The 144179-nt window shown below is 32.7% G+C and overlaps 1 protein-coding gene across 2 annotated transcripts; it reads left to right on the forward strand.

Moving 5' to 3' along the window:
* Positions 1-42290: 42290 nt before the first annotated feature.
* LOC128547694 (uncharacterized) lies at positions 42291-110927 on the forward strand. Of its 2 annotated transcripts, XM_053520778.1 has the most exons (3): positions 42291-42458; positions 65091-65308; positions 109382-110927. In XM_053520778.1, the coding sequence occupies exons 2-3, from the start codon at positions 65222-65224 to the stop codon at positions 110558-110560; spliced, it is 1266 nt and encodes a 421-aa protein (XP_053376753.1). In that variant the 5' UTR covers positions 42291-42458; positions 65091-65221; the 3' UTR covers positions 110561-110927. The 2 variants fall into 2 exon arrangements, with proteins under 2 accessions (XP_053376753.1, XP_053376754.1); XM_053520779.1 differs by lacking the exon at positions 65091-65308 and having other exon boundaries at positions 42296-42458.
* Positions 110928-144179: the final 33252 nt, after the last annotated feature.

Here is a 144179-nt window from a genome sequence, read left to right on the forward strand (position 1 = left end):
AATAAAAGGATCCTTCAATTTTTTCCCCATCCAAATCTTCTAACTGAACAGTTGGTGGCAAAGAACGGCGAATGTAAATAACCTTGAATAAATCTTTGGTCCAGTTTGGAAGATACCCTTTGTCAAACGTTCGCTTTGTTTTGTTGATGCGAACTAAATCACCCACTTTGACCAAGATTGGTTTTGATTTTGTTTTGGATCCATACAAGTGTTGTGATACTTCAGGTTCTGTTTTTTTCAGTCACCGATGCGGGTGTTGTTTGAATACTCCGATGAAAATTATGATTGTAGGCATGAACCAAATCATCTAAAATATCAATATAACGTCGCGTTTTTTCATGTGTGAAATAATTCCACATGCGACTTTTCAAACTTCTTTAAAACCGTTCAACAATGCTTGCTTTAGTTTCAGGATTTTCTGTAGTGAAAAAAAGAATATGTTTGGACTTTAAAAACTTTTGAAAGTTTTTATTTTTGAATTCAGCCCCTTTTTCAGTTTGCAAGGACTTTGGGGATCGACCTGAAGTTTTCAAAATAGACTCAAACGCTTGAATCAAAGTTTGTCCTGTTTTATTATAAATTGGAACAACCCAAGCATATTTTGAAAACACATCAATGACACACAACAAATAACGAAACTGATCATTGTCTTTCATTAACTTCTGTAAATCTGCTAAGTCCGCCTGCCACTGATGATCAATGCCTCCCACCTTTGTTTGACTTCTTTTAACTTTTCGACGAATAGGTTTATGCAACGTGTAGGTTTTCTGGTCCTGCAACCATGATTTGACTTGATCTAAAGATAAACAATTGATCTGTATTCGAGCTGACCGATAAAGTTTTTGTACGCCCGAAAATCCTGCAGGATGTTTAGGATCGTAGTAAATTTTATGAAGCACTACTTCTCTTTTACTGTCCATGTTAATAAGCCTCCCACGACTGGAACGTTGAAGCTCTGGAATCACGTTTTATAGACTTAGGTGGTGTTGGCGGTAAGTAGGAACTGGTCTCAAAAAATTCATCCCCATCCTCTTCATCCTCGGACCCATCTCTCTGCATCCATAACCAGCGCTGTCTGTTGACAACATATTCCTGAGGGACATTAGATTCTCTCAGACCTTGAGAAAATTATTGCCATCCTCTTGGGTCGGATCCTTTACGTTGTCGGAGGACATCATTGACTAAATCAATCATATAAGATCCAGAAGTAGGTTTTCTGTTGACTTCTAAATTTCCCTGAGCATTCCAACTCATGCTCGGATGGTCTTCCAACATTTGAAGAAAAAGTTTCGCTTTACGACGCATGGTTACGGGCACACTGTCTATAATTCGATCATTCAAAGTCTCAGGCTTCTTCTCTGTTTGTACAGTTTGCTGTTGCTATTGCTGAAATATTGATGACGGTTGCACTGCCTTTTTATGAGCCAGTTGAAATTTCTGTAACGTTTGACCGTATAATTGAGCTTTTTCACTTTCAGACAAATCATCTCAATGAAGTACAGACCCCATGTCTTTCTGCAACTCTGATGTTTGTGTGATGTTAGGGTTTGGTGGTAATCTTGGACGTTGCTGTTGCTCTTTTTTTCCAGCGATTTATCTCATCCAGCATTTTAAACGGAACAATGGCCATCTTCTTCGTAGTTTATCTATCAATTTTCCGACAGTGTTGCTGAGCACAGGCGCTAACGTTTATATAAAGCTAACAATGGCAGAAATCCTCCTTTCTCATTTAAAATTTGTTTTTTCTTCTGGATCGGTATCTTTTTGTTTGCCAAGTCCCGAAGTTGTTGACGCTTTGGATACAACTGGCGCTTCTGAACTTCTGATAGAGATACATTCCCTTTTAAAACATTTTGGCAGCACTCTGCCACGTAGTTGATCAGATCTTTAGGGGCTTCCTTAACGAGCTTTTTCCTAAACTGAGGTTGTATCTTGCCTAAAGCTAACATCATTGTCCCATGTTTCTTGATCAACGGTGTTTTACGTTTTGCCATCTTTATGGCTGTCCCAGCAACAAATGATGTTGTTTCTATGAATACTTTGTCTTATACAGGCGACAGGGCATCAAATTCTGTTTTTGCGGCATCTCTGATCGAACCTGATAAGTGTAGATACTTGTCGATTCAGTGGTGAAAATCGGGCTAACATTCCACTCGGATACCCTGTAAATGAGGAAGACGGTGAGCTTGCGCAAGATGGAGTTCCAGACAAAGTACTGGACAAAAACGATCTTGGGGTTGAGTTTCGGGACGGAGGTGAGAACGAAATTTCTCCTGGTGTTAATTTGCTTACAGTCCATTTACCGTTTGGAGTCAAATAGGTTAAACCATCATGTTGATTCACCACCACGTTATCAAATCTTGACTTAGGAGTATTAAGAACAGAGGATTGCGTGGTACTCTTAGATCTCGATGGCCTGTGACTTGGAGTTTGAAATCCAGACATGATACTGATGGGTGAGAGTGCAGATCTGACTGGTGATGTCTGATCAATCACATCAGAGACACGACTGACTGGTCTCAAAGGCGAGTGTTGTCTTGGCAAAGATGTTCGTCTTACAGTCACAAACCGATCATCGAGTTTTCTCATGGGTGCTGAAAGTGTTCTCTCTGTAGTCTTGTCCGATTTCTCGACTTGTATTTTGACTTTCAACGGTGATTTGCTTTTCTTTGCTGGTGTTTTGACAAGTCTCTTTTTACTTTTCTTGGCTGCTGGCGTTTTGACAGATCTTTTCTTGACAGCCTTGTCAAATTTTCTCAAAGTCTTTTGACCATCCCAACGAAGCAGATTTCGAACCATTACACCTCCAAGAAATCCACTGCCTCCTGGTTTCAGTATCAATTTACGTTTGGTTTCGGTATCCACGTTGGCGTCTGCTAACTGTTGAATCTCTTGTTGATTTCTGTTCATGAAAATCAAAGTTTGTTTAGGCAGTTGAATCTTTTTCTGTATGATGATCTTGGCTGCTAACGTAAACCATTTGAACATTTCATGCAGACCCGCTTGTAATATCTGATGTCTTTTATGAAGATTTTTCTTCTGGCTGAGCGATTCCAAGGCTCTGATGACAGCTTTTGGTGTATATTCCATGACGAATTGTCTTAAAGTGAATAACCTCTTCCTATGTCTATTTCTCTTATACTAGTCCCGTGTACAAAACAGAACCTCGATTTCCTCCTGTCACCCAACGATGAAAGATATCTGTTCTCAGTCTGTAGGACTCGGGAGTTCTTGGATGAAAATCAATCACTAAATCCAATACTTTGATTTGTCCTTTATCTCTAGTATTTTGAAACAGAATCATGTAATGCGCATTCAGACTCATTGTTTTGCTTGCTTTGGATTGTTGAAACATGTTCTGGGTGATATAAATCACACTGGCATTACGATGATTTCCTTTTCTTGTGAACCAAAGATTGATTTTTTCTTCATCTTTATCGCTGAGCATGTCGTCCAACACCACCAAATGAGGAATACTGGTATCGCTGACAATCTCCTCGTCGTCGTCTGCGGTGCCATTGACAAACTTGATATAAGATCCTTCTCTTTCTTGCAACATAGCATAGGTAGACTGCCATTCTTTGTAACACCACACCACTTGTTGTGGTACAGTTTGAAACACATCCGTTTTAAACTCAGTCAATTGTTTGACAAATTGTGTTTTACCAGACCCACTTGGTCCAGAAATGAAAATATTGCAAGGATGTTGAAAAAGTAAACTACTTTCTTCCATGATGGTTTCAATGATAATGACAGCATATTCTGTTTTACATGTTTATTTGTACTGACACAAACAATATTGACAAAAACACAACAAATAATGTTTACAACAAAAACAATTGTTAACAATTATTTAACAATGTTTAGTTCACATCACTCACGTTTAATGTTAGGATCATATTTACTCATATATTTTCGGAGCATGTACATCCTTATAGAGAGATTTATATTCAAAGCTGTCTATGCTTTCATAAACATGTCAATGTAATCATCGCCAGTGTGGAAGATGGAGAAATGCATGCTTAAGTCCGTCCTGTTCTTGAATTAGGTTGTGAATAATTCTATTCTATGACGAAAACCCTAGATGTACTTTACTGTAATGCGCTTTTCTTATCGATATATTGTGATGTACTTTACATATATCTTTCACATCACAAATTTACCATTGTCAGGAATACTGACTAGCTATTTTCCACCTTAATGGTTAGAATGCTAAGTCAGAATGTTTTAGTCTGTCGGAGCCTATTCCTTATATCTGTTAGGATGGATCCAAATCTATTTCCTCCATTCCATCTCTTAAGATGCATTGCATTTGAATTTCACATGTTCATTCCAATTTCCCAAATATGTTCTCTGGGGTCGACCTCTTCAAGGAGAAGATTTATTAGATTTTCATTCTGTGTGAATTTAAGCCAATTTACTTAGAAAAGCACTTCTGTAGATTGTTGATCCCATTGTTTCACATTAACATTATTTGATTTTATATTTCCCAAACGTTTCATCTCATGAATAAGGAGTCGTTAAAATTCATGATGCACAAAGCATGATCTTTTTTTAACATTGCATCATTTTTGTAAATTGAAAATACTGCTCACTACATACATAAACTGCACTGCTCTCAGTAAAACTTGATTTGTGCATGTTGCTGAAAGGGCTTTCTCTTCCGTTAAAGAGTATCCTGTCCTCTGTACCTTCTGTACCATTGTATCCGTTTGTTTTAAGTAATAACATAGCTTTTTCTGTTCCTAATTCCATTTTCATTTAACACTTATGAATGATTGTTTGCTTAAACATGTTGAAGTCAGAATGATCAAGTCGGTCGGAGTCTATTCCTTATATTTTTAGGGTGATAACTGATTGTCAAAAAATGACTGGCAACCACGCATTTTAGCAAGTCGTATTTTAAATTGTTTTAATTAAGTAAACACTAAGTTTTATCAGTACAACTTTTCGGTTCATTTAAAAATGTCCAACGTTTTCATCTGATAAAGTACCACCCCTTCTCTAATCCTCTGTATGTAAATACACTCTTTCACGAAAACTTATATTTATAAGAGGGCACGCACCATTTTCTGTTTGATAAGGGTTAGCAGGACACTACTGCACATTAAAATTCTGTTTACACCCTTCCTAACATGTAAGCATTTCTTCCATGTGCTGTCAGATCGGTCAAAATTCCAAGCCTCTTATGTTGTAAATGCATTGACGACCACATATCTTCATAAAACTTAAGGTATGACCCACCTAATGGCGAATATTTCAAATGTTCTAAACAATGTTACAACAATATATTATATCCCGTGAGAGACTTGTATGCAAAATTCAAACAACTTTTATCGTGTCGTTTTTATTTATTTTAATTTTGTATAGAGGGTAATTGTTGGTTTCGGTGTAATATCACGTTATAATTTCACCGAGTGGGCACCAAAAGTGATATTTTCACGAGTGGCGCAGCCACGAGTGAAAATAACGACTTTTGGTGTTCACGAGTTAAATTACCGTGATATTACATCGATACCAACAATTTTTCTGTTTATTTTATATCTTAAACTCTACTTTTGTTGTGTTTATTTCAATAAAATGTCGAAATTTGCGGGAAATTTTATCAGGAAGCATCGCAAAGATGACGTCATTTTAACGACGTCATCGTCATATTGTTTCCGGCTTTCAGTACGCTCGGTAAACTTTTTGACGTTAATCCGGGTATCAGATTTGATAATTTTCACTGAGTGGTCAGTGAGTTTAACATAAAATAAATAGATCTAATCAAGTTCGAGTAGAGACAAATTACAAAATGATGACCACCGTCCACAGCGTTACATAATTTTGGTAAAATAAACCTCAAAGTATTGTTAAATAATTATAAAACAAAAAAATAAAAGTGTGATTTTCATTTTTAGGGTACCTCAAGTAAAAGATTTTAATGAGACAGAATTATAATTCCAACATTGAAAAAAATAAGGCCCAGTCTTTTGGGACTGTTTTACATTTTCTCCACTTCATTCAAAAATAACCTTGGGGGGCAGAAGTAAACCCTACCTACATTTTTCCCACAATATGCAATCTAAAGAGCAAAGGCAATATAGAGAACACTTTCCGCAGGTAACTCAGTATTTTTAAAGATGTCAAACCTTATCCCTTCTGTATCAGAGGTAGAGTCATTTTGAACAGCAAGAAATTACTTATCAAATGATTTTTTTTTCACTTTTGTACAATAAATAAATAATATATCTGTAGAAGGAATATAAGGGAAAATGGTCCCAATTAGGCTTGAACCTATGCCCCTGAAAAAAAATTTAAGTCATAAGTACTCAAAGGAGGTTACTATTATACGGGTCATACATTAAGCTGTCTTATAAGTGCTTGCTAAGCTTAGCTTCCAAAAAGTACATAAATGGAACACGGCTGAAAACGGATAGAAAATGAGCAAATATTAAAATTAGGCAAATTGTTTATTAATTTAGTACAAGAATTTGATTATCTTTATCAACACACAGGGATCACAACCGTGATTTTATTAAGCGTTCGCACTGAGTTGTATCAACTACTTATTGCTACATTTTAACAGAAAAAAATATTTAACTTCAAGTGTTGCTTTTTTACGCTACTAGAAAATCGAACGCTATTCTTAGCTATCAGAGAGTTTGAGATTTCAAACTTCGCCTTCCCCTCCAACGTCTCACATATATATTTTGAGTAAAACGTCACCGATATGCGTGTATTTTATTTATATCACACGTTGCTACTAAAGTTTTCCATGTAATATCACGTAAGCCTAAGACTTCTCTTTATTACAATGCGAAATAAAAAGCTTAGTTTCAGAATGTCTGCTTATTAAGTTATTTGAGTATCCATATATATATTATTAGACTAAATTTGATGCGAAACACTATAAATAGGTATAAGAATATTGAAGTTTTTTATGGCTAATGATTTTAAGTAAATACATTGAATTGAACCTGGAAGTATGAAGTTATCAACTGATTTTGAGAAACTTTGAGAGTTTGTTCAAACTTCAACTTCTACGGCATATTTGTGTCCCCAGGCGGTATCGATTATACCAGATGGGCCTTTTTGTCGTATGAAGTGAAGTTTTGAACGTCCGAAGATGTGATATCACGAATGTCGAAACTTCATTCTTTTTACATCTACTCTGTCCACATACTCGGCAGCAAAGACTGAAATCTGGATGGAGGCACATGGCATGACAGTCATTTTACTTGAAAAATAAATAATTACGTGCGATTATCATTTGGTGGAACATTTTATTTTCACATCAAAATAAAATCAATCTGTTTCTGTCGGACACTTAATACGACAATTGCGTTTTAATTATAAACATAAAATGGTACTAGTAAAACGGAAAATTCTTCTGAAGTATCAGACAATTTCAGATCTATGATATCATGATGAGAGACGTTTGGGATAACTCCATTCTTTAAATGCACGGAACCAGAGCCTGGCAGAGGGACATTGTGGGTTAATACCCCCTTTGATACTTACATTTTAGAAAGAAAGTCGGTCTTGAAACACGGTGTGACCCTACCCTACCCATACCCCCTCCCTGAAATGGGTGACCCCCTCTTTAATGTTGGTGTCCCTCTAACCAAAATTCCTGGATCCGCAGATGCTTTACTTATAAAATAGTATATTAAAATCATATTGTGCTGTCTGAGAGTTTGGCATTATACAGTCATACAGAGTGTCATTATCACGTTGATATGATCATTATAGGTTATTAACTTTGTATGTGGATATATGCACGTGTTCTGCAGCTCCTAAAGTCGCGCAATATTGTCCGCAAAAGAACGAGTGCATATATCCACATACAAAGTTGATAACCTTTTTATTACATATCCACTATCAAATGATTAATTTATATCTAAATTATCGTTCTGTCACCAAAGACAGGAAAAAATACGGAAAAAAAATCTCCGAAAACGCAATAAACAAATCAAACTGACGCGCATTAATATTTTCCACGAAAATGACGTCAACTTGTTGTCGCAACGTGCGCGTGGACGCCATGGACGCGATTCTTTCCATTACAACGTTAAGAAAACATTTCACGTCATATATTAGTCCAACTCATGACGTAATTATAACTTTCATTTCATTTCAGTCTGATAAATTACTACGTGCCAGTATCTAATAGGTCAGATTAATCAAAGTGTAAATGTAAACAAAATGTTGCATCAATTACAAATTAAACAAACACGCAATAGCAACAAAAATCTAAATAAAAGAGATCCGCAATGGACGGACCGTCAGGGGAGGTAACTAGAGTCACGGATTGGGACTAGTCCGATATAAAAGCGTTCAACGTCATGATATGGAAAAATATTGCACGATGCGCACCATCAAATATGAAACCCAATGGAAAATAATTTTAGGTATGTAATAATCATTTTTATTTCCTCTCATGTATCATTTACAATCGTGCATTGTATACTGACTATACTGACATAATTTTGTATTATATATATATATATTATATTTTCGGACAATTGGTATCAAAATGCACGAAAAAAAACGATCATAATTACGGATAAATTGAATGGGCGGATTAAAAGAAGTAAGGTTCATTCTAATGTTTGAAATCTCAAGGAATTTTAATCCAACTTTAACTTCATACGTTAACTTCGCAAGAGACGAAAACCGCACGTCAAGAACTAGGACGCTAGATTTTCTGAAAATTTCCCTACACGAAGGTCAGCACTCCATTACTCTTTTACGAAGGAAAGTACCTTTTTCTTATTGTCTACTGGTAAATAATTATAGTACCGTAAATGGTGATACGGACGGGGATGGCAATATGGCACCTAGCAACGCATTGGGTAGTACCCTAAATGGTGATCCGGCACCCTGCGTGGTGATCTGGCATTCCTGGATGGTGAATGACACCTGGATGGTGATATGGCACCCTGGATGGTGATCTGGCCCACGGATGATGATCTGGCACCTTCCAGGATGGTGATCTGGCTGCCGGATGATGATCTGGCATCTTGGATGGCTAAATTCCCATAGGGTGCCAGATCATCATATTTTGTTACTATTTTTAGTAACATGACCATCACCCTTTACTACTCTCAACAACTTGTCTGAAGTCAGAGCAAAAAGAGCCTAACTTTTAAGGGCACGACTAAGAAAACTGTAAGACAAAAGTCAACTCCCTCCGTCGTTGTATGTAGGATTTAGGAGAAAAGCATCATAGAGTCCTACACTTTATTAGTCATCACACCATCAAATATGAAAGCGTAGCAATTAACTGTAGAGGGGTCAATCACTAGACATGCACTATGCTTCACGATTTTCGCATCGTATCCTCTTTTGAAAATCTTTTTAACCAATTTTACAAATATTTGATTAAAATAAGTGGTATGTTTAATTTTCCGAATTTTAAAAACTACATTTCCATAGTATTCTGGGTGTGTAAGTCCAAGTTTTAAAAGTGTTTTAAATTAATATGTACTTGTTAGATGTTTGAAGTAACCCATCTGAAATATGTTTCCATTACACCTTCTTTTTGCTGTGGCCTACTATGTAAATGCGTAGCTCTGGGGCTGTGTGTTTGGTGTAGAATTTAAATATTTCAATATTTTAAAAAAATAAAGAAGCTTAATATAGACCCATGTTTTTCTTTTCACACCGACGCTAGAACAAACTTACCTTTAGGCCTAAACTTAAGATGAATCTAGACGGAAGGATTATTGTTTCTATTTTGACAGACTTTCAACAGCCGAAATTGATTCAAGCATTCCTTTATTGTACACAACAAATATTCATTCGCCGTAATCCTAAATTAAGTAAAGGTCATAAATAACCTATTCGGTATAAATACCTGTAAAATGCATCCACACCTTTAGATAAAATAGTTCCATTTATTCAGAAAAAGTACCCGGACCACAATATAAATGTGTCTCTTGCTATCAAAATATGAAACTTTCTTTTGCTCCTTTTTCGGGTTAGCATTGTTTCCATTTGTTCACATAACCAACCTGGTATTAATTGTTTCATTTTAGTGAAATATCTTCTTTAACGATTTTTTTCTACATCTGGTTTATTATTCGCTCCTCCCATAACCTCCGATTAGCCCATGCCTTCTGCTCAGATGACATACCATTAAACGGTGGCTGTGCAACAAAGAAATATCAAAATAGCACAATGCAGAACGCGTTGTGAATAAGACCTTTATAACAACACACTGGCTACAAGGGTCGTTTATCAGTAATTATAGCCTCATTATCATCCGTATATTGGTAATTATTGTTATAGAAAATGTGAGAAATTAGATATTAAACTGACATTTCTTTACAAAATGTCGTTTCAGCCATCGTTAAAGGAAATTAATATTAATATACCACATTTGTATAGCGCCCTTTGCATGATAAACACTCTCAAAGGCGCTTTACATAAAGCATGCGCAGCTACACATTAGTAAAGACATAGAGCGATCTCACCAGAGGGACAGAGAGAAAACCTTGTAATATAAATGGCTATCCGCAAGCTTAGCCTTGCTCTTTGTGAATAGACAGTCTTGTCCTGTATAGCACCGATACATACAAAACCGTCTATCCTGGGAAGAACCAATACCGGACTCTTAGTTAGGTGGGAGACACTCGGGAGCATCTTCGGAAATTCCCAGTGCCTGGGCGGGGATTCGAAACCCGTACCTCTTGATTGACAGTCAAGAGTGTTATCACTAGACCACCGGTCTACCTGCCGCTCCCTCGACGATAATGCACTGTACTTGTTCAGATATGCCACAAAATAAGACAACCTCACTATTAGGCAAGAAAATATTCATCTGACATGAAGCGTTATAAAAATAAAGAATATAAGAACATGACAATAATAAAACATATGGAGTAAATAAAAAGGAAAGGCTGTCTGTGTGATATAAACTGAACAGAAGTGTGAATGTCCTTGTTTTCCATTGACTAAGGTTTTTGTAGGACATTCTACTTAAGATATATTAAAAAACCAATGGCTAAGTCTTAGTATGAATTCAAGTTTTATATTTTTCAAGCCGACAGATTCGTCGGAACGAACTCCCTTCTTGTGAAAATACGCTTATGTTTAATGAGTTAGAGGCAGAGGTAGAACAGGCTAGGCCTATTTTAAAAACGTGTCGTTTACTGTCATGAATGATACAAATGTAAATTGTTGTTTTAGGCCTGTGCCTTGTGGAATAAGAGTAAGCCATGTGTGCACCTGGCCTGCCAATGTCAAAGGTCACAGGTCAAAGTTCGTATATTTTTGTAAATATTTCATGCAGTTCAAGTGGTAATTAAATTACTAGCAGTACTTAAGTAAATTCAAATGACAAAGTGGATACATCTGGTATTTGGTTCGAGCCAGCCAGCTTACTTTGCACCAACACCCTACCATTTACAGCAGGTTAAACACCTCCCTGGCTTGTAACGCATTATATGATCCTCACCATGAGAAAACCAACATAGTGCATTTGCGACCAGCATGGACCCTGACCAGACTACGCGAGAAAAATGTACATTTTCCAAATTATCAGGAAACTCCTTGCACATTAATGCTGCCTAAAATATAGCATTTATTTAAATCTTCTTCAGTAAAAAGTTCTGACAAAATGTACTTTATGGTATTGGCCGAAATAACCATACGGCTTCTTGTGACTGTAAAAATTCGAATAACATAAAAGAATAAAATGATATCATTCTTTACGGATAGACAAAAATTCTCTGTGATAATATTTGCATTCACTATACATTTTGTATAGAAAGAAGAAAGCGTTTACTGGTGTAACAATACCAAGGACAACCCTTTCAGCAAGATTACACGTTCAATCTAACGTGGTTTCAGAACAACTTGAAACAATCGGTCGTTCGGAAAAAAAACCCAAAATTGGACGCCTAACACCATCCATGAAAAATAGCATGCTGGACCCATCCAGCTCGTTTTTTCGCAAAATAGCGGAAATGTTCCTGAGTATCAATCAACCAGCACAGAATCCTTCCGTGATTTGAACTTTTCCGCGAAAAGGTGTCTCATTGATTCGTACAAAACTACCAGCAGTTCGTTTTACAACTGACATCAGAATTTTACATGTGTCGGCTGTATAAATTTTCTAAAGAATTAACAATCATTATCTCTCACCTTAATTTACTAACATCAAAAATCACGAAGTTCTATATAATAACGACGGGGGCCAAAATTCGAAGTATGCCCTGCTACCTTAAATTATAGCTTAAACTATTTTTTTTTCTGACGGTACATATCAAAACTGAATCAACATGACTGTAGGATTTTTCATTCGATTTAGCTAAAAAAACAGAAACTGTACTTTTATTAGACAATAGAGAGTTTGAGATTTCAACCTTCGCCTTCCCCTTCAACGTCTCTTGCGAAGTTAACGTATGAAGTTGAAGTTCGATTCAAATTCCTTGAGATTTCAAACTTTAGAATGAACCTTACTTCTCTTAATCCGCCCATTCAATTTATCTGTAATTATGATCGTTTTTCTCTTGCATTTTGATATCAATTGTCCGGAAGTGCAGGACTTTTACAAGAGGTTTTAAAAATGAAAATTAAATAAAAACATTTCAATTAACATAATCATCGCATGGATGTTAGTACGATTACAAAAAAAAATCAATTATATAAAATGATGTCAGTATACAATGCACGATTGTAAATTATACATGAGAGGAAGTAAAAATGATAATCACATCAACGTATTCTATTGTTGATGGTGTTCTTGAAAGATGATGCAGTTAATATTTTTTAAACAAAAACATGAGACACCAACTACTACAAATGCATTTCTCGATATACTTTGAAGTTAAGTTAAATACAAAATGTATATGAGATAAAGCAAACACAAAAGGCTGTTGATTAGTATTTCATAGTTTTTCTTAAAGTTTTCTTTTTACTTTGAATTGGTACTTTGTACATCGAATTCCTTAAAAGACGCGTTTTACTTGTAGACTGCACCTGTTGAAAATCTAACCTTTTAACAGATATGTTGATAATATGAGCCAATATACACAATTTATGAATACATTTAACAAGCGATTTGAAACAAATGTAAGATACTCTCGTGATATCCTACGTTTTGGCATCATGACACTCAGTTTGACTCTGTATAATGCCAAACTCTCAGACAGTTCAATATAATCGTGCCAAGTCACCATGTGTCTAGCGAAACAGTCAAAAACTGCTAGGTGGAGACGAAAATTGTCGCACAAACGCAATTGTCTTATTAAGTGTCCGACAGAAACGGATTGATTTTATTTGGAAGTTAAAATAAAATGTTCCACCAAATGATAATCGCGTGTTATCATTCATTTTTCAAGTAAACAGACTGTCATGTCATGTGCCTCCATCCAGATTTCAGTCTTTGATACCGAGTATGTGGACAGAGTAGATGTACAAAGACTGAAGTTTTGACTTTCGTGATATCACATCTTCGGACGTTCAAAACGTCACTTTTTACGACAAAAAGGCCCATCCGGTATAATAAATACCGCCTGAGGACATAAATATGCCGTATAAGTTAAAGGTTGAACAAAATCTCAAAGTTTCTCAAAATCAGTTCATAACTTCATACTTCCATGTCCAATTCAATGTATTTAGTTAAAATCATTAGCCAAACAAAACTTCATTATTCTTATACTTGTTGATCGTGTTTCGCATCAAATTTAGTCCAGTTATACATATGGATAATCGAATAACTTAATAAGCAGAATTCCTGAAACTAAGTTTTGAAGGGGAAGGCGAAGGTTGAAATCTCAAACTCTCTAATATATTACAGTTGAACGTGGGCGGGCATATTGACTGTTCTATTTAGATGATATAAAGATCGATATCCCGGCATTTATGGAAAGCAAACCACCCATTTCTGTAGCAAGGCTACCGTAACTTCTAAATATAAGGACTGATTGCTATTTATTTTGGATTTATACGAGTATAAATTCTATTAGGACGTCTTGCCGCTTGCACGATTCATGAATTTGCAATAAGTACCAATATGGTTTATACCCGTATAGAGGCACTAAAATAGAATTTTAACCTTAACGAAAAAAAGTCAAACGTCCGGTTTGTCACAAAATATTGCTTAATTGTTTGATATTAAATATAGTCACAAAATATTGCTTAAGGTATTTAATTGGATCCATTATAGTAATGTTTAAAAAATGGCATTTGCTTGTTATATTCTTCAAGTTGAGCATGGTTCGCACTGTGTTGCAAATTTTAAACAACTTTTACCGTGCCGTTTTTTTGTAAAATTTGTATAATTTATGGTATTTCCTCAAGCTCAAGTAGAGACAAATTTCAGTGTGATGGCCACTATCTAAAACGTTTGCAGAGAATTCATTACAGCATTAATTTTGATAAAACAAACATCAAACTATTGTTAAACAATTATAAAACACAAAGGGTCTGTTTTGAATGTTGCTCCCTTCCTTCCAAAGTAATATTTGAGCAGAAGTAAAACCTGTCTGCATTTCTTCCTCAATATGTAATCTAAAGAATAAAGGCAAAATAAAGAACATTTACCGCATGTAACTCAGTATGTTTAAAGATGTCTAACAGGTAAATTCACTTTGAACAGCAAGAAATCGCTTATAAAATGAATATTTTCCACTTTTGTACAAAACATCCATAATAAGTCTTGAAAGAAGTAAAATGTTACTAGAAAAAATGAAAATATGGAAAAAAGAATTTGGTCCTAGTAGGGCTTGAACCTATGCAACCCCGGAAATTGCAGTCAAAGTAGGTTTTTGGTAGGAACTGAATACTCTCAAAAAGGGAGGTACTCTATTACGGGTCCAATACCTTAAATTTTTGATATAATATCGATACGACTAATTGTTCACCAAGCAGGAGCAGATGTCTTTTACTAAATATTTAATTGCTAATTTGGCTGATTGTTAAAATGGAATAACACAAAAATAGAGGTGTTTTTCCGTCCTTACCTCATTCAGCGTGGTATCCTCGAGAGTGATTAAATGATCAATATTAAATGAGTTCTCTAAATATTATTGTCAAACCATAAACATACTGATTAGGGAAAGATGAAAGTGCGTTTAATTTTAGACAAGCAATCTATGGTTTATTTTGAGAAAGACAGCTGTTACCTTAGGACCGACGATCTAAAGACATAAGTTCATTTGATCCAATATTATTTGAGTTACAAAAGAGATCGATTTAATTTATATCATCCATGTTTAACCGATATTTAATTGTTGTACTGACAAGATAAAATCACATGAGAAAACGTTTTATTCAGTAACGATTTATTCAAACAGGTAAGTTTACAGCGAGATGCGAAGAGAAGTACTCGGAAACAAATAAAGCGCCAAGCTCTTACCCCTGAGGATTCAACAATTGTATACAAGCCTCTTTAATTTTTAAGCTATCGAAGTTTTTTGACAATGTTAAATACATAAAGGTATTTTTTCAAACTTAAATGTATAACTTAAATGTATAAGTTTAATTATAACTTGTTTTTATTGAAGATTAATGATCACACCTAGAAATTGTTTTGTTTGCTTTGAGCGTACTTTGTTGACCATGTTTTAACTTCATGTATGTAACGGAGTTAATTTAAAATAAACTTCTTCAAGTCAGGGCATGTATTCCTTTTTAGCATGAACAAAATATTATCGTCTGTGGCAAATTTTTGTTCAAGTTACAAACTGTCCATTGTTTTCTTCTAATCATACATATTAGTTGCATACATGACTTAATACGAAACGCCATTGCAGGAAAGGCAAACTTTTTCACGCGATAAACGACAATAATGTTGAACAACATTCAATGTCACTCAAGTCCGAACATGAAGATTGTAATCAAAGGTAACATTTTTTTTCCTAGTTACCTGGGAAAGATTATCTGAATTGAAGATTGGAGGAGGCGGCGTCAACTATATGGGATACACTTTTATTTTGGACCATGTTAAGATAGTTATGAATATTTTCGAAACAATGAATAGAACACAGTGAATAGTGTGTTAAAGGACCAACGATTTTAGTGAATAAACAACAACAAATAAAGAATAGCAAAAAGAAAAGATCAAAAATGTATGTTAAGCAAATTGTTATGTGATATAAAACGATGTTATTTATCATTCCTCTCCTTATCTGAAGAGCAGAAAATACATTTTTTATTTAAACATTCGTCAAAATGTTGATCCGATTTATTGATAAGGGAGGTAACTGTAAGTCAAGTTTTCTATTTCTGACATTAGTATAACCTACTTTATACCTGATACAATGGTATTTATATCAAGTGGGTGATTATGCTTGCGAAATAATACTCTCCCGTATGTAAGAAACTGTGACGTCACCGATAAGGTCCGCTATCTAAACACAGTACAGGACTCAATTTGCGGACAAACAATCAGTTCATTCTTTGTACAGTAGCATAAGTAAACCATAGATTTTGCATTTATTTCGTTATTTTTGTTCAGGTTTCTAGTCTGCATCTCGCAAACAAATGTTTTTTTCTTTCTTCATTTTTTATTTCGATAAACTAGCCGAGAGACTCTTTATTTTATATCCATGTTAGAAATAGCATACCGCTTTCTCATCAATATATATGTATGAATGGATGTTATTATATTATTCTGTTCATTTTGTGACACATCCAGTTTAAAAAAAAAGAATATTAAAAAAAAGAATAACTCGGAAAAAAGTATTTATACCAAACGGAAAGCGTTATTTGAAACAAAAATATATTCACATTCAAATTGTTCTTCTTAGTTACCGTCATTGTTAACATACCAAAAGAAATCTTCCGTTTAAAGTGTTTATAAATTTAATAGATCTACCTGTGAATGTAAAAAGAAATCTTATGATCGCATTATTTAAACTTACTGATTATTTCGAAATGTGATGAACAACATGTATATTTTAAAGTTACCAGACCATGCAGACTCTTACATATTTCTAGTAACATTTCGGTTCAAACAAAGAGGACTTCTGGTTCACCGTTCGTCCTAAAAAATCTGAGTTTTATGATATTCCAAAAGTATATAGGAAAGGTTCATGACATTTGCTTTGTGATTCATATTATATCATTCTTTTCTTGGACAAAAGTTTTGGTTGCTTTGGTGTATAATCTGAAACCTGAAATTTATAAATAAAATGTAGATGACTAAGGTCTATAAAACTTTATCAGTGAATAGAAAATGATAATATTTTTTTGGGGGGTTTCTGTGAACTACAACTTTGAAAGAATTAATGTTCAGTATTTCCTCATTTCCCAACAAACTGCATTTATGTGAAACTTCATACACATGCACTTGCATATAAGAATTTTCCACAGGTACTGACCTTAGTTGATGAAATAATAACTTTATTTTTGCATGTAAAGAGACCGCCAACCATGTCAAGGTCATTGCAGGTAGAGGGTAATACTTCTTTATCATGTTTATTCCTGACTGCCTTTTAACATATTTTGTATTATGTGCTAATGATGATAATTTGTATCCAATCAGTCTAACACAGTAATGATAACTAACAGGTAATTTCTCATATTGCAGTAAATGTACTTTAGACACAACACTTGGCGGCGTCTTTGACGCTTGCATCAAACATATTCCATGTTTTTATTTGGAATACACATGTTTAGACATTACATTGTAAGTGCTGTAAGTGCAAGTAGGTCATTATGTGTACAGTGATATTACTGAGAACCTAACTATCGGACCTTTAGAAGTAATACATTGGCATGATTGGTCCGTAGTATGTTCACTTATATATCAAACGAATATAAAATGTCTCGGATACAATCATAGCAGCGCAAAAGCTGAAAATGTTACTCTAAATATAAATGTATCATTCTGACAAATGTACTTTGTAATTTTGACTTATATAGACAAATGTATCTTTAAAGAGCGAATTGATCTCATGTTATGAATAATAGTGCCTATAAACCTAAACTATTAAATCATAAAGCTATATTAGACTTCCATCATTGCTGAAGAAATTCATTAAGCAGTCATGTATGAAAAGGTATAGAAATGGAGAGTAACAAAGAACTAAAAACACCAGTTTGTAAGAAATATCGTCAACATTGATTTGTTAAAATCTCATCACAGTCCGTTTAAATATGGTTGGTGACACATTCTATCTTAAAGCATTTTTACTCTTACATTGGCAAGAACATTCATTAAAAAAGCAAAACAGGAAACCACACAACAAAATATACATGTAAGGTATTTTGATTGCTTCTAAAATAGGTATTTAATCGGTTCCTAAAATATTGTATCTATTATACATAACACCAATAGCAAAAAATATACTAATATACTGGACGTAGCACCGAGTGCATAAAATATGACAGCCTATTTTATGAAAAGATAATATAAAGTTAGAATATTGGAGTGTGCATGACTCAGTTCTAAATATGAAAAGACAGAGTTTACTAAATAAAAGAACACATTCCGCCAAATGCAAAACAACTAACCGTACAATAAAGAACTGAACATAACAATAACTTACTGTCATTTTTTCTTAGAGTAAAAAAAAAACAAAACAGTTATCATTTGTAATTGTTGCATCTTGTTTTATTTTTACAGTCTGTAAGTTACCTCACTCGATTTATATAGGCCTGTTGTAACGTCCAGTCACTGTCACAATGCATTAAACAGACTACACCAATTACAGCCAAAATTCATTTTCTCTGTACTACCGTAATGCAGAACTTGTACACAGTATCACGCCGTTTGCATATATCTTACTGCGGACATAATGTCCTTAAAAGAACATCTTTATATATCGTACACCGTGTTACCGGTCACCGTGGCCTAGTGGTTAAGGCGTCCAAACTTACAAAAGGAGAAAGATAGCTGACAATGTAGTTGTTATAACATGTCCTTTTAAACAATATCAGTGCAATAACATCTTGATGTTTCTATATTGATTTAATGAATAAAAACACATTTGTCTGATTTATCATTAATCTATTAGTTCCGGCATTTTGTTCGCAAAATTTGAACAGTCAGGATTTTCACTACTGTTAAACTGTAATTCTCTAATTATAGTGTTTGGATAACGTAAATAAGACAAATTAGGGGTAATCCTTGCATTGTCAAGCAATAAATAACAAAATATGCCGAAAAGTATGTGCAAAAAGCCTTGCTCATTCGAAAGGTAGTTGTCCCTGCACACATTCGTGTGACCGATTTATAGAAATGAAGTTGAAAGTACAAAAGTCAACTGGCAAAGTTATTGGTCATCGCCCTTGTTATTGAATATTTTATTACTGTGTTTCACATTCGGTTTTTGTCTGTTTAATGTAATTACACTTTATTTTTCTTATGTAAGGCGCTGTCTAAATTCAATTTATTGGTATATAATGAGATAAAACTAGTCTAGCTTAATTAGAAGAAACAAATTATCTAAGCTAATTTGATAAGAGGAACAAAATTACCAAAGAAACAAAACAAAAGTCAACTTCGATATCATTATTTCCATGGAAACCGTCCGAAAAGATGACCACAATACAAAAAATGTATAGTATGTATGCGTAAGTATTACAAACGCAGTGAAACAAAATGAGGAGTCATTTGCTAAGACGAAAGATAACATGAGTTAGAATCCTTTGACAAAAGGGGAAAAAACATTACCTTAGAACAGGAAAGATCTACCGATTTTAAAACGTAAGAACGGTAAAATATACCAAGCACAGTCCGATACCTCACTTTCTCGATGATCAAGTGAAACTTCTCTATAATACTTTACAAACGAGTAGACTTGTAAAAAAAAAGCGAGAACTTCAAAGTGAATTTTCCCGTAGTAATGCAATATTACCTCAATCAATTTGCAAAAGATATAACTCTTGTTTTCAATTTTGACGTGCATCACTTTTTCATAAGTTTGGCCATTTAGTAATCTTGCCTGCCAAATTATGCAGTACCAGAGAACATCTTAAATGGTGGCAGGTGTTCATGGTGCATTAAAGACCGCTTGTAGCTAGAAGTCAACAAAAACTTCTGCCAAGAATTGCATGTTAAATAAGACTGTACAAGAAATAAACTTACAACTTGGTCAGTGTCTTTAAAAAAAATTGAAAAAAAAGATATTTTTTGTAGAATACTCTTTTATATAAGTTCACTACAATAATTGCTGACTTTGCTTTTAACGAGTAGTCTTGTAGGTTGGTTCTGTCCTATCCTCAGGCAGCTTCCTTTTTGAAGCGTCATGAACGGTTCCGGTACCTTCATGTATAACCAAGAACAAAAGATTCTGAAAAAAAGCAGAATAAACCGATTTTAAAATAGTGTAAGCACCTATATTAAATGCATTAAATACACAGATGTGTATCTCTAGTAGATCTGAAGTGCAGTCAATGTCAGGTCAGTTCATTAAGCAAACATTATAACAACAGCAAATATTAGAACATTTCCTCCAACGGAGTGCCAGGAAGTTGCGTGATCGTAAATTTCTATTGGATGTTGTCTACGCTTACACTAGTACAAACTTGCATGTATCTGCAATGTCGTTATGGTATGTAGGAATAATCTTAGTTGATCATGAAGTGATGAAATATTGAAAATCAAAAATATTCCGTCGCAAAACAAAGACTTTATTTATGTTTATTTATTATTGTTTTACTTGAAATATTCACTTTGCTTACGCAAACATAAGCAGGCTCCTTTAATGTGATTTACACTATAAACACACAAAAAGCAAAATTGGCCGATTATCAAAAAATGTCCTTTAAAAACAACAAAAAAGACATATTCATAGTTCAGTATAAACACGCTTATTTAGTTCAAGTACAGGTATATTTTATATTCTGCCATAAAATAGCTGGGGTTTTGAAATTTGTCATTATATAGATTTTATGTTAAACACATTATATTTTAAAAGGCAGTGTAATATATTCATTCATGATTCTCCTACAGCTGAAGTAAAAATCGTGAGAATATTTCAAATAGTGGACACTCTAATCTGAAACCTGAAATTCTTTCGGAAATTGAATCAGAAAGTAGATCTGAAGGCCAATCCTTAATTGGCAATGAAACTAAAATTACAAGGAGATATCCAACACATGGGCGAGAACCCCCTGATAGACTGAACATATAAGTGTTTTTGAGTGGTTCAATTAAGATACTGTTAATTAATCCACAGGGATATTATGTATATTTTATCTTTTTATTTCATTTAATGAAATACCTGAGAAACAGTTAAGTGTTTAAATGTTGTGCTAAGGATAAGTAGTTAGATGATTAAAGCAGCGAGCTTTGTTTAACCTCATTTGACCCTTGTCCCGATTCTATAAGTACACTTTGGCCTTACCCTAAACTTAAAATACTAAATCCAGTACCCTTGGTATTGTGAAAATCTTTGGTTTAACCAAATGAAAACCTTTCGGTTCTGGACTGAAAAACAATTTACAAATTAGTTTTAGCCTCTAGTTTTAAGTCAATTTATTGACCCAGTCGTTAATAATTTGATAATGTTTACCTTATATCCATATAGAGTGGTTACTGTTAACTGATTACTCTTGGTTTACAATAATCTATTTACATTTCTGTATAGTTTAAACATTTCGATTATGCTTTTTAATGTAATATTGACGTTTCAGTTATGAAAATAGCATACCGTTTTAACATTTAACAAAGCGAACAAATGATCAAACAGACTGACATTTTAACCAACACTGTTGTGACGCAATGGTTGATAAGCAACATGTAAACAAATATAACGTATTTTACAACACAAACCTAACTGATTAACACCAGAACCTTCTTTGCTAGTATAAAAAGCCGCATAGAAGCAAATAACTTTATACTGCTAACTTATAATACATACGGCAATAGAACAGAAAGGGCAATTTAAACGATTAGAATGTAAGTTATATTTTTCGTTTTTTACTAATTTCAGAAATATTATTTTGTGTTTTTTAGAGATAAATTTTACCTTTACCTGCTTATGCCAATGCGATTGTTTTTTTTATTTCAGGGATAACACTACAACAACAGAACTTTTAGGAGATTTGATAGAGTTGACCACCCATCTCGAGGATAATTACCAACAAGATCAAATATTGTATAGAATGGACTGAATCATTTTGTAAAAAATATTATCCCAAACTAGCAGATGCAATTAAACCTAAACCAAAGCGGCAAACAAGAAGCGATTTGGCGGTAAAAATAAAAGAAGAAATTACGAAATCATTTGGACAAGGAGAAATTCCAAAAAAATTTAATGTGGGTACTTAAAATATTGATAAATGTGTCGAAACTATTCAAAATTTACATCAACACGTATACAGGAACAAACGGAATATTGTTTATTGTACACATCAGATTGGATTTATTATTAAAAATTTAAAATCAATTTGGCCAAAGGATTGTGCCGTAGGACTTTATATTCATAGCAAAGGCGTTCCTTACAAAGATTGCTACTGTCGGAACCTGGTTTTAGTTTATGAATTAATTGAGTAACATAAGAATTTATTGAAGTGTGCTTTAAACATTGGAACTTTAATCAAAAACAGGAAAATAATTGAAGAAATATGTACAGAGTTGAATTGGTAACAAAATCAGCTTTTAACAGTAGGAATCTGTGTCAGGATTCCATGTACTACGTATACGTTTATTTTTGGATTTTTTTTTGTACCGCGTTTATGTTTATTTTTAGATTTTAAATTCCTTATACTATGTACATGTTTATTTTTTGTAACGTTTACAGTGTAACCGCTTATTTTTAGCATTAGTGGAATTTTTTACTCCCATGTACAATGTTCACGTTTATTTTTAGTAACGTTTACAGTGTAAACGCTTATTTCTTTACGTGTTGTAGTAAGATGTGAAATATGAAATGATTATTTGTTCATTTGCTCTTTGATTGTTTACTCTCAGTATTTCATACAATAAATCATAAATGTTTATACCATCTTGTAACATTTATATGAAAAATAAACAATAATAACCACAGAGTATACTTATTTTGTTTTGATATTGTATGATTTAAATTTAAATACATATAATATAAATGAGTTTACAGAATAAAATATATTGTTTGAAAGAAAGAAGATTTACTGATAATAAAAATCCTCATTATGTTACAGCAAAAAACGGGAGAAAAATGATAATGGCTACCTGTTCATCTTGTGGAAGAATGAAATCAAGGTTTGTTAAACGTACAGGGGGTAATTTAGATATTCACAAAGCAATGTTACCTTTATTACCTAAGAAAGGTTTATTATTGCCAGGTTTTCGCTATTGTGGGCCCGGAAATCCTTTAGATAACGGGCTTCCTGTCAATGAACTGGATGCAGTATGTAGGTACCATGATTTTTGCTACAACTGCGGTATAAAAAAGATCATATGCGATAAGCAAATGCTTTCCAACTTAAATAACACTAAATAAAAAACATTTGGGGAAAAGATTGCAAAACATTTAGTTGTAAAGCCTGCAATTAAATCGAAATACAAACTTGGTCTCGGACAAAAACGAAAGTCAAAAAACGGGAAAAGGGGGTAGAGTATACCCCCAAAATAACACGGAGTGATGAATTAGCAGACGAATTACATAAACCAATTAAACGAAAATTTAGGAAAGGAAGAGCTAGTGTTCGTGAAATTGATGATATTTGGTCTGCTGATTTAGTTGATATGCAAGCTTTTTCAAAATATAATAAAGGAGTAAAGTACTTGTTAACTGTTATTGACGTGTTTAGCAAATATGCTTGGGTTATTCCATTAAAGAATAAAACTGGAGAATCTGTTACTGACGCATTTGATAAAATAATTTTAAAAGGTAGAACACCAACAAATTTATGGGTAGATGAATGAAAAGAATTTTATAATAAAAAGTTTGAATCATTTTTGAGTAAAAATAAGATTTACATGTATCATACATTTAATGAAGGAAAAGCTGTAGTTATTGAAAGATTTAATAGAAGTTTAAAAAGAATAATGTTGAAATATTTTATTTAGATAATTTACAGGATATGGTTGATAAATATAACAAAACAAAACACTCTAGTATAAAAATGACACCAACCGAAGCCAGTAAAAACTTAAATAAAGGTACTGTTTACTTTAATTTATATGGTAATTTAAAGATACCAAATAGTAAACCAAAATTTAAAATTGACGATCGGGTCCGCTTAAGCAAACTTAAAAGACATTTTGAAAAAGGATCTACACCAAACTGGACAGAGGAGATATTTTTAATTCATGGAATTAATAATACAAATCCAAAAACATACACTATTAAAGATTTAAATAATGAAATAATTCAAGGTTCATTTTATGAACAAGAACTTTAACCTACTAAACAAGAGGTTTTTAGAATAGAAAAAGTTATTAGACGAGACTATAAGAAAAAACAAGCTTTAGTAAAACGGAAATGTTATAGTGAAAAATTTAATAGTTGGGTACCATTTAGTGAATTGGAAGAAATCTAAATTAAGACATATATTATATAAATGAGTAATAAAAATCTAATTTCTAATGGAAAAGAAACAATAGATCAATTAATATACCACTTAACTGAACTTGCTGCTGCTTACAGAAAAAGTTATAAGTTTTGTGGAAGAGTAAATACAGGATTACAGATTACAGCAGGTATTTTTGGTTGTTCGGCTGCATTAGCACTTGTTCCAGCTATTCCTATATTTGTAGCAGTTGTTGGCGCTGTTCCATCAGTAATTACTATATTTATTAATAGACTAAAAGTTGAAGACAAAAAAGCTATTTTAAAATTGCATCACCACAAAATAAAACAACTAATAACAAAAGCACATATGGGAAAAGTAAATAAAGAAGAAGAGAAAAAATGTTATTCAAGATATTTTTACAATACTGCTAGACAGAAAAGCACTATTCAATGCCTTTTGAAACGTATATGAAGGAATTTAATCTTAATGGATATAGAAATAAAAAAGAAGAATAAATTTAGATTGCTGATTTTTAAGTGTGTTTTTTTCTATAAGTATTTTATATAAATGAGAAAAATTATATCTGTTGAAGGTAATATTGCATCAGGAAAAAGTACGTTTTTAGATATTATTAAAGAATATAATCCTAATTTTAATATAATTTCAGAACCAATTCACGAATGGCAAAATGTTATGGACCCTGATTATAATTTATATAACCTTTTGAACTTGCTGCTCAAGAACCTTCAACATATTTATTTCCTTTTCAGCTAACAACTTTAAACAGTCATTTAAAATGTTATCTTCTGCTAAACAGTTTGATGGTTACAAAACAACATCACGACAACGGTGTTATAAATGACCCCGAGTGGGCAGTATACAATCTTTTCTTAACTGATCATATTATAAAAATGTACGGAAAACATCCAATTGATGGATTTGTTTATGTTAAAACTGACCCAGAAATATGTCTTAAAAGACTTCAAAAAAGAAACAGAACTAAAGAAAATAGAGTTGGTTTAGATTATTTAGAAAAACTACACAAATTACATGAAGAATTGTTAAACAGAATGTCTCAAGAAGGCATTAAAATTTTAGCAGTTGATAACAATTTAGAAAAAATAACTTTAAAATCTTATTCAAAAGATATAGATAATATTGCCTATTTTTTAAATGTTCTTTAGGTACGTTGTTAAAGATATCTTTTTCTTTAAGTATAATATTTATATAATGGTTAATAGAAAAGTAGACAGAATGATGATGCCAAAATTATCTAGCACTTTAGGAGAATTAATGAATGAAGATAGAAATTCATATAAAAAAGTACTAAAAAGAAGAAACGTCATTAAATCAAAACATGATCAAATAGTTAGCGATGAATATAAAAATCATGTGATTGATAAATTACAAAATGTTATAGATCCTTATCTTTTAAAAAAAATTATTTGAATGGGACTGTGGTTGTTTAATGTTAGAAGAGGAAGGTAATGTAAGATTATGTGACCAAATAATCATCGAAACAACCCTAAAAGAGTTATTGCAACCGATTGTGACACTAATGAAGAAAAAAGATATAGAAGCACTTACGCAGCATCTAAAGACCTCGGTATTAATTCTGGGTTAATAACAATGTCCTGTGAAGGGAAAAACAGAGTAAAAAGTGAAATATCAAAAACTAATAGAAAATATATAAATTTAAATATTTTTAACTTCTGTTTTGTTTTTTGCTTAACAATCTTTTTTCTAAATAGAATATATAGATGGCTGTCAGAGAAATTGAAAGATCTTTAAGTCAATATATTAAGAAATTTGAAATTAAGATTGAATATAGACAAGATCCAAAAAAATCAATTATATTTAACTATAAACGACTCTTATGAAACACTTAAATCTGAACTTAAAGCTTTAAAAGGTATAAAAATAAATATCGTACTAAAAATAACTTTCGCGAAAACTAGTAATACAGATACAATATATAAATCAGCTTATTTTCAATCAAAGGCTTTAATCATTATTAATACAAATGAAATAAAAAGCACTTTACACCAAGCCTTTGATGAAATAATAAATAGAATTGGTAATTGGATTTCAGAAGGAAGTGGCTGGAGAATAGAGTCAGTTGATGCTCATTATATAAATAGATATAAATATACACCACTGGCTGCTTCAAGTTATTTAGAGTTACCAAAACCGTTACAACATCCAATGAAAGGATTAATAAATATAAAGAATGATGATAACGAATGTTTTATATGGTGTCATTTAGCTTATAAATTTCCTGTTGAAAAAGATCCTCAAAAAGTTTCAAAATATAAAAAACATATAGAAAAACTTAATTATAAAGGAATAAAGTTTCCTGTTACATTAAATCAAATACCTAAAATAGAAGTTTTAAATGATATTTCATTTAATATATTCTGTTATGAAGAAAATAATATTTATCCATTGTACATTTCAAAATATCAATATTCTGAAAGGTGTGACATGTTGTTAATTAATAATGATAAAAAATTACACTATGAGTGGATTAAAGACTTTAACAGATTAACGTTTAAAAAAACAAAATGTAAAAATAAAAAAAAAATTGCAAATCATGTTTACAAATTATTTCTCAAGAAAGAATATTAAATGAACATATTCCAAATTGTTTAGCTATTGATGGTGTCCAAGCTGTAAAAATGCCAAAAGAGGGAAGTAAGATTTATTTTAAAAATTATCATAAAGGTTTAGCAGTACCTTTTGTAATTTATGCTGATTTTGAATCAATTACTAGAAAAATATCTACTGCTTTATCATCACCTGAATCTTCATTTACTGAACCATATCAAAAACATATAGATTGTGGTTACGGCTATAAAGTTGTTTGTTGTTATGACGATAAATATACTAAACCAACACAAGTTTACAGAGGTCCTAATGCAGTTTATAAGTTTATTGAAAAAATGCTTGAGGAAGAGGAATATTGTAAGGAAATATTTAGAGTTAATTTTAACAAAGTACTAAAAATGTATAAAAAAAGACGAAATTGAATTTAGAAAACAAAAGTTTTGTCATATCTGTATAAAATAATATAAGGAAAATGAAAATCCTGTACGTGACCACTATCATATAACAGGGCAATTTAGGGGAAGTGCTCACTCAGAATGTAATATCAATTTTAGACTAACACACAAAATTCCTGTTTTTTTTTCATAATTTAAGAGGTTATGACGGCCATTTTATTATGCAACAAATAGGAAAATCTAAAAAAGAAATTAATGTTATACCTAATAATATGAAAAGATATATGGCATTTATGATAAGTGATTTAATTTTTATAGATAGTTTTCAATTTATGTCTCAATCGTTAGATAACTTAGTAAAAAATATTCCAGAATTTAAGTACACATCTCAAGAATTTGGCAGCAAAATTGAATTATTAAAAACAAAAGGTATTATCCATATGATTACATGGATTCGTTTAAAAAATTCAAAGAAACAGAATTACCTCCTAAGGAAGAGTTTAATTCAATTTTAAATGAAACACACATATCTGACAACGAATATGAACATGCTAAAATGTTTGGAAGAAATATAAAATTAAAACAATGGGAGAATAACTATATCTAAATCTATATTTAAAAAACTGACGTATTACTTTTAGCTGATGTATTCGAAAATTTTAGAAAACTATGTTTGGAATATTATAAACTTGACCCTTATCATTATTTTAGAAGTCCTGGTTTAGCTTGAGATGCAATGTTAAAAATGACTAGAATAAATCTGGATTTGATAAATGATATTGATATGTATCTTTTTATTAAAAAGGGACTGAGGGGAGGAATAACTTATATTTCAAACAGATACAGTAAAGCAAACAATAAATATATGAAAGATTATGATCCTGAATTAGAATCTAAATACATAATGTACCTCGACGCCAATAATCTTTACGGTTGGGCCATGTGCCGACCTTTACCCTCTGGAAACTTTAAATGGGTCACTTTAAAACAATACAAGAAATAAATTGCAAAAGGTAAAACTAACTTTATAATTGAATGTGATCTTGAATATCCAAAAGAATTACATACTGTACACAGCGATTATCCTTTAGCTCCTGAAAAAAAAAAATACCAGACGAATGGCTTTCAAATTATAGTAAAAATATTAAAAAAGAATTTGAAATAGGAAAAAGTAATGTAAAAAAATTAGTTCAAACTTTAATTAAAAAACAAAATTATGTTGTTCATTTTAAAAATCTTGAACTATATACACAATTAGGGTTAAAAGTAACAAAAGTACACAGAATATTAACTTTTGACGAAAGTCCTTGATTAAAAATGTATATTGATTTTAATACTCAAAAAAGATCTAAAGCAAAAATTCATTTGAAAAAGACTTTTTTAAGTTAATGAATAATTCTCTGATCAAAATATTTAATGCATGATTTTCATTATAATAACATTAAGGAAAAGTATAAAAATTCAGCAAAGCTTTTATTTACACTGATTCATTATGTTATGAAATAAATACTGAAGATGCATATGAGGATTTTAATAAGGACAAAGATTTATTTGATAATAGTGATTATAACCCAAATTCAAAATTTTATTTTGATTACAACAAAAAAGTAATTGTTGTTGGATTTAACGTCGCACCGACACATGATTAGTCATATGGCGACTTTCCAGCTTTAATGGTGGAGGAAGACCCGAGGTGCCCCTCCGTGCATCATTTCATCACGAGCGGGCACCCGGGTAGTACCACCGACCTTCCGTAAGCCAGCTGGATGGCTTCCTCACATGAAGAATTCAACGCCCCGAGTGAGGCTCGAACCCACATCGATGAGGGGCAAAAAAAGTAATTGAAAAATTCAAAGATGAAGCTGCCGGCATTCCCATTGTTGAATTTATTGGATTAAGAAGTAAAATGTATTCATATTTATTACAAAACGAAGTTAACATTAAAAAATGTAAAGGAAGTAAAAAACATGTTGTTAAAAAAACAATAGTTCGAAAAAATTACAAAGATACTTTGTTTAATTCAACCCAAATTAACCATACATTTAAAGTTATTCGTTCAGAAAAACACAATCTTTCCAGTTATGTTATACATAAAACATCTTTATCATGTTATGACGATAAAAGATATATCCTTGATAATGGTATTAATACATTAGCCTATGATTATGTTACAGAACCATAAATTGTTAACTGAATATTTTTAACGTTTAAAGAATTAATATAAATTACATCATTTGTTTGAAATTGATTAGCATAATTAATAGAAATAGATTCATTTTTTTCTGTTATTTTTTACATTGTAACTTTGAAGAATTTTAATTTCTTTGCTTTTTAATTCCAATTTCGCTTCTCCATTATCTAATTTAATTGCATCAATAAGAATAATTAAAATGCAATTTTGTTTAATTGTTACATTATTACCATTTTGAACTAAAACAGGACTAGCATTTACAACTTTCCATTGAAATAATCCACTATCGGTATCTTGGGTATAACATGTTAAAAACAATGGAGGTTTTCTTTCAATTTGTATGAGCTTCCAGCTCTTAGGGACTGACGTCCATCTTTCTATTTTACTTACTTTTTCATTTATATTATTGAATATTCCCATTATATAAAAAACACAGTAATTAATTAAAACTAAAGTTTTAAAACTTTAATTAACTAGATAGAATCTGACATAACTACCGGGTTCTATGATAAATTTATCAGAACCTTTAAATGGTATTGGTAAAGCAACATTTGGTTGAATTGTAAACATCATTCCTCTTTTTGAATTAATTTTAATTTTTTTATTAAAAACATTTGATTTATTTATTTGCTCAGATGTTATATTTTCCTACCCATTTATTTTACTCCAGTTATCAGGTCCACTCCACCAATCAAAATAAATTATATCAAATATTCTATCAGAGTTGCTAATGATAATATTCATTTCGATTATGTAATCCCCACCTTGTTGGATTTGAAAAACATCACTTTCCTTATCTTTACGATTATTTTCTGTATATATATGATTTGTTTTAATAAAATTTTTATAATCTGTAATCTTATTACCTCGTAATCCAAATAATTCAAATAGATCTGTGGCATTTACCTTTTGTTGTAACTGTTTATCTTCAAGTTCATATGTCTGAATAATACTACGACTATAATAAAGATTTACATGTTGTTGTCTGCTATTGTAATATTCAAAAAGAAACACTTCACGTCTTACTGTTTCTAATTCATCTTCTATTGCTTTATAATTTTCATTTAGTTCAACAATTACTTTAGCTAAATCATCAAGTCGTTTTGTTGTAGCTACATCAGAAGCAGACAAAATGTCTACAGTATTCTTTGTTCTAGCTAATTGTGTTTCTTGTTTTAAAAATACATTTTTTACTTTTGTAATTTCTTCTGCATTAGTGGAAATTGCTTCAGGATTAGCAGTAATTAACTGTCCTTGTTTAACTGATTTTTCAACTACAAAGTCCAGTTCATTTTTATTTTTTTCAACTTTAGCATTAAGCTGCGCTGTATCTTCTTGTAATATTTTTGTAAGTTTATTTAAGTCTGCGTACTGTAAATTGTGACGTACATCGACAGTACTTATCCAGCCTCGAATTTGTTTTTTAAAGTCATCTAATGCTGCGTTATGGTCATCACCTCTTTGTGAAGCTGCCTTTTCCAGTTCAGATTTATATTCTGCAAATTTACTTGAAAATGTATCGAGTAAATCTTGATTCTTTTTTACCATTTCAGTGTTAAATTTTTTTTTTAAATTTCTGTTCTGATTTCTAACTGATACATATTTTGTAACTTTTTCTCGGCTTCAATAATCCTGTTTTTTAGTTCTTAATGTTTAATCATACTATCTTTTAATTCCTGAACTTGATTGTATATTATTTCAAAATTGGTTCTGAATACTTCTTTCATCTGAATATCTGTCAAATCAGATTTCTCTTCAAGTTCTTTAATAGAATCAACCATAGCTTTCATTTCTTCTTCAAGTTTACCTTGTAATTGAACTATTAATGATGAATTGTTTTTTAAGTCTTTTGTTATTTCTTCAATATTCTTTACTTCTTCTTCTAGTGTCTTTTTAATACTTTTATTATCTTCAAGATTATAGTCTTCTACTACACTTTGAATTTTTTTAAACACAAACCGTCTTGAAACTGCATCATCGGGTTTATCTGGGTTTCCTAGGTTGATTATTTCATTACCTCCCATATCTAATGCTCTGTTCAGTTTTTTCTTAAAAACTTCCTATATTTTGTTCATTACAAATCATATCATTTTCCCTTTTACCTGGACATTCAAAGGAAATATAATGTGAACAGTTAATTCGAATATCTTTTGGTGTTTTATAGTAAGACTGACTTAAATAAATAACAGAATAGGTTTTGTGACGTCCTTGAATAAAGCATTTTGTTATTTCATTTTGAACCTTTTTTTCTTCACATACAAAATCATCAAATATTACTACTTTTTGTTTTTCTGATTCAAGATCATTAATGTCAATTATTTGGCTAGGATCAGCCGAATATTCAAGTATTTGATTTGGATCTACTTTAATTCTTTTTGCAATTTCATTTAAAAAATAATTAAATCCTGATATTTAGATTGTTTTAAGTTTTTAGCATATAGGTATATTTTATCATAATATATAAGAGGTTTTCGTAGCATATGCATTAGTGTATTTGTTTTTCCAGATCCAGAAGATCCACATATTAACATGAATCCGGCATTAAAGGATAATGTTGTTTAAAATTATTAGATTTATCACTTTTTGTATCATAATTTGGAATTTCCATTATATAATAATATTACATTATCTTACATTATCTTACATTATTATATAATAGTGCACGGAGGGGCACCTGGGGTCTTCCTCCACCATTAAAAAGCTGGAAAGTCGCTATATGACATAAAATTGTGTCGGTGCGACGTTAAACCCAACAAAATAAATAAATAAATATATAAATGTAAGCAAAACTTAAAGAAATAAGAGAAATAAACAACCTAGTTGAAAAAAAAGTAAGAGCTAAAAGAAAAGAAATAAGAAGAGAAAAAATAAGAAAAGCTACTAGTCAAGAAATGTATAATGAAATTTATAAACCAATTACTGAAGGAATAAAAAGTCAAAAAGAAGAATTGTCAAGTCAGTTAAAACCTTTACCTGCAATAAAACAACAATTAGAGTCACTTGGTGATGAAATAAAAGATATACAAACATATCAAGGTTTACCACAGCTATTCCAAGAACCACTACCAATTACATGGTCTCCTGAAGAACTGGCGAGGGAATATAAAAAATACAGGGAAATAAACAAAGAACCTACTGAAGAAGAAATTGAAAAAAAAAACACTGGAAGATTATGAAAAAGAATTGGGGGCAAGACCAAAAGAAAAGGAAATACTACAGTAGATTTAGATGCTTTTCTGGATAATAATGTTATAGAAGAATATGATTATTACAAACCGTCTGAAATGTTTGACTTTTTTACTGCAGATAAATCTGATCCTGATAAAGTAAGTAAAAAGGTTCTCCGAGATACAATAGGCGGTGTTACTACGAATATCAAAAAAAATTAAATGGTAAAATAGCTAGCAAATCAAAATCAAAAAATCAAAATAAGCAAGAAGAAGCAAAATAATTAAAACATAAACGAGGTGAACTGTTAAAGTACAAAGACCGGTTAAATAATATTCTTGGTATGGCTTCTACATATTGACAAGGAATAAAATATCATAATCCGTATAAACTTTCACCAAATGGGCAATACGGTAATTTAATTATTGATCTTAATAAACTTTATAGTCAAAACAAATTAATTGCTAAAAATACACTGGAAAAGAAGTAATTAACACTAAAGTAGATGATGATTTAATTGGTTTGATTAATAAAAGATATAACAATAATAAAAACATTCAATACTTTCTAGAAAAACATTTAAAGAATTAGCAGAAAAATCAGAATTACCTATCAATAAAAGATCTATGAAATTTAAAAAAGTAATAAGGGGACAAGGTTATGACGTTTGTCCGTGTAATCCAGAAGAACTGATTAATGACTTGGAGTTGATTTGTGGTTCAATTGATGCCGGAAATAATATTGAAGAACTAAAAAATGAAGGTATTAGCATAATTGATGAATTATTAAAAATGAATGAATTGTTACCAAAAGAACATAAAATATTATATAAAAATATTTTTCTTGAATATATATAAATGGAACAAAAAATAGTATTAAATTCTGAAGCTGTTAAAAATGATAATAAAAATACTCCGGATGATTTTACAATCAGATTTAGCCGCCCTTTAATTTTAGATAAAAATAAAACTTATGTTGTTGGTTTGGATAGTATTAACACTATGACTTACTCTTGGCATAATATTAGTGATGAATATGATAATAAAAAAATTCGTTATAATAATGGTAAGAATTGGAAAGATATTATATTTAAAAATGGTTCTTACAATTATAAAGACATCAATAATTATATAAGGGAAACATTAATAAGTAATGGTGATTTTGAATTTGATAAATCAGACATTGCTCCAGTAAGTTTGGAATTTGATTTAAGTAGTTTTAAAATATTAATTTCAATTCATGATAATTCTATATTGGATTTAAGAATGTCAAATTTTCATACATTGCTTGGATTTGAGAAAAAAGTTGTGAAAAATACTGAATGGGGAACTACATTCCCAAATATAACTAACTCTGTGGAAACAATTTATATTCATTGTGATCTTATTGATAATTCACATGTTGATGGTAATTTTAGTGATATTATCTATACTTTAAGTACTGCAGATTTAACAAGAGCTTATCCATTTACAAAAGAACCAAACAGAATCGGATATTCTGAAATTAATAAAAATATTATAAATTCAATAAGAATATATATTACAGACTTATTTGGTAGAATAATTAATTTTAATAAAGTCGGAACAAGTTTTACACTAACTTTAAAAGAAATATAAAATTTTGTTTTATAAAATGTACACAAAAGTTTATGATAAAAACAAATGAATATTTATTTATGTTGATGCTCACACGGGAGAAGAAATTATACATGGCTCAGGTATCTTTGACATTTTAACAAAATTGTTTTCAAGTGGAGTTGCATCTGCTGGAGAAAAAGCTCTGGAAACTGCAGGAAAAGCAGCGTTTGAAAGTGGAACTAAAAAGATTGGAACGGAAGTCGGAAATTTAGCTGTTGATAAAATTACAGAACAAATTAAAAGTTTTAAAAAACCTGCTGTGGACGTTAAGAAACCTGCTGTTGGTAATTTAATTGCTAAGGAATTACGAAAAACAAATTCAAATAATGAGGAGGAGGATATTGATAAAATATCAAATAGGTTATTGTCAGGATCTGGGACTTTAGCTCGGCGTAAACGTATTAACAGATGTATTAATAATAAAAAAAATAATATATAATATATATGTTTATTACAAAACAGTATTGTAAAAGATACGAACTAACTCCTATTCATTTAGATACACCTTTAATTTCTGTCTTGGTAAATAATGTTGAGCAGCAAAAAAGCGGATATCATTTTACAATTAATGACAGAAATTCATATTTTGATTGGTTTAATGGTTATTTTGAAGTAAGTTTTAAAGTTAATAAACTTGCTAATGGCAATAATTATGCTGATGGAGATCTAATTGCTTTAATTAATAATGCAGCTTCAATAATTGATCAGCTTATAGTAAAACAAAATGGAAAAATTGTTTATGATTGTAATAATTTATACAAGGTACTAAATGTAAAGGATTTAGTTGAACTATCTAAGGATTATGCAGAATCAGCTGGAACAAACGAATTTATTTATTTAGATAAAACTGCTAGTGCTGAAAGTAGGAATGACCAAGCTGGATATAATAAATGTTTTGCTGCTAGGAAGTTATTAATCCAAGGTGGTAATGAGGTAAATGCTAAAATTCCATTAAATAATTATTCATTTTTTCAGGGTTTGGAACAAAACATGTTACCACCAAGCCAAATACAAATAACATTACAGTTAACAAATGATGATGAATTAATTCACAGAGCTAATGCTGCTGATGTAGGTAGGGTAATTGTAACTTAATTAATTTTGTGGGTTCCACGTTTAATTTTTAATCCATCATACGGATTTAATTAAATTTCTGAAAAATATATGAAAGCAACAGGTTGGAAATATCTTCGTGAAATGGTAACACAATCAACAGATACACAACAGACTAACATAACTTTTATAATAACGGCTGGCGTAACAAAACCCGAACATGTGTTTGTTTATTTACAACGACCTGCCAAAAGTAATTCACAAGAACATAATCCACATTTATTAGATACATTTAAAATTAATGCAGCAAATGATAATTGTATGTTGGAATCTTGCCGTCTTGAAGTTGGTAATGGTGTTTTTTTTATCCTGAAACGGAATACTCAAGTATATCAAGAATTTATGATGATGTTCTTAATTATTATTATAAACAAAATAATAAAACTACTGGTAGTCTCTTAGATAGATTTAATTTTAAAAAATTGTTTGGATTTGTTCATTTTAACTTAGAATTCAAAAGAAAGGAATGACAGAAGATCCTAAGCATATTACATTAACAGCTAAATTAAATAGTCCGCCAGCAGCTAATATTCGTGTTAACGCAATTGTATTGTATGAAGAAACAGTTGAAATAAATACTATTGGAAATGAACTTGTTATTGTTTAAATAAAATAAACTTTAAATATATAATGTCATCAAATTATATTGAATATAAAGTAAATTTAACAGATGGACAAAAGAAAAATTTAGCACAAGCTTATAATAATAATATTCCACATACTTTTAGATTAAAACATGAACAATTACGTGGAAAGTTCCCTTTACTTTTAACAAAAACACAAATTAATCAAATTGAAAAGACTGTTGCAAATAAGAAGGGATTAGAAATTACAATTTAAAAAAAAAAACAAATGTCCAGTCAAGGTCAAAATGGTGGATTTTTAGGAGCTTTGGCTGGTTTGTTAGGTCGGACAGTACTTCCGGTAGCTGCAAAAATAGCTCCAAAAATATTAGGACCGTTAGTATTTTAAGTTTAGGGTAAGGCACAAGTGTACTTATAGAATCGGGACAAGGGTCAAATGAGGTTAAACAACGCTCGCTGCCTTAATCATCTAACTACTAGGATATGCAATTAAGGTCTGTGAAGTTGGCTGGAAGATGGGTAATGGGAGTTCGATATTCAATATCTAGTTAGGTTCTAATACCCAGCCAGCTCTGAGATGGATATTCAAACTAGTAAACGCTAATATTCAGTCGGAGGCGAATACACAGCTAGCTATGAGTTGGGTATTCACACCACATAAGAAAATTTAATACGCAGCCAGGATTGAATATCCAGCTACTGGATATTCAAATAGAAAAGACGTATATCCAGCCAGAGTTGAATATCCAGCTAGCTCTGAGTTGGATTTTCAAATAACTTAAGATGAATATCCAGTCAGTGGTGAGTACCCCGCTAGCTCTGAGTTGGATATTCACGACACATAAGGAAACTGAATATACAGCCAGGACTGAATACCCAGCTAGCTCTAAGTTGGATATTCAAACATAAAAGACGAATATCTATCCAGCCAGAAATGAATATCCAGTTAGCTCTGAGTTGGGTATTCAAATTACTTAAGTCGAATATCTAGCCAGAGGTGAATACACACCTAGAAATGACTTAGATATTCACGACAGATAAGAAAACTGAATATACAGCTAGCACTGAATACCCGGCTAGCTCTGAGTTGTGCATTCAAATAAAGAAAATATCCAGCCAAAAGTGAATACCCAGCTGGCTCTGAATTGGGTACTCAATTTACCTTAGACGAATATCCAGCCAGAGGTGAATACCCAGCTAGCTCTGAGCTGGGTATTTAAATTTACCTAACACAAATATCCAGCCAGAGAAGGTGAATACACTGCTGGCTCTGCGTTAGATATTCACAACTCATAAGAAAACTGAATAAACAGCCAGGATTGAATACCCAGCTAACTCTGAGTAAGGTATTTAAATAAAAAGTATGAATATCCAGCCAGAGGTGAATACGAAGTTAGCTCTCAGTTAGGTATTCAAATATAAGAGAAGAATAACCAGCCAGAGTATTAAGCTAGCAATAAGTCGGGTATTCTATTAGTACTGTAAAGACGAATATCCAGACATAAGTCAATACCTAGTTAGCTCTGAGTTGGGTTTTCAAATTACTAGTATCTAAAACGAATATCCAGCCAGAGTTGTATCACAGCAGCTAGCTCCGGGATGGATATTCACGACACATTAGAAAAATGAATACACAACCAGAACTGAATGCCCAGCTAGCTCTGAGTTGGGTATTCAAATAAAAAAGACGAATATCCAGTCAGAGGTGAATATCCAACTAGCTATTCAAATTACCTAAGACGAATATCCACCCACAGGTGAATACCCTGCTAGCTCTGAGTTGGATATTCAAAACACATAAGAAAATTAAATACACAGCTAGCATTGAATACCCAACTAGCTCTGAAATTGGTATGCAAATGTATAAGACGAATGTCCAGCCAGAGGTGGATATCAAGCTAGTTGGGTATTCACATCACCTAAGACGAATATCCAGCCAGACGTGAATACATAGCTAGCTATGATTTGGATATTCACGAAACATAAGAAAATTGAATACACAGCCAGCAGTGAATACCCAGCTAGCTCTGAGTTAAATGATTTAAAAAAAACAACAGGAACTACTTGGTAAGTCTTATCTCTCCTGGCGCCGATTCCTGAACTTCTGCGAGACCTCCTGAAAGTGTCGAAGACCGTTCTCAATGGTTTGAAAAGAAACAGGGATTGCTGTGTCGGTATTTTCTCCCTTGGCACCGATTCTTGAAAGTTTGCGAGTCCTCTTGAGTGTATTTGCCTCTGACTGGATATTAGCGTTTAATAGTTTGAATACCCAACTCAGAGCTTGCTGGGAATTAGAACCTAACTCGATATTGAATATCCAACTCCAAATAACCATCTTCCAGCCAACTTCACAGATCTATGCAATTAATGAGTTTACTTGTATTTCATTAGGGAGATTTTTTCATTATCTGTGTTCATTTAACACTTTGAGAAAACAACATCTGTTTCAAAGTTTGCAGCACTAACCTTTCTTTTGTTCGGACGAGTTATGCGAGTAACATGCCGATCCCAGGGCTCTTTTTGTGTTTCAGACGTCTCAGAACTGCTACTGTCAGATAAGCCCTCCTGCTTACCAACCTGGAACCTAGTTGATAGTTTACGTTCATTCTACAGCCTTCTTTGATCAAGAGGTGTGTTGAACTTTCGTTTCCGAACCTTCGGTGTGGATGTTACAGGTTCCACATCATCCTCGTGCTCGTTTCCAGCTGCATTTTTGCGAAATGTTAGCAGGGCCAACTGTATTTCTAAAATAGTAATCTCATTCTGCATTCTGCCTTCTGAGGGCATCGTTTTGCCGCTGTAGTTCTGTAAGCTGCTGATGCAAATGTTCGAGCTCGCCCTGGTGTATCTCACTGATGTTTTCAGCCATATTTCGTATATTAACGTGGATAAGTGATACTGATATGGTTATCAAATATCCCACCGCTGCCACCAATTTGTAACGTTTTCGCCCGAGCCTGGTTCTGAATTATCGTCTCAAACAGGCTAGATATAATAACAAAGTATCAATATAAATTTTCCAGCTATCTAGCTTATGTAAGGTATAAACATGTGTATATCTATAATTTTTCTCAAGCTACCTTGCTTAATGATTCTTCACAAATGATTGTAAAAATGATTGGAAAATGTTGGAACAAATTAAAAATACAATAATGTTGTTAATCTGAGCTTGTAACTGATTTCAATGCTTCAACTGGTTTCAAACAAACTTTCTTGTCCCTTATTAATCATTTAAAATATTTATGTTTGGAACATTCTTAATAAGGTTTCAACTTGGTCTGAGACTATATAGCTTCTATCTATCCGGTATGCAGTATATGCTACGACATAGGTCTCAACCTTGCCTCAGACCTTCACTTCTGTACTCTGTGTACCTTTAAGTTTCAAACTTGTCTCTAACTTGAATATACGCATGTATGGAACCTACGACCCGGACCCAATTTGTCTTAACCCGCAACTCAGAGCATACGCTGCTACTCTCGGGTATAAAAGGAACCTGCAACTCAGGGCATACGCCGCTACTCTGAGGTAACCTTTATAAGCTACAAGTAGTTGGTCCAAAGTCTTATGAATTTCCAAATATCGGATATAAATTCTTGCAATTTATTTAATTAATTTTTCTTCGATCTGCTCTCTTCAAAAGCCAACGACGTTCTGCCAAAGCGCATCTGCTGGCTTCTATTTATATGCCAGATCTCATGCGGATCCCACGGACTTTTCCGTTGGTCCTTTTGTCGTACATATTTGAACACTCGTTTTTCTATACTAGACTCTTTTAGACCTAAAAATGCAATTGATTTCTTAACTAGAAATAGTTTATGAAGTTTACAGAACAAAATTATAACTTACTTTTACTTTCCTTTTAAATAATCGCCCCTTCCAGAATTTCTGCAGACAACTACAGTATTTAACCCAAAGATGATTATCTAGCGCAAGTATACCTTATTACCGGAAAGTACGTTTTCACTACACAATCATCAGCATAAATTTGATATCTAAGCATTTTTATAACGGAAAACATTATACCTATTTGAAAATGCTCAGAGAAATCCAAAGAAAATGATTTTGTAAAGAAAGGAATACTTGTTCAGCAGACCTAGGGGCTATTTTTGCATATTTTGTCAATTTTAAGTTGGTACTTCTGCTATTTTATCGAGTTTCACATAACAGAATTTAATCAAACTCTGCACTTACCTTTTGTTATGTCAACCTAATCTACAACAAAAAGAAAATTGATAGGTCACCATATTATATTTCGCTTAAATCAAATTACAACGATGTGGGATGTGGCGGGCATTTATACAACGCAGGTTGGTACGAAATACTCTTTCAGTGTTTAAGCAAATGACTTAGAGATATATCAAATTATCAAACGGCAGATTTCTTAATAAGCAGATTTTAAGGTGTTTCTGAAGCATTTTGATGTCGTAAAACGATGAAAGTTTCCGCCTTTCTCCGAACAAAACCTATAGTTTACGAATACGGATGTACGGTATGGGTACGGTACGGGATTAGAAACAGCTGTGACTCAATGCAGAGTTGAAGCGCCGGTATATATTACAGACTCCAGTATATGTCGGATTGAAACAATTTAAACTAAAAGTACTTTAAATATATATATTTTGTAAACATGGTGATACTTACCCTAACCTTTAGTCGGTATATTATACATATTATACATTAAATGCATGCAAACATACAATAATTTGCGATTTTTTGCCGTACGCGACATTAGATAATCTGTTCCGGGCATGCACAGAAGACCGCTCCAACTCTGCAATGAGCTACATCGATTAGAAACACAACCAAATTGGCACGGTGTTTGGGTAAATATCGACCCGTCCGAAAAAACTGTAGCGAGCGCCTTTAAGATAGTTGTAGACAATCTGAGGCCATTTGTTTACAACTGCACAATTTTCATTCCTGCAATAGTGTTGCTTTGAATGTTTAAGTACCCTGCCCACTTTTTCCCACTTTGAGAGTGTACCTCTCTTCCAATATCAATTAGAGTGCACTGATATACTGTCATTATAATTTTTTTTTTTTTGGTTTACAATATCTGTTAGAAATAAAATCGAATATCTCAACTTATAAAACGTGTCTTAGTTTTTGGTGAAGTTTGTCCATTGAAAATCATTAAATTTTATTAGGCCATTTTATGTCTGTATGATGAAACAAAATGTTTTCAACACAATTTAAATTAGCACATCTTTTGTAAATGTCCATTTCAGAGTTATTTTATTACAAAAGTTCAAGGAAAAAATGTTTCAACACTTTTTAAAAAAAATAACGGGAATTGTGCTCATGGCTGATTACATGTCAAATTTCCCGACCCACTTTAAATGTGATTATCTATAAAAGTAAAATAGAAAAAGTGGAAACTCCACAGGCCGCTCAACACAATAAAAACGAAAATGTTGCAGGCTCGGTTTGATTGAGCCTGTTCATGAACGGTAGTGGAAATGCATGCTACCGTCAACGCCCTGTAGCCCCGGGTTGAGCAGAACTCAACATTACACATGCTGCAAGTACAAAAAACAATTTAGAGACATCCGCAGATGTGTTCATACGGTCGTAAGTCAAAACTGGTAAACATGTTAATTAAACTTAATACATGTTGATATTTTGTCATAAAATATAAAGAAAACAAGCCCTTTTTTACAGGATATACACACTTGTTTTGCCATTTTCTTAGTATGCTGATATATGGCGATCTTAAAATTAAGTGGTCATCTTTGATTTATACTAGGCGCATCTCAGAATTAAATTTAGCGTAAAATACTTATCTACTATTATGCCAAGTTTCATGCTTTTCACAGAAGGTGAACAATTCGTTCCTTTTCATGCAGAAATTTCACGGACTAGTTAAGGTAAAACTAGATTGTATTGTTTAAAATTCCTGACTTTGTATTTGACATTTATGCGAAGTAATTTAAAAATCTCTTCATTAATGGCAGAATTAAGGACTGGTCACAGAACAGATCCTGTAAACATTTGACTTCTAAATGTGACCTTGACCTTGGAGCTAGGGTTGTCGGACTTCCGCACGACATGCCGTCTCATTTTGGTAAGCATTTCAAAATCCATTTATGGATGGAAAAGTTATAGATCGGACAAGAAACAGACCCTGTTATTCTTTGACCTCGAAGCATAACCTTGGCCTTAGAACTAGTGATCTTGTCTTGCGCATGACACGTCGTCTTATATTGATGAACATTTATGCTAAGTAATTTCAAAATCCCTGTGTAGTCAGTCGGTAGAGTTACAGCCCGGACAATGCGTGAGTAACGACAAGTATATTCGTAGTGTGTTGACTTTGCAGGGAACAGCTTTTCTCATTATAATAAATATGGACTTAAGAAGGGCCTGGATGTATTCTCTGGTAAGCATCAATTCATTTAAATTCACCTGATTATGATTTTTACATTATGTTTAAAAGTTGTATGCTAACGTGATAACTTTACAACGAGAAATTTTAAATGATACGGTTAAAAAACGTACTATTTTCATAAGTCGATTTTTTTTTCATAGTTTAGACTGATTCCAAATCTCGGTCAATTTTTAGGAAGTTAAACTGGGTCGAAGAAGTGCATTGTTCAAATAAAATCATTCGAAATAAATGTATACAGATTCAAACATTTTAAAGACTGAAATTCTTAGTAAAACTAGCGAAGTAGAGGTATTATATTATATATTTTTAGCATTTTATGTAATAATTGATATCAGCCTGGAACTGAATACTAGTAGTATACCAACAGTTTATATATTGTAAGATATGGTCATATAGTTTTAGCCACGACTTGGCTTATCCCACAGAATTTAGATATTCATTTTATATTGACAATAAAAACGAAAGGATTTCAATTAGCCCGATTGTCCTATTAGAATGCAGTATATTCACAAATACTTAACAATTACTTTGTCTTATGTCACATAATTTTACCTTAATACAATTTTATTTTGATTGTGAATTTATCCGTTTTAGAAAAATATCACTTGTGTGGGGTATATCTTGAACATGTACGGTGGTATATTACAAATCAAAAAGTAAATGAATGTACCAAACAGCGATAGTTGTATTTCTCTAGCTATGTTAAATGAAATGTATCAAAATGAATAAATTTGTCTTCTATTTTCTTATGAAATATTCAATTATAATTAAGACAACTTCAGTCAAAATTTATGTCATTTTTTTGTATATCATGATATACCATGATAGCCTGTGATATCATGATGCGGGAAGTTTCCTGTTAGCTGTATGGGATAACTCCATTCTTTACATGCACGGACCCAGAGCCTGGCAGAGGGGCATTGTGATCAATTACACACACCCCCCCCCCCCCCCCCCACCATTTGGTTCTTACATTTTACAAAGAAAATCGGTCTTGAAACTCGGTTTGACAACTCCCCCCCCCCCCACTCGCCCCCCACTCCTGAAATGAGTGACCCCCTCTAACCAAACTTCCTGGATTTGCACATGCTTTACCTTTGAAATGGTATATTCAAACAAATACGTGTATATGACAATATGTTATTTTGTGCGACAATTTTCGTCTCCACCCAACATTTCTTGACTGTTTTGCTAGACAACTGATGACTTGGCAAGCTTACATTTGGCTGTCTGAACGTTTGGCATTATACAGAGTCATACAGAGTGTCATGATGCCAAGACGTAGGATATCACGAGAGTATCTTACATTTGTTTCAAATCGCTTGTTAAATGTATTCATAAATTGTGTATATTGGCTCATGTTATCAACATATCTTTTAAAAGGATAGATTTTCATCAGGTACATTGTTTATGAGAGTCTACAAGTAAAACGCGTCTTTTAAGGAATTCGATGTACAAAGTACCAATTCAAAGTAAAAAAAAAAACCTTAAGAAAAACTATGAAATACTACTCAACAGCATGACGGATGAATATGTCCTTCATATTTTATGGTCATGACTTCTATGTTTTCTTTACTGCATATATTTAACTTAGCTTCAAAGTATATCGAGAAATGCATTTGTAATAGTTGGTGTCTCATGTTTTTGTTAAAAAAATATTAACTGTATTATCTTTCAAGAACACCATCAGCAATAGAATATGTTGATATGATTATCATTTTTATTTCCTTTCATGTATGATTTACAATCATGCAATGTATACTGACATCATTTTATATAAAACCTAAATATTCGGAGCAACACCAACGAGTTTCTACTTTGTTCACATTGTCTCGTTTTTTATGGTAATCTTACGATCATAAATAAGGATAAATTGAATGGGCGGATTAAAAGAAGTAAGGTTCATTCTAAAGTTTGAAATCTCAAGGAATTTTAATCGAACTTCAACCTCATACGTTAACTTCCAAGGAGACATTGAATGGGAAAGCGAAGGTTGAAATCTCAAACTCTCTATTAATAAAAAGTAAACATCGCGTTTACAAAAACACGTGTATAAATACATGTCTTCCTACCTCATGTTAGTAAAATCTAATTATATTCATCTTGAAATGCACAGACGAAAGAAAATATACACATGTCATAAAGTGTATCTTCCTGCTGTTACCATAGACATGTACTTAAATTTTGAGGGGTAAAAGTGTACAGTAAAATTGTTTTAATTGCCAGGAAATACTCAATATTTGTTACTTCTTTGAAACGTTTTTATATATTTGGATTAAATGCACATGCTATACGTATCTCGCCGTTCATACGCCGGCACCACGACGAATAGAATTGCTTCTCGCGGTGAAAATGTCACACAGCGTATGTGCAAAGTTCAATGAATATTCGTGAAAAACAGACGGTACGATTTGAAACTGCACAGTTGAAGAATTGGTGTTCTAGAAGTACTTGTGATGGATACAAAGGACACTGTAAAAGAAATTTAACACAGTTGTTATGACATTTTTATATTATTGTGCAGCGCATAATTCAACACTATTCTAAATATTTCCAAAAAAAAAAAAAAAAATCAATAAAATAAAAAAAATAGAACTAGGTTTGAACAAGTCGGGCTTGCATCGAATAAGAATGACTAATCTGTCTGAATATTTTATATCAAAACCATTGTTTATTTATTTTTACCTGCGTTGGAAAGTAACTGTAAAATATTTTTCATAGAAACGTGTACATAGATAGATATATCTTTGTTCATTACTGGTTTGAAAAATGAAGTGAATATGAACGCCGTTTAAGATAATAGCAAAAGTTGCATTTAGATGACATGCAAAAAATAGAACATTGAAATTACATGTCTATTAAAGTTTTTGTAAATACAGAAACGTCTTTATAGAAGGTTAATGTTTAATGGTCGAATTGTTTGCAAAAATTAACAAGGACAGAAGATGTACTAAAATATACAGACAAACTAAGCTAAATACTCAAACAAGTTAAAACATCGCTACTATCAAATCGTTTTAACAAAAGTCAGTATGCAACAAAGATAAGATTAAAGACGTAAGATGTAATTCATACAAAAACTACATAAAGGAACATGTTTGATGTATTGTAAGCACAGTAAAGTTAAACCAAATATATTCCGATCCGATTACTTGCAAACCCGGGTAAAATCTGTCCGGAGAGTTAAAACATCTAACTGACAACTGATAAATTTCGCCGCAAAGATAAAATGCCCAGGAAAGTAAGGTAATTAGACTGATTGTATTTACATGAAGAATAAAGCAGGGATTTTTGTTTTTGGCACAAAACGTGAAATTTTAAAATCGACTTCAGTGAGTACTAGTAGGATAGAAACTACCGATTTTGACGTTGTTTGACCTCACTTGACCCCTTGACCTCTTCTAAAATATCCAAAGCCGGCCAATTCAAATTTAAAAAACCCAAAGACGGCCAGTCTTAAAATACTAACTCAATGCATTTATACCCTGAAAATCTTTGATGAACGTAAGGCTGAAGGGTCAATCTGACCTTATTTAACCTTTAATCCTCAGTCTGGACTGACCAATACCGGACAATTTAAAACCCACACAGGTTTTAAACCCAGTAAAAAGTTTTAAATACATATGATATTGATGAGTATACAGAATAAAATATATTGTTTGAAAGAAAGAAGATTTACTGATAATATAAATCCCCATTATGTTACAGCAAAAAACGGGAGAAAAATGATAATGGCTACCTGTTCATCAAAGTTTGTTAAAAGTACTATCTAAGCAGGCAATTTAGATATCCATAAAGCAATGTTACCTTTATTACCTAAAAAAGGTTTAACACTTCCAGGATATAACTATTGTGGGCCAGGAAATCCTTTAGATAATGGACCTCCTGTCAACGAACTGGACGCAGTATGTAAGACCCATGACTTTTGCTACAGCGGTGTAAAAAAAAGTACATGTGACAAACAAATTTTTTCCAACTTAAATAACACTAAATCAAAAACATTTGGAGAAAAGAATGCAAAAGATTTAGTTGTAAAACCTGCAATTAAAACGAAATATAAACTTGGTTTTGGACAAAAACGAAAGTCAAAAAAACGGGAAAGGGGGTAGAGTACACCCCCGAAATAACTGTACCAAGCTACCGCTGGAGTGATGAATTAGCAGAAGAATTACACAAACCAATTAAAAGAAAATGTAGGAAACGACGGGTGATTGTTAATGATATTGACGATACTTGGTCTGCTGATTTAGTTGATATGCAAGCTTTTTCAAAATATAATAAAGGTGTAAAGTACTTGTTAACCGTTATGATATATTCAGTAAATGTGCTTGGGTTATTCCATTAAAGAATAAAACTGGAGAATCTGTTACTGAAGCATTTGAAAAAAATAATTTCTGAAGACAGAACACCAACAAATTTATGGGTAGATGATGAAAAGAATTTATAATAAAAAGTTTTGAATCTTTGAATAAAAATAAGATTAATATGTATCATCATTTAATGAAGGTAAGGCTTGTAGTAATTGAACAGATTCAATAGAACTTTAAAAAGTATAATGTGGAATGGAAAATATTTACAGCAAATAATACTTATAATTATTTAGATAATTTCAGGATATGGTTGCTAAATTAACAAAAACCAAAACATCTAGCATAAAAATGACACCAACCGAAGCCAGTAAAACTAAATACAGGTACTGTTTACTTTAATTTATATGGTAATTTAAGAACCAAAGAGGTAAACCAAAATTTAAAATTGGTGATTGGGTTCGCTTAAGCAACTTAAAAGACATTTTGAAAAAATTGATATACAACCAAACGGACAGAGGAAATATTTATAATTGATAAAATTAATAAGACAAATCCCAGAACCACACTATTAAAAGATTTAAATGAGGAAATAATTCAGGGCTGCAATGTTATGAAACAAGAACTTTTACTTACTACACAAGAAGTTTTTAGAATAGAAAAAGTTAGTTAGACGAGACTTAAACAAAAAATACAGCTTTAGTAAAATGGAAAGAGGTTACAATGAAAAATTTCATAGTTGGGTTCCGTAGTGAATTGGAAGAAATTTAAATTGAAAATATATTATATAAGCTGAGTAATAAAAATCTAATTTCTAATAATGGAATAGAAAAATAGATCAATTAATTATTCACCTAACAAAGCTGCCGCTTACAGAAAAAAGTTTATAAAGTTTGTGGTGAGAGTAAGTACTGGGTTTAGAATTACAAGTATCTTTGGTTGTTCAGCGCATTAGCACTTGTTCCAGCTATTCCTTATTTGTAGCAGTTGTGGTGTTGTTCCACCAGTAATACCCTATTTACTAATAGACTAAAAAACTTGAATGACGACAAGAAATTATTTTAAAAAAGCACATCATCACAAAATAAAAACAACTAATAACAAAGCACGGATTGCGCTTTAGGTTCATGACCCTAATGATCCTGGAAAAGTAAATAAAGAAGAAGAGAAAAAGTTAGTCGGGATATTTTTTCAATACTGTTAGAATGCAGGGACAAGGAAAAAATGATTTAATGCCATTTTTGAAAAATATGAAGGAATTTTAAACTTAACGGATATAAAACGTAAAAAAGAAGAAGAGTTATATTAAAGATTTTTTCTAGAAGTATTTTATTTTAAATGAGAAAAATTATACAGTGAAGGTAAATTGCATCCAGGACAAAGGACGTTTTTTAGATAGTATTAAAGAATATAATCTAATTTTACTATAATGCCAGAACCAATTCCACTGCAAACGGCACAACCCAAATGTTAGGGAACCCAAGCGGGAAATAATATAACCTTTTGAACTTGCTGCTCAAGAACCTCGAAAATCATATTCATTCTTTTTGCAATTAGCAACTTTAACAGTCACACAAAAATGTTACATTTGCTAAAATTTGATGAGTGTTTCTTTCTTGAAAAACGGTTATTAATTAACAAACAATGTTTTACAAAACAATATCAGACAACGGATGTTTAAATGACACCGAGTGGGCAGTATACAATCATTTTTAAGTGATCATGTTATTAAAATACATGGAAAAACCCATTGTGACTTTTTACTTATTTTGTTAAAACCGATACTCAAGATGTTTCCAAAGACCTTCAAAACAAGCAGAAACCAGAACTGAAGAAAAACAGAGTTGGTTTTTAGATTATTTAGAAAACTACACAGATTTACACGAAGAATAAGAAGGTTCTTAAACAGATGTCTCAAGAAGGTATTTAAAATTTTAACAGTTGATAAGCATTTAGAAAAAATAAATTTAAATCTTATTCAAAAGATATAGAGATAATATAAACAAATTTCCAAATCAATATAATTTCTTTACGTGGCTTTTTTAGAGATTGTTTCTTATAAGTATATTATATTATAGATGGTTAATAGAAGGTCTATAGAATGATTATGCCAAATTATCGTAGCATTTTAGGAGAGAAATACTGAACTCCAGGACCAATAATTAATAAAAAAGTACTCAGAAGAAGAAACGTTATTAAAATTGGTTAAATCAAATAGTTAGGCTGGAAAATCTAACAATCATGTCATGATAAATTAACAAATGTTATAGATCCTTATCTATTAGAAAGGATTTATTTGAAGGGGACTGTGGCTGGCTATACTGAAGAAGAAAATGTCGAAAGTTATGTGATGTACCAGACAAAATAATCAATGAAAACAACCCTAAAAGTGTTATTGCGGGACAGATTGTGACACTAATGAAGAAAAAAAAAATATATAGAAGCACTTAAGCAGCATTTAAAGACCTTGATATTAATTTCTAGATTCAAATAAAAATGTGCTGCGAAGGGGAAAAAAGAGTAAAAAGTGAATATCAAAACATAACGGAGAAAGATCATCGTTTAATATTTAGTTCTTCGTAAACTTTATTTATTTTATTATTTTTAACTCTTTTTGCTTTAACGAATTATTTTTTCTAAAATATAATATAAGATGGAAATTGAGGATCAAAATCATATGTTAAGAAATTTAAATTAAAAGTTGAATATAGACAAGATCCAAAAAATCAATTATAGTTAACTATAAACGACTCTTTGAAATATTTAAAAATCTTAACTTAAAGCTTTAAAAGGGAATAAAAATCAAACGTTGTTTTAAAATAACTTTGGTAAAAATGGATATAAAACGATTACAATAATAAACAGCTATTTTCAATCAAAGGCTTTAGAAATAAACACAAATGAAAATGTAAAAAACACTTGACGTCAAGCTTTTGGATGAGAATAATCAATAGGAAATGGTAATTTGGTAATTGGATTTCAGAAGGAAGTGGCTGGAGAAATAGAGTCAGTTGATGCTAGTATATAAATAGGAGTATAATATACACCACTGGCTGTTTCTTATTTTTAAATTGCTGCATTTTGTCATTTTTTAATGTTTTTCAGATCTGTTTTTTTGCACTTTATAGTCCAACGTCTAAATTTAATTATTATATCGGTATTAGTTACTTTACTTATTGTATAGAAAAGATATTTACGATCGCGCTGTATGAAATTTTACGGCTGGTTTTATCAAAATTCGACCGTTTCTATGTGATTTTGCTTATTTTAATTAAATTATATTACTAAAATTGCTCTAGCATTATAGCTATATATGTTCTTTAGCGATTCTGAAAATCTGAAGATAAACTATGTATTAATAAATGTTTTACACGCGAATCCTGTGTACCCGACGTCCGAATTTCGCCTGAGAATTTTTACTTAAAATTTACCTGTTTACCCGTTGTTTGATTACCGTTGTCTGTTTCCGTCGATCCGTTTACTGTGGTGGCGACTTTCTAGTACATGTTTTCTCGGACTAGGTCTTGCTTATGCCACCATAGGTCCCTACTATATATATATTGTTGGCCATTACTTTACTTTAATTTAATAGGTTTACATGTATTTTGATATTTTGTTGTTTCTGTTATCATGATTTTATTACAGTTACATTGTATTGATCAGGTCGGCGTGACGTCACATACTTTATTCTATATGTAATCTTATTGCAGACATTTGTTTTTTTTTTGAAGAAATGTCCTTCCAGCCAAAAAATAGTTTGGTGAATTAATTTTAAAGTTTCAAATGAACTAAATGTTCGGGCATGTGTACTGGTTAAAGTTTTTTTTATGTAGTAGCTCTATTAATCCCTTTGTCAATTGACACGCAAATAACAATAATGTGCATCTTCCAAATATCATAAGACCCTGAAGGCATACATCAAACGGATAAGACAGGAAATTACCATAAGGCCCCGAAGGGGTACATCAGAGGGATAAAACAAACAGGAAATCAATCTATTAAAAAGTGACAGTCATTAGGAACTGGTCAAAACTGATTTTCATCAATATACCACATACTGATTGGTTTCCATAGTGATTTATGACTGGAATGAATGCTTTAATTTTGTGGTATGTGGAAGCAGTCAATTGTGACAGTCTAACAATTAACAAAAAAAAAATGGATATTGAAAACTACAAGCTATGGCTAACATTATTCTAGACAAAGCGTGCAAATTATCGTTCTCAGTTTAAATAATTGACAAAACAGAGATCAGTATTTTTTTTAGTATTTTCGTAATTGGAAGTCATCAATTTATTGATACGTCCTGGCTTTTCGTAAAAAAGAAACTAGCATGCAGTTATTATATATATCATTTTATCTCCGCGTGTAACACAGTAGCTCTAGATGTCATATTACATTTAAAACAATAAATGCTATTGTGATCCTGATACCCTTCGAGGGAGAAAAAAATCCCTTCTCCAGTATTTACGCATAATGTGCTATTAAGCTTTAAATTATGACACCTCTCATTAAATTTCATACGAATGAGAATTTAGGTAAGAGGTGTTGATTTGATTAAATTTGGAGTGACTGAATCACTTTTGACACCACAGTATAAGCTATCTGGCTTTCAGAACTATTTTAATGGCAGGCTACTAAATAGAACGAGAAAAGTGAAACGAATGGAGAAACCTAATTAGATGAAATAGATTTTCTGTTTTATTTACTTTAAAAAGACTTCCGATTTTTTAAATTATAATTTTCATCCAGTCCGTCACAAATATGAGACCTTGCAGCTTACACGGATCAATGATGAATATCACGTCTGAAACCTAAAAAAGAAAGGTTTCTTTCTCGGGAGTGATTTCTGGAATATCATGCTACATTATAAATTCACTGACTTATTAATATTGCCCAAAATTTTACTTTAAGCAAAGAAAAACAACCAGCACTAGTGAAACATAAAACGCTTTTCAATTAAAATTTAGCGTTTGCTGTCACCTCCGCTTCTTGCTACGCAACGCGATACGCTGAAGTGCCCGGATATCCGACCTGATCAATTATAAAATTTGTATAAGAAAGTTAATATTGAATAAAAGTTGGTTAAAAATGTTAAAGCTAGCTAAAATTTGATAAAATCAGAGTCGGCCTTTGCCGAAAGACGAAAACACAAAGACATATTACTGATTTTTATTTTTTGCCTAAAGTTTTAATAAAATTAGGCTATAGAAATATATTTAAAACTAATTTAGTAAAAACTGGTGACCATCCTTGCCGAAATGTAAAGTGGTTGCAAGGGTATGTCTCTTAGATTTAAAATCATTGTCTAAAATTAGCCTAATTATGGCTTAAAATTACGTATATGTTTAAAATCAGAATAATTTAAAAGATACTGGTTGGTAAGAAAGTATTTTGCCTTTTGATTATAATATATGGAAAAGTAAAAATAACATGTATATATACATTTTAACTAATTAAAATTTAAATTAATATAATAATAGAAATTATAATACATGTATTAAGAACTTTTTCGGGCTTCTATCCATTGATATGCTCCATAAACAGTCGGCTCCTGTTACTACGTTGTTTCGAAAATTATTTCTTGCTATTCATAGGTGTGGCCCGACACTAGCAACTTTAACAGATAGCTCCTTTCACCCTGAGGATATATCCCTTGTATGACCGCACCGGTGTGTTAAGCCTTACGTGGTCCCCCCAGACGGGTGCATATACAACCAACCGTGATTATTGACGCCACTTTTTTAAAACGAAGTTTAGGATTTTAATATGTTATACACTTTCCCCCTGAGTTTTTAAATTATCTAAAATGCCCGCTCTTGCCTTAAAACCTTACTGGAACCCCCAGAGGGGGTAAAAAAACTTTTTAAATCATCTCCCTTTAAAATAGTCTGTTTTTTTGTAATACAAGAAAAGTCTCAAAATCATAAGGTTTACTGGACCTCTAGCCTGCCATGTACGGGTTGCTGAAGCCAAGTAACCAGAAATCAGACTCAGGTCTAGAGGTCTGGTTACCGGATCCCTACCCTACCTTATTGAATGGCAGTCGGCTAACATCAAAACAATTCCCCGGGGTCCACAGACAAGTGCAAATTTTTTTGACTACAAACTTCAAAAGCGTTTACTTCAGGCAGCGAAGTAGTTTTTAACTTTTTATTTTCGGGGTTTTGTCTTTATTTAGTACAATTAATTTTTTTATTAAAATATGGCAAGTCAAATACTCAAACAATCTAACTTGGTTTATATGAATTGGGAAAAGAGTGTAAAATCTTTTTTAATGTTAAGCAATCCTGAAACTGAAAAAAAAAAAAACAAATTTAACGATCAAAACCTCGCTTTTATGCGCGAAAATATTCGAGAACAGTCCGCCGAAACTAGTTACAGAAAAATTTTAAATATGAAAGCAGGGAAAAGAAAAATGGCTATTTTCAAATGGTCATATTCTCTACAAAACTAAAAAAATTGCCCCGAAATGCCCCCAAAAATTTTAATGCATGACAGAAATCGTATTTCGAAAAAAAAAAACCCCTGCAAAAACCCCTAAGCCCTTTTCTCCTAATTACGTTAAAAGTGACAACATAACGCTGTGCGCGCCGGGGTATTTTTTTACCTGAGGCGTTGGCATGCGCATTGTAAACGCGAGATTTTCCTTGTTCCATTCTGTTTTGTTTTAAATAGTTAATGCAGAGGGGAAAAATATTTCATAGTCGGTTTTTTTTTCTTGACAAATTGGTGCAGAAAATTTCCCTATACTCTTGAACGGGTGGGTAACTAAAAGTGGCGGGTATTAAACCCGCACGCTAGTTTCCGCACTGGATGGGAAAGTAGCCAGAGTTCTGGAAAGTAACAGCAAGGTGTATTTTTTTGTTTTTTCTGCTCTACTTTGGGTTTATTTTACCGGCTTTACACATTTGTAAAGCAAGGTTTTTAAGTACTTACTGAACTGTGTAAGGGGAAATGGGGGACCGCCAAAAAACTTCCTTAAAAGGAGGGCTTTTATAAAAACAGAAAAAACATTAAAAAATTCGGGTAAACAATTTTAACATTAGGATAATTTTTTTTTATTCGGGTTTAAAAAAAATTTTCACCAAAAAACCCATAAAAAATTTCGAAACATAAAAATATTTAAAAATATTTGACAAAAACACTTTTCTTTCATTTACTTTAACCATAAATAATTGATTGCGTAACAAATTTTTAAAAATAAATAAACTTGCTGGAACGACAATAACAAAAAAAAAATTTAATTTCCGTTGATTTCTCCGAACTAAAGGGTTAATACCCCTTTAGACATGCCAATGTGACTTACTTTTGTCTTTAAACCCTTTTGGCTAAAACAGAAAACTTTAAAGTAGGGAAGTGGCATGTTTAAGGGGTCAATCGAAGTATAGCATTGTGCGAAATTTTTACCTCGCAGTCATTTTTTAGCCAATTTTTTCCGGGTTTTCGGGGTTTAAAAAAGTACCTGTTTACTAAAAAGTACTGAAGTTAGTTAACCGTGAAGGGGGAAAATGCAATTTCCACGCATGTTTTTCCGTTCGAAGTCAACCAAATACTTTTAAAAAACTAATGTGATTTTTATCAAACTGTTTTTACCCTTACATTATTTTAAAAACATATTTCAAAAATTTTAAAAACGATTTTTTCTTGTATATTTTTTTTGGGGGGGGGGCCAGAAGGGGGGGGGGGTAAAGACACTTTTTTAATCGACATTGTCATAACTTTTAATTGATTACAAGCGTTTTTAAAACCAATAAATTAAGTTAAATTATCGGAAATGTGAAAATTTTTCCTGTCTATTCAGTTTACAGATAACGTTAAAAAAAAGCAAGATTTAATGTTTTTTTAAAATTGCAATATTATATGAACATAGAAATTTTAGTACCAAGATCATTATTTTGTAATGTTTTAATTGCGTTTATTTGGGATTTTTTCAATATTGTCTGTTTTTTAAATTTTTTTGGTAATTTCATGTATATAAATTTTGGGGGAATTATATAAATAATACGAAAGACGAAAGTCTCGAATCCAAATCAAGGCAGGAAAAGATTTGACCACACAGCTACCCCATGCAATATGAGTAAGTTCTATCGTTATTCGGAATCTTTATCACATAAAAAGGGCGCACATGCAATCAACGCGACAACGAAACGAATTTGGTGTGTTTTGCCTGAAAACGCGAAAACACGGCATTAACCGCGACACACGACAATTACAACGACACACACATTAACCCGACGTAACACATTCAATGCACACACGCAAGGGGGATTCAAGATTGAAGATTAAAAATTTAAGGGGCAATGACACTTGCAGAAGTCTATGTCGGGGAATTTAGGTTAATTTTGTGAATATATTCCTTTTTTTAAATAAAAAATGGGTCATTTCAAGTTTTTTAAAGGGTATCTTAATAAAATTTAAGCATTTGTAGAACTCAAGAATATTTCAAAAAAATATGGGAATGCCCCAACCAACCCTAAAGGTCTTTCGGGCTCGAACAGGGTGCCATGATGTAAAAAAAAAAATGCCCAAAATACACATTTTTTTTTCCTACAAAAAAGGATTTTACATAAATTAGGCTCAAAGCAACACACGTTGGTGAATATCTGATTTTAGGGAAATAAATACTTAGGATTTTGTCCGTCTGACGACTGAGACTTGCAAAGGGGCGTATAATGCTAATCTGTTTTCAAAAAAATTTTAATTTCTTTATAGTAAAAAGGTTTAAAGTAAGGTATAAAATGACAATTTTGTAAAAAGTAGTTAAAATATTGTTAATCGAATATGAAAAAAAAATTTTTTTTCTTTCCACGGACACCCACGGGAACATTTGTAAATTTTTTTCCATTTTGGCTTAATATGCCGAAAAGAGGAAAAGTGTTTATAAATATTTATTTAGGGGAAATTACTGCAAATATATATTTTTTTTTCGCTTAAAACCCCTTTTTAAATTTTGGGACTAGGGGTGATAGAAATTTATTAAAAATATAATTACATGTTGGTGATAGCAGGGGAACACGCGTTATTTTAAAACACCCCAATTCCCGAAATTTTTGAAAAAATTACAAAAATTTTGTCTGATACAGTAATAAAAAATAAAAATTTTATAAAAAATGCCTCCCCTTCACTTTATTTTATAAAATAAAGGCAAAAATTAAATGTAAATTTAGTTTATATTGTTTGAAAAAAAACAAAACAAGTTTACTTCAATAATTTGTCTGTCCGCCCTGTATTTATTAGCTTAATTTTAAAAATGTGGTTTTAATTTTCGTAGAGAAAATTCCAACATTTTAAAGCCCGTTGAAAGAAAATTTCTTAATCCCTTATACTTTTGTGTAATATTAATGATAACAACAATAATAATAGAAAAAACGCGATATTTTCTTTCCCAAAAAAAGGGAAAAAAGTGACTGGCGTTAAAGGTAATATGTAAAAACAAGTATTAAAGAATCAATCATGTAAATGTATCAATCGTTTTCGAAAATGTGGGCCAACAGATCATTTCATTTGAAATAAATCTTTTTTTGTAGATTTTTTTTTAAAAAGAAACCCCCTTGTTTTAACATCAAACATCTTTTAAATACATACCTATTTAGTTCGTAAATGAGGGGCTGGCCGGGGGCAAATAGGTCACACTTCCATTTGGTTTGGCCCCTATATACCAATAAAAATGTTTTTTTTATAAAAAATTTTCACATCAAACAATTTTGATACAGTTTTTAGATTTTAACTCTGTCGGACCTTTTTTTTCCACAAAAATCCATACAGGTTTCCCAACAAAACAAAAAAAAGGGGTGTTGAATAGTATGCATAAAATCAAGTTAAATGAAGTCGGGTACCCCATATCCCCGCATTCAGACAGGGGGGCCCAAATAAACACCCTACTTTGTTTTAGGCATACAGACACAAAATAAAAAAAATGGGCAAAAAAAAAAAAAATGGAAATTTTTGGCCCCCGTCAATATTGTTTAAGGAAATCGTGATTTGGATGTCTTAAATAAGGGTGAGAGAAAATATTATTAATTCTTTAAAAAAATTTATACACCCGATACATGTAAAATTTGATTTCAGTTGGAAAAAAAACTGCTGGTAGCTTTGTAGATCAAGAGACACCATTTCGCGGAAAAATTCAATTCCCGGGAAGGTTTTCGTGCTTGTTGATTGAACACAGGAACTTTTTCGTTATTTTCCGAAAAAAACGAGCTGGAGGGGGCCCCCACCTTTTAAGTCCTACGTTAGTAGGACAAATTAAAGAAAATGCAATAAAAGGGGACAGTTTTTCTTCAGCGGGATAATTGTAATGTTCAAAAGGTGCAAAATTGATGTTTTTGGGACGTTTTTTTTTTTTCAGGGATGATGAAAACCCTTTCCTTTGATAATTTTCTTTATTCTTGTATGAAATCCTGCCCTTTGCCTTTAATTTAAAACCCAAAAAACATGCACGCAACTATAAAATAGCCGCCCCAAAATTTTTCTCAAAGGGGAATGCAAAATTCGCCCTACATGTAAATTGCCGTCCCCCAAAATTTTTGCATCTAAGTGTAACTTTACCTAATGGCGGATGAAATAGTCCTCTGTTTGTGCCTGAAGGAAATTTTTCCTATTCGTTTTAAATTTTTTTTGGGGTAAAATCCGTGACGATCTATCTTTACATGTAGGTAGCATTTCGATAATAATAACAACTACAAAATGTTTCAGGAAACTTAAATTAACACTTAATATAATTGGGGGATCTTTTTTTTTAGCTAAGTAATTTTTCAGTTTGGGGGTTTTTCTGATATTTTTTCTTAATCAACATGACCCCCCTTTTCTTAAATTTTGCATGATAATATTCTACAAAAAAAATGTAGGTTGCAGACATTTTTAAAAAGGGGTTATTTTGGGTGATGCGAGTATCTTATTTTAAAGTAAAATACATTGACAGTGAAAAAAATTCTCATTTAGCCCCGTTTTACGTGCAAATGTGCAAAAATGCTTTGAAGTTTTTAAAGGGCCTGGTGAAAAGTGCTTTCATGCAAACGTTAACGTTGTGACGAACACGAACGAATAACAAAAAAACGAACACGGGCGTTTAAACAAAAATTCTCCCCTTTGGGGCAAAAAAAGAAAGAAAAATTAATATTTTTTTTTTGAATATATCTCTTCATAAAATTTATTGAGCCCGTTAGGACGGTATAGAGATGGTGCTACCATCCACGCCGTCTAGTTAAAACCATCTACACTACATTCGTAATATGACGCGAAATATACGTAAATGCTGACTTGTACTTTTCCCTTAGTTTAAACATATTTATTCCCCAAAAGTAAACATATACCCTTTATACATAGTCTACAGTGAATATTTTTTTAACTTTGGAAAGGTAAGAAAACTGGGGCGATCTATACCTGCATAATATCTTTTAAAACCCCTAGGGAGGGAATAACCGTCCACTTTTTAACGTACTATTCCCTTTTATTTTTTTTCAGTTGATAGTCCAACTTTTGGGCGTAATTTAACCTTCTTTTATTTCATCTGAAATTATGTCCACCTAGGCGACCCCGGGGCTAGCGGTAACACGCTTTCCCCGCAATCAAAGGGCCAGGGTTCGAGTTCCATTTCCCAGGCCTTGGAAGCTTTTTAGATGCCTTTTGCTCCCACCAACTAAAAGGTGTAGGGTTTTTCCCCGGGGAGAGGGGTTTGCGTGAATCATGTTATCCGGACACCTTAAATAGCAAATTTTTAATCGCAAAAAGATAGGTTAAGTTAGCCGGCTACCTTATCTAAATAGTTCTCCTAACACTTCGGGCTTTACTCATTCTGTCCCTGTGGAGGCCCCTCGATCGAAGTAAGGATAATTTTTCCCCCCTGTGTGGCTGCTTTCTATATGTAAGCGCATTAAAAAGTGTTTACAATAAAAAAAATAACAAAGATAATAATAATAAAAATGATAAAACCCGGCCCAAACTAAAATCGAATTTAACATTAGTGATTAAAAATTTAGGACTTATCTTTCCGGATACCCCCCCTTTAGCTTAGTCTAGGGAGATTCGGTCTTACGATCCGGGATCGTGGTTCGATCCTGGGCTGGGAAAGTTCTCCTGACGAAAAGATAAAAGAAAATTTGTATCGAAATCATTAGTCCTCCACCTCTTTTCATGTGGGGGAAATTTGGGAGGGACTTTCGGGAAAGTTTGTACCCAACACTGGCTAGTTAAAGCCCGCCCTTACGATTTAAATACGTAAAACCCCGTTAAAAAACCCAAAAAAAACAAATTTCTTTTCCGCAAAATAGTTTCTTTTTAAATATTTCATTTCATGGCTTAAAAAAATTTGCCTGCCTGACAGTTTTGATTCCCAATAAATGCAGCTATCTGACACCGGTGCGACCTGAATTAAGGGGTTTTCAGGTTTAATTTTTTTTCAAAAAGATTTACAGTTATATAAACACGGTTCTACTTGAGCAGGACACAATGCCCAACTTAGTGCGCTAACTATTTACGCCTTAAAATGTGTATAAAACCCCACCCCGAAAAATTACTGAACCGGCTGACAAGTCCCCGGAAATACCGTCTTTAGGCCCCAAAAGAGGAAGCTTCTGTCCATTTTTGGGGTCTTTGGTATGCGCGCCGGGCATCCCAAAAATTTTAAAACCGGGTTTCGCTGGTGGTGACTTTTTTTACGGGTTTTGCAAAATGCTCATTTTTTTAACTGCATTTTTTGCATAAACCTATGTCAAGGGAAAATTGATAACCCTTCTTTTATTCGTCATTAAAAATCGCTGTATTCACCCCCCCCCTTAGCAAAGCGTAAGTACCTAAAGCAGATCAAAAATTATAAAAAAAAACTTTAAAGCGTAAACATTTTGTTCGGGGTATTTTTTTTTTTTTTTGGCGCTAAGATTTTCCAACCTGCAAAATTCTCGGCAATATAAATCAAAATTAAAAAACTGTGATAAAAACTAATTCGTATTTTTATATTAAACGAAAGAAAATTATATTTTATATGTGTAAATTTGAAAATATTTATTTTCTAAACAAAAAATAATGCATATATCACCGTTATATAAAAATTTTAAATTCATTTCTTCAATTTTTTTTTCATTAAAAACAAGGAAGAAAAAAATACCCTGCCCCCTGAAAATTAACTTAGCATTTTAACCCAACAAAGGGGAATAACTTTGGAGCAAAATTTCTGTCTTTTATTTAAATGTGAAAATAGGAAAATAAAATTTCTCCCGTTTTCCCCTTTATTTTTTCATAACACTAAATTTTCGAATTCCTTTGAAAAAATTTAAAGCCCAAAGGCAAATTAAAAACAACTGAGTTACCTATGAAACAATATATTTTACCAATGCATTCGTTTGGCATAGTTTAAAACACCTTTTTATGAAAATTAAAAAAAATTAGCAGGGGCACAAGCCCAACTTTATAGTGGCCTCATAGAAAACACTCCCTAAAAACGTGATATTAACTCACCCGTAACATTAACTGACCCGGGCGAAAAATCCAAAACTACCTCTTGAGCGCCAAGTGGGAAGCTTAAACCATTTTTTTGTCTTTTTTATACGCAAACCCGGGATCGAACCCCAAAACCCGGGTTCCGCTGGTGGTTTAATTTTTTCGGGTTTTTCAAAAATGCTTATTTTTGAACATAGCATATTGCACAAACCTATGGCAAGGGGAAAAATTTATACACATTTTGTTATCGTCATTAAAAGCTGAGATGTCTTGAATCTTAAATACCCCAATGCAGATAAAAAAAAAAAAAACCTTTAAAGCGCTAAACAGTTTTTTCGGTATTTTTTTTTTTTTTTTTTGCGAGGCTAAAATTATCCCAAACCTAAAATTCTGAGTCATATAAAAATCAAAGAGAAGAAAAAGAGAAAACTAATTTGTTTTCAAAAACAAAGAATCTTTCTTTTTTGATGAATAGATATGTTCTGTAATTTAAGAATATTTGTATTTTTTTAAATAGAAAAAAAATATGGGCCCCGAGACTGTTATTAATTAGAAAAATTTTTCATACATTTTCATTCATTAAACAAAGGTGTAAAAAAAATCCCTCTTTCCGTGAAAAACAATCGATTTATCCCCGTAATGGTGAAACCAAAATGTACAAAAAGGGGGTGCTTATTTAATGTGCCAAGAAATCTAAAATCTTCTCTTTTCCGCCCCTATTTTATTTCATAATCACAAAATTTTTAAACCCTTTAAAATATTTGAAAAATAAAATTTAAATTTCCCTGGGAAAATCTTGCCATGGCAAACCCCATAGAAAATTTGCCATGGCAAAGTTGCCATGGTAGAATCTTGCCTGGCAGAAATTGCCCTGGCAAAATTGCCATGGCAGAAAACCTCCAGGCAAAATTGCCAGGCAGAATCTGCCCTGGCAAAATTGCCATGGCCATTTTTGCCATGGCAAAAAAAAAAAAACTGGTTATCAATAAAAAAAAAATATTCTACCAATACATTCGTTTTAAATAGTTAAAAAAACTTTTTAAAAAAAAAATAAAAAAAAAAAGCCATGGCAATTTGCCAGGCAAAACACGAATTTTTCTTGCCATGGCAAAAATTATTTGCCAGGCAACACTTTTTCCTGGGAAAAGCCGATTTTCCCTGGCAAAAACGCTTTTGCCATGGCAAATGTAATTTTTTCGTACTGATTACAAAAAACAGTAAGAATTATACAAAACATACTAACTTTAAAATAGGGGGGTTTAAAAACAATTTAAGGCAATTTTCATTTTTTTAAAGCGCTTATAAATTGGGGTGAATTTGCCCCAAATACCACGTGGCAAAAAAAAACCCGGGGGCTATTTTAGTATAAATAAAACATCTTTATCATTTTACGAAAAAAGATATATTCTTGATAAAGGATTGAACATTAACATTCTTAAATATAGAACCAAAATTGTTAACTGAAATTTTTTAAAATTTAAAGAAAAAAATAAAAACTCATTCATTTTAAAATTTTTTACATAATTAAAAGAAAAAGATTCATTTTTTCTGTTTGTTTGGCATGTAAATTTTTAAAAATTTAAAATTTTTTTTGTTTTTTAAAATTTCCTTTAAATTTTTAATTAAAAATTTTTGCACAACAAAATTTAAAAAATTAAAAAAATAGTTACATTATACCATTTTGAAAATAAACCAGGCTAGATTTTAAATTTTCCATTTAAATAATCCACTATCGGATCTTCGGTATAAGTTAAAACAATGGGGTTTTCTTATTATTTGTTTTTCTTTTTAAATTTTCTTTTTTTTTTATTAATTAATTTACCTTAAATTTTAAAAAAATAGTAATTAAAATTTACTAAAAATCTGAATAACTTTTCCCGGTTTTATATAAATTTACCCGAATCTTTAAATGGTGGCATTAGTATAGCAACATGTGGATGAATTGTAAACATCATTCCTTCGTTTAGTTCAATTTTAATTTTTTTCTTGAAAACCAATGTTGTATTTTTAACCTCAGGTTTTATATAGTCACTTCCGTTTGTGTGATCGCCCCACCAATCAAAAATAAACGAAACAAATGTTTTATCAGAGTTGCTAACGATAATATTCATTTCGATTATGTAATATCCATTTTGTTGGATTTGAAAAACATCTTTTTCCTAATTTTTACGATTATTTTCTGCATATTTATAATTTGTTTTAATAAAACTTTTATAATCTGTAATCTTATTAATTTTAAGCCCAAGCATAGTAAAAAAAATATGTGGTTTTAACTTTTTGTTGTAATTGTTTATCTTCAAGTTCATATACCAGAATATAACTAGGATTATAATAATGATTTACATGTTGTTGTCTGCTATTGAAATATTCAAAAAGAAACACTTCACGTCTTACCGTTTCTAGTTCTTCTTCTATTGCTTTCACGTGAGGAAGCCATCCAGCTGGCTTACGGAAGGTCGGTGGTTCTACCCAGGTGCCCGCTCGTGATGAAATTGTGCACGGAGGGGCACCTGGGGTCTTCCTCCACCATTAAAGCTGGAAAGTCGCCATATGACCTAAAATTGTGTCGGTGCGACGTTAAACCCAACAAAATAAAAATAAAAAAAAATAAATCTTCTATTGCTTTATAATTTTCATTTCGTTCAAGAATTACTTCAGCTAAATCATCAAGTCGTTTTGTTGTAGCAACTTCATAAGCAGACAAATTGTCAACAGTATTTTTTGTTCTAGCTAATTGTGTTTCTTGTTTTAAGAAAACATTTTTTACTTCTGTACTTTTTTCTGTATCAGTAGAAATTGCTTGGGTATTAGCAGTAATTAACTCTCCTTGTTTAACTGATTTTTCAACTACAAAGTTCAGTTCATATTTATTTTTTTCAACTTTAGCATTAAGCTGCGCCATATCTTTTTGTAATAAACCTGTAAGATTACTTAAGTCTGCGTACTTTAAATTGTGACGTGTGTCGACATTACTAATCAAGATTCGAAGTTTTTTCTTAAAATTTTCTATTTTAGAATTAAGCTCTTTTTTTAAGGTTATCTAATGCTGTGTCATGATCATCACCTCGTTGTGAAGCTGCCTTTTCCAATTCAGATTTATATTCTGCAAATTTATTTGAAAATGTATCGAGTAAATCTTGATGCTTTTTTGTAAGTCAGTGTTAAGTTTATTTACTTATGTTCTGATTTCTAACTGATACATATTTTGTAACTTTTTCTCAGCTTCAATAATCTTGTCTTTTAGTTCTTCATGTTTAATCATACTATCTTTTAATTCTTGAACTTGATTGTATAAAATGTTTAAATTGACTCGAAATACTTCTTTTATGTTTTCATCTGTCAAATCAGATTTCTCTTCAAGTTCTTTAATAGAATCAACCATAGCTTTCATTTCTTTTTTAATTTTATCTTGTAATTGAATTATTAATAATTCACTCTTTTTAAAAATTTTTGTTATTTCTTCAATATTCTTTACTTCTTCTTCTATTGTCTGTTTTATACTTTTGATATCTTCAAGATTATAGTCATCTATTACATCTTGAACTTTTTTATACATAAACCGTCTTAAAACTGCATCGTTGGGTTTATCTGGATTTCCTAGGTTTATAAGGTTTATTACCTCCATATCTAATGCTCTGTTCATTGTTTTTATAAAGTTCCTTATTTCTGTGAAGATATGATTCCGTTTCCTTTTTAAGTTTTTTGAATTGTTTTTTAGTAGCATAATCACTTTAATCAATATCAAATTTAACTTTACTTATACTGTCAGGTTGATTAATTTGTTTTACATCATTAAAAACTCCCATCTATATATTACCAGTAAAGTTTTTTTTTTAAAACTTCCTTGGTTTGTCATATATAAGAATTCATATTTTTGTTTTGTTGCATTAGCAAAGAGTTAGGGTTAATATTTTGTTCATTACAAATCATTTTCATTTTTTCGTTTACTTGGACTTTCAAATAAAATACAATGTGAACAGTTAATCCGAATATCTTTGGTGCTTTATAGTAAGACTGACTTAATAAATAACACCACAGTTTTTGTGACGTCCTTGAATAAAGTATTTTGTTATTTCATTTTTTAATCTTTTTGTCTTCACATACAAAATCATCAAATAATACTTACTTTTTTTTTTTCTGATTCAAGATTCTCACAAGGTTCAATTTGGCTGGGATCAGCTGAATATTTTAAGATTTCATTTGGACTACTTTTATTTTTTTTTTTGCAATTTTACTTAAGTATTTTTAAATCCTGATATTTAGATTGTTCTAGGTTTTTAGCATATAGGTATAATTTATCATAATATATAAGAGGTTTGCGTAGCAAGTGCATTAATGTATTTGTTTTTCCAGATCCAGAAGATCCGCATATTAAATTCTAAAAAAATGAATCTGGAAAAAAAGGATAATGTGTTTAAAAATTATTGTGCTTGGCTTACTTTTTGTATCATAATTTTAAATTTCCATTAAAATAATATTACATTATCTTACAATATCTTACATTATCTTACTTATTTTATAAATGCAATCAAAAACTTAATGAAATGAGAATAAGAAAAAACTTAGTCGGGCAAAAAATGAGGGCTCTTAGAGAAGAAATAATGAGAGAAAAAATTAAAAAAGCTACAAATCGGGATATCTACACTGAAATTTATAAGCCAATTGGGCCATGTGTCGACCTTTGGAGGAATAGAAAGTCAAAAAGAAAAATTATTAAGTCAGTTAAAAGCATTACCTGGAATTAAGGAACAATTAGCGTTACTTCCAGAAAAGTATATCAGAAGATCTAACACAAAGTATTACTGAATTAACTGAGGAATGCAAGAAGAATCTAGAAAACAACAAGCTTTAAAATCGACTCCTTATTTTCATTCGATAGATCGGAAAGAACCAGACTATACATCGATAGATTAGGAAAAAGACTATGTGCCAATAGATTGGGGAAATAAACCTGTTAAACCGATACCGGGAAAAATATTTGAGAAATTAGAAGATTATGGAAGAGAAAAGATGGGAATAACTGAAACAACTGATGATACAACTGAAGAATCAGAAGAAGAAGAATTGGGAGCAAGACTAAAAGAATTTGATCCGGAGGTATTAAATAAAGAAATTGATTTAGATCTTTTAGATGTAAAACAATATTGGACGCCACAACAAGTGTTTGAATTTGTTCACACCGAATCTGAAAATCCTGATGAAATAATGACTAGGGAAGAAGTAGAAAATATCATAGAAAAGGTATCAAAGAAAATAAAAAAAGTTAGGTAATGAATCTGGTGCAATAAGCAGAATGAAAAACCCCACAAATCTCGAGCTGAAGCAAAGGGAAGCAATTATAGCTAAGTCAGATAATTATAAAAAATATAGAAAAGTATTCGGTGATATTCTAACACAAGGAAAATATACGGGAAAAGGAATAAGATATCATAACCCATATAAAGTTTCACAAAATGGTCAATATGGAAATTTAATTATTGATCTTAATAAACAAATTGATTGCTAAGGATCAAAGAACTGGAAAAGAAGTAATTAACACTAAAGTAGATAATGATTTGATTGATTTGATTAATAAAAGATATAACAACAATAAAAAATCATTCAATCCATTCTAGAAAAATATTTAAAGAATTAACAGAAAAGGCAGGATTGCCTATCAATAAAAGATCCATGAAATTTAAAAAAGTAATTAGTGGACAAGGTTATGACGTTTGTTCATGTAATCCAGAAGAATTGGTTAATGACTTGGAGTTAATTTGTGGTTCAATTGATGCTGGAAATAATAATGAAGAACTAAAAAATGAGGGTATTAGGGTAGTAGACCAATTATTGAAAATGAATAAATTGTGACCAGAACAACATGAAATGTTATATAAAAATTATTTTTCTTGAATATATAAATGGAACAAAAAATAGTATTAAGTTCTGAAACAGTTAAAGATGATGATAAAAATACTCCGAGTGAATTTACAATTAGATTTAGTCGCCCTTTAATTTTAGATAAAAATAAAACTTATGCTGTTGGTTTGGATAGTATTAACACTATGACTTACTCTTGGCATAATGTTAGTGACGAATACGATAATAAAAGAATTCGTTATAATAATGGTAAAGAATGGAAAGATATTATATTTACAAATGGTTCTTACAGTTATACAGACATTAATAATTATATCAGAGAAACATTAATAACCAATGATGATTTTGAATTTGATAAATAGGACATTGCTCCAATAAGTTTGGAATTTGATTTAGTAGTTTTAAGATTTTGATTTCAATTCATGATAATTTTATGTTGGATTTAAGAATGTCAAATTTCATACATTGCTTGGATTGAAAAAAAAAGTTTTGAGAAATACTGAATGGGGAACTACAACACCAAATATAACAACTCTGTGGATACAATTTACATTCATTGTGATTTTATTAATAATTCACTTGTTGATGGTAATTTTAGTGATATTATCTATGCTTTAAGTACTGCAGATTTAACAAGAGCTTATCCATTTACAAAAGAACCAAACAGAGTTGGATATTTTGAAATTAATAAATATATTATAAATTCAATAAGAATATATATTACAGATGTATTTGGTAGAATAATTAATTTTAATGAGGTTGAACAAGTTTTACATTAATATTGAAAGAAATTAATTAAGATTTAGTTTTATATAATGTACAAGAAAGTTTATGACAAAAAAAGGGGATATTTATTTATGTTGATGCTCACACGGGGGAAGAAATTATACATGGCACAGGTATCTTTGACACTTTAATGAAATTGTTTTCAAGTGGAGTTGCATCTTCAATTAGCACAGCTGGTAAAAAAGCTCTGGAAACGGCAGGAAAAGCCGCGCTAGAAAGTGGAACAAAAAAGGTTGGAATGGAAGTTGGAAATTTAGCTGCTAATAAAATTGTTGAAAAATTTAAAAAGAAACCTGCTCCGGCAGTTGGTAATTTAATTGCTAAGGAAATTACAAGAAAAGAATAACAGTAAAAATAATGAGGAGGAGGATATTAATATGAGAATAAATAGAATATTGTCAGGATCGGGGACGCGTAAACGTATTAACAGATTAATTTATAAAAAATAAAATAATATATAATATATACATGTTAGAACAAAACAATATTGTGAAAGATACGAACTAACTCCTATTCAATTAGATACAGCTTTAATATCTGTCTTGGGTTAAGCAACAAAAAAAACGGATATCACTTTACAATTAATGATAGAAGCTCATATTTTGATTGGTTTAATGGTTATTATGAAGTAAGTTTTATAGATAATAAACTTGCTGATGGTGCTAATTATGCTGGTGGAGATCAGGTTGCTTTAATTAACAATGCAGCTTCAATAATTGATCAGTTAGTGGTTAAACAAAATGGAAAAATTGTATATGATTGTATTAAATTATACAAAGTAATAAATGTAACAAATTTAGTTGAACTATCTAAGGATTATGCAGAAACAACTGGAACAAATGAATTTATTTTTTTTTAGACGTTAATAAAAATGCCGAAAGTAGAAAAGATAATGCCGATTATAATCCGGGGTTTGCTATTAGAAAGGGATTAATCCAAGGTGGTAATGAGATAAATTCTAAGATTCCGTTAAATAATTATTCATTTTTTCAAGGTTTAGAAACTAATATTTTACCTCCAAGCCAAATTCAAATAACACTGCAGCTGACGGATGATGATGAATTAATTTTTAGAGCTGGCGGAGATCCAGGTAGGGTAATTGTAACTAAATTAATTTTGTGGGTTCCGCGTTTAATTTTCAATGAATTTGGACTTAATCTAATTGCGGAAAGATTTACAAAAGCAAGATGGTCATACCTTCGGGAAATGGTGACACAATCAACTGATACACAACAAAATAATATAACCTTTAGAATAACAGCTGGTATAACAAAACCACAACATGTGTTTTTTTATTTACAACGACCTGATAAAAGTAATTCACAAGAACATAATCCACATTTATTAGATACATTTAAACTTAATGATGCAGATAAAAATTGCACTTTGAGCTCCTGTCGTCTTGAAGTTGGTAATGGTGTTTTTTATCCAGAAACAGAATACACAAGTATATCAAGAATATATGACGATGTAATTAATTATTATTATAATCAAAACAATAAGACTACTGGAAGTTTGCTAAATAGATCAAACTTTTATAGTTTATTTGGATTTGTTCATTTTAACTTGGAATATAAAAAGGAAGTAATAACAGAAGATCCTAAGCATATTACATTAACAGCTAAGTTAAATGTTGCACCAGCAGCTAATATTCGTGTTTACGCAATTGTATTGTATGAAGAAACAGTTGAAATAAATACTATTGGAAATGAAATTGTTATTGTTTAAATAAAATAAAATTGAAATAAAGTAAAACTAAAATAAATTTTAAATATATAATGACATCAAATTATATTGAATATAAAGTTAACCTAACAGATGGGCAAAAGAAACATTTAGCACGGGCTTATAATAATAAAATTCCACATACGTTTAGATTAAAACATGAACAATTACGTGGAAACTTCCCTTTACTTTTAACAAAAACACAAATTAATTAAATTGAAAAGTCTATTAGAAATAATAAGGGATTAGAAATTACAATTTCAAAATAACAAATGTCCTGTCAAGGTCAAAATGGAGGATTTTTAGGAGCTTTGGCTGGTTTAATAGGAAAAACAATTCTTCCAATGGCAGCAAAAATAGCTCCAAAGATATTAGCTGCTCTAGGCATTGGAGCCCTTTCTGGGCTTGCCAGTACCGGTGTCAGTAAGTTACTTGGGAATGGTATGATTTCGGTAGCTAATGATAAGAGAAATATAATATCACCATATCTTATACCTAATCAAAGAAAACAACTAGTAGGGTCTGGAGTGATTAAATTAACACAAAAACAAAAACAAAATGGTGGCTTTCTGGATGCACTTTTCGCTAGTCTAGGAATACCTTTGATTACATCACTGTAAAGTGGTAAGGGACATGGTCGGGGTATACACATTGATTCTCAGAGGAGACCTTACAGACGAATTCCTATAGTAAAAAAAAAAAGAAAATTTATAAACAAACATATTTCTAACTTTGAAATTGAACAATGGGTAAAACAATTGAAAATTAAAAACTTTAGGGGTGTATTTAGTAGAAATAATTTACCAAAAACAAAATTAAAAAATGAGTGTGGAATTATAAATTTAGATGACTCTGTTGGACCTGGAACACATTGGGTTTGTTATATAAATAACATGTACTCTGATCAAAACTAGAGGTTTTCGGAAAAAGTACTTTGATTTTGACCTTTTTGGATTTCCTCCACCAAAAAAGTAATTAAAAATTCCCTGGGTCAAGTATAACAAAACAATATAAAGACAAACAAGTACGTCTGTGGATAATTGTTTATTTTTCAAAAAAGTACAATGGTTAAAATTTTATTTATTGTATAAAACATGGAGAAAAACATGTAAAACAAATGAACAAACAAATATAAATTATTTTAATAAAAATGTTAATTCTATATACTTGAAAAAAACAAAAAATATTTAAATTTTCACAATTCAGTACAATGATAACTAATCTAAAAATAAAACGGAACTTTGTCACGGAAGTGACGTAGAACTAATCTAAAAAAAAAACGTGAAAATTGTACAGGGAAGTAAAAGTAAAAAAAAAATCAAAAAATAAACTAAAAAATTGTACACGGAAAGGAGAAAATACTAGAAATTCCCTTAATGTTAAACTAAGCGTGAACAGTCAGGAAGTGACGTAGTAACTAAAAGACCGTGAACATAGACCGCTTTAAAAATTTACCAGTTTATTTCTTTACATATTTCCTAACAGTTTCCCTTTTTTTATTAAAGTTCCGGGTTTTATGCTACATTTTAGTCTTTTTATTTCCCCTTTCCTTCTATTTTCGTTTTTTGGTTGTGGTATATAAAAAAGTTTTCCCGCAGTTTTTTATACAACAAAGAATGTTCTAGAAAGAAATCTAGTTTCGTTGATAATATTGCACACCGGGAGCCTCTGGAAAGTTTCTGTGTAGAATGTTTGGGGGGTTTTAGGGTACTAAATCCTTTCTTTTTTTTTTCCAAATATTTCCACATACCCTTTTGTTTTTAAAAGTCAAAATCATACCCTTTTTTGTTCGATTTTTTTAATTGACGCTGTTTTTCAATTTTGATATATTTGAAAACAGTTAGCAGTCGTTGGGTGAAAGTTTTTGTTGTAATTTATCTGAATTCCAGCATGTTGTTTAGTAAGTTCATAAAATTTTTTCACTATAACGAAATATGTTTTAAAAGTAAGTACTCCCCCCCTCTCCAAAAAAGCAGTTAAAATGACGTCTTGTAGAAATCTCAAATAACTATTTGTAGTTTCTTATAAGTCCTTTCTTTAATTTTTTAACTTTTTAAGACTATCCTTTGTCTAAGTTCAAATAACATTCCATTCTTTATCTAAATTGATAAAGTCCGAGAAATACAATACTATATTAAAAAATAATCTAACAATTCGATTGTCAATCCGTGCGGGAAACTCTCCGATTGGATAAAATTTTTGCGCGCCATGGCAACCCGACAAATTTTCTAGCTTTAGGAAAGAAAAAACGTAGTAAAATCTAAGCGTTTGTTTTTATCAATAAGGGCATACTATTGAAAATGTTTTTTTGGTTTTAAAGAAATATATTTTTTTTATAAAAAAATGTTTTTTCAAAGGATTTAAACTTTTAGGGGTTTTTAATTGTGGGGTAGACGACTTTTTTAACCCCCTTACGTTTATAAAACCCGATGTTTTTTTAATTTTCTGTAATTGGGTTTTTAGAAGAGGGTGAGGGGTCGGGGGAGGTCAGATTGACCCTTCAGCCTTACGTTCATCAAAAATTTTCAGGGTATAAATGCACTGAGTTAGTATTTTAAGACTGGCTGGCTTTGGGTTTTTTAAATTTGAATTGGCCGGCTTTAGATTTTTTAGAAGAGGTCAAGGGGTCAAGTGAGGTCAAACAACGCCAAAAGCGGTAGTTTCTATACTACTAATACTGTATGTATCGTTTGTATGCATTAGAGCTCCAGTCACCAATAAGTTGAATGAGATCGGGTGGAATCTGAAAGGCTAAAGTAGCAAAGCTTCATCTGAAGCAATGGGTGGAAAAGTTAAACGGATTAGGACGGTGCCCAGCTGTGTTTAAATGTAGTTGTCTTTCGGCTGACATTTCGGCATCATGGACCGCAGGTTTGCACTCCCGTATTTGATAATACCATGTATTTTCACTCTAAATACATTAACTGAAAATAATTGATTAGGTGCTAACTTCGGACGCCTGTCTGTTAACAGTAACTTGATTATCGACGGAGTTTTTTCTTTCTTTTTCTGGCGTTCAGGAGTTACTCAGGTGTTTGTAAATTGCTTCAGTATTTCCACGAGATGTCTTTGTGTGTTTTTAGTGCATTTCGATGCATCTCTGCTTGGTTTCATTCGTTTAAAGGCAAAATCATGGGCACTTACATCCAGTGGTGACGCACACTGTGTATAACTGAGAATGGGACCTTGCGAACATGTTGACATCTTCAGGGTGTATGGTAATTTAATACAACGTGCGGTTGTTTCCGGCAGCTGTTCACTGTTTGATTCTAATTAGATAGTACTGTATGCTTTAATTCTTAATATATCAACTAAAAATTTTGATTAGATACTAACATTTGACGCTTGCCCGAGTTTTTCTGGGAGCCTACTACGTTGTGTGTAGTTATGGCGGGTGATTGCATGACTTGCGAGCACACTGAATTACGGATGTGTTTGGGGGTCGTATAATTCTAAGACGGTGCCCAGCTGTTTTTCAATGCAGTTGTCTCTAACTGGCATTTCGGCTTCATGGACTGCTGGTTTACACTCCCGTATTTGATAATACCATATATTTTCACTCTAAATACATTAACTGAAAATATTTGATTAGATACTAACCTCGGACGCATGTCAGATTGTAGTGGCTTGGTAATCGACGGGTTTTTATCTAACGTTCCGGAGTTAATCAGGTGTTTATAAATTGTTTCAGTATTCCAAGAGGTGTCTGTATATAATTTTATTGCGTTTCGATGCATCTCTGCTTGGTTTCGTTCGTTTGGAGGCAAGGTCGTGGGCGCTTACATCTAGTAATGACGAACACTGTGTATAACTGGGAATGAGATCTTGCGGGCATCTTTACATTTTTAGGTATATGGAAGTTTGATGCAACGTACGGTTGTTTCCAGCACCTGTTCACTCTATGATTCAAATTAGATTTTACTGTATGCTTTATTTCTTAATATATTAACTAAAATTTTTGATTAGATACTGACATTTGATGCTTGTCTGAGTTTTTTGGGGGTCAGCTACGTCCGTTGGACGATATTTTTGCCGGGGTAGTTTTCCAAGATCCGGAACATGCTTTGGTAATTGGTTCTGCTTGATTTTATGTTGCGGTGTATCTCTACATGTTGGAGGGGCGGTTCGGCGCATTTCTGCTTGGTACATTTTAGTTCGGGCAGGTGAGGTTCGTACGGTATGACCGGGGGTCTGGACGAATGGGTGATCTAGAAGCGTTTGGTCGTTGAAATTGTTTAAATATTAGAGATTCTGTCCAAAATTCGGACGAAAATTTGATACATACTCGGAATTCGGAATTTTAGTTTACATGGTTCTATGGCGGTGCCCTAATGGTTTCACTCATTGTGTTAAGGTAAGTATCTCGCATTGTCACAATTTGGAGAGGATTGTTGTTGTTGTCTTAGGGTTGAGATATAGGTTAGTGTGGTTTCGGATTTCGGGTGTGGTCTCGCCGCCTGAATTGTTTTATGATCACATGGATATTAGGATGGATAGATTGCTTGTTGACTCAGTAGATGTTTTTTTGGGTGGCAAACAGCAGCCGTTTTGATCTGAATCAAATGCAAGTAACCAATGACACATATAATATAAAATATTTTTGGGAACAGAAGGCAGATTAGATGGTCATCACAATTACTACATAACACTTTTGTCTTATCATCTACGATATTCATAGTGATTACACGGTTGAACTGGTGGCCACCTTCAATAAGGATCCAGCCAGGTCCTTACACAAACTGAATAATGAATAATGATTTAAAACAAATGGTTTACAAAAATCTCCATAATCACTTTTTCATGGAAGATATTAACTTTGAAGAAGACATGTGAACAGTTTTGCTTGGGGGTTGCTTCGGATTCGGGCCGGATAGGCAAGGAGCGTTGCGCGCGCGTAAAGGCCTTAACTTGCCATTAATTCTTCGCAAGGGAATTTATCTGGTATTGTTTCAGGGGAGTTCATCGGGCTACTGTTGGTGCATGTCGGGATGTGTTGATGCGTGTCTTTCGGAATTAACCAAACTGTTTTTATACAGTTGGACACGGCTGGTTGTGTTTGCAATGTCATGTGGAATATTTGAATGGCACTTTTCTGCGTGCCAGTTCATTCATTTCATTTTTACAACTTGATGTTGCACGACTCATAGGTACAGTGGTGAAGAGCACATAATTTATAGCAATCATAAACAAAAATGGGAAATAGCAGATAAAGGACTTTTGAGAACTCTTTCACCTGTCTTAGTTTTGGTCCAATACATGGAAACCAATAGTTAATCACCTATTATTCTTTTTACTTCTTTTTTAATAAAAATTTTGGATTTTCAAGATCTTTATAAGAGTAGGAACCAAATTTGACTTTCTTGCCATTAAAAAGCATACAAATAAAACCACAAGTCATCATCATCATTTATCCAATTGTCACCTCAAGCTATGAAAGCGGGAATATTGGAACACCCCAAACCAAAATGTTCAAACTGAGAAACAAAACAGTACCAATAACACAACATAAAGGTCGTGCTGAACGATCTGAGATGATCGTAAATTCGGGTTACATGATATGCTAAATAGGCATATACCAATCCGCTGTTAATCCGCTATAGCCTGGAAATTTTGAATGTGTTAGACTTTTAACTATTTGATCAAATTGTATTGCTGTTATATCTTTTACTTAAATTATCAGCTTTGTCTTCATTTATTTTACTTGATACTTTTCATTATAAATAATTTGCAGCGTCAGTGTCGGGACCTTTTGTAGTTAAAGGGTGTCTTGTGAATTATATACTGCTCTACTAAAATTGAACCATGCTTAATTCTATCCAATTCAGTGCGTCTTTAAGTTCATAGTGTTTGCCTTCGGCGCTTTTCTCAAGATCCAAAGATAGTTTGGCGACCTTTCATTTTAATACATATCCCTAGCGTTTGATCTTACTTTTACTGATTCTCATTTTTTATGATTATATTTCAATTAACTATACATTTTATCTTTTTCTTTATTTTCAGTATTAATATGAATGTTTTTAATTTAATAAGTTTATTTCAAGTTGACTTATTCTGAAGTGTGGTTTATCTTCATTCGTTGTTTATTACACTAACATTTTTTTTTTATTTTTCCTTCGCCATATCTCGCCATTCCTTCAAAGTATTTGTCCAATATTTCTAAAGAAGAAATAATAAACAATGATATAACATATATCGTGTACAAGGCTGGCGTTGAATTTCCAGAGCCAATGGCGTCTTTGGACGTTTTCAGTATTCAACTTTGAACAAATAAGATAGTGATCTGACAGAATAGAAAATGTCTGATATTTGTATCATTGTGTTCGTCATTATTTAGTAGTTTATACATGAATTGGCACCGGCAAGCATAAAAGTAATTAGATTTTTAAAGTTCAAGCGTCTTTTTCAGATATCTTTAATTAAAAGGAAGGTCAAGGTTCAAGGTCAAATTTAAGATCTATATTCATTAAATAAAAATAACCTACGTTTTGCCTATTTTCATCAGAAAAAAATATTCCTGTATTTTATTGTGTTAATAGTTGAGTTAAAATCGCCGCAAGCTATAATATGTATAATATCGAGTAGTTGTAGCAGATTTTTCAATGTACTTAAAGAATTTCTCGCGTAATTTGCCAGATTTCAGCTCATATATATTTTGACAATTTATATGTTTTTGTTTGCGTTGTTTTCGATGGGTTGAACGTCGCACTGACATAAAAATAGGTCATTTGGAGACTCATTGTGGAAGAAGACCAAGACGCACCTCCGTGCATTATTTCATTACTGGTTGACAACTGGACAAAATCTCCGACCTTACGTAAACCAGCGGAATGGCCTCCTCACATGAATAATTCAACTCCTCGAGTGAGGCTCGAACCCACTTCAATGAGGTATCTTTTGTCGTTTGTAGTCAGTTGAGCAGATAATTCCACCCCCCACCTTTTGGTATTTTGAAATTAACCTCAGGCATAACCAACAGTTTCTCTCGTATACGGATGGCGACAGCACTTAGGCTACGTGTACAGTTACACCAAAAAGACTGCTCTCCCAAAACATTGGCTTTCTTTTTGTCTTAATAATGTGTTCCTTGAGGAAATGTAATTATATTTTTCTTGTTCAACCAGTTAAAAACTAGAGATCGTTTTGTAGCATCTTTCTACACATTTATATTTTACAGCAGCAAGTGTTAATGCCATACTTAAAAATAAGTATTTTACTACTTTCATTTTTTCATGATATCAGAAACTGTGTGCTTAATACTTACTTCTTCTTAACACTGCTAGTTCTGAGGTAAGGAGAGCTTATCTAATTATGGGTGATTACGTAGAGGTCAGAGAAAGCAGAGTACAGGTCAGAGAAAACAGAGTACAGGTCAGAGAAAGAAATATTTACAATTAGTAAGTATGAGGTTTGTCCTTTGAAATATTCTTCTAAAAGGAAACGTGATGATAATCCATCTATGATGTTTCAAAATGTGACAAAGCAAAAGGCAAAACTGTAAAATTTTCCTGTCGCATACTTGAGCGTCATACGGAGCAACCAAACGTATGCAAAATGGTTATTTACTTGATCTCTGTAAAACCTTTCATGATCATAATGAATTATTTCTTAAATAGGGAAAACTGCATCGCGCCGTTCAATAGAGTTGAGTCTGACAGAACATATAGTGTATTCGCCGCCGTGGTAACTGTAATTATTTTCTCCACGTCTTATGTGTGAACATAGAAAGTTTTCATTTTCAGGCCATGAAAATGACCGTGTATTTTCACCTCTTCATGTTATGATGTGCTCTGAATCAGTTATATGGGTGGAATGTAAAGCTTTTTTTCTATAGGAAACACATGGTGTCGAAAAGAGGTAGTTTTATAGTTGTTTTAAGATTGCGACCTCGGTTCTACTAGATGTACAACGGCCAAATTCTAACGTAGTTATTTCGACGTTGGTTAAACTTTGGAATTACATCATTATTTTCATAAAAAAAAAAAACGTTGCAAAAAGTCATTGCGTGAATACTTTATTGCGAAGTGAATGTCTTTTAATTATTTAGTGCTTAGTATATTTTGTGAGGTTAGTAAACCTTTAAAATTAAGTGGAAAGTGTTATGTCCTTTGAAACAGCTGATAATTTTCCGACATGCGTTCGAAATTCAAAAATGCAAACACGCCTGCCAACGTGTAAGAAAGTACCATTTGCAACAGTGTGATGTATTGAGAAGCTATGGAAGTATTTAGAAAACGTCATAAGCAAATTACACGGTTAATCATGATATCCGAAAATGAAAACACGCCTGATAAACTTGTTAGATAGCGCCCTTTGCAAGAGTATGATGTTTTGAAAAGCTATGGATGTATTTACGAGCGTCCTAAGCAAATTAAAAGTTTAATCATGGCCTTTCAACCTATAGGTTAACTTTCTGAGCAGTTTTTCGTGACGTTTCTTAAACTCTTTAAACTTTATTATACCTTGTATTGTCATATATGTTCGCGTAAATTTAGTGTTGTTATTTTTATACTTAAGTTGCATGAGGACGAATTAATAAGGTAGTAATGTACTTTTTCAAACTCTGAACACAACTTGTTTACTGTGCTAAAAATAGACCGAATATATGCAGGCGTTGGTTAACCTATTTACAATGTCGGGTCTAGAATTTCGATGCAGTAAATATTGTAGACTGTACATTAATTTAAAGGTTTGAGCAAAGGTTATTTATTTTATTTGGCCTATAAATTTACAGACTCAGTGTCATACAACTTGTTATGTTGAAATATAAACAAAGACCAAGTTGCTAAATAGCCTTATTTGTTCAGCTTAATCCTAGAATCCGATTCTTGAGGTTACGGATCCGTATATCTTGAGAGCCCTGTTAAGGATCCGACGTCTAGGAGTACGTATATTTTTGGAGATATTGTGTGTAATACATCTTGAATTTTGTAGCAGATGAAACAGCAGATAATGTTGAAGCGATATGAATTCCAGATAATTCGCTAATCGAACTGCTGTCCGTGTACATTTTATTTCTGAACATACTTAATCGTAGAGCATATATGGATATTCCAGTTTCCTTTTTAAAATATTTGTAGATAGAACAATTCAATTTCTTACTGAATGTGAAAAAGAGTACTAAAGTCTGTTCCACCTATTACGTTTACGTCGTTTCTGAATTATCAGTATCGGTAAAATCGTCCAAAAAAACATATTTATATACCATACATCAATATATCTAGACCTTTTTTTTCTTTTTTTCAATTAAGTGTATTTTAAAGATATAATCTTGGATTTTTCTTTTTTCCCCATAGACCGTAATGCTATATGACGTTACGTCGATGTACAGGGATATATGGCGGCGCCCGTAGCGCAACAAACTAGGGGTCAACCAAAAATTAAAAAGCCCGAGTTAATATTTGAAAAGACTGTGTTTGTTATCGTATTATGTTTATTCTTGGGGGAGGGTGGGGAGGGTTGAAATTCATGTCAGGCCACCTCAACACGAATAAATAAATAAGAAAATAGAAAGAAACAAACATAAAAATCAAGGACATTCTAAAAACATGTGCGTGCGAACGATATTTTAATAACACATGGCATTCTTCTTATACATTTTTTTTGTATTATGTTTTCTGTCGTTGAAAGAAAATTATATATAACTTGACTTCAGTTGATATGACCTAAATTGATGTTACTTCCTAGAAGTATTTTTATGGATTTAATGAATAAAAGTGGAAACTAAACTTCGCAGTCCGTCAGGATATTCCCTTTCAATCACGTCACATTAATCTGATCTTACTCTATTAATCATACATATCAGCAAATCTTGAGCGAATGTACAAGAAAAACAAGATTTACAGGAATGAAGATATGCCGGATTATTCCAAAGAGTATTTATAAGTTCCAAAGTAATCATGCAACTTATTTCCAAAATCTTATTAAACCTTGAAACAAAAGCGAAACTCAAGATTTGCAGGTCTTAAAAGGCTTGTAAAAGGGAACACATATATCAAAATAGCAGGACGAATAACAGATGAAGAACGATTTTCTTTAACAAAATATTATAAAAATAATCTCAAAAGTAGATCCCTCGGAAGCACCGAGAACAATGCAAACAGTGAAAATTGCAGACTCGGTTTGATTGAGTCTGTTCATGAGCAGTAATGGAAAATGCAACACCACCCACGCCCCCTAGCACCGGCTTAAGCAGTATTCAATCTTCAAATCTAAATGAGTTAAAATCAATGATCCCGAAGTACCAGAAAATATAACAACACTGAGATAAAGTCGGGGCGACTTTTTACGGCCGCCACACAGCACTTAACACCCGCTGTTGTGAAGTAAATATAATCTGAAAAGTAGATCCCTCGAAAGCACCGAGAACAATGCAAACAGTGAAAATTGCAGACTCGGTTTGATTGAGTCTGTTCATGAGCAGTAATGGAAAATGCAACACCGCCCACGCCCCCTAGCACCGGCTTAAGCAGTATTCAATCTTCAAATCTAAATGAGTTGAAATCAATGATCCCGAGGGACCAGAAAATATAACAACACTGAGATGAAAGCCTAGTTTGTGGCTACCAACGTTCGTTTGCATTCTTCCGATAAGATGAAATGTTCCACAATGAATAGATCTTTAACGTAAGTTTTGAATTTAAAAGTATGGAACAACAATGAAAAAAAACATGTTCATAATTAATGTCAGAACCAGACATTCACAACAAACCGGTTGTCACTAAGTCTGGGTTAACATGTGTAACAGTGCACATATATACATATATAAACTTGACATGAAGTGTGCAACAAAACACATATAACTAATATAAATACGGATCAGCCAATCATGTTACAGATACATCTTAGCAAGGACACATGAGTGAACACTGATTCATCATTTGTCTCAATAGCTAGCAGCACAATAGTAGATGACTGTTCATTAACTGACAAAATTTGAAATTGAATGAATTCTACTAGACCCATAATATCGTACAGCATAGACATAAGACATTGCCTCCTATTTCCATTGTCTTTACGAAACCAAAGTGCATAGTCAATTTCCCTTTCAATGTATAAATTACATGTTTTACATTTGTGAACGTATGACCTGGATACCATACCGCTCAGTATCTGAACCGCCGTACAACATAAGGGAGACAACTCCGGCAGAGTTCTTGCAATTTTCCATAGGAAACACGGTTTATTTACCTCTGTTACATCTGCTACACTTGTATAATTGCTTGTTAGGGTTTCAACCCGCACTCTTTTGTCTTTAAAAACAACACTAGTAACAAAAGATTTTTTCCAAGCATACTGTCCAGGAAATACTCCGCTCGCAATATAGTCATGCAGGACCTGCAACGGATCATACTTTTGCAGGATTCTATAAACATCCGGAATAAACCCAGTATACTGCTCATCATGGTTCATAAAGGACATTAACCGGCTGACAAAAACTTTTTTCGCTAAGCAGGTCGATGGTAGTCGGCACAGCTGGCCCAGAAATTGTAGCTTCTTCAGCTTAACAGTGTTTTCAATGGATCCCATGTTTAACGCACACAATGTGAAGTCTGTGTTTGTGTTGACATTTAATGATTGTACGTGTTTCATACAAAACCTGTGGGCTACTTCCAAATGAACAAACTCCGTTTTAGAATAGTTGCTCCACAGTTCGCAGCCGTATAAAGCCTTAGAAATTACCACAGCATTATATATTGTTCTAGATGTCAGTGGGTTTAATTGGGTTGGATGTATATCACTTTGAGTCACACTCAGTAGAGTTCCTCTCAATTTGGTCGCTGCTTCATGTAACATTTTTCCTGTTGACAGAAATCTATCACATACAAGACCAAGATGTGTGTAAGTCTCTACTTTGCTTATCTCCTGATTGCCTAGTTTCCACTGTCTATTATTTCGGGAGTTTCCAGTCTCATTGAGAACTATTATCGCACATTTCGACGTATTATAATCAAAACGCCACTTACACGAGTACTTATGACAAATATTTAGCATTTCATCAAGTGCGTGTTTTGAGAATGAAACAAGTATCATGTCATCTGCAACTGTTGGAGAGCAAATTGATAGTTGTACAGACAGGAGCCAAGACCGCTTTGTTCTAGTTCCTGTATGAGACCGTTTATATAAGCAAGATAGCAATGCGGAGACAATTTCCCCCCTTGTCGCGTACCTTGACCTATAGGAAACAATTTTGAAACAAAACAACGGTTCTTCACGCAACTTGTCATATTTCTGTACATCTCAAGAAATGCAAGTAGTGACGTATCATCAATAGTTTGTTGAGTTTATAAATTAAACATTGCTAAGCTGGCAATTAATTTTTTGTCCGCCAGAATAAGTGAAAGTTCTTTTTGTGATTCAACTTTACGTCCTTTTTTGAAGTTTAACGCATAATCAAAATATTAATATTTCCGAAAGAACATTTTCATAAACATCTATTCACCGTCGTACAGAAACGAAATTCATTCACGCTCAGAATCGCGCATTTTCATTTGGTTAACTTACAGAACAGTTCAAGATTACGTTCTATAATAAAATCAGAATCGTTTCTGTTGATATGAAACCATAATGGCAGCATGAAACTTTATGTTAATGAACCGTGGAGCGCAATAAAAACACGTGCAGTTTTCCCGCAAAAATAAGGAACGGATAGCGTATAACATAATCATAACAAAAACATATACATAGAGAGATTAATTCCCGCGGAATTGCACGGAAAAAGCCTGTATGATTATTTGACATACATTTTGCATTAGCAAGGAAAACTGTTCTTTTTAATCATCTTCAGTCCGATTAAGGCCCCAAACGTGCATGTTTTTGTTTCGGTTTCCTTTTTATTTCGGTTTAGGTTTCGGCGTATATATGAAAACCTTTGTCAGCTATAAAGCACTCTATTTCTTTCAGGTTCAGTTTTGGCATGCATATTTATGTTAAATCTCTCTCTCTCTCTCTCTCTCAAAGTTCATTACACTAAAACAATACGTTTGTATAATCTTTGGACTATTTGCATTGCATCAAATTCTTATTATATATTTATATATTATATATAAATTATATAAATGCTCTCTCAAATGGGTTTTTCTGTTAACTCTTGTTTTAATTAAAAGTGCGGGGAACGACGGGGAGAGAGGATGGTGTTGGTGGAGGGGGCAAAAACCATGCTGTACAACAACTCTCACATTGGTGGGGTGTCCTTCAGGTCCCGCTCCTCCTACGCCTATGTTACACTTTCTGCTTATCATTTTGATCATTCTATTATATTTTCTTCCATCGAGCACCTCGTCACGTGCCAAATATTACACGTGTGAGCACCGGCCGAAAAAAAGAATTATCAATCTGTCACCGTGGACTTTATCAACAAGACTTTGTGCCAGAGACAATAATAAATCTGTGCTCATTAAAGCCTGAAGAAAACTAAAGTTATGTAACACCTGCGACGACTGCGCACATACCTTTGTGGAATTTAAAAGCATACTCCAGACTGAAAATTCAACAGCAATATACGATATATAAAATAATGAACAGAAACGAGAAGGAACTATCACATCTTTGTTTAAAAATCCCTGACTGGAGTAATGTAAGACTTAAGCAAAACTTTAACGGAAAGAAAACAAGTATCAACTCGCATTAGCGTTAATCATTCATGAATAATTTGAAAATAGTATTTAAATGTTTAAATCTGTTTCTGGACATCGTATCGCTGATGGACGGTTATAATTAACAATATTTTACGCTCTATGACTGCTCTCTGGACTTCATTATCTACCAGCTATTTAAGTCAAATATAAATCTGGCATAATAATAATAATAATAATAATAATAATTTAATAAATAGAGAGAATGGGTTCGCGATCCGATTTCGCTTTTAAAAAAACCTAAATTAGCAGCCTTCGGATCAAGAGTAGGGCCTAGATCTAAGTAACGGGCTTAAAAGGAGATGCTTCCATATAAACAGCAACATTATAAAAAAATAAAACAGATAGGTTGATGAAATGATAAACAATTAATCATTGTCTAAATATATATTTCAAAACGTAAAGTATAATTCTTGCATGACATACGTTAAGATTTCTATCTTCTATCGGCTGATTGTACACCTATGTAATTTTCCCTTGTGCGCCTCGTACAACTCTGCATACAGTAGTGCCAGTAATACTACGACATTTATCTCATACGTCGTAAGTTTCTTTCGGAGAAAAAGAAGCATACACAACCGAGACTCGTTATGGTGAATATTGTTTTTTGAAAACTGACCATTGTGAAAGAAATTGGATATGTGGCGGACTGTAAATACTTCAGTAAGGATGCTAAAATACAGGTTATCTTTGAACCATGCGTTTGGAAATATGTTAAATTGAACAAGTCATCGTTCCAAGGACATGGTGCAATTGATGCCTGAATTTCATCGATGTGTAAAAGAGCTTGTTTGTTTACAACTGATTCATTGAGAATTGGATAGAGCTACTGAAGACTTGGAAGAATTTTGGAGTGTTTACAACTTTGCTAGGTTAAATGTGAGTCAGTTTACATTTTTTTCTAGATCTAAATAACATGTTTTAAACACAAAAATTCATTTCACTCATGCATTTCACTCATGTTGGGGTAAACCTTTGGAATGGAACAGACTTTAATGTTCAGTTATTCATCTTATTTATAATACACGGTTTGTACTGAACATATATTTACAAACTTAGATATTAGAACATCCTTCAGTAGTATTAAAAAGCAAAATCTTTCTCTTAGTAAGTTGTTTCAAGACGTTCCGTGCCCTTTAAAAGAGAAACTGTAAAATGAACTGAATGAGTAAACATAACAGCGCGTATATTTCAAAATATCAATCTTATAATTGACAAGAAAATCAGTACTATATCATAAATACTATGCTTCAGAAGAACTTTCAGTCTTACTAGTACCATTTTATGTTTATAATTAAAACGCGATTGTCGTAGTAAGTGTCCGACAGAAACGAATTGATTTTACTTGGAAGTGAAAATACAACGTTCCACCAAATGATATTCGCGCGTAAAATGACTGTCATGCCATGTGCCTCCATCCAGATTTCAGTCTTTGATGCCGAGTATGTGGACAGAGTAGATGTTAAAGGACTGAAGTTTTGACTTTCGTGATATCACGGACGTTCAAAACTTCACTTCATACGACAAAAAGGCGCATCTGGTATAACCGATACGCCTGGGGACACACATATGCCGTAGAAGTTAATGCTTGAACAAAATGTCAAAGTTTCTCAAAGTCAGTTGATGACTTCATACCTCCAGGTTCAGTTCAATGTATTTAGTTAAAATCATTAGCCATACAAAACTTTATTATTCTTATACTTATGATAGTGTATTACATCAAATTTAGTCTAATTATACATATGGATAATCAAATAACTTAATAAGCAGACATCCTGAAACTAAGCTTTTTATTTCACATAGTAATAAAAAGAATTTTTAGGCTTACTTGATATTACATGGAAAACTTTAGTAGCAACGTCTGATATAAATGACTTACACGCATATCGGTGACGTTTTACCCCAAATATTTAGGAGATTCGTTGAAGGGGGAGGCGAAGGATGAAATGTCAAACTATCTGACAAGTTACCTAAAAAGAGATACGTTTAACAGGGGCCTCCGTAGCCGAGTGGTTAAGGTCGCAGACTTCAAATCACCTGCCCCACATCGATGTGGATTCGAGCCTCACTCGGGGCGTAGAATTCTTCATGTGACGAAGCCACCCAGCTGGCTTATGGAAGGTCGGTGGTTATATGGTTGCCCGCTCGTGATAAAATAATGCACGGAGGGGCACCTGGGGTCTTCCTCCACCATCAAAGCTGCAAAGTTGCCATGTGACCTAAAATTGTGTCGGTGCGACGTATAAACCAACCAAAAAAGGAAATGTATAACAAGTGATATTGTTTATCAGTACAATATAGAAATTTAAATTAATCAAGTTTAGATGATTATTTAACATATCTAAAACATCATAAAACACTTAATGATACTTATGATTATAAGGATGATATTAATAATAATACTGCCTTTCGGAAGATATGTTTCAATGCAAAAATATATAGGAACCTGTATTAAAAGCATTGTTTTATGAAAGCTAGATAGGAAAGTTAACTTTTAGTGCACGTTTTGAAAAAAAATATGGTGTCTATGCACTGTGCCTAAGAAATTAAAAATATAATGGAAATGGAAAAAATAAACTAGCACAACATAATTAAAAATTAATATTTTCAAACGTATGCAACTATTTGTTTCATTCATCTCTCTGAAATGTGTCATGGGACGCTTTATCCCCGTCTACCAAATATTTCAACCTTCAGGTACTCAAATTGCGTATTGTTTTACATGGCACTTTTAAAAATGACTTTTAGAAATGTTGTAAATAATTCGTGGCTGTGTGGTTAAGGTCTCATACCTTGAACCCCTTGCTCATTACCAATAAGGGTTCGAGTCTCACTTCCAGCTGACTTACGGAATGTCAATGGTTCTACCCAGGTGCCCGCCCGTGATAAAATAAAGCATAGAGGGGCACCTTGGGACTTTCTGCATCATAAAAATCTGAAAGGCGCAATAATTGTATCCTTGTAAAGTTAAACCGAACAAAAACAAACAAAATCGACAGTTTAATTTTGAACAAACATCAAAAGGATTTTAGTACATTTCAATCAATATTTAGTATATACTCATCTGTGTAAAAGGAATAGATAAAAATAAATAACGAAATAACAATATGAAGTATGTTCTAAATTTTTGAACGATCTGTTATAATACTTTATAACTATTTTTTTTCTCCAGGAAGAGAAATATAACGATCCAAATGCAAACAGTTCCGAATATAAATCGAGGTCTGACCGGGAAACTATTGTATCTGACATCCTGACCAAAAATGGGTTTATTGCATTTTCTTAAGCCTTTAATTGTCATGCAACTACTGCAAAAATATTATAAAAACTTTCTAACAATCCCATGTTCTCTTTTTAATAATGTAAACATATTATATCTTCAATCATCAACTTTTTTGACCGGGAAACTATTGTGTCTGCCTCCTAGCACATACAATAGTTTCCCGGTAACAATTCGAAAAAAAATAATTATTTGTGACATAATGGTCTGTAATTTCAACACCAAACAAGGATTAAACTTGTTATAACTGTTGTTAAGATTTTATGTAAATATCAAAGAACTAAAATATATTGAAATTTTCACATAATGTTATACAGATACAATAGTTTCACGGTAACTGCTAAGACACTGGTTATAAAATAAAATGTTGTATGTGCAAACTCGTATGGTTTTAGGTCATAATTTATTTAGACCAAGTGAATCTTCCATGCTAACAGTGGAGACCTAATCATACGTCGCGTTCTGATGCGTCTGATATTGCTCTTTAGAGTTTGCCAAAGTCCCCTTTTGTAGATGCTAGACATGAATTGTTAAAATAAAGCCTGTCTAGAAATGTTTCCAGGTGACCCTCTACCAAGATGTCTCTGCCAAGATATTTCAAGCTGTTCTTCAAATCACTTGTTTTACATACATTTATGTTGGAAAAAAATTGAAAATCTAGTAAGTTTAAAATCCAAAAGCCGAACTCTTCTATGTTTGGTACCACTCAGGTGAGTATTACATGACCCTGTGGATTCTCGTGTTATTTTTATTATTGGAAATTTGTAATTATTTTTTCAGAAAGAACTCATCGTGTAAGCTTTAAAGCTCACTCAATTTTGAAGACAGTTAATGCTGAATACTATCACATAATTGAGCCATGCCACACAAAGAAGTGTCTTCATGTTTTTTTCTAAAATTTTTGACAAGACTTAATGTAGATCCAGGCTTTCTTGTGCATCTAGGTTGTTTAAATAGGATCAGAAAATTGCTTCATGAGACAGTATAGGTCTTTTGAGACTGATCTGGGTCTACATTGGTTGCAAAATCAGAAAAAAAAAATATTAAAGGCACTTGCTAGTGTGACGTGGCGCTACTGTAGAAAAGTTAAATTCATACAAGCATGGCTTAAACTTTAATGACTGTGGACTAAAATGTGTACATATTTTTTTGAAAATATTGAAGATGGATGTATACATGTGTCATTCTGCAATGTGACAAAGGGCTTATCTTGTTGCTTATTCCTGTCCTTTACTTTTGAAATTGCAGCATGTCAAAATTAGGGCAACGATGCATTACCACATAAGTATCCTGTATGTATCCTCCCTGTTTATGCTGTGGGAGGTTTGTCTGCTTCAGAGAGGGTAACGTTACCAAATGCCAAATTTACTATTTCATTTATTGCAACTACGGTCATGAACTTGCTTTCTGGTTTTTCATTTTACTGTCTGTTATTTTGTAAATTTTAGTCTCAAATATTGATAAAGTCGATTTTGTCATTTTTTAGTACTATAAAGGTTTAGATTATTGAGTATAAATGAATACCTTTGTCCTCGAAAAAGAAAGTCATGAGGAAATCTCTGTTTTCAGAAGCTTTTGAGAAATGATTCTCGATAACATTTTGTCTTTACTTTACCAAAGTTTCATTATACTACTGCAGCCATAACACCTGTGATACAAAGAACAAAATCCCATCATTGTTCACATAGAAGCAAATTAGACCTTAAAACTCTGACTCTGAATAAGAGCTTTGCCAAAAAACAAATCCAAAACAAAAGGGACATAAATCAAATGAGAGTAATTGGAATTGTTTCTCCAGGTGTAGACTTCGGTAGCAAATAAATATCTTAAGTTTGAAGTCAATAGCTGTGAAAGTAACAGAGATATTTTACTTCATCAAAAACTTTAACAAAATATTCTAAGTTATAAAGTGGCATTATTCAGTCAAAATTCAAATCAGAGCTATAGGGATTATTTCTCCTCGTGTAGACATTGACACGGTAGTATGTTAAGGTGGGTCGATACCTTATTCGTTAAATATGGCATTCCCTCCGATTTTGATGAAAATTGGTCCAACTGTAGCACTATGGTTCTAAACTATTTTTCCGTCGTCTTGGCAAGAATGCGTTATCAGTGATGACGTCACAAACGTCACAACTAAGGGCGCCAAAATGTCGAAATACTGCCGTTTTGAGTCCTCTAAAATGCCTAATTATGATTTAAAATCAGCGAAACAGTACATTTTGACACTTTATTAAATTTATATTAGGACTAGCGTGTTTGGAAGTGGTATCGCACCATAATACAACAAACATTTATCATCTGATAAAGCAAACCATGTACCTTCTGATATAAAGTTTTGACAAAAAATCGGCAAATATACGCAAAAAATGACATCTTTAAAAATCTACAGGCCCATTAAAAGTCTGAATTTCGGCACAGGTGATTAATTTGCAAATGAAATGTCAACTAAAAAAGGGAACTTTACGTTTTCAGTTTTTCGCAATATTTTGTTGAAGACAAACTGTCCTTCCGATTTTTGGACGTACAACTCAACGTTTTGACGTTAGATGCCATATACGTAAAACGCGCCATGGCAATTTGATATATATATACGTGTTTGTTCTTCGTTCTACGAGGAGATCACATAATAAGCAAATATAACTAAGGGTAAATTAATTGTAAACTTTGATATCATATCGTACGTAGTTGATAAAAGTAAGTGAATGTTATAAGGACTGTTCCAGAATTAATTGTATGGGAGGATCGGAAGGCACTTTTGAAAAAAAAAAACAAACAAAAAAAGAAAAAAAAAAACCACCCATACTTTTTTATTTCCCTCCAACCCCACTTCCCATGATTATTGATTTTCCTCTACCCTCACTACCTCTAATTATGAATGTTCTACTAACTCTCACCACCTAAAATTACTAAATGTACAAAAATCGAAACATGGAGAGAGTCTGTGAAATTTACCCTTTTCCCTTTCTACATCTCAGAGTCACCAAACTGCTTCATTCCGCTTTGATAATTTGCCGTTAGAATGGAAAAAAATGTCTAAACCCCACCCATCTGATTTATTATAAGCTCACCCGTAAAACATGTTCGTTTACAGCTTCCAATCCAGCACTTCAAGAGGTGAGTCGCCAGAACAAGTGAAACAATTGTCGTTACATACCTGTTAGTGTTTAAACGTTAACATCCTTTCTTATTTTTGAAACCATGAATATAATATTAAATACTCGAATAGAAAAGATCATAAAAGCCTGTGACGGACGAACAGACACGATATAAATTCAAGCTCTTAAGCATGCATTTTTATTTGGTTGTAGAGCATTTTGTTAACAATAACATAAAAGCTTCAACACAATGTTGACGCAGAAATATAACACCAAAACGTAATTTTCTATAAGCATTCAGTCATTACCGAAGGAACATCCTGGAAGGAACATGCTGTTTTCCCGCCAAAATACAAAGAAGGAAAGTCTGCTTCCCTATCTGTCAAGAGTAGTTAAGAAAATACAGGAGGGGGCGCTGCTTGACCGCTCCTGTATTTTCTTAACTACTAGGGCGCTGTTTGACCTCATTTTGACCTTTTACCACTGACCAACACCGACCAATTCAAAAAAACACAGGTTTGACCAATACCGGCTAAATCAAAAACTACAAGGTTTAGTATTGTAAAACCTTTAGTATTTTTAAAAAGAAAACACATATTTTTATTCAAAAATAGTTTTCACTTAAAAAAACTTTAAACACCACACTGAAAAGCAACTTTTAATATTTTTTAAATTATTTTTCTTAATTAAAATAATCCGTGATAGTTTGTTCATTTTGTTTTTGATTATGGATAGTACTTTATACAGTAAATCATACAGTGGTACCTCGTTTTGTAACATTTTTATGAAAAATAAACAATAGTATCCACAGAGTGTACTTGTTTATCTTGATACTGTATGTTATTATACTTAATTTAGGTATATATTTGATTATTTCTTTTGGTGGAGGAAGTCCGAATGGGTCAAAATATATTTTATCAATATAACACACTCAATGGGTTCCAGGTCCAATAGAGTCATCTAAATTAATTATTCCACATTCAACCTTTGATAAAATGTAACTTTCTGAAGACTTCGTCTTTAATCCTTTTGTTTTTGTTAAATTATTTCTACTAAATACACCCCTAAAGTTTTTTTTTTATATTTTTAATTGTTGTGCCCATTGTTTAATTTCAAAGTTAGAGATTGGTTTATTCGTAAATTTTATTTTTTTTTACTATTGTAATCCGTCTGTAAGGTCTTCTTTGTGAATCTATCTGTATGCCCCGACCTTGTCCCTTACCACTTAACAAAGATGTAATCAGAGGTATTCCAAGGCTTGCCGCAAGCATACCTAAAAATCCTCCGTCTTGTTTTTGTTTTGGAGTTAATTTAAGTATTCCCGTTCCTCTTAATTGTTTCCTTTGATTAGGTGTTATTTACGGTATTATCTTATTTCTCTTATCATTAGCTACTGAAATCATACCATTTCCAAGTATTTTACTAACACCAGTACTGGCGAGCCCTGACAAAGCTCCGACCCCAAACGGTCCTAATATTTTTGGAGCTATTTTTGCTGCCATTGGAAGAATTGATTTTCCTATTAATCCGGCCAGAGCTCTTAAAAATCCGCCATTTTGACCTTGACTGGACATTTTTTTTTGAAATTGTAATTTCAAATCCCTTATTATTCCTAATAGACTTTTTTAATTTGATTAATTTGTGTTTTTGTTAAAAGTAAAGGAAAGTTTCCACGTAATTGTCCATGTTTTAATCTAAAAGTATGTGAAATTTTATTATTTTAAGCTTGTGCTAAATTTTTCTTTTGTCCGTCTGTTAGGCTTACTTTTTTAATTTGATTAATTTGTGTTTTTGTTAAAAGTAAAGGAACGTTTCCACGTAATTGTCCATGTTTTAATCTAAAAGTATGTGAAATTTTATTATTTTAAGCTTGTGCTAAATTTTTCTTTTGTCCGTCTGTTAGGCTTACTTTATATTCAATATAATTTGATACCATTATATATTAAATTTATATTTTATTTTAAGTAATATCAAGTTCATTTCCAATAGTATTTATTTTAACTGTTTCTTCATACAATACAATTGCATAAATACGATATCTTACAGCGGGAAGTGTATTTAAACGTAAGTGTAATGTGATATGCTTAGGATCTTCTGTCATTCCCTCCTTTTTAAATTCTAAGTTAAAATGAACAAATCCAAACAAATTTTGAAAATTTAATCTATTTAAGAGACTTCCAGTAGTTTTATTATTTTGTTTATAATAATAATTAAGAATATCATCATAAATTCTTGATATACTTGTATATTCCGTTTCCGGGTAAACAACACCATTACCAACTTCAAGACGACAAAAGATTCCAGCATACAATCATTATTTGCTACATTAACTTTAAATGTATCTAATAAATGTGGATTCTGCCTTTGTGAATTACTTTTATCAGGTCGTTGTAAATAAGCAAACACATGTTCGGGTTTCATTACACCAGCTGTTATTCTAAAAGCTGTATTAACCTGTTGTGTATCAGTTGATTGTGTTATCATTTCATGAATGGTATTTCCAACTTATTGCTTTCATATATCTTTCAAAAATTAAATTAAGTCCATATGGATTAAAAATTAAACGTGGAACCCACAAAATTAATTTAGTTACAATAACCCTACCTGCATCAGCAGCATTAGCTCGAAAAATCAATTCATCATCACCCGTCAACTGCAGCGTTGTTTGTATTTGACTTGGTGGTAACATGTTTTGTTCTAAACCCTGAAAAATAAATGAATAATTATTTAACGGAATTTTAGCATTGACATTATTACCACCTTGGATTAATACCTTTCTTGATTCAAAACCTTTATTATATTCAGCTGGGCCATTCCTACTTTTAGCACTAGCGGTTTTATCTAAATAAATAAATTCGTTTGTTCCAGTTGATTTTGTATAATCCTTAGATAGTTCAACTAAATTTTTTACATTTATTACCTTATATAAATTATTACAATCATATTTTTTTTTTCCATTTTGTTTAACCATTAATTGGTCAATTATTGAAGCTGCATTGTTAATTAAAGCAATTTGATCTCCATCAGCATAATTATTACCATCAGCAAGTTTATTAACTTTAAAACTTACTTCAAAATAACCATTAAACCAATCAAAATATGAACTTCTATCATTAATTGTAAAGTGATACCCACTTTTATGTTGTTTAACATTATTTCCCAAGACAGAAATGAAAGGTGTATCTAATTGAATAGGAATTAGTTCGCTTCTTTCACAATACTGTTTTGTTCTAAACATGTATATTATATATTATTTTATTTTTTATAAATTAATCTGTTAATACGTTTACGCTGAGTTGAAGTTCCAGATCCTGACAATAATCTATATAATCTTATATTAATGTCCTCCTCATTATTTTTACTGTTATTTTTTTCTTGTAATTTTTTGACAATTAATTCACCAACGTCATTACGAGCCTGAGGAACAGACTTTTTAAAACTTTTATTTTTTTTCTGTTATTTTACCAGCAGCTAAATTCCCGACTTCCGCTCCAATCCTTTTTGTTCCGCTTTCAAGAGCGGATTTTCCTGCAGTTTCCAGAGCTTTTTTTGCAGCAGCTGCAACCCCACTTGAAAACAACTTTGTTAAAGTGTCAAAAATACCTGAGCCAGAGATGGAATCTCCGGAGACCTCAGGTCTACCTTGTATAATTTCTTCTCCGGTCTGAGCATCAACATAAATAAATATTCCTTTATTTTTATCATAAACTTTCTTGTACATTATATATTTATATTTCTTTTAAAATCAGTGTAAAACTTCTTTCAACTCCATTAAAATTAATTATTCTGCCAAATATGTCTGTAATATATATTCTTATTGAATTTATAATATTTCTATTAATTTCAGAATATCCGACTCTGTTGGGTTCTTTTGTAAATGGATAAGCTATTGTTAAATCTGCAGTACTTAAAGCGTAAATAATATCACTAAAATTACCATCAACAAGCGAATTATCAATTAGATCACAATGAATATAAATTGTATCCAAAGAGTTAGTTATATTTGGTGTTGTAGTTCCCCATTCAGTATTTCTCAAAGCTTTTTTCTCAAATCCAAGCAATGTATGAAAATTTGACATTCTTAAATCCAACATAAACTTATTATGAATTGAAATTGATATCTTAAAACTACTTAAATCAAATTCCAAACTTATTGGAGCAATGTCTGATTGATCAAATTCAAAATCACCATTGCTAATTAATGTTTCCCTTATATAATTATTAATGTCTGTATAACTGTAAGAACTATTATATGATATCTTTCTAATCTTTACCATTATTATAACGAATTCTTTTATTGCCGTATTCATCACTAATATTATGCCAAGAGTAAGTCATAGTGTTAATACTATCCAAACCAACAACATATGTTTTAATTTTATCTGAGATTAAAGGGCGACTAAATCTGATTGTAAAATCACTCGGAGTATTTTTGTTATCATCTTTAACTGTTTCAGAACTTAAGACTATTTTTGTTCCATTTATATTCAAGAAAAATAGTTTTATATAACATTTCATGTTGTTCTGGTAACAATTTATTTATTTTTAATAGTTCATCAATTATGCTAATACCTCATTTTTAGTTCTTCATTATTATTTCCGGCATCAATTGAACCACAAATAAGTTCTAAGTTACTAACCAATTCTTCTGGATTGCACGGACAAAGATTTGAATTAAAACCTTCTCCTCTAATTATTTTTTTTAAATTTCATAGATCTTTTATTAATAGGTAATCCTGATTTTACTGTTAATTCTTTAAATATTTTCCTAGAAAGTATTGAATGTTTTTTATTATTGTTATATCTTTTATTAATCAAATCAATTAAATCATTATCTACTTTAGTGTTATTTACTTCTTTTCCAGTTACTCTATCTTTAGCAATTAATTTATTTTGACAATAAAGTTTATTTAAGTTAATAATTAAATTACCGTATTGTTCATTTGGTAAAACTTTATATGGATTGTGATGTTTTATTCCTTGTCCATATGTAGAAGCCATACCAAGAATATTATTTAACCGGTCTTTGTACTTCATTAGTTTGTCTCGGTCATGATTTAATTCTTTTACTTTTTTTTGTTTATTTGGATCTTCTGATCTTGATTTGCCAGCTATTTTACCATTTAAACTTTTTATCTCTTCAGTAACATCATTTATTGTAGCTTGAAGTTTCCTTTTATTTATTTTATCAGAATCAGATTTATCTGCAGTAAAAAAAAAAAAAAATTCAGACGATTTGTAAAAACCATATTCTTCTAAAACATTATCATCTATATTAGTATCTAAATCTACTGTAGGTATCTTCTTTTCTTTTGGTATTGCCCCCAATTCTTCTTCACTTAGCTTTTGAGCCTGGCATGTTTTAAGAATATTGTTGAGTTTTTCTCTATGTCTTTTTGATATATCCGTCTTAGATGTGATTATTTTCTTTGTCAACAGATCGATACTTTCGGTACCAGATATTTTATCATATTCATTACCCAAACTTGTAATATCATCCGATATAATTTTTAATGTTTTGTTTTGTTATATTTATCAACCGTTTCCTGCAGATTGTCTAAATAATTATAAATATTATTTGCTGTAAAATATTTCCACATTATTATTTTTAAACTTCTATTAAATCTTGCGATTACTACAACTTTTCCTTCATTAAATGTATGGTACATATTAATCTTTTTTTTATTCAAAAACGATTCAAACATTTTGTTATGTAGGTGTTCTACCTTCAGGCTGAGCGTGAAGCTCCAGAAATTATTTTTTCAAATGCTTCTGTAACAGATTCTCCGGTTTTATTCTTTAATGGAATAACCCAAGCATATTTACTAAATATATCAATAACTGTTATTAAATACTTTACACCTTTATTATATTTTGAAAAAGCTTGCATATCAACTAAATCAGCAGACCAAATATCATCAATATCATTAACTATCAATCAGGGCTGTTATATGTCTTCTCAGATCGTTCAGCACGACTTTTATGTCGTGTTATTGGTAGTTTAGTTTCTCAACATGACCATTTCGGCCTGGGCAGTTCCAATGCTCCCGTTTTCATAGCCTTGGGTATTGTTTAATCACCCCTTGGATATGGTGCCTGGCTTTTAATTTTGTTTTTGACAGTTCTTGTACATGTGATACGCAGGTTCCATAACCTCAGATCCCCTTCCTAAATTCCAGTTTGTTTAGTTCTGCCCATTGTTTTCTCGTTTGGGGCAAACCCTTTATTTTATCTGGGGACCAAACGCCGCTCTTCATGGAAGTACACGCCTCAACACGTGTATCATTGAAGGTTCCATGTTCACCGCCGTTTGAATACATCTGCGGATGTCTCTAAATTGCTGTTTGTACTTTTAGCATGTGTAAATGTTGAGTTCTGCTCAACCCGGGGCTAGAGGGCGTGGACGGTAGCATGCATTTCCACTACCGTCCATGAACAGGCTCAATCAAACCGAGCCTGCAACATTTTCGTATTTGTTGTGTTGAGCGACCTGTGGAGTTTCCACTTTTTCTATTTTATCACTCTCCGTTTAATAAATTTTTGTTTAATTGGTTTATGTAATTTTTCTGCTAATTCATCACTCCACGTTATTTCGGGGGTATACTCTACCCCGTTTTCCCGTTTTTTGACTTTCGTTTTTGTCCAAGACCAAGTTTGTATTTCGTTTTAATTGCAGGTTTTACAATTAAATGTTTGGCTATCTTTTCTCCAAATGTTTGTGATTTAGTGTTATTTAAGTTGGAAAGCATTTGTTTTACACCGTTGTTGTAGCAAAAGTCATGGTCCATACATACTGCATCTAGTTCATTAACAGGAGGTCCATTATCTAAAGGATTTCCTGGCCCACAATATTTATATCCTGGAAGTGTTAAACTTTTCTTAGGTAATAAAGGTAACATTGCTTTGTGAATAACAATTACTCCTCCGGTGGCTTGTCGCCGCTTCGCTGCACTTCCAGAACGTTTAACAAACTGTTTTTATATTACCGCAGGATGCACACAGAGCTCTTATCATAAGTCTACCATTTTTTGTTGTAACATATTGAGGATTTATACTATCAGTAAATTTCCTTTCTTTTACACAATATATTTGTTTTTGATTCATTTATATTATAAATATTTAAAATAATTATCCGTGAAACAAGAAAATTCCAAACTAAAAATAACACAGACTGGGAAACCAAGTGCTAAATATAACAAGGTCAGGTTATCTACAAATCTATCTCCCTTTAATTATTGAAATTTAAAAAACAAGTTATATCTCGTCGCCTGATTCTTAGCATCTCTATCTCCATTTTTGAAAAAATGAGATTTTTACATTATTTTGTTTGTCTCGCCGAGCTCTATCGTTCTGGAGCAAGAAAACGTAACATTTGACGTCATAGAGAAAGATCCTGCGTAATACTTTGCTCCATGTCCTCTGTTTGAATGTAACAGTAACGATTAAAATACTCTATCTCCAGGACTTAAAGCACTGTAATTTTTAAAATTATTCTGACCAATCATACACATAAACTAATATCATGTGGTTATCATTAGACTTTGTAAAGGAGTGCTCAATCTCCATTTAACTTAATCCAGAATTGCTCTAACTCCATTTTAACCAATAGAATGCACAGTTACATGCATGTGATTACAACAAAATATGGCGGATAGGCATAGATGTAGCATGTTTGAAATATACTTAGAATGCCTATCTACACGACATGCATAGGCTAGCCATAGGTGAGATTGCTTATACAGGTTATTTTATCATTTTATTACTTATACAAACACATATCATTGTCAATTAAGCTGTAGGTAGACAATACATGCAAGATTTGCAACAGACCTTATTGATGTGTATTTCGGATAGAAACTATTTTCGTCATTCTGAAGCTGTATCTTAAGAAATACCACTGAATATAACAACGGTATTTGCAAACATGTTTCCGAGAAGCAAATTTGTGATAGTTAGTTATTGTCTATTAAGAGCAGTAGAAATAAAACCAAAAACAGAACATATGTTAACGTTACAAAGTTACAGTAAAGCGCTAACTATTTTTTGTTGGTCACTTTTTTAACTATGCAAATTTTGCTGAATGCAGTATTCGTAAGACAACAAGAACTGACAGTACAATATCCCTTCTTCCAGACGCAAACATCCTATCGTTAAACTTGCAACCCTTGACAACAGAGAAAATTGCAAATTAAATACTTAAAAAACAATGACAAATATCACAAAAGGAATGCAATGCTGAAATTCAACTCACTAAATGAAAGTACGTACATGAAGAAACTGTAAGGAATATAAAAAAAAAAACGATTGCGTTTGTGAGAGAGAATAGATATATATGTTTCTTAGAATTTTAAGAAGTCAATTATTACAAATGGTTGGTGTAAATCAAAATCAATGCCACAAAACTATTAAAGTATCACATGATGTAACTCTACCAAATATGAAACATGTGTGCTGTGACTGCAAATGTTTAGTTGCAGAATAAATGCTATGAATTCTTGTTATGATACTCAGTATTAAGTTGAAATGTATGCCACCAAATTTGAGAACAACATGCAGAAACTAAATGAAATATATGCAATAAGATTAGTATGAAAGGTATGACCGGGACATATTATTTGCGGTGTAATATCTTTGAGTCTTAATTTAATTGTCAGAATTATGTGAAAATTTAACAAGAGGCCTAAATGGGCCTAAGTCCTTCAACTGAACCTTAACCATCTGACTTTGCTTCTAACTAGGTTTAGTGAAAATCCTTTAACCTGTTCATTATTTTTTATTATCATTTTGCTGTCACGCACCAAAGCACACAACCATCGAAAGAAATCATCTAAAGTTATATATTTTTCTACTCCAGTGGGCCCTAAATGGGCCAAAGTGTCCCTATTGAATAGATTTGATATAAGACATAACATGGTAAAAGACCTTATAATGATGCTCTGGACAAGGTTTTATGAAGACCCATTCAGGAGTTAGAGAGGAATTTAGTAAAAGGTATCTCTATTTTGCAACTCTAGCAGCCCCTAAAAGAGGCCACACTAATTGAATAAATTAGTTAAAAGACCTAATAAAAGTTTGATGAAGATCCATCAAGCGGTTGAGAAGTAGTCATTTAAAGGCATTTGTAGCTTTAGGTCTAGTGGTCCCTTAGAGGGCCATGCGCTCCCCCACCCCAACCCACAATTAAAAAAAATGGAGGGGGCAATATAATGATGCTACGGACCGAGAATGATGACAGTCAACTGAGTGGTTCATTAGAAGTAGTCATTAAAGGTATTTTTGATTTTAGCCCTAGAATGAGCAAACAGTCTCCGTTTGAATACAATTGAGAGAGAGCCCTCTAATGATGCCACCGGCCATCTTTCTGATGAAGATCCATCCAGCGATTCATGACCAGAAAGTATTTGTATTTGTAGCTCTAGTTGCCCCTAAGAGGGGCAAAGTGCCCTTAATCAAACAAATTTGAGAAAGGACCTTATACTGGTCTCTAGACCTAGTTTGGTGAATATCCATCAAATGGTTCATGAGTAGTCGTTTAAAGGTATTTCTGTTTTGAACTCTAACAGACCAAGTGCCCCTAACAGAACAATTTTGGTGAAGATTCTTATAATGATGCTACAAATCAAGTTTGAAGAAGATCCATTGTGTGGTTCATGAGATAAAATCATTTAAGGGAATTTCTAATTTTAGCTATGGTAACCCCTCAAAGGGGCCAATCGTCCCCATCTGAACCAGTTTGGGAGAGGATGTTATAATGATGCTACAGACTATGTTTGATAAAGATCCATCAAGCGGTTCATGAGAAGTTCCTTAAATGTTTTTCCTATTTTTTCTTTGCTCTAGCTGACAGCAGCTGCCCTTAAAGGGGCCAAGATTAATCATTTTATCAAACTTGATAGAGATATATCTCAAATTTCTACTGACCAGTAGTTTCAGAGGAGAAAAAAAATAAGTACAATGTTGACGCAGGAAGACGGACGATGGACGCCGTACAATCAACCTATATTAATAGCTAAAAAGAGACATGAATATAACATTGATTGTGTTGTGTAAAAGAGAACTTGTATGACTGACAAGTACAGTTACATGCAAAAATTGAACATAATATAAAAACTGTCGTTTTGTGAAAGAATACAATTATTACTGAGAATATTTAGATGCAAAGACAATGTCATTAGGTATTGTTATAATGCTTAGTATTATGTCAACCATAATTTCAACTGATAACAAAACACGGAAAATCTTACTCAGCGTAATGAAAAGCTATAATTGTATTTGGCAAATAGAATAGTTACGACTAAAAAGATTTTAGATCTTTGATCATTGCTGACAATAATTATTGCGGTTACTGAGTAATTAAACTTCAAAATCTTTCTGTTGTTGTTTAACATAATACTACGATATGGTTTACGAATACCCATCTGCAAATAAGTAGGACCAATGTACCTAGTTTAATAGCCGATTACGTCTATAACGTAGCAGTTCAGTTAACCCTGAACAATACGGACAGCATGGTAAAACCATTTGCAAATCAGTCCAAATCTTCTGACTTTGAACACCTGCCCCTCACCACTGTTTGAAACCTCGCTTTTTCATGTGAGGAGGCCATCCAGTTGACACGAAGAAAGTCATATACCCATGTATCCGCGCGTGCCAACTAGAGTCCTCCTCCTCAAAGAAAATCTTGAAAGTTGCAATATGGCCTATGATATTGTGTCAGTTTGATGATACTAAAACCAAATCCAATCCTCCTTTAATTTCAAAATGAGTATAGTGACTGTCATTACTGTTTAAGAGCTCTCGCACTATTTTCAAAATACAATTGTAATAAATATTATCTTGCTCTATGTCCAATTTTGTAAATTCACAGTGCTCTCCCGATAGAGCAATACACCTTTAACATTTTGTTTTCTATTTTTGTCAAATTTGCTCTCCAAAGTGAAAAATGTATAAATGCAGAAAAGTAAAAACGAAATGTATTCAAAAGCATTTACAGTCTGAAAGAACTAAGCGCAAGGAACAAGTAGATATATTTATCACCATTTTCGCCCAGAAATAAAGAAACTAGACAAGAGTTAAACTTTGGAAGCGATTTTCGCCACGTTTAAAAAATGGTAGATAGAGCATCGTTCCACTCACGCGACGATCTCCCTTCAATAACAGAAATTCATACAAATAATTTTAATTAATACTGGAAGAATAAAATGACTTTAGGAGTTGTTATTATCTAAAAACAAAAAGTAATTGAATAAATTATAACACATGAAAAATAAAATTATGATAATTTCAAAACCATAACAATATTATAATAAAGAATATATACTATATAAAACGGTTTCAACTTTTATATCATTGAGTTGAGTTGTGTTATGCTAAGTTCCAGAGGTCTGTACGACGTTACCTTGTCTGTTAAAAGATAGCTTGCAGTATAGTTTATGTAAGTGAATCTTGTCTGTTTATGGTTACAGCTTGCCGACATGACATTGACTGGTTGTGCACATAAAGAATTCTTCCGTCAATGTCGTGATAACACTGAATTGTCTTACTTCGTTCTTGTCTCTAGTTTCGAAGGTTTCGAGAGGCAACGAACAATGTGGTTAAAGGTGATTCTGCTGTGAACCAACAGGCTTAGGAGAAACCAGCTGTATGTGAGCCTACAGACGAGGTCTCTTAGGAAAGACTAATGGTCCACCCCGGCGTTAGGTATGCACGTAATAAATTCTACCTGGCGCCGGGGTTAAAATTAGTGTACGCAACACGGATTTTATATTTGTGCCATTTCTGATGCTTTTAACAGTGTAAGTGAATCTTGTTCCCAGGAATTTATACTTATCAAATCGGGTTTTTTTGAATTGGTCAGTGGTAAAATGTCAAAATGAGGTCAAGCAGTGCCCTAGTAGTTAAGAAAATACAGGGGCGGTCGAGCAGCGCCCGCTCCTGTATTTTCTTAACTACTGTCAAGTAGACCCGATATTTACGTATATTCAAGCCGAATTTCAATTACGTTTCCAGTTTGACGTTTACATCTTCCGAACAGTGTACGAAAATGTATATAGTGATCTAGCACAGTTTCTACTAAAATATGGTACATGTATCAGAAGAATCATGTTGTGTCATTAAAACAAACATGCATCATGCCTTCATGCCCTGACGCCGACAAGACTTGTTGTTTATTTGAACAGTCATGATTTATGGAAATTCAGTCATCCGTTTTTCAATTAATAAAGTCAGTGGTGCAGTGGTTAGCAGGTTGGACTACAACGCCAGCGGTCCGGGTTCCTTTCGCGGTCGCGGCTGATATCCCGACTATTGTTCAGTGCTGGGTGATATGCTTAAACTGGTACTGTTTCCAGCAGTATCGGCAAAGACTTGATACTGGGAAGGTAAATATGACACCTGCCGTGGGCTCGGCTGGATATAAGTTGTTCCATCCATCCCAGGTGGGGACTTTCGTCGACTACTCATGTTAAACAAGAAACTTCAACTTTTTAATGATTTCACGCAGTACATAATCTTTTAAAGGCATTGACCTCTAGATCTTACGACAACAAAAAAGAAAAAACATAGATATCAAAAATTATTGCTATGTTTCTTAAGGTTTTAAAACTCCTCTCTTGATTTGGTAGTTTAAGACAAAAGATCATGTTCTAATGGTCAAAACATGACTGAACTTCAAGCAAAAATCTGGAGGCCAGTGCCTTTAAATGGCTTAACGTGAAAGAATCTTGCGATTTTTGTCTACATACTGTTTAACCTATAATGGAAATAATGTAAGACTTGCTATATTTAGGAAAAGGTGTGAAATATTTCGCATGTCAAATTTTGTTTTACTTCAGCGTAATATAGGTTTTTAAAAAGTTTTCTTTTTACGAAGCTGACTTTGTCATTAATACTTCTAACTGCAAAAACGCACTAATTTATGATAGGTCTGTCTATTATTTACATTAATCCGGTTAAGAGGGGGAGGGGGGAGGGGGCTGTGGATGGGGGGTGGTGATGGGGGCGGTGGGGGGGGGGGGCAAAATGTGACTCGAAACTAACAGAAGATAAGTTCATATTGCAAATCAGATAAGCATGCAGGTATTTTAAAGAAACCGATGTTCGCGATTTTTTACAGTTTAACTTTGCAGTGATGCATAAGTGATTTAACTGAAAAAATATAGTTCAAATACATGTTAAACCACGTATTAGAAGAGAAAACATTTGCGTAACTCTGTAGTAAATATAACTGTATGCAACATTAGTGCCTTCACATAATTGTAAACGTTAATGACTGCTGGGAGTATTATACTGTTGGTTTACTTAGAGATTTACACATTTTGCTGTGGAAAAAAGTTTCCGAATAGGCTAGTGTTTCGCAAATATATCAAAATACCTGACACAGATATGTCCTTAATATGGATAATGACGATATAACAATTCCTTCGGCATTGGATAATGAAATCGGTAGCATTGATTTATCAACATATGATTTTGAGTGGAATTGCACGATGAATCTGTACGCCTGCTTTTAAGTAGTCGTGCAGCATTTAAAAATTCGACTAATATTAGGGAAAAATGATTTACATGCAAGGAAAAGTACTCAATTCACGATTGTTTTCGTTTCGGTGTGCCTCGATGTCATTTAGCTACATTCTATTTATGTTCCTCCGGTTCAGTTTTTGGTGCGTATGCAAAACAGCTATTACTAACTTAAAGATACTCATACGCGCAACGTGCCAGACAGAATACACGTGCGAATGAAAGGCGGGATTAAGGACGCCGACTGTAAATTCAGCGGGAACGAGACAAAAAAAAAAAAAACAACAAATATTAAATGAACATAAATAAAAGGAAAGATCATATTTCTTAGATCGGTGATGTCAAAATTACGTTCCGTGTATCGCGGTCAGTTAAGTAGCGACTTGTAGTTAAAAAGGAAAGAAGATGTCCTTGCGTGAAACCCAGATAGCTGATAGTGCGTCAATATTAGAAAGACTGATACATAATAATTTATCAAAGTGGTTGACTCATGAATACAGTAGAAATGGACCTAAGATATAATGCAAACGTCCAAAGCGCAACTATGCAAACAATAAGCAACGTCGATAAAACGTTGCGTTTTACGTCCAAACATCGGAAGGACAGTTTGTCTTTAACACAGTATTGTGAAAAACTGAAAACGTAAAATTCCCTTTTTTATTTGACATTTCATTTGCAAATTGATCGCTTGTGCTGAAAATCAGACTTTTAATGTCATTTTTGCGTATATTTGCCAATTTTTTGTCAAAATTTTATAGCAGAAGGAAATGGGTTGCTCAATAAAATTATAAATGTCCGTTGTAATGTGGTGCGATACCACTTAAAACCACACTAGTCCATATGTGAATAAGATAAAGTATCATATTGTGAAATTTCGCTTATTTTTAATCTTGATTAGATATTTTAGAAGCCCTATTACGGCGGATTTTGGGCATTTTGGCGCACTACGTTGCGACGTTCGTGACGTCATCAATAGTTTTGATAGTAATTGAGATATTTGACTTTATCTAAACCTTTTAACCAACGGTGATGCCGACGCTGATGCAGATGCCAGGGTAGGTGCAATAGCTCTTCTTTTTCTTCAAAAAGTCCGGCTAAAATAGAAACAGTTAAAGAGGTTATGGCTTTTGAGCATCAATATGTTGATTTCTAACATCACTGACCATGTTTAAAGCATAAGAATTGCACTTTTGAAACTTTTTATTAAAGATGTTCAAACAAAAACCTCCAAGGCCTTAAATACCTTTAGGGTTGGGCAAAAAATTAAGGGTAGGGTTGGATACTGGAAACAAGCAAATTTTTATGCATTACACAGTCACTTCCAAAGCAAAAGGACTTTGTAACCATGCCCCTGCACACCAATACTGGCTGTAGGTTAAAAAAGATAACAAAAGTTCTGTAACATTACATTAACATTACTGAATTAATGAAAGTGGAATTCACCGACTGTCCTGAAAAAAAAAAAATCCCTGTTGAAGTAATGGAGGGGTGAAACTGGCCCGAATTAAATTTAGTTAATCTGAGCCACACCATGAGAAAAATCAACATAGTGCATTTGCGACCAGCATGGATCCAGACCAGCCTGTGTATCTGTTCAGTCTGGTCAAGATTCATACTGTTTGCTTTCAATTTTTTTTTTCATGCTGCAGCTTATTTATCACCTTGTTTAGCTTCATTTTAGCATAAATTAATTCCTTGTATGAAATTTATATCTGGTCGTAATGAAGATTTTAATGCATAAGGTCACAATAAATAAATAAAAATATTATTGAAGTAATGATAAGCATGTTTTTATTATACCTGAAAATTATTACTGGCTTAAAGTATTTAATTTAAAGTATTTAATTCTTTAGTAACTCTCATAGCCTAGCAAATATACGTTTACCAATTTATCAATGAAAAAAGAAAAACTGACAAATAAGTACGGATACAATAGTTTCCCGGTCATCAGAAAAAATACTGTATCTAACACTATTTTCTTTGCATATTTTTTATTTATGTTATGATATAAGTAAAACAATAATTCTATGCTTAAAGCAATATGAATTATATGAATAATTATTAATGAACAGTGCAGATACAATAGTTTTACGGTAACTTTTTAACTTAATAATATCATTTTGAACGTGAAACTATTGAACACTCTTTGCTAAATATTAAAAATAAACTATGAGTGCATTTTAAAAGCCAATATATTATTTCTTATTTCAATTCATAATGATTTACTGAGAATTGTAATACTTAGCTGTGTTTTTAAGAAAATATACAGTTTTTTCATTCTCCTGTAAGGTTTTCAAAAATGCAAATACAATAGTTTCCGGGTCAGCCCTCGAAATATTATAGACGTATAGATTATTAATAGTAGAATAATTCACTGGTACTGAACTACAGAATTTGTCGCGAAGTTTGTAAAAATCGCATACATCTTGCGAGTTTAACCTTGTGCATACGAATACTGTAACTCAGGTTTTACCGTAAAAATATTATAAACTTTAGGTATTAAACGTTAATTCTCGATCAACATGTTTAAGATGCATTATATGACATTAAATTTGAAACTTTGTTAAGTATATGACTAGATGAAAATACACATAATGAAACTTTTTTTTCAAGTCAAAGTGTGATTTTCATTTATTTTTCAAAATGTTGTTTATTATAGAGAAGAAGATGAGCTCATGCAAGGGACTTAATCTTATAACTCAAATGAGTCTTTTAAATAACATTTATAAGAAATAATTGTTTTAGAAGTAAACATGGTAAAAACAAATTTTGCACTTAATATCACATGCCATTCTTAGAGTAGAAGTCTTGAAAAAGATATAGGGGATATTTGTTTGTTTAAGAGTAGGATCGAAATATATTTCACCGAGTGAGCACTATAATGCAATTCACCCGTGAAAATGTAAACTATGGTGTTTAAGAAACAAACACTTTTTCATTCATTTTTGAAGTTTTAACCAAAAAGATATCCAGTGTGTTCGCATGATGTCATAATATCGTGTCGTTTTTTTTTTTTTTTTTTTTTTTTTTTTTTTTATTAATCAGTCATTGTACAAAAACAAGTGTATACAAACAAGTAAAATGGCACAAATAAACAAATATGTAGTTCATTCTCTGTTATTATATCATGATTCTGCATATTCATGAAATCTAAGTGTGAAAAGATTGTTTACTTTCCTGTTGGTAAGATATTTAAACATAATTCTGTATTCAGATTTAAACAGATTAACAATATCATAGTTACGTTCTCGACAGTTGCTAAGGAAATAAGCTTTATAAATGCAGAATCCGACAAGAGACAGTATAGTATTAATATAATAATAGGTCGGATCTGAAATCTTATATCCTATAACAATAGTTTTTAGATGTCGTATATTATTGCATATGCCGCAAGATTTAAGTACATTATGGACATCCGCCCATATGTTATCTGTTCTCGGACATTCTACAAAAACATGTTCATAAGTTTCCACTTGGTTACAAACTAAACAGTTTGGTGAGTTTAACATTTTCCACCTGTATCGTATTTCATTGCATGGAAATATTCTATTTATTAATTTATACTTGAATTCTTTTATTCTATTATCTTGTAAAGAGTGTATGAATTCATAGAAGGTGTTCCATTGGATATCGTATTCAAGATGTTGTTTCCAATAATCATGTATATATGGTTTTGTACACCGGTTGGAAACTAGATGGTTATATATTGTTTTGTTGTCACTACTCTTAAGATCGTCATTTCCAATTTTAATTTTCAGCTCAGTTTTTACGTATGTTAAACACGAAACTTCAGACCGTAAACTTCTTTTCCACTTTTCTGGAATAGCGTTTACCAATGTGTTAAATTCTGCAATCCAATTATTTTTATTTAATAATTTCTGTCTTATAAAATTAGCCTCTATTTTGCCATTATCATTGATAATATCATTAACAAAAATTAATTTTGATCTAATCCATGTAGGAAATATTAAGCATTTTTTATTATGTTTAATAAATCTATTACCCCACAGTATTTCCTTTCTAATATCGTAAAAGGTATTACAATGATACAGTTCTTTGTTTTTCAAATTAATCCAGATGTCTAGAAGATTTTGATAGAACTTTGGTAGAGTTGTTGTATTAATACTTTTTGGACTATCAATATTCATAAAGAATACGAGAAAGTTATATCCGAACTTTGATAAGAAATAGTTTGGTAATATTTTCCAATTAGCTTGTTTTTCATCTAGAAGGGAGTTTATCCATTTAATTTTAATTTCGCTAATGTAAGACTCAATATCAATCATTTCAATTCCCCCGTTAAGTTTCTTTCCAATCAGTGTAGTTCTTTTTATTTTTTCTCGTTTACCATTCCAGAGAAAATCAAATATCAACTTGTTAATCTCTATAATTACACATTTTGGAACCTCTAGTGCATGAAAAGCCTATGTGAACTTTGGTATGATTAGTGTTTTGATTATTTGAACCCTGCCAAAAATAAAAAAAAAATTCTTCTTTTCCACTTATCAATTATGGTTTTGCATTTGACAATTTTTTCTTCCCAATTTAATTCAGAACATTTAGATGCATTATGACCAAAATAAATGCCTAAAACTTTGACTGGTTTTTCAGGCCAATTTATCCCGCCAATTTGTTTTTTGCTGAATTTTAATTTACCGACCCACATTCCTTCAGTTTTGTTTTTATTTAATTTTAATCCTGACGATTTGCCAAACTTTAAAATTATTTCCAAAGCTTTCTCAATTTCCGTTTCCTTACCCAAAAATAAAGTTGTATCATCTGCTAGCTGCGAAACTTTTATTGACTTCTTTCCTATTTCTGAATTTACTGTTATGCCTGTTATATCATCCGAGTTTCTAATATTCAAAGCCATTATTTCTGCTACCAATATAAAGAGCAGAGCTGAAATCGGACAGCCTTGTCTTATACCGCGATGTAAGCTAAAGCTTTCAGATTTCCAGCCATTATTTAAGATACAAGATTTGCTATTAGAATAAAGTGTTTTAATCCACTGAATAAAAGTTGGTTTGAAGCCAAAATGTTTAAGTACGATAAAAAGGAAGTCCCACTCAACCGTATCAAAAGCCTTTCTAAAGTCTAAGAATAGTATTGCTCCTTCTATTTGAAGTTGTTCCGCATAGTCAATTATGTCTTGTATTTGTCTCAGATTATAGCCGATAAATCTATTTTTTTATATTTCCTTGTTGATCAGTGTTTATTATTTTATAAATAATTTTTTGAAGCCTATTTGCTAATACCCTTGCTGCAATTTTGTAATCGTTATTCAATAATGTTATCGGTCGCCAGTTCTCTAGGTTTCTTGGGTCACCTTTCTTATATATTAATGATAAAATTCCTAGTCTTTGTGTATTTGAAAGTTCTGTTTTTGCAAATCCTTCATTTAGGGAGTCAGTAACTAAAGAGCATATCTTAGTCCAGAATTTTTTATAAAATTCACAAGTAAGGCCATCTAAACCAGGGCTTTTATTTACTTTCATATCTTTTACTGCTTGCTCACATTCTTTGCATGTAATCAAACCTTCGCACAGATTAGCATCAGACTCTGTAAATTTATTTTCTAAAGATGTTTCTTCAATATATTTCGAAATACTTGCTATATTTGTTCCTTCAGATTTATAGTGTTTTATAAAATTTTACTTCCTCTTTCAGTACGTTTTAAATACCTGTAATATTTTTATCATCTACTTTAATCCTGTTTAAAAGTTTTCGTGTTTGTCTTGATTTTTCAAGATTCAAAAAATATTTTGTATTTTGTTCGCCTTCTTCTATGTATTCTACTTTTGACCTTATTTGCGCTCCCTTTGCTTTAATTTCATATAACTTTTGGATCTCCTGTTCTAGGCTTTCGATTTCACATTCTGGCATTGAATTTTCATAAAAACTTTGTAGTTTATTCTCCAGTGTATTTATTTTCTCTTTTCTTTGTTTACATTTCTTTTTTGCGAACATTATGGATTTATCTTTAATTTCTAATTTACAAAGTTCCCATGATAGTTGTCGAGGTATATTACTTACATCATATTTTTCTATCACATTAGAAATAATGTTAACATACTCTTCATCATTTAAGTACATGTTATTTAATTTCCAATATCCGTTACCTCTTCTTTCAGGTTTCATTATCTTTATCTATATTGCTAGGTGGTCCGTAAACTTAATACTAGCTGGCCTTATATCTGTGTTATGTACTAATGGAATTAAATTGTTTTCAATTAACCAAAAGTCTATTCTGCTTTTCTCAGTACCATTTTTCCTCCGCCATGTATATTGTCGTTTGTCTATATTTAATTCGCGCCATATGTCACTTAATTTGTGTGCTTTTATAAGTGATGAAAGACCTTTTACCGGTGTTTTATTTATATTACTATTTCGATTTACCCTATCGATTAGCTGAAGAGTATCGTTCATGTCTCCTCCAATAATTTTCATACCCTGAGATTTTTCATTTATAAGTTTATCTATAGTTTTAAAGAAAATATTCCTACTATTTTTGTCATTATTTGCGTAAATATTTATCAAAGTATAAGTATTACCTTCTATCATCACGTTAATGAAAACAAATCTACCATTTAAATCTAGTTCAAAATCAATTATGTCATACACATGCCTATTATTAAAAAACACTGAACACCCACTGCTGTGACTTGTCCCATATGAATTAAATACCTCCCAATCATTAAATTCAATTTGTACTTGATTTATAATATGAGGCGTGAAGTGGGTTTCCTGCAAAAGCAAGATATCGACCTTTTGATTTATAACATATTGCTTTAAACGTTCACGTTTTTCACGATCTCTCAAACCTTGTGCATTCAACGACAATACATGAAAGTAATCAACCATTTACAAAACAGGTTACTAAGTAATAAATAGTAGAAAAAATAACCGTTATATGAATGTACATATACATAAACAGTAATCAGTGTTCAATTCACACTAACAGGTATTTTCCATATAATCGCAATGTTAATTCTCTATACAAATTGCTTAAATATTTTGTTAAGACGAGGATAAGAAAATATCAGTCATCTTTGAAATAAATCTAAATAAATCGTGTCGTTAGAATATCTTTGTGAAAAAAATGTAGTTATATTGTTTCGTGATTTCTTTTACATTTATTTATAACAGAACGAAATATCTATGATCCTGTTATTATTTTTATACATTTAAACCTTTACTGAATAATCCTTTTCAAGGAATTTTCTACCATCTATGATACATTTTCATATTTTTATCATTTTACAATTTGTAGATCATATCCGTGGCAACTTGTATGATCACGTATGGAATTATGTTCATCAACATTGCGTCAATTTCTCCTCGAAGATGGAACAAAGAAATTGTAATGTCAGGATTGTATCAAAACGCATCATACATAAGCAGAAGCAATTTATCAAGTAAAGATAAGGCTGTTGAGAGCTTAGATTTTTTGGCTATATCTGATAGAATACAGCTGAATAAAACAATTGTGCAAGACGAAAAGGACTGTCATCATCACAAATTCCTTGTTTACAAATGCGATTACTCGCGGCGTTGCGGCGGATGGGGTGATAGGCAGCGTGGTATTGTTTCATCATTTCTGTTAGCAATGATAACTGGAAGAGCTTTTGTAATAGATATTGAAAAGCCATGTTCACTTGAAAACATCTTAATTCCCCATTTTTATGACTGGTCCGTATGCAAAACATTTGTTAATTCAATTCATAACAATAACACCAACGAGTTTGATTTTGTAGGTGGATCTACATTTTTCAAAGCCATTCCTAACTTCGATTTCAAATCCAAATGGAAGTGGCAGGTAATAGTCTTGAAAAACAATCAAAATTTAATTCGTTTTCTACGAAGACGCAAAGAAGCTAGTAAACAGTTACGATGGCTTTTCAAACTGACAGAGCCAAACATCTACAATGTATTACTACAAATACTTTTCCAACCAACAAGGGATGTTTTAAATTATCTTGAGGAATTTAAATTGAAAGTGAAAGGAAAATCTCTTGTATGTAGTCACATACGTAAAGGCCAGAATCCAAGTATACCAGAAGATGACCTATTTAAAGAAAAACCTGACGAAATTTCTATATTCAACTTCCTGAGACACTTCAAAACGTCTAGCAAATATGTTCTTTATCTGGCATCAGACTCACAATCTGTCCGTGAAACATTTTCAAGAACGTTTAATAATAGTATCAACCTAAACGTAACAATTGTTCACGTTGATCGCCTTATTTTTGGTATGTATCCAGAGGCAGTGTGTGAAGGATTTAGATTTGCGATAATAGAACAATATATTCTTTCTCTATCTGATATTTTGATTCTAACCAAGAGTGGATTTGGAAGGATGGCAGGATATATGAGAGGGAAATCAGATCACCTGTATTTGTGGAGTCAAAAGTCAAGACGTGTTGTTTTGTCAGATCTACAACATATATAAACGTTCAGAATAGTAGGTTTGTATCAGAGTAGAACGTTTGTTCACATGGAGGTATGAAAGCCTGAAATATTTTGAGATACTGATTTCAGAACGATGTTTGTGCTTGTACACATATCTGTATTACAAGATGATCAAGTATGCAATCTAGGTTTTACATATGCGAATAAAGACTAACTGGAATATTTCATAATTGAAACCACCAATCGGAGTTTTAATCTCTCTATGAGGACAGCTATTTAGAGTGTTTGACTCAATGTTTAAAGCTTATAATCTGTGTCGAAAGTATGGTAATATCCTATCGGATGCATTTAATTCAATCCTAATTGAATTTCTTCCAGATTAAAAAAGAATGTCAATGGACAAATTATACATTTTTGTTAATCATACACTTCCCCATAGTAATTCCCTTAAGTTTGTTCAGTTTTGGTTTTGTAAATGTAATCTTTTAGATATAACTTCAAATGTTCAGAAGATGCAATTTTAGTATCCTTAATATGAAGACATCGATAATTCTACATACGATCAAGAGATTAAGATTTTGAAACAAAGTGTCTAAAGTCGCGCAATATTACCGCTGCGGAACTCGTGCATATATCCACATACAAAATTGATAACCTTTTTATTACATATATAAATATTTAACTGGTCAGCACTTTCTAGCACAATAAGATGTGTGAGAAATTGCTGACCACAAAGAAATAGAAGAAATCCGTCAGCAATTTACTCACATTTAATACATACATGAGCGGTCAGCAGATTTACTTTATATTTAACTGCATGGTCGGCACTTTCTAGCGGTAAAACGGATGTGAGAATTTGCTGACCACAAAGAAATACAAGGAATACGTCCGTACTTTGCGCACATTTAATATATACCTGTCCGGTCAGCATATTTACCTATATTTAACTGGTCAGCATTTTCTAGCGATATCGCATTTTCGTAAAAATGCTGACCACATAGAAATAGAGGGAAATGGTCAGCATTTATCTATTGTGTATTTTTCGTACGAACGAAACAAACTCCACTCGATTAATTACCGTATTGCAGTAGGTTGAAAATACAATTCCGTATTTTGTCTGTGCTTTCAGTATATTTCAGTACTTTTTTAATGTTACTGTATGATTTTAAAGACAGTACATATATATTGTAAAAGGCTGAAACGCTTAACTGCAGCTAATTTTGTATTTATGTCGAAGCAATTTTCACGACCACCATTTGAAGTTCTGTGTCTTTTTCCAGTTGGTACAGAATTCATCTCATGACAGTTTACGCATTTAGGATTAACCCAAGTCCATTACCTCTCAAATTATATCCTCTATGTGTAGTTTTGATATACAGCGGCTGCATTCGCACAACCCATCGATCAGAACAGAAAGTTCGATAACTCTTCTACCATCCATCCATCCTTTTTCATTTCTGTTTTTAAAATACTTTAAATTTAAAGTTTTTGTGACTCTGAAACTTTCCTGACGATCTCGTGTTTCACGTTTGAACGAAGTGGAGTGCGCATGCGTCAAGTGTTGGACGTGAAAATTTCTCGGAGAAGAATTTTATGCCTTTTTTAGTGTTTTATAGTGAAACAGGAGTGTTTTTAACAATTCTTCTTAAATATTTTAAAACATTAGTGTGACTTAAATGCGGAAAGACCATTATCTTCCAGAGGAATTCGTCTTTTTATCCAAATTTAGAACTTTTAAAGTTTTAGCAAGCGCATGTGTAATCGGCGCCATCTTGAATTTTATTTTTAACAATTTGATTTTTAATCACTGGCATCATTCATCATGTATTGGAGCAACCTCATAGTTTTATTTTTAACTGTTTTATCAAAATGCTGTGCTAAAGAAGGACAAAATGCATGGAAAGCAGAATTAGAAGGCCACATGGTAGCGAGTACCCCACCCACTATCCAGAACAGCCCAATGCATATATTTTTGAATCTTACTAACTATGGAAACGTGAAAAGATGGAACATACCCTTTGTTTTTAAGCCAAATCTTAAATTCGTTAAACTGATATTAATCATAGCAGGGGATATTGAAAGTAACCCTGGGCCCACCAGAAGTTGTTGTAATCAATGTGATCGTATTGTCAAGAGGCTTGACAAGGCTGTACAGTGTGATGAATGTGATGAATGGTCACATGCTAAATGTGCAGGAATAAGTAATGATAAATATAAAGAACTACAGACTTCATCTGAAAATTGGTTTTGCAAAAACTGTGTATCTCCGTGTGGTATATGTACAGAGGGTGTCTATAATTCTGACCCCGCTATCGAGTGCGATGCATGTAAGGTATGGTTTCACAATTCTTGTGCCGTAGTGTCGGAAGCGGAATACATGGTAATACAGGCTACTAACTGCTCTTGGTCGTGTCCTGAGTGCAATGTAATTAATCTGTCGACATCTTTTTCAAGTTTTGCGTCTAGTGTTGAAACGAGAAATCAGTATGAAATACTCTCAGAAAGTAAAATAAATAACCAAAGACCACAAAAGAAAACTGTTAAGGCAAATTCCATAAAAATTGTTTCTATGAATGTAAATGGAATACGCGGAAAGAAATTAGAAATTCAATCATTTTTAGAGGTAGAAAGTCCAGATATTGTTGCTATACAAGAAACAAAAATTGATTCATCAATTAGTACAAGTGAAATTATACCGGAAACATTGAACTATGACGTTTATAGAAATGACAGGAATCTACATGGGGGAGGAACAATGCTACTTATTAAGACAACATTAAATTCAGCTCCGTTAGAATTTCTAGAAAATGAATCGGAATCTGTTTGGTCTAAAGTATCTCTGAATGGGAAAGATCACTACTTCGGAAGCTGGTACAGAGAACCAAGCTCACCAGTGGAACATATGAACTTGTTAAGAGAACAATTTCTTAAAATTAAGGAGAAAGTTAAATCTTATATAATACCAAATATACACATACTCGGGGATCTGAACTTTAGGAAGATTGACTGGGAAAAGAAAATTAATAAAGAAACGGGGTCAAGTTTAAGTGATTGTGACGGCCAAATACTTATAGACATTTTAAATGAGAATAGTGCGGAGCAAGTTATTATGTTTCCAACCAGGGAAAATAATACTTTAGATTTGTTTATTACAACAACTCCTGACCAGATAAAGAACATTAATTCACCTGATAAATTTAGTGATCATGATGTTATTATGGGAACATTTACAAATTTTAAACCCTATAAAAAACAGCAAAAGAGAACATTTTTAGTTTACTCCAAAGGGGATTATAGTACAATGAGAGATGAAATGACTAATTTTAGTAATGATAAATATTTTAATGGATATCAGAACGATCGTTGTGTAGAAAAGAACTGGAACCTATTCAAAACTGCAGTATTAGAATCTATAAAGAAAAACATTCCTAGCAAAAGAAGTAAGGGAGCGAAGTCAGTACCATGGATATCTAACAAAATTAAATCACTTATTAAAAAACGTAATCGTGTTCATTCAAGTTTTAAAAAAAACAGGCAACACCAGACTAAAAAATAAATGGCAAAAAATTAGACTATCAGTAAAGAAGAAGTAAAAACCGCGCATGATTCATACGTAAATAATCTTATCGGGGACATCAAGAGCGACTCGAAACCTTTTTGGAAGTATATTAATAGTAAAAAATCAGAAAAATCTGGAATTCCTCCCTTAAAAACAGAAGATGGCAGGACAGTTGAATCTGATAGCGACAAAGCAAATGCATTGAATAGACAATTCACAAGTGTTTTTACAAAAACAGAATATTCATCAGTACCTGTATCTTTTAAGGATGGTAATGTTAAAATGGAAAACATAATAGTGACATCGAAAGGGGTAGAAAAACTTTTAATAGGACTAAATGTAAATAAGGCGATGGGACCTGATTCGTTACATCCAAGAGTGTTAAAAGAGCTCGGCCCAAGCATTGCAGATATTCTGGCACATCTATTTCAACAATCAATTAATGTAGGTAAAATACCGGATGACTGGAAAATGGCAAATATATGCCCATTATATAAAAAGAAGGATAAATCTTTACCCAGTAACTATCGCCCTGTATCATTGACTTGTATTTGTTGTAAAGTGCTAGAGCACATTATTTGTTCAAATTTGATGAAACATTTTGAAGCCCATAATATACTTAATAGTAGGCAACATGCATTTAGGAAACATCACAGTTGCGGAACACAACTAGCAACAGTGATTAACGACTTGGCATATTCAGTAGACAGAAACAAACAAGTGGATATTTTTATTCTGGATTTTGAAAAAGCGTTCGATACCGTGCCTCACGAACTTCTAAAATCTAAAATGCATAAATACGGTGTAAGACCCAATATTTTAAATTGGATTGACTCATTTCTGGTAAATCGCAGTCAGTGTGTAATTGTTAATGGTGAATCATCCAACGTATCATCAGTTCTATCTGGAGTACCACAGGGAACAGTGTTAGGACCTATCTTATTCTTAATACATATTAATGACATTTCTGATAATATTGCATCAAATATCAGGTTATTCGCAGATGATTGTGTGTGTTATCGGGAAATACTAACTGACAACGACTGCTTTGAATTACAAAAAGACATTGATAAATTAGGAGAGTGGGCAACAACATGGGGGATGAGATTTCAACCAGTGAAATGTAATATGATGACCTTATCTAGAAAAAAATCAATCATAAAATATCAATACACCCTTAAAAATACTCCCCTGGAATTTCTGAAGTCAATCAAATATTTGGGGGTTAATATAACATGTGATCTTACTTGGAATAAACATATTGAAGAAACGTGTAATAAAGCATACAGATCATTGGGATTATTAAGACGGAATCTACAGGCTTGTCCTCAGGATGTCAAACTTCAAGCGTATAAAGGTTTAATAAGACCAGTTTTAGAATATTCAAGTACAATTTGGGACCCACATCAACAATATTTACAAGAAAAAATCGAAGCGGTACAAAAACGATCAGCTAGATTCATCACATCAAACTACAACTTCGACCCAGGAAGCATGACCGGAATTTTAAATGACTTAAAGCTAAAACCTCTTAAGGAAAGAAGAAAACAGAGTCGTCTAATCTTATTCTGTAAAGGTTTAAATAACACCGCGTCAGTACCAGTGGACCATCTAGTTAAACCTATACGTGTCACTAAAAACAAACACGAGGAACATTTTAACCTTATATATGCCAGGACAGACGTTTATAAGTATAGTTTCATACCTAATACACTACGCGATTGGAATTCTCTACCACGCCAACTCATTCAGAGCTACAGAACCTCAGAAAAACCAGTGGATTTATTTATTAGTTGTATCAAAATGTTGGACTAATTTTAAGTTCCCAACACTTGGCGCAGGCGCGGTGAGAAAATGTCGATGAGATGTATCACCGTAAAATATCAAGATCAAGATCAAGAACGTACCGACTTTATAGAGGTTATATCAATGAATTGAGATGTCGCGGAATCGAACAGCGAATGAGATGTATGTTTATCCGTTGCTATACCAACACTTTTTCAAGAACAATATTTCTAATGTAGTATTTTAATATATTATTTTAATCATAACTTATTCATGAACTGAATTAAGCATGCGATTAAAATTGCGAGTGTAAAACGTCAGCGATGCGATTATTGCGTACATAGACTACTAATACTACTACAAGCACTTAGATTGTTCAGCCAGGTATAAAATGTAAGTTACATCAAGACAAATAAACAATAAGTTTTAACCAAATATCGGTCGTCTTTACTAGTGTGTACAAGTATTTTGTGAGGAGATCCTCGTGTTTACTTTTTACAGATATTTTAGTATCAAATGTATTCAAAACATAATCGTCATCAATGCTGAATGAATTGATATGGACCTGCTTTTAACAAGAAAATCCAATTAACTTCCTTTTACAAAAGAGTGCTCGTATAAGCGATTGTACACACATGCTTTTAGGGAAGAAAGATTTACACCGTCACGTCATGACGTGGCGTTCCACTGTCCCGTCAGACGCCTTATTTTTATTTTCAAAAAATCCACCGTGAACATATACCTTTTTAATTTCAATTTTCAATTAACATACCTTAAAAATATAATGCCAAAAAATAATAAAAAAGAATCTTTCACCGCGCAAAAAAAAAAAAAAATATTAGAGGAAATATGCAAATTGAGGTGAAGTTTTTAGTACTTATTTCGACGCTCCAAGCGTGCGCTTTCTTTCAATAATTGCTAAGATATAGCTTGAAAATTGGTTCTTAAGTATTTAGCTACTTCCAGTATTAACAGGCTGTGAGTAGGCAGGACAAAAATAAATTCGGACCATTTTCCACTAAATAATGGCGCAAAAACTAAGTTCTCCGTGATAAATGCAGGTATCGCTAGGTGGCGCTTCACATAACACAGAATAACACATCAGACTGAAACTGTGCAAAATATATAACCTTTTCGAAAGATAGTCTTCAATCTACATTCAGAACAAATTTATTTAATGTACGTTAATGTTTTACTTTTTTAGACTAAGGTATAGAACCACCTTAAAAAATGTAGGTTCAAAAATATCGATTTGTTTATATATGTAAAAAAATATAAGTTTCCTTAGAGACAGATTAAGATGAAACCGGTCCTGTTTTTCATATATATATATATCAGTAAAATGATTTGATTTGTCTTTTTCTTCGGTCCTCCTAACGCACCATTTAAGGCTCACAAAAATATACACCGGCATTTTCAAAATCGTTGTTGTTTAGGAATAGACTGATCTGAATGATGCATATCAAGCAGATTGGTTTCAGTGCCTCTTCCTGAAAGTCAGCTTAACAAAAAAGCAATTTTCATTCATGCATCAACATACTGGGACATCGCAAAATATTAAGGAGACTAAAAATTGTCTCCCAAATCCAGCGGTCTCAATAAACTCTGTATATATAGTTTGTTTGGTCAACTTAAAGTAACAATTCGGTATATATATATATATACAGTGTAACTTCCGAAAACCGGACCTTCTGAAAACCGGAAACCTTTGAAAACCACACGAAATTCAAGGTCCCGATTTTTTCTGTTCTTATTTCTATTTATTTTTAACTTCTGAAAACCGGAACTTCCGAATTCTGAAAACCGGACGGTTTTTGAAGGACCGTTTATATTTCAACACTAAAATTGACTTCCGAAAACCGAACAGCAAAATTTTTGCTGGGTTAAAATGTCACCTGTAAATAAAAAAAAGGCTGTCAACATATTCTTTTGTTTATCTATCAGCAGCCCGCGTTTATTTTGACAAGCTAGGTAATCACAATGTTCATTTGATGCAAAAGTAAGCAAGTTACATCAATTAAACTACGAGTTGTCAACATAAATGAAATGTTGACGTATTCTGAACTCCAAAAATGGTAAATGTAAGTGGAAAATATTTGCGTAAATGCTATTATTTAAGATTTGTGGTTCCTTTTATATTTGTCATTTATGTATTTATTATCCTTAATGTTTGTAATTAATTAATTAATTAATTAATCATTTACTTTTAATTAAATTGTAAAATCAAAAAGGACAATAATCTCCTTCATTCTACGTGTAAGAAAACATAACTCTTGTGCACCAAATCCACTTCGCCTACAAACTTTCAAACTTCTGAATTCCGGAAACTTCCAAAAACCGATCTTTTAGACTGGTCCGGAGGTCGTTCGGTTTTCGGAAGTTACACTATATATATATATATATATATATATATATATATATAAGTTCAATTTGTAAGGAATAAACAGCAGCAGACTTCTGTGTTTTACAATTATTTTAATTCTTCACTGCAAGTGCTTTCAATACATATATCTTCAGGCAGTTTACATTTCAAAATGTAAACTGCCTGAAGATATATGTATTGAAAGCGCTTGCAGTGAAGAATTAAAATAATTGTAAAACACAGAAGTCTGCTGCTGTTTATTTCTTACAAATTGAACTTTTACATGTTTTATACCTGCACAAGGATTTTACTGACTTTTTTAATATATATATATATATATATATATATATATATATATATAATACTCAATTCTAGTCTATTTATAGTTTCTGGGTTAAGTTGAGCTCGTAACACTATCTGCTTTTGGCATTAGGTGGACTTTCAGAATAGTAAGGCATTAAGGGGACAAAACCTATCTTTCCAGTCGATCTCTTCCTCGGCTATTTTTTCATTCATTTTGCATCATTTTATGTTATTTCATTTTTTTAATTCCTGTTTTCATCCAAATAAGTGTAGAGTAAAATATATAAAACAGTTAGTCCCCTTTATATTTTGTATTCCTTTAAGACGACTTAAGGAGACCAGTTCTTTGAGATCTGCTTAAGGAGATCATTTTATATATATAAATGGTAGAAACCTTCATATGTTTTATTGATCGGCTGTATCCAGTTTAAGCCAGTTTCAACAGTATTCCAATTATCTTCGGCAGACAGTTAACTTATCTGTGAAGTCAACGTCTTTATATACTCAATACAATACAATACAAATTTTATTTATTGTCGGTATGGCAAATTATACTCGACCACGTCACCAATGGTGTAAGGGAGGATTTCAGATATATGCCATTCAATTCATCTTGCTGCATTGTGGAAACTGAGTTGAAGCACAATGACATGTCAAAAGTTGCTTATTTTAAGAAAAGATTGTTTTATTTTAAGCGCGCCAGGTTCCCATCCAATCGGCCGATTTCTTTCCCGTTACAAGTTTTCCCTCATTGTCATCAGTTAGGAAACAAATTACAATTCGTGTCACCAAGTCGGATCTTTGGTGGCAATTATACCCCATTAATGATAACTAATTCAGTCATAGTTTTACATATTTCGGTTCTAAAAGTGTGAAGTTGCAACTGGTTTTCTTGTTTTTTTATTTCGAGTAATAAAATAAACAACATATTGCCTGATATTTCAACTACATGTATATCTGGAAACACGAGACATGTAAAACACTTTGATTTCATTGTATATGCACATAATTTTTAAAAACAGCAAATGCACTATAGTTATAAGCACACTGTGTGCGAATATATCACTTCATGCAGGTTTTTCACAACAAGTGACACAACAAGAGCTGTAACAGGAGACAGCGGGCTCGACTATTTCGTGCTGGATAGTAAAACTGGGCACATCTGAGGAAACTTGAGCTGTCACTGGAGTGTTTAATGGCTCCAATGGTGGATATTGCACAATAGCGTCTATGTCAAAAATATTAAGTAAGAAGAGATAAAGATACAGTGTATCAAAACACTAAATAAGTATAATTCTACGCAAAAAGGTAGCATAATTCATAAAATATTGTTGCAAGAGTTATGCACCTTGTGTTATAGTATGTTGAGCAACTACTTCAAGTTTGAATAAAATCCATTTAGTAATAGGAGAGATATAATTAATATGCATCAAAATAAACCTTAAATTCGAAGTAAAAGGGTGCAATAATACATTAGGAAGTGGTGTCAAGGTTATGCATTTTATGTCATATGATGTGGCTGATAAGGTGGAACAATATTTTAAGTTTGTATCAAATCAATTTAGTAATAACTGAGATAGAGTGAGAGTGCATCAAAACATTAACCTGGAATTCTCAATAACAAGAGCTGTCCATAAGACAGAGCGCTCGACTTTTCTCAGAGCTTGACTTTGAATTAGAGCTTAGCCAGTAAAAAAAAAATCCAAGTAAGAAAGGGACATAATTCTGTCAAAATTCAAATCAGAGTTAAGGGAATTGTGTGTCCTGGTGTAGAATTTAATAGTAAATAACTATTTTTAATAAGTAAAAACATTTAATAATAACAGAGATATTTCACTTTATAAAAAAAATTAACCAAAAATTCTAAGTTAAAAAGGGACATACTTATGTCAAAATTTAAGTTAGAGTTATGGTGATTGTTTCTCCTGGTGTAGACTTTGATGGTAGACAAGTATTTTAAGTTTCAAGTCAAAAGCTTTGATAGTAACAGAGATGTTTTACGTTATCAAAAACTTTAACCATAAATTCTAAGTTAGAAAGGGGCATAACTCTGTCAAAATTCAAAACAGAGTTATGGGAATTTTGTCTCCTGGTGTAGATTTTGATAGGTAATAACTATTTTGAGTTTCAAGTCAAAAGCTGTAATAGTAACAGAGATATTTGACGTTATCAAAAAATTTAACAAACAATCTAAGTTAAAAGGGGGCATAATTCTGTCAAAATTCAAATCAGAGTTATGGGAATTGTTTTTCTAGTGTAGACTTTGATGGTAAATAAGTATTTTGAGTTTCAAATCAATAGCTTTGATAGTAACAGAGATATTTGACTTTGTCAAAAACTTTAACCAAAAATTCTAAGTTTAAAAGGGGGATAATTCTGTCAAAATTCAAACCAGAGTTATGGGAATTGTGTCTCCTGGTGTAGATTTTAATAGTAAATAACTGTTTTAAGTTTTAAGTCAATAGCTTTGAATGTAACATAGATATTTGACTTTATCAAAAACTTTAATCAAAAATTCTACTTTAAAAGGTGCATAATTCAGTCAAAATTCAAACCAGAGTTATAGGGATTGTTTCTCCTGATGTAGACTTTGATAGTAAATAACTATTTTAAGGTATTAGATCACTTATAGAGAACCTCCGTTTTAAAGATTATTCAATTCCTACCATAAACCTACTTTTACTGTAATTCTTAGGGGTGGGTAGGTTCAAGCCCTACTGGGACCATTTTTTTCTCCTTATTTTCCTTCTTTACTAGTGAGTTTTTACTTCTTTCAAGACTTTTTATTGATTTTTTTTGTACAAAAATGGAAAAAGATGAATCTTTTTAGCGATTTCTTGGTGTTCAAAGTGAATTTACTACTTAAACAGAAGGGGTAGAGTTACACTTCTTTAAAAATATTGAGTTACACGCGGTTAAAGTTTTCTATTTTGCTTTCACTCTTAGATTATATATTGTGGAAGAAATTTAGGTAGGTTTTACATCTTCCCTAAGGTTATTTTTAAATGAAGTAAGCAAAATCCAAAACAGAAACATATCATTCGACCTTATTTTTTTCAATGTTGAAGTATGAATTCTGTCTCCGTTTACTTGAGACACCATAGAAAAAATGATATTGGCATTTTTATTTTGTGTTTTCTAATTGTTAACCAATAGTTTGATGTTTCTTCTATTGAAATTAATGGCAAAATGAGTTATCTGCAAACGTTTTGGATAGTGGCTATCACTTTGAAATTTGTCTTTACTTGAGCTTGAGGAGATACCATAAGTTATTCAATTTTTTTTTAAAAAACGGCACGGTAAAAGTTTAAAATTTGCAAAAATAGTGCAAAACACGGTTACCTTTCAGAATATACCAAGCAAAGGCCATTTTGTAAACATTACTATTAGTGACCTAATACCTTAAGTTTCAAGTCAATAGCTTTGATAGTAACAGAAATGTTTGACTTTATCAAAAACTTATACCAACGACGGTGCCGAAAAGTCGAGCTAAAAAGGGGAGATAAATTATGAAATATTAGTGCAAGAGTTATGGTTCTTATGCCATATGATGTGAGTGATGATGTTAAACAACTATTTTAAGTTTCAATCAAATCCATTTAGCATTATATGAGATAGAGAGAAAGTGCATCAAAACTTTAACTGGAAATTCTAAGTAAAAGTGCGGGGGGGGGATTCATGAAAAATTGGTTCGAGAGTTATGGCCCTTATGCCAGATGATGTGGGTGATGATGAGAAGATATTTTTGGTTTAAAGCAAATCTATCAAATAATTACAGAGATAAGAAGAAAAAAGAGAAAGTGTAAAAAGCTTCAACCAAGCTGGGGACGCGGAAAGACTCTAACGCCGGGGTGAGTAGGAAAGCCCTTCATATACTTCGTAAAGACGCGCTAAAGACGTGCTTATCCGTGTTTCACTTAAATGCACCAAATTCTGTTCCACAAAATACAAACACTAGCAATATCTGAATTATCAGATAGCATTCATGTAATTAATGAACACAAACACAAAGTATGACTTGTTAGTAATGTTAATATTATACTACTCCTGAAACTTTTACAAGTTTAATGATGACATTTTCAAAGTCTAAATAGGTTGGATTATTCCAAACCTTATATTACTAAATGAAAGAAATTTCATTTCTACAAAGAATGTGTACAGATATCCAGCATTACCTGCACAATAGGAGACAGCACGCTCGAGTATTTCAATGCTGGATAGTGAAACTGGGCACATCTGAGGAAGCTGGCGCTGTCACCGGAGTGTTTAAAGACTCCAATGTGGATGAAGATATTGGACAATAATTTAAGTCTGTGTCAAATTTTTATATGTATTAAGTTATAAATTCTGCAAAATAAAGTAATGCATCCCGAGTCATATTGTGTGCCTAATAATATTGTGGAACAATTGTTTTAAGTTTGGATCAAATCTATTCAGTATTAACTGAAATAGAGCATAAGTGCATCACAACTTAAACCTGTTATTCTTGAAAAAAAGGGGGACATAACTCATATAATTTTGGTGCCAGCATTATGAACTTTGTGTCATATGATGTGAGTAATGTTGTGTAATAACTGTCTCAAATTTGAATCAAATCAATTAAGTAACAACAGAGATATAGATATATGTTATATATATTTTCACCAAAATAATGCGAGAATATCGCGAAATCGCGGCCAAAAGTGATCGCTGAATTATCAAAATTAAACTGAAATTCTTAGTAAAATGGGAACTTAATTCACAAAATATTGTGCAAGAGTTATGGAACTTGTGTCAAATGTTGTGAAAGAACCATTTTAAGTTTTAATCAAATTCATTAAATAATAACAAAGATATAGTGGAAGTGGATCAATATAAACTTGAAATTCTACGCAAAAAGGGGCATAATTCATGAAATATTGGTGCAAGATTTATATGGCCTTTGTGCCATATGATGTGACTGATGATGTGGTATAACTATTTTTTATGTTTTAATCAAATCTGTTTGGTAATAACATTAATAGAGAGAAAGGTGCATCAAAACATGCAATTTTACGTAAAATGGGGCATGGTTCATGAAATAACCGTGCCAGAGTTATAGCCCATGTATCATATGATGTGACTGATGATGTGATATAATTATTTTAGGTTTGAGTCAAATATGTTTGGTAATAACAGTAACAGAGTGAAAGGGCATCAAAAGTTCAACATGAAATTTTGGTGCTAGAGTTATAGCCCTAATATGTTGTGGATGCTGATACGGAACAATTATTTTAATTGAATCAAATCCATTAATCAATAACTGAGATAAGAGCGATATAGTAAAAAAAGCATCAAATTTAACCTAAATTGTAAGTAAAAAGGGGTCATAATTCCTGAAACATTTGTGCCAGAGTTATGGGCCTTGTGTCATATGATGAAAGTGATGATGTGGAACAATGATTGTAAGTTTGAATCAAATGCATTAATCAGTAACTTAGATAGAGTGAAAGTGCACCAAAACTTTCATCTGAAATTCTAAGTATAAAGGGGTATATTTCATGAAATATTGCTGCAAGAGTTATGGCCCCTTATGACTCTAGAGTGTTAACACGATTTTCATTTTATTTGGCCTACTGACCTAGCTTTTAAGGGCCAAGATGGTCCTAGATAGCTCACCTGAGTAACACACCATAACAGTGTAAACATGCTTGACCTAGTGACCCAGTTATTCAAACCACATAACCCAGTTTCAAACGCTTTCGAGGTTTCCAGGAGATGAACATTTTGACTAGGTTTCATGAATATTGGAGCAAAATTGTGGCCTCTAGTGTGTAAACAAGGTTTTTTCTTCGATTTGGCCTAGTGACCTAGTTCTTGCCCAAACCTGACCCAATTTTCAACTCTCTGAGATTTCATGGAGCCTAATATTTCTGACCAATTTTCATTAAAACAGATTTCAAATCTTACCTGATGAAACGGATGAAATGTAAACAGGCATTCAGATTTAGCTCAATTTGAGGAAAAAGTAAACGGTCATGAAACCATTTTCTCCCCACAATTATTTTCGTCTTGTCGCATGCATATAACTATATACATACGTTTTAACTCAGTCATGTTGCAGGTACAGGTCGCGCAATGTGTGTATTTTAGGGCAATAAAACATTGCCTCAACTTTAGTGTCCTGAAACTGGAATTTTACCTGTTTTTATCATAGAAACAACGGAATCGGCAGGCTGAAAATGGCACATGATAAAGGGCTAAGTATATGCAATACATCCGTGCAATACTTCGCTGGAATTCTAAAAATAGGATTATCATTATTATTATTATTATTATTATACCAGATTTATATAGCGCCCTTTTCATGATCAATTTCACGTTCAAAGGCGCTTTACATAATTCAAATGCAGCCACATATGCAGGGCGCATAATCCATCCTCTACTAGTACAGAGCGATCTGACCAGAGGGACAGAGTGAGACAAAGCCCCCACGACAGAGAGATCAGAAATCAGATACAGGCTTATCCGGCTAACTTAGCCTAGCCTTTGACAGCCTGGTTCTTTAACGTGCCCAGTGTATAGCACTGATACACGCAAGGATTGCCTGGGTTCCTGAACAGTACACCTCTAGTTGAGTGGGAAACACTGAAAAGCGTTTCTGAAAATTCCCGAGTAGCTGCCGGGGATCGAACCCCAACCTCAGGATTGGAAGGCCAGTGTGCAAACCACTGAGCTATCCGTCCACATCATCATTTTTTTTGCTCTGATATCAACGCAGACTTGCGGAGGAAATGTCAAATTAACTGTCTCTTGCCCCCATTTAGCATTTTACAACAAATTTGAGGTATGAAAATGTCATATTGAAATACATGTGAGCTTTTCTCATATCTATGCACTAGGACAAACAAATATAAATCTTAACAGTTCACATCTCTTAACAGAGCTAACATTACAGGAACAATATATGTACATGTCCCAAAAATGCATACTTATCATACACTCAATAATCGTAATACCTCGCCAGCTTTCTAGCTAAGGTTAACGGAAATAAGAATTGTATTACACAAATAATTTGCCAGTATCAAAAGTACACAAAATCGCCTAAGCTTTCTAGCTTAAGATAACAGAAATTACAATTGTGTTACGTTTGTATCACACAGTCCATAACACCTTGCCAGCTTTATAGTTATTAAGGTTTTCATTAGTAAGATTCGTTTTTGTGACATAGTATCATCTCATCATTCAGTCAACAATTTGCCAGTGTCGTTTTTACACAGCAACTTGCCACCTTTCTAGCTAAGGTTTATAGAAATAAGATTTTTGTTCAACTTAGTATCCTCTTATCATACACGCAGTAATTTGCATATCAAGCTTTCTAACTGAAGTAAATAGAAATAAGATTAAATTACTATCCCGTTATTATGCACGCAATAATTTACCAGTATCAACATTTTCACAATGCTTTGCCAGCGCTCTACCTAATGTAAACAGAAATCAGACCAATGTATATAATATGTCAATATATAAGAAGAGATAACAGAGTGACCTTGGCACCCACCATTGAGCCAGTTTTGAATATTCTAAATTTAAAGACTAGTTCAAGGTCAAAATCAAGGTCAATGTTCACTTCAGTACACAAAACTCTGCATGTGGTCCATGCCTGAGATCCAACTTTGAAAGCTGTAGCTTGGGAATTGTGAAAGTAAGTAACTAGATTAATTTCAAGGTCAAGGTTAATTTTGGTACACAAAACTATGCATGTGTTCAAATTTGAAAGCTGTAGCTTGAGAAACGTGAAAGTAGGTACTAGGTAAAAACCAAGGTCGAATTTCAATTCAGTACACAAAACTATGTATGTGGTCCAAATTTGAAGGCTGTAGCTTGAGAAATGTGGAAGTAGGTCACTAGGTCAAAATCAAGGTCAAATTTCATTTTGGAACAGAAAACTATGCATGAGGTCCGAATTAGAAGCAAGTACCTTCAAAAATGTGAAAGTAGGTCACTACGTCAATATCAGGGTCAAATTTTATTTCTGTACACAAAACCTGTGCTGCAAATGTGAAGGCTGTAGCAACAGAAATGTGAAAGTAGGCCACTAGGTCAAGATGAAGGTCAAAATTCATTTCGGTACACAAAACTATGCATGTGGTCTAAATGTGTTTGTTTTGTTTGTTTGTTTGGTTTGGTTTAAACGCCGATTTTTAACAGTATCTCAGTTATGTAATGGCGGGCAGTTAACCTAACCAGTCTCCCTGGATTCTGTACCAGTACAAACCTGTTCTCCGAAAGTAACTGCCAACTTCACCACATGAATCAAAGGTGGAGAACGTATGATTTCAGACGCAATGTCTTTTATCAAATCATCATGGAGAACATACGCCTCGCCCAGGGCTCGAAATCACGATCCCTCGATACGTAGATCTGCGCTGTCCCTTTTAAGCTAAGCGGGTGGGCTTGTCTAAAATTGAAGGCTGTAGCTTGAGAAATGTGACAGTGGGTCACTAGGTCAATCTCAAGGTCAAAGTTCATTTTGATGCACAAAACTATGTTCGTGGTCCAAGTTTGAAGGTTGTAGCTTGAGAAGTGTGGACGTAGGTCTCTAGGTCAAGATCAAGGTCAAATTTAATTTCGGAACACAAAACTATGCATGTGTTCAAAATTAGAAGTCTGTACCTTATCAAGGTCAAAGTTTTATTTTCAGTACACAAACGTATGCATGTGGTCCAAAGTTAAAGGCTGTAGCTACAGAAATGTCAAAGAAGGTCACTATGTCAAAATCAAGGTCAACTCATGTCAAGGAAGGTTTATCTAGCCACTAAAAAGTATACATGACATGTGGTCAAAAATTGAATGTACGAGGTTATGGACAAGAAGACTGTTAACGTTTTTCCCTATATAAGTCTATATAAACCATGTCACCCCCAGGGGCGGGGCCATATTTGACCCTAGGGGGATAATTTGATAGAGAACCACTAGGTGATGCTACATTATAAATATCAAAGCCCTTAGTCTTGTGGTTTTGGACAAGAAGATTTTCAAAGTTTTTCCCTGTATAAGTCTATGTTAACCATGTGACCCCCAGGGTGGGGCCATAGTTGACCCCTTGGGAATAATTTTAATAATCTTAATAGAGGACCACTAGATGGTGTCACATACAAAATATCAAAGCCCTAGGCCCTGTGGTTTTGGACAAAAAAACTTTAAAAATATTTCCGTATATAAGTCTAAATAAACTATGTGACACCCGAGGTGTGGTCATATTTGACCCTAGGAAATAATTTGGATAATCTTGGTAGAGGACCGCTAGATGATGCTACATACATTATTCTGACAAAGTCAAAGTCAAATCCCTCCAGTAGTTGCTGAGGTGATGCGATAACGAAGAATTGTTATCGGACGGATGGAAGGACGACAGACCACGGACACAGAGTGATTTGAATAATACACAATACCTTGCCAGCTTTTTAGGTAAGCTTAACAGAAAAAAGAATTGTACTACACTAGTATTTTGTTATGATAAGTCAATAATTTGCCAGTATCCATAAGAACACAACATCTCCTCTGCTTTCTTGCAAAAGATAACAGAAATAAGGTTTTTGCTGCAATATTATTCTGTTATCATACAGTCAATAATTTTATAATACCTTGCCAGCTTTCTAACTAAGGTTAACAAAAGTAAAATTATCATTATAACACATCATATTGCCAGCTTTCTAGCTAAGATTAGCAGTTATAAGAAAAATAAACGTCACAAAATATTGAGATACAAAGTACATGCATAAAAAAATTTCACAATGTTTTTAAAACAAAACCCCACGCTCCATCACTAACGAAAGATACCAATGCAAGAAGAAAAAATATATTTGTGAAAAGCTAATGTGTACGCGAACACAACTTCACAATATTACAGAATACAAAATGTTTATCAGGTCAATAGTTATTTGTGAAACAGAACAAAACTATCAACTTTGATGATCGCTTATCATGTCTAGTTGAACCGAGAAGTTATGAAATAGCTACCATATAAGACATCAACTGGATTGAAGACAGCTATATATACAAACAGTTGTAACTGGACGGATAGCTCAGTGGTTTGCACACTGGCCTTCCAATCCTGAGGTCGGGGGTTCGATCCCCGGCAGCTACTCGGGAATTTTCAAAACGCTTTTCAGTGTTTCCCACCCAACTAGAGGTGTACTGGTCAGGAACCCAGGCAATCCTTGCGTGTATCAGCGCTTATACACTGGGCACGTTAAAGAACCAGGCTGTCTATTCGAAACGAGCTAGGCTAAGTTAGCCAGACAAGCCTGTGTCTGATTTCTGATCTCTCTGTCGTAGGGGCTTTGTCTCACTCTGTCCCTCTGGTCGGATCGCTCTGTGTCTGTACTAGTAGAGGAAGAATTATGCGCCCTGTGTGGCTGCATTTGAACTATGTAAAGCGCCTTTGAACGTGAAATTGATCATGAAAAGGGCGCTATATAAATCTGGTATAATAATAATAATAATAATATTGGAAAGAACGTCGTTAATGTTCCTTAGTCGGCATATTTCGTCATAATTATAGTTCCGTGAAAGTTACACCACCGTTCCTGCAGCTCTTGTTTGCCTTGGAAGCTCCCTGTTTTGCTAAAAGCAAAATTAAACCATTGCTTTATAATCAGAATATGAAAACAGAAACTACATCAGACTATAGTTTATCACTATAAAAGTCCTTGAAACTGTTCATAATGTTTTTGATTTCTCAAACTTTTTTTTTAATTCTCAAATGTTTATCATGTAAATGTTCGTCTTGCTTGGGTCAAAACTTTAATCAACTGCAAAGGACAAAAAATATTCATTGTACGGCAATTTCCGATGTTTTTTCTGCTGAACTACTTCAAATGCTGTTCATACTGAAGTCATTTACATCGCTATATCACCAGGTACATATGTATCCAGCTAAATAAAATTTAATTAATTAAGTTTCCAAGTTATTGCCTATGCTAAAACAAAGAAAAAGGCATCACTGTGACCTTTGACATTTCTGAAGCTTACAGCATAAATAGGAACAGAGATAGGCAATAACAAGAGCTGCTTGTAAAACACATGTACTCCTAATATGGTAAGTCTCATTTTCAGTCTCAATATCACATGACTTTTGACACCAGGAAACAGATATCTCATAATGAACATAGGCATATATTCTATGGAGTCTGGGAAATCCATATCTTATTGAGTTGAAACCATTTTTAATTTCAACGTAAATGCGACCTTGACCTTTAATCGACTGACCCCAAAAGCATAACGCTTTGTCATCTGACCACACGCAATCATCCTACCACTACGAAGTTTAAATATTGTTAGACCAAGCTTTGTTTAGTTATGATCTGAATTACAATGAGCAAAAACAAATATCCCCTCTTCTTAAAAAAATAGTACTTAACTTGTTAGCATTCCTTACATTGTTTCAAAAGAAGAATTTGTTTTAAGATGTACACTGCATTTTTTAAAAATGTAATGACATAAGACAAACATGAAGGTTAAGAAGACCCTGGATCGCTCACCTGAGTTATATGAGCCACATGTTTAAAATGGCAAATTGATGCTAAAATATTAAGAAAGTAGGTTAGTAGGTCACATTCATGGTAACTGAAAGTCAGTTTTAAGATCGGTGTGCAAAACTGTACATGACATCAAAATGTCAAGGCTGTATCTTAAAAAACAAAAACGTAGGTCAGTAGGTCAAGGTCACAGTCAAGTGAGCCCTAATCGTTTGGGGTCATCAGGTAATTATAATTTCCTGTCTAGGAAATATGATCTGATATTTTTCTTATACAACCCATAATTATAACAAGTGAAACCCAAGGTGGGGCCTCTTTTCTCCCCAGGGGCATAATTTTAATAACTTTGTTAGAGATCCACCAGGCAATGCTACATACCAAATATCAAAGGCCTAGGCCTTGAACTTTCAGACATGAAGATCTTTTTTTTCCCTATATAAGTTTACGTTAAACTTGGTACCCCTAGGTAAGGGCGTCTTTTCACCATAGGGATAAAATTTGAATACTTTTGGTAGAGAAACACTAGAAAAGGTAACATACCTAATATCAAAAGCCTAGGCCTTGCAGTTTCAGGCAAGAAGATTTTTTTTCCTATATAAGTCTATGTAAAACGTGAGACCTCCCAGGGCGGGGCCTCTTTTCAGCCCAGGGGCACAATCTGAACAATCTTGATAGAGGACCATAAGATAATGTCACATGCCAAATATCAAGGCTCTACGCCATGCGGTTTTAGAAAAAAATATAATTAAAGGTTTTTGTTTCGTGGCCATGGCAACCAGAGTTCTCCATGGAATTAAATTCTTTGAACAATTTTGAACGGGGACCACCAACGGGTCATTCCTGTGAAGTTTGATGTAATTCTGCCAAGTGGTTTTCAAAAAGAAGATTTTATTAGAAAATGTTGAAGGACGCACGACACACGACGTACGACACACGACGGAAGACGAACATTGAGCAGTCACAAAAGCTCACCAAGAGCCTTTGACTCAGATGACCTAAAATGATCAGTTTATACTTTAACTACAGAAATGTCTGGCCGAGCTATTATCTTAACAAAATAAATGTTATTCGACTTCTAGAATGAAATCAGACTTACAGAAAATGCATGATGTATGCAATAAGCTGTATTTCAACCCTTAATTTTTCTAGCTAAACTCACACTGCCCCGGATGGGATAGCGTATTAAGCGTACTAAACGTGTAACAACGATACTTTTTATGTGTTTTCTTTCAGGCGATACGAACTGCTCTTTGATCTTCTGACATGAAGAATTTCATGAATAAATATCATATATATTCATAAATAAATTCTCATCACTAAAATTTCAGGCAACACTGTCAGTGTAAACGCGGGGATGTTACCTAACTTACCTTTTTGGCACTTTTGCACAGGTGTACTCTGGTTAGGTTTCGTTCGTTGAAGATTTTAGACGAAGTCTTCTCATCCGCTCCTTCATAGGAATATCAATAAGTATGCTTGAGCATTTTCCAGTGATTTTTTAAGTTCTGTAACACCTACAATTTAACCGAAATAAGAGCTATATCGTAAGAGAGATAGAATCTTTCTGCTGGTGGGCGTCGGGGAGGGATGGAGTGCAGTTAAAGTCACAACAACAATATTATTCTTCTCCACATAATTGGTTAGAAAGCATTAGACCGGTAAGTTAAAAATAAAAACAACTCCTCTTCCCTTTTTATCAATACTCCAACAAAAGTATCGAGTGCTTATAGTTTGTTGTTGGCGCAGGCACAGAACTTTGCCGAATGCATCTATAAAGCTCATCAAGAAATTTACGTGCAGATTTTAAACCATACTACAGTCAAACCAGACAATAATGACCACCCTTGGGAGAGCCAAAATGTGGTCTTTATGTTGGCGGTGGTCCTTATCCACATGTTAAAATACACTGTAAATGTTAAAATGGGAAACAAAACATGTGGTCAGGTGGTCTCTATTCAGAGGTGGTCTTTAACACAGGTTTGATTATATATATACATTGCTCAATATCTCGGATGTTTTCAAATTACCTCCATCAGCATATTAACATACAAATGCAAGTTGCATACAACAAATAAAACTGGAATGATACACCATCGGTATTTGAAGTGCTTTACTACACATAGTTTGCGAAAGGCAGCCGTCAGAAGCTGCTTTTACCTTGCTTCAACAAAACTGGTTTTTTAAGGTATCATCTTTGGCAATCAGAGTGCATAATGACAATTTTTTATTAAGATCATAATTCATGTTAGTATAAAATTGTTTAACAAACGAAATGCAGAAAAACTGAGTAGATGAACGAAGTGACATTCTTTAAACAGATGTTTAAGCAAGTATATAGTTTTTTTTACAACTGCCAATTATCCTTAAAAAAACTTGTAAATGCGTATCATCTAGTAAGTTGCAAATTAACATTTAATGACAGTATTTTTCATTTACTTACCTGGTAAGATTCCCTTGTTAGTTTCTAAGTTTTCGGTTGATAAGATATATTTGGTAAAGTAGAGCTTAATTGTTACAGTGTCATCTCTCGTCCAAACTTCTCTCAGCTGGATCTATCAATAACGAAAATCACCATATGATATAGTAGTCAAAAACATAAATACGACTGTCTAACATGAGTAGATTATGTTTTGACCTTCTGACTTTAACAATTAAAGAATCATCATTGACACGGATGAAGTTTGGCCTCTGTATGCCAGAGTCTTTTGTAGTCAAATGGTCTACCGACTGACCAACCGGCAAACGAGCAAAACAATATGCCCCTTCGAGAAAATAAGAGCAAGAAGATCGGAGTACCAGTTAACTTTAAAGTCAAAGTTATAAAGAACGACGTGAAAAATGACCCACTATTGAAATTTAATGCTGAAGTAATTTACTACCATTTGTTCCAGTTTGTCTCAAAAATTACTTTATAGCTGTAAAAGTCCAATTTAAAATAATCTGTTCCTGACTCAAATAGCCAGACACATGTTTGTTTTGCGGAAAAGTTCAGTTTGAGTTATACTGAAGTGAAAACTTGGGAGTGAGATTTTGGAGAAAATACCATGTGTTTTTGTTTCATATCAGAAATATTGAAAACATGATAAGGTTACAAAAACAATTGGTTGAACAAGGATTTTGTTGGAAATGACGCAGCTCCTGTTGTTGTTGCCGATGATAATGATGATGATAGATTTTGCTGCGTTATTTGATGACGATGGTGATGTTCACGCAAACGATGCTGATATTGGCTCCGTTATTGTTTCTTATAATGTTGATGACTGGTATAATGATGATGATGTTAATAGCACTGATAATGATTTTTTGTTGAATTAACAAAGGGAAGAGAAATAATGACAATGGACTTTTGCCTCTTCTTTATGAATTTGTTTTATTTTTACTGTTTCTGTTGTTAGAGGTGGCGGTGGTGATAATGATGATGATGATGACAATGATGACAGGATAAGTTTGATAACGATGTTACTGGCGATGAAGATGTTTTGTGACATTGTTTTCAGTGCACTAAGAATGGCATGTATTGATAATGATTATGACTTGTATTGCTGTAACTGATGGCGATTGTTAATGTCTGTGAGGATAAGAGTTTCAATAAAGCATTGTTTAAATGTAATTGTGACTTTCAAATCATCATCATCACTAACACCAGCATCAGAGAAGTCCTCGTGGTATTTTTAGCAATATCAATAGAAAAGCTCAAAATATTTGAATTTCTCAACAAAAACATATTGCCAATTTGGACTCATGGAAACTTCGTATAATTGCTATATCTTCTGATTAGTAAAAGAAGATATACATTGTAGTAAACATTCTTGAAAGATAACAGGCAACGATAAATAAAATTTGTTTTTGGTGTGGAAAAGAAGGTTTCGCCATTTATAGGCTTTTATTAATGTCAATTGTTTCATCACTTCCCACGCGTTTTATGACGTTAATAGCCATTCTGCTATTTTTTTGTCCTGAAAAAAGGTTCAATGACTTTGTCTGTCAAGGACATTTATATTGGTTTACAGGATAACAATGAAGACGACAGTGATGACGATAACATAATTGTTAATTTACATTTTCATCCTAAAGACATTCAAGATATTTAATAGTTTAAATTTGTTGTAAAAGTAGTTACATAAAACTGATCATCATCATTCCAATTATCATAAGTATAAGTACCAGTCTAACGTTACATCAAGTTTTTTCTTCCATATTACATGTAATGGGTACTTACAATGCGGAGAAGATTTGTTTTTCATTAAGTTTTATCCCTCACTTTCACTATGCTTAACACTACAAACATTATCAGTCGGTTCGTCAATCTTTGATTCAGGACTGCGTCTGTTTCCTTCCATTATTCATTGCACCTATAAAAAGTTGAGAATACTTGAATCGGTTCAGGAATAATGATGAACTTACTCTTGTGAAAAGATATCTTTCTAATTAATGCAGAATAATCAAGTACTTAAGCATTATCTATTTAGATACATTATGTAATGTAATAAAATTGATTAAATCTCTATACGTCAATATGGCGTGCTATTATCTAAGTAGGAGTAATCGGAGTTAACGAAAATGACACTGGTTGCTGATAAAACAGGTCGAAATATGAACCTCAGCGTTCCTTCTTGTTTATTTTAGGCCAGATGTACTTTTGTGCTACTTTTATTTACATAGTGTATCAAAACTCTAGGTATATTGCCATCAAAGTAAAGTATAATCATAGGAATACGATAACTCAAACAAATAAAAGCCAAAACAACCATATAAACAGATCCAGTTTACATGTTGTTTAAATCAAATGAACATATTTTACTTAGTTTTTAGGCTAATGAACCCATTGTACCTAAATAAATTTTATAAACACGTTTTATATATAAAAGACGGAACTTTTGCACGGCCTTAGCAAAATTTGTAAAACTGAAAAAACATGGATATTTGTAAATAAGCACATATGGCTTTTTCGTAGTCAGAGTTTTTAAAGTAAATAACTTTAACATTTTGAAACACCTAAATTATATTTAACCTAGTTTCATTATGCAATAGCTATTAAATCATGACTGAAATACACCTTACAATAAATAAAAGGTTTTATCAATTGCAAATTTGATATGAAAAATCATTTTTATTTATGTCTGCTCTAAGTCTCGCATTTTACTAAATGTTTTCTCTAAGCGCACTATTTAGTAATGTTTCTGATATAATATGTTGATGACTTGTAAATATTCACTGAGTATGTGCGGTGGTACGATTTGCAAAAATGGGAAAAGAGACGAGCTTACTTTCTGTAGGAACAGATCGTTGTGAGGAGGTGTGACTGATTCTTCTAGTTTATAAGCTAATGGATCTTATTTCATATTATAACAGATTTGCATCACTTCAATAAATTTTAATAAATTTGGTCATTGATTTAGTATTCATTACTTTATATTCACATTTTGTGTGTAATATGAGTACTTTGGTTTACCAGTCTATGTCAGTTGACGTTGTGACTATGGACGAAAGTGATGTAATAATCCGAGATTTAAGTTGTATCACAATTAACATTTCTCACAACTAACCTTCGTTTTTATGAAATGTAATAACAAACAAATCACACGCTTACACTTTACATATCAAATATATAAATCTTAGGTAGAATTAGTGAGAACGAACTCTATATTTTCTTATCTCCATAACTAATGCATATATGTTTTGAATTTGTTATATAATTTCCAAATTGACTTTGAATCAATGTTATCAGTACATATCACTTCTCACCTTCATCTACATCATATAAGCACTTTCCAACACACAATATGGTTTGTCTCGCCGGCGGGCTCTGATAGACGTTTCTGCTTATAAATACTTTCACTATGGCCCATATGATGTGCGTGAAATTAACCAGAGCAGCCAGAGTAGCCAGAGTAGCCAGAGTTCAGCGTGAGTTAAGCCAGAGTAGCCAGAGAAATCAGACCTCTGGTTACTCTGGCTAGCAAGAGTAGCCAGAGTGCAGCCAGAGTAGCCAGAGTTCAGCCAGAGTAGCCAAAACTCTGGTTACTCTGGCTGGCCAGAGTAGTCAGCGTTCAGCCAGAGAAGCCAGAGTTTCTGAGATTTAACACGTTAACACTCCGGCTGTCCAGAGTAGCCAGAGTAGACACGGTAACCTGGCCCTGTGTTCACAAAACATTTCCGTCATAGTTGAGTTTGATTATGAAACTTGATATGTCATTTCTATCTAAACAGCATGTTAAAACAGAATTTCAAGTAAATAACTATTTTTAAGTGGCTATTTAAAGTAGCAGAGGAGCCAGAGTTCAGCCAGAGTAGCAAGAGTTTCTAGGAGTTTAACATGTTCTGGATACTCTGGTCAGCCATAGTATCCAGAGTAGCCCGAATCACCAGGATTGCATTTGCTCTGGTTACTCTGGCTGACCAGACTAGCCAGAGTTTCTAGGATTTTAACATGTTCTGGCTACTCTGGTCAGCCAGACTAGCCAGACGAGCCAGAGTAACAAGGTCCCGTGTTAACAAAACATTTTCAGTCCTAACGGAGTTTGATTATGAAACTTAATATATTATTTCCATCTAAAAAACATGTTTAAAACTACATTTCAAGTTAATACCTATTTTCAAGTGGCTATCATAGTTTAAAGTAGCTCTGGTTACTCTGGCCAGAGTAGCCAGTCTTTCCAGGGTATTAACATGTTCTGGCTACTCTGGTCAGCCAGGGTTTAGATTAGCCAGAGTTCAGCCAGAGAGGCCAGAGTTTCTAGGATTTTAACATGTTCTGGCTACTGACAAATATCTTTGGATTACTATTAGTGATGACTTAACATGGAAAAACATATTAAAATTACATCTTCAAAAGCTTGTATAACTCTTACATCAATAAAAAGAAATGTACAATGTAATAACAATAATATCAAAGAAACTGCCTAAAACATACGTTCGCCCACAATTAGAATACTGTAACACCATATTGCATCCATGGCAGAAAAAACTTAGCATATGCGATTATTATTATTATTATTATTATCATTAATGTTATTATTATTAAACCAGATTTTTTAAGCGCCCATTTCATATGAAATATACGTTCAAGGGCGCTTAACAATTAAACATTTGACATATCGCAGATATGTAGTAAAATCACAAAACATGGCATATGCAATATTAAGACTGAAACTGAAACTAAATAATTTGATTAATGGTTATTTGTACAACATTATTCGGGCTGCATGCATTTTTCTCTGCCAGTTAAGAGTTTCAAGCATTGATGTTACTCTGCTTTTGTATGAGTAGTCATTCATAACATTTCGGCTGCAGCTCTTTGTACCGGCTTTTTGCCAACATTGAATAGTTTGGAGCATCTTTGATATAGGTCACTTGGTTGGGGGACACGAGCCCCCATCGGCCCGACCCTGGAACCGACCCTGCTTTGGGACAAGAGAACAAGCAATTATGAATGCTACATAACTTTATTTGTCAAACAATAAAACACTATAACCAGTTCTGTTCACCAAACTATTAAACAAGAAAAGTTTAGAACAGGAAAAGTTTTCAAACAATTTGGCCTGTAAGTGGAATTAGATTATCAGACATCAAAACACATTTCAAAGTGTAAAACTTTTAACTTCGAATGTCATCACTTGTTACATCTGATAATCTTAGTGCATTTGAGCCAAGTTAAATCACATAACAAGAACCTTAAAAACATTTTGCAAATAGTACCCGTGCTGAAACACATTGCCCATTCAAATGAATTACACAAGTTCCTTTGAATAACATAACCTCTTTCTCAAACATGTCTCTGATATTACATTTTCTGTGAAGACCATACCGGGAATATAACTAGATATCCGCGTGCAACATGTCGAGCCCGCCAGGTGTGAAAAGGACTGGCAGCACCGAGTTTTGACCCTTGACCTCTAAGTATGACCTTGACCTTTGAGGTAGGGCTCTTTGAGTTGCACAAGACACTGTCTCATTGACGCAAACATTTATGCAAAAAAATAAAGATTGCTTTATGCAAAGTTACAGCCCGGACCTTGACGTTTGAGATCTGGACCTAAGTTTGGAGCAGGACACTCTGTCTCATAGAAGTAAACATTAAATGCCAAAGAAGAAAAAGATTGCTCCATACTTATCAAAGTTATGGCCTGTACAAGCTCTAAAATGAACTTTGATCCATAAATCTGATCTTGACCTTTGAGATCGAAAGCTGAGTTTTGCACTTGACTCTCCGTCTCATTGAGTTAAGCATTCATGCCAAATATATAATCAAGATTCCTCATTGCATGTCATAGTTATGGGCCGGACAAAATCTGACATGACCTTTGACCTCCAACTGTGACCTTGACATTAGATATAGGAACCTGGGATTTGCGCACGACACACAGTCTCATTGAGGTTAACATTCTTACCAAATATAAACAAGATTGCTCCATGCATGTCAAAGGTATATTCAACAAAAACAGTAGAGACTGGTTTTGACGAAAAGTGTTTGCCGATCTCCAACCATGACAAGTCAAGGACCGTAATTGAACTGAAATTCATTTACTGTAACATGTTGATGAACTATGCACATCCTGGCTTGGTACTGATCACTGGTGTAAGCACTGGCAGAAATCCGCCCAATGGAACAAGACAAGTAGCTAATACATCATTTATTTTTACCAGTAAGGGGCCATTACTCAGCTGAAAACCACTGGATCGGAACATGCCAGCAGTTTGTTGGAAATCCATTCCATGTTTTCAGAAAAATAGCAAAACCATAATAAAATTGGATAAATCAAGGGCCATAACTCAGCTGAAAAACCAATTAACGGAATGTGTTGGTGATGTGCAAAAATAGGCCTGGCACTGATAATTCCTGTAAGGTTTGAAGGAATTCCATCCAATGGTATAAGAGAAATAGTCAAACTCAAATTGGATTAATCGAGGGTCATACCATGAGTAAGCGTGGCAATTATCACTTTTGTGAAATTCGGTTGAAATCCGCCTTGACGTTTCAGAAGGGTTACGCAGACAAATATTGTGACAGACGAAAACACAGACAGACGGACATCACAAAATCAATAGAATCGCCACACTACTTGTTCGTGACAGACATGATAAAGATACTAAACAGAAGCCCTAATTTACTTATGATCAAACACAATATTATACAAATATATTATAGGGCGCAAACAGAGGCACCGCAAGCAATTCACTGATCATAACAAAAACAAGTGTATGTATGATCTGATTTGATACAACTGGGCATGTTGTTTTATTAATATTGAACCTATACAAACAAAAATCTTGTTTTTTTTACCAATTACATAATACTTGAGTTCTGTCCTGTTACATTAATTCCCTCCTTTAACTGTTCTCAAGAAAATCAAGTGCAATAGGCACAATTTTCAGCACTTACAAAAAAATATTTTTCTGATCTCAATTTCAAATAAAGAAAGTTTTATTTCTTTCATTCAGTAAGCAGACCTACTCTGAATGAATTAAGTCTAATAGTAAGATTTAAGGCAAAATATTTCTATCCTGTGACGATAAGGTGTTCCCTCCTGTTACAAAATATCAACATAACAGGATGGAATGTAACAGAATGGAATATTATCAAATAAATTGCAAATAAAATCTAATAAGCCGGTTTTGAAAATAAGCCCGTCTCGAAAATAAGCCACCATTTCACTACAGGCATAAGTTATCATCGTGTTATTTCCACACGTACTAGCTAGTGTTTATCATCTTTTGTGTAAGTTATTCATACCTACTTGGCCGATTAATTGTTTGTTAGGTCAGACAAAACTTTTTAATGGGTAATTATCTATTAGCATCGGATTATTTTCATTAAGAAATTGTAATAAAATGTAACAAAACTGGTATGTCAGAAGTATAAGTATTTATCGACGCCTATGTTGTTACTAAAAAGCAAATCATATGACATCCATATCTTCAGTATTTCGGTACTCGAAAATACTGTGGTTTTTAAACCGTTACTGAATATATGTACTCAAAAGTTCGCCGGACTCAAAAATAAGCCGGTCTTGATAATAAGCCACCAAATCCTTACGAAAATTTAAAATAAGCCGCGGCTTATTTTCGGGATTTCAGGTTATAGGTATGAAATGGTGGCCTCTGGTGTGTTTCTGGGTTTAAATTGTGAGATAATATTATTTCTTTGCCAAAATATTTGCAATGTTGGGCGGTTAAATCCGAATTGGTCAATACTGACTGTTAAGATATTTTGCAGAGTTTATGAACACTTAAATAATGACTGTTTAAGAGCATTAAGGGCTTGATTAAGTTGAATGCAGACATTAGTATTAGGTAGTTAAAGCAACCTAATCGATACTCCCAAATTGGCCAGAAGTGGTCATTTGGTCAATACTGATTGATACTGGTCATTGAACATTTTCTGTCAGAAACGTAATTTATCAAAGATATTGTCAAACATTGATTTATTTTGCTGAGTTTTCTTGTTGCTTTCTCAAATTAATTTAATCAATAAAATGATAAAAGTGTTCTAGTTATCAGACATTAGGCTATTTGACAGTTGGCAACTCTATAGACTGGGTTTTGCTGCATAAGCAGATAACGAAACACCAATCATTCTTTTTCTTTCTTATATTGAAATACTCTCACTTTTTCCATAATATAATATATGTATAACATTATTTTAGCTATATATGATAATTTGGTAGTATTCATACTTATCGTAATAGATACTCGCCTTCGACGATAAAGTTACTTACAACTTGAAATTAGGAAATGATTGTTTAATAAACCCATTTAATGAACATTTGAAACATAATATTGTCTTGAACATAAGGTGAGGTCTTTTCGCAGTTTCTGTTCTTTTGCTCGTCATTCGCCAATTTTGGTCTTTAAAGGATAGAGCAATAAAGGGAGCAACTACAAAAGCACTGTGTTGTTTTCATGATTTAACACTTCACAAATTAAAAAAACATGAATTGGTGAAGTATGAAATCATGAACTTCATGATATCATTCTTAACCACTTAAGGATCATTTAAAATTTCAAAAACGTAACGTCGTGAAGTGTGAAGTTCTGAACTTCACGACTTCACACTTTAATGTTTCAAAAACTGGAAACACCTTCACACTTCATGGTTTTCGTGTGTGAAATCGCGAACTTTAGTGTATTCATAGTCGTTTCTTGTTCCTTTGAAAACCGAATGACCATCTATGATCAAGACAACAGTTTGATTAGTCCTGATGTCATAAATTGTAAAATTATGAAACTCCTGATTTTGTAGTTTAATGTATCACATTATTTTTTTTTCTTTTCCTGGGGAATAATCAATAAATAAACGGGAGGTGATAGTGTTGCAAAAACAAGCAACATTATATAAGTATACAATCAGTATCGAGCTTAAATCTGCAGGCTTTCCTCTTCTGTCGTGCTTTATGAAGCGTCAAAACACGTTATGAAACACTAGGAATAGCAACATAACAAATATCAAAAGCCTAAGGGTTGCCATGGCAGCCAGAGTTCACAATGGAATCATATTATTATTATTACATTATTAGAACAATATTTAAAGGGGACAACTCAAGGATCATTCCTGTAAAGTTTGGGGCAATTCTGGGGCCATAAAAGGGACCATAATTCTTGCAAAAAGCAGAGTTACCATACTTGCTGTGCAGAGTCAGCTTTTAATGGCGAATAACTGCTCCATAGCAATAGTTTTGACAGTTAATGAGAAAGGTTGACCTAAACGCAAAACCTAACCAAGAAATCTGATATTTTCTTAGTCAAAAAATTCTTGCAAAAAGTAGGATGGAGTTATGTTGTTTTTGATGTACAGAGTCAGCTTTTGATGGTAAACAAGTGTTGAAAGTTTTAAAGCAAAAGCTTTGACAGTTTAGGAGAAAAGCTGACCTAAACACGAAACAAAAAGAAATCTGATTTTCTAAGTTCAAAAGGGGCCATAATTCTTGCAAAAGCAGGGTGTAGTTATGTTTCTTGCTGTACAGAGTAAGCTATTGATGGTGAACAATTGGTGCAAGTTTTAAAGAAACAGCTTTGATAGTTTAGGAGAAAAGTTGACCTAAACATAAAAATTAATCAAGAAATCTGACATTTTCTAAGTTCAAAACCAAACTTCTTGCGAAAAGCAGGATGGAGTTATGTTGTTTTTGATGTACAGAATCAGCTTTTGATGGTAAACAGGTGTTGAAAGTTTTAAAGCAAAAGCTTTGACAGTTTAGGAGAAAAGCAGACCTAAACACAAAACAAAAAGAAATCTGATTTTCTAAGTTCAAAAGGGGCCATAATTCTTGCAAAAGCAGGGTGTAGTTATGTTTCTTGCTGTACAGAGTAAGCTATTGATGGTGAACAATTGGTGCAAGTTTTAAAGAAACAGCTTTGATAGTGTAGGAGAAAAGTTGACCTAAACATAAAACTTAACCAAGAAATCTGACATTTTCTAAGTTCAAAACCATAATTCTTGCAAAAAGCAGGATGGAGTTATGTTTCTTGCTGTACATCTTCAACTACTGATGTTGAACATTTGTTGCAAGTTTTAAAGCAATTGCTTTGTTAGTTAAGGAGAAAAGCTGACCGAAACACAAAACTTTTAAGTCCAAAAGGGGCCATAATTCTTGCACAAAGCAGGATGGAGTAATGTTTCTTGCTGTACAGAGTCAGCTATTGATGGTGAACATGAGGTGCAAGTTTTAAAGCAATATCTTTGATAGTTTAGGAGAATTTTGACCTAAACATAAAACTTAACCACAAAATCTGATTTTCAAAGTCCAAAAGGGGTCATAATTCTTGCAAAAAGCAGGATGGAGTTATGTTTCTTACTGTTCAGCTTTAACAACTGATGGTGAACATGTTTTGCAAGTTTTAATGTAATAGCTTTGTTAGTTTAGGAGAAAAACTGACCTAAACATAAAACCTAACTAGGCAACGCAAACACCGACGCAGACGCCGACAACGATCAAGTAATGACAATAACTCATCATTCTTTTTTTTTTCAAATATTAGATGAGCTAACAATGTAGATATCATTTTCAACTTCAGTTGCAACATAGGAAGTTTGAATTGCTTTAACAGTAGAGCTAACATCGGTTATGTGCAGTGCGTCTCATACAGGAAGACATACAGTTTGCGTAGCTATCTCTTTAACAGAATAATTGTTGATATAAATCTTAAACAGGTCATCAAGTTGAAATTTGTTGTTGAAACTTTTTCAACGAACAACATACAGAAAAATTGAATACAATAAGGTAAATAGAAACACTCTTAAGCTTAAACTGACTATTTTGATCAATTATTAAATCAATTAAACACGTATCTTTGTGAAAAGACTAATCTTTATTGTAACTGTTCTTAAGATGCAGACGTAAGCGCCTGTGTTCAGTACAGTTTAATGCATATTTAACTCATCAATATCCTTACATTGTAAGTTCGAAAGCTGATCATTCGTTTCGTCCGGATTGTTCAGACTTTTTGCCAGCATTTTGTTATGATTTCTTGTACTTTCGTGTCCAATTAGGATAGTGTCTCTGCAAACATACAGCAGTTCACTTACTTTAAGACTAATGGAAGTTATACAAATCAAATCTTTCAAGCCATGAAACTAGCTTTTTAAAAGCTGCATCAATAATCTGATTGCAATGTGTTTAATAACTTTTGGGGACAAAATAAATCAAAGTATACTAAATACCATTTAATCAACGAGTTAGGCAAAGTACAACGTACAGATTTAGTCAAGAGCACAAGTTGTACATGAACTGACAGAGGGGAATATTGATACACGATCTTAGATCGATACAAACCTTGAATATTCAGCTTTATTCTCTTTTTCAATCAAATGACTTTGACTGGTACTTGTTTCTAATATGGTACTGAAGACATTTTCCTGGCCAACCTGGACATCGCTGCATTCTTTAGCGTCTTGGTTATATTTTCCTTGTTCAGTTATGCTGACTTTTGTTGCAATAAATTCATCTGCAAATATCAATATATATATACTAGAAATACCCACCTCAGACGAATTTATTGTTTCGAAGCTGCTGTCAGTTATAATCCGCTGTCAACATGCATATTTTCACTGCGACACAGAAACAACGGGATGAATTCGTTCATGCCGCAAAAAATAAACGAAATAATGTTCTCTTTCTTGCTTTTGATAAACAATTTTCGTGTTACGAAA

The sequence above is a fragment of the Mercenaria mercenaria genome, chromosome 13 (assembly GCF_021730395.1).
Source record: "Mercenaria mercenaria strain notata chromosome 13, MADL_Memer_1, whole genome shotgun sequence".
NCBI classification, from domain to species: Eukaryota; Metazoa; Mollusca; class Bivalvia; order Venerida; family Veneridae; genus Mercenaria; species Mercenaria mercenaria.

What these genes read in the sequence shown, in the direction of transcription:
- LOC128547694 (XM_053520778.1), top strand. Translation starts at nt 65,222, where the DNA reads ATGGGAATAACTGAAACAACTGATGATACAACTGAAGAATCAGAAGAA. An exon ending in TAAAAGAATTTGATCCGGAG is followed by an intron (nt 65,309 to 109,381) that starts GTATTAAATAAA and finishes TACAATTTGTAG; the next exon opens with ATCATATCCGTGGCAACTTG.